Source organism: Saimiri boliviensis, chromosome 9 (assembly GCF_048565385.1).
Source record: "Saimiri boliviensis isolate mSaiBol1 chromosome 9, mSaiBol1.pri, whole genome shotgun sequence".
In the NCBI taxonomy this organism is placed as follows: Eukaryota; Metazoa; Chordata; class Mammalia; order Primates; family Cebidae; genus Saimiri; species Saimiri boliviensis.
Window position 1 is genome coordinate 107,449,587 of NC_133457.1, and position 108,322 is coordinate 107,557,908.

Sequence of the window (108,322 nt, forward strand, 5' to 3'; positions counted from 1 at the left end):
CTCGATCTCCAGACCTCGTGATCCACTCGCCTTGGCCTCCCAAAGTGCTGGGATTACAGGCGTGAGCCACCGCGCCCGGCCAATTCTGTGGAATCTTAATTCTGTCAAAAAGAATAAAGTTCTGATACTTGCTACACCTGATGAACTTTGAAAACATGCTAAGTGAAATAAAGGAGACATGAAAGAACAAATGCTCCACATACATGAAATATCCAAAATAGGCAAATTCAGAGAGACGGAAACTAGATTAGAGGTTATCAGGGACTGGGGCAGAAGAAATGTGGAGTCATTGCTTAATAGTTTCAGAGTTTCTGTTTGGGGTGATAAAAACAGGTTTTTTTATTAATTTATCTAAAAATAGATACCGGTGATGTTTGTACAACATGAATATACTTAATGACACTAAATTGCACACTTAAAAAAATGGTTACAATGGCAAATTTTATATTTACCACAATACATTTTCTTTTAAAAGTGGAAGATGAATTAGCTGGGCATGGTGGTGCGTGCCTGTAATCCCAGCTACTCAGGAGGCTGAGGCAGGAGAATTGCTTGAACCCAGGAGGCGGAGGTTTCGGTGAGCCGAGATCGCACCATTGCACTCCAGCCTGGGTAACGAGTGAAATTCTGTCTCAAAAAAAAAAAAAAAAAAAAAAAGAGGAAGATGTAGGATCTAGGAAGCAGAACACCAAGGAAAGAGACAAAGGGGATTTCCAGGCCAGGCGTGGTGGCTCATGCCTGCAATCCCAGCACTTCAGGAGGCCAAGGTGGGTGGATCACCTGAGGCCAGGGGTTTGAGACCAGCCTAGCCAACATTTCAAAACCGGTCTCTACTAAAAATACAAAAAAAATTAGCCGAGTGTGGTGACGAATGCCTGTAATCCCAGCTACTTGGGAGGCTGAGGCAGAAGAATCATTTGAAACTAGGAGTCGGAAGCTGCAGTGAGCCAAGGTTGTGCCACTGCACTCCAGCCTGGGCGACAGAGAGACTCTTGTTTCAAATGAAAAAAAAAAAGCAAGCGTCGAGAGGGGGCGTTTTCCAGTGTGGTGGGAAAGGAAAGGTCAGGTTTATCTCCGGACAGCTGTCTAGGTGAGAGCAGGAGGATGAAAGGCTCCACGAGAAATGGAAAAAAACAAACTGAAACATATATTAATGTATCAAGAGGATATTTTAGCTTTATCAGAGAGTTATATACATATATATAATTCTCTAATAATTATATATATTGAATATGTTCAGTTTCTAAAACCATCAAATGAAGCAACTATATATTCAAGAAAACCCGAAATATGTGTTTGGATGGGGGTAATCTAAGTTTTCATGTTCCATAGGAGGAAAGAAGCCACTTGAAAGTGTTTTGAGCTGAAAGATGGAAGAATAGAAGTATTAGCATACTATTTAGATGCTCGGAGGTAAATAACAAAGAAAGCAGCTTTAAAAAGTGAGGAATGGGCCGGGCGTGGTGGCTCAAGCCTATAATCCCAGCACTTTGGGAGGCCGAGGCGGGTGGATCACGAGGTAAAGAGATCGAGACCATCCTGGTCAACATGATGAAACCCCATCTCTACTAAAAATACAAAAAATTAGCTGGGCATGGTGGGGCGTGCCTGTAATCCCAGCTACTCAGGAGGCTGAGGCAGGAGAATTGCCTGAACCCAGGAGGCGGAGGTTGCGGTGAGCTGAGATCGCGCCATTGCACTCCAGCCTGGGTAACAAGAGCGAAACTCCATCTCGAAAACAAAACAAAACAAAACAAAACAAAAAAACTGAGGAATGGGGCAAGGAACTGATCTTTTTTATTATTTGATTTTGCATTTTGTGCAATTATCACTTTCTAAAAATGTTTTCAAAAGCAAACTGGGGCCCACATCTGCCCTCTGGATGAGCTCTGTGCCCAAGGGTCTTTCTCCCAGCCCACTTGTCTGTTACTCCCTTTGCCTATGGGTGAACCAGCAGGTGGGGGTCGGGTGGGAGCAGGGCTGGAGCCAGACTAAGGACAGAAACGTGGGCTGAGGAATGTCAGAGTGAAGGGAATAGTTCTGGAGGTAGATATCCATTGGTTCAGTTTCTTGCTTTTCCCTTACGCCTGAGAACATGCCTTTGACCTTCACACCGAAACAACAAAATTCACCCAGGAAGGGTGGGAGGGGAAAGAAAGAAGAGAGGAAGATGGGAATATCTGCAGTGGCCCATCTGCACATATCTGCATGAGTGACCCTGGCTGTTTCCTGTGGTGTCACTGAGGGGGAAGGGCAAGTTCAGCACTGCGCTAGCCACGGTGGTTGGCACAACTTGTTACGGTAACTTGGTAGAATTAGCCGAGCACTCCCACTTAGAGGAGTTTACCTGTCAGAAATACTAGCAGAAGGCCACAGCGTAGTAAAGCCAAGATGTTCTCTGCAGCCTTGTTGGAAATATTGTGAAACTGCTAACAGCCTAAATGTCCCTCAGAAGAAACATGAATAGGGAATAAAGGTAGTGAAACCCCCACGCTATGAAGTGTGGGGCAGCTGCTTAAAAGATGTGTACTAGAAAAAAAAGTGAATTACTGATGGCCCACTTTCCAGGGGGAAAAAAAGGGATGCAGTTACATAGATTGAGACATAGACAAAAGTCTGGAAGGATTGTCACCCTTTTGTTAACAGCAGCTACCTCTGAAAATGAGATTGAAGATGGGATGGAGGGAAAGCTTTCACTTTTTATTTGAAATTCTTCTGAAAAGTGGGAATTTTTTGATACACTTTATGCAATCAATACCATTATGTGGAATGTTTTGGGGTTTTTTTTAACCAGTTCTGGGAGAGCCAGGGAGAAGGAGCTTGGTGGCGCAGCAGCAGCTCTGGAAAGGGGCAGACCCTTGTGTGCTGCCCTGATTTGCTCTATGCACTTGGACCAGCCGCCTCCCCTATCTGGACCAGGGCCAGACACATGCTGCCATGTGTGTTGGTGGAGGTGGGGTGTGTGACCATGCAGGGCTCCTCCAGAGCACAGCAGAGCAGCCATTGTTTGAGGCACTAGCATTACTGGAAAGTTGTTGACATTTTAATGGAAAGGCAGTGAAGGAAGCAGTGTGAGTCAGCCTGCTGAGGAGGGGTCATGGGGCAGTTTTCCTTACCTGTGCAGGGGTCCAGGCCCTGCCTGTGCTTTGAGTTAGAACCCAGGGCCTGGGAAGCTTTGGGACAACCCTGAGAAAACCTTCCCTTTTCTCCAGGGTGAGCTAAGCCCTGGTTCCTGAGCCTCAAATCTCAGAAGGGCAGAGTGGGGCATAGGTTTCAACTCAGCTGTTTCTCCCAGGGTGGTGCCAGGGCGGGTAAGCCCTGGGTGGCAGTCTTTGGCTCAACACAAGAGAGTGCCAGAGGCTGGCCCAGCCCTGGAAGTTTCCATGAAAGGGCTGAGCACAGAGGCTGGTGGCCCCCGTTAGGGAAGGGGTGGAGGAGAGGGTTGTGTGGGATCAGCCTTTCAGTTGCCACTTCAGATTCCAAGCGAAAGAGAAGATGACTCAGTCAAGGGAATGGGGAAGGCTGTGTAGGAGTCAGCATTTAATCTGGACCTCGAGAGTGTGCAGCGGTCCCAGTGTTGAAAGGGACTTCGGAGACCCGCCCTCCAGCAGGACACACCATCCATCACCAAATCACGTGAGGCTAGGGGAGCTGAAGTTAGTTGCCCACGGTCACATAATTTAAGTTGTGCTTTTAAAAATGCAGAAGGTCCCCTGGCCAGGAGCCAGTGGGTGCAGCCAGCTTGGTAATTCAGTCCAGTGGTTAATTAGTAACTGGAAGGCCCCAAAGCCGGCTTCCAGCAGGCAGGGCTGGGAGGTTGAACTTGAGCCGGTTTGGGAGCCAGGAGCGAGTGGGTGACAGGTCGCTCCTGACTGGGAAGGTTGCTGGGCAAGTCAGGATTGTGCCTCCTCTCAGAAGGACCATGTAGAGAGAGAAGAGGGCAGAGCCGCGCATGGGGCTGCTCCGCAGGACCTGAGCTGGAACCTGGAGTTTTCAGGTGAGAGGTTCACCTGTGATAAGGATACCTGCCTGCTGGCCTACTGCTCTCCAAATTGACTATTATCCAGCGAACATCCCTCCTAGTACCTTTTTTACCTTCTTTCCTTCCTTCCCTCCCAGCTAACTCTCTGCTTTTTCAGCTGCCTAATTTTCTTCCTCCTTAACTAACCAACTTACATCTTCAGTTCCTTTCGACTAACTTCATTTTTTCCTTTTCTAGTTTTCTAACGTCTTCCTGAAATTCCAGGCCATGGGCTCTGCAGTCAGATGGCCTGGGTTCAAATCCTGGTTATGTCATTTATTAACTGTCTTGATCACGTCACTTCCCTCTCCTTGCCTCGGTTTTCTCCTCCTTAAGACAGGGATGATGATAGTTCCTAACCCATGGGGTTGCGGGAACAGAATAATATCAAGCTGGCACTTGAACTGGGCAGGTGTGTAAATGAACAAGTTACACTGAAGACAGAGACAGCAGCAGGTGCCTGGGATCCGGGGGAGGTCTGCCTTCTAGGAAGGGCAATGAGAACAGATGAAAAGGTGAGCTGGAAAGACCAGATTTGTTGGGGAATGTTCCAAGGAGAGAGAACTGTGTGGCACTGCCGCCCTCCTCACCCCATTTGTCAGGGCCAGGGAGCTGTAAGCAGGTCCATGTAACAATGGGACAGGGGGAGGCAAGGCTGGGCTGTGACAAGTGAGGAAAGGGATAGGCTTGAGGATGAGTGAAGGGGCTCTAGTGGGAGTTCATGGAGTCTGAAGAGTCAGGAGAATATACTGATGTCCAGCTTCTGGCCAGAAAAGTAGAACCTCATGGTACAAGAGAGAAGAAAGCCTTAGGAACTGAGGGCTGCTTGGGCATGGGGGTCACAGTCAAGGTGATGGGGGGTGATGTGATGGGCTATGGGCATGCCAGAGTTCCCACCAGGTTCCCACCAGGAACTTAGTACTTGAATAAGTACAACAGTAATATCTTGAGAAGGTTTACACAATAGTAGAAAGATAAAAGTTAAAATAACCTGGGGGTGGTCGGACGTAGTGGCCCACACCTGTAATCCAAGCACTTTGGAGGCCAAGGCGGGCGGATCACCTGAGGTTGAGAGTTCAAGACCAGCCTGACCAACATGGTGAAATCCCGTCTTAAAAAAACAAAAAACAAAGCAAAAAAAAAACCTGCGGGCACAGTGGCTCACGCCTATAATCATAACACTTTGGGAGGCCAAGGTGGGCTAATCACCTGAGGTCAGGAGTTTGAGACCAGCCTGGCCAACATGGTAAAACCTCATATCTACTAAAAATACAAAAATTAACCGGTGTCATGTCATGTGCCTGTAATCCCAGTTACTCAGAAGACTGAGACAAGAGAATCGCTTGAACCCTGGAGGCAGAGGTTGCAGTGCGCCGAGATCGGGCCACTGCACTCCAGCCTGGGTGAAAGAGCAAGCCTCTGTCTCAAAAAAAAAAAAAAAAAAAAGTTAAAATAACCTAAGCACCCTCTGTGACCTTGGGTCATGCCCCTCCAGTCTTTTTTTGGCGGCTATATTCACAAATGTGTATTCACATACATATCTTTTGTTTTTCTGTTACAAAATTGATAGTCCTACAATACCTACTATTTTGTGAAACTTGTCTTTTTGCTTGATATTATATCACATATATGTTCCCGTTTTGGTTTATAGTTTTTGGTTGTGTCATTTTATATGTGTACCAAAATTTATCAATTCATTTATTGATTCATTAGTCAAATATGTACTGAGCACTAAGCACCTACTATATTCCAGGCCCTGTGCCCAGTGCTGAGGATTCAATAGTTGAACAAAGTCTTTGCCCTCCTGGAGCTGATGTTCTACTTTGAGTTAGAAAGTAAAAACTAAGGCCGGGCGCGATTGCTCACGCCTATAATCCCAGCACTTTGGGAGGCCGAGATGGGTGGATCACGAGGTCAAGAGACTGAGACCATCCTGGTCAACATGGTGAAACCCCGTCTCTACTAAAATTCCAAAAATTAGCCGGGCATGGTGGTGCGTGCCTGTAATCCCAGCTACTCAGGAGGCTGAAGCAGGAGAATTGCTTGAACCCAGGAGGCGGAGGTTGCAGTGAGCCGAGATCGCGCCATTGCACTCCAGCCTGGGTAACAAGAGCGAAATTCCGTCTCAAAAAAAAAGAAAGTAAAAATTAACAGTTACATAATAAGGTGTTAGTGCTACAAAGTAAAATATAAAGCAGACAGAGTATATAGGGATTGAGGAGGACTGGTATCAGAGTGACTAACCATCCTGGTTGGCCCAGGACTATAGCACTGAAACCCATCAGTCCCAGTCAAATCAGGATGACCCGTCACCTGTAATCAGTACGAGCCCCTCCAAGAGGTGATGTTTAAGCAGAAACCTCTATAATGTTAGTGGAAAACGGCCATGCAGACACCTGGGGGAAGAGTGTGATAGGCAGAGGGAAAAATAAGTGCTAGGGGCTGGAGGCCAGAGAGCACTTCGTGCATTTGAGGGGCAGCAAGAGAAAGCAGAGGCTGAGGGCAGTCAGGAAGGAGGGCAGTGGAGGCCAAGGAGGAGATGGAGACAGCAAGACAGCAGCCAAGTCATATGGATCTTGTAAACCATGGTAGAGGCTTTGGATTTTAATTCCAGGTGTGATGAGAAGCCACTGGAGTTTTTGAGCAACCAAGGCACATGATCTGATTTACATTTCAAGACTCACCGTGGCTTTCCATGGAGAAAGACTGTTGTGGGTAAATGGAGTGGGTGGGTAAATGTCATGGGTAAAGGGAGTCAGTGGAGAAGCTGTTGCAATAATCCATGCAAGTGACGATGGGGGCTCGGGCAGGGCAGCTGCAGCAACACTGGTGAGCAGCAGTGGTTTCTGGATATATTTTGAATGGGATTTCATGACGAAGTGGAGGTGGATTGCGGGTGCAAGGTTTCTAGAGTGAATCAAAGTTGCTGGCTTGAACTTCTGAGTACGTGGTAGGGCCATTATTGAGGCTGAAGACTGAGGGAGGAGCAGGGGCAGAGTGGAAGGAATGTGAATCAAGATCTATGTAAGTCTAGAGTTCAGGAGAGAATCAGAACTAGGCTGGGCACAGTGGCTCATGCCTGTAATCCCAGCACTTTGGGAATCCAAGGCAGGCGGATCACTTGAAGTCAGGAGTTTGAAACCAGCCTGGCCAACATAGTGAAACCTCATCTCTACTTAAAAAAAATACAGAAATGGGCCGGGCGCGGTGGCTCAAGCCTGTAATCCCAGCACTTTGGGAGGCCGAGGCGGGTGGATCACGAGGTCGAAAGATCGAGACCATCCTGGTCAACATGGTGAAACCCCGTCTCTACTAAAAATACAAAAAACTAGCTGGGCGTGGTGGTGCGTGCCTGTAATCCCAGCTACTCAGGAGGCTGAGGCAGGAGAATTGCCTGAGCCCAGGAGGCGGAGGTTGCGGTGAGCCGAGATCGCGCCATTGCACTCCAGCCTGGGTAACAAGAGCGAAACTCCGTCTCAAAAAAAAAAAAAAAAAAAAATACAGAAATTTGCTAGGCATGGTGGTGGGTGCCTGTAGTCCCAGCTACTTAGGAGGCTGAGGCAGGAGAATCACTTGAACCCAGGAGGCGGAGGTGGCAATGAGTTAAGATAGTGCCACTGCACTCCAGCCTGGGCAACAGAGCAAGACTCTGTCTCAAAAAAAAAAAAAAAAAAAAAGAAAGAAAGAAAAGAAAAAGGAAAAAAAAAGAGAGAATCAGAACTAGAGAGAGAGATTTGGGAACTGACAAGTATAATTGGTTAAACCATTAAAATGGTAGCGATCAACTAAGGAACTAGTACATCTGGAAGAGGCCAAAGACTAAGCCCTGGGATAGGCCTGTGTTTAAGGATCAAAAGAGGAGGAAAATCCAGCACAAGAGATGGAGGAAGAGCAGTCAGTGAGCTAGAAGGAAAAAACCAAGAGTTCCTGAGCCAAATGGGGAAGATGAGAGCATCACAGCCTTCGGAGAAGCTGAGTAAGATGAGGAGGAACTCATCACGGTCTTTGGCACACAGAGGTCACTGGTCCACGGTTTCATGGAAGTGTTGGGATGAGAGCCTGTTTGGAATAGGCTCAAAAGAGAGCAGGAAGAGGAGTGGAGACAAGGAGTCCAGACAACTCTTTCAAGGGGTTTAACCGAAAAGGGTTACAAAGAAATGGGATAGTATCTGGACATGGTGTATGGTCAAGAGAGGGAGCTCTTGCAGCCGGCAAGTGTTCTGAAGTGCCCTGTGCTGGGACACTTAAGTGTCACTATCAGCACAATTATTTTGCTGTTAAGAATAATGCTACTGATTGAAGGCCACATCAGGATCTTGTTTTTAAAAAGAAATGTCCTTGCTCTGGGTATGTGTTTTGTCAACATGACATCCTGCTGCTCGTGAATTGGTTCCACATTTCTGTTTTGTTCAAAGATGGAAGGCTTTGCTATTGTGCACTCGGGTTTTCTCTGGTCAACACTTGCAAATCCTCTGCATTTCAGAGCCCACAGAGAACCCCTGAGGCCAATGGCCCCAGTTCCCTCCCTAACCAACTTTCTGGGCCCTAGCACCATGTGTTCCTCCCCTGTAGTATACTGTAGCCACACAGAAAGTTCGAGAAGGGCACGGCCTGTGGGCCCATCGACTCCTGCATTCCCCAGAACACCTGCCCACCCCTTGAGCTCCTAGGGAGAGGATGGGACCCTGTGAGTACCTAATGACCACCCAAGGCAGTGAAGCCTCCGTGAGCCATGGTGCTCTCTGTGACAGTTTCTTACACAGTAGGAGAGCCATGGGCCCACCAGGCCTGCCCTGAAGACTGGGCCGGAGCCCTTGAGGGGCCTGCAGGGAAAGGCCCAAAGGACCAGGTGCTCAGCAAAGACCAAGACAGGCCAGACTGAGCCAGACACCCAGGCTCCAGGTTCCTTCCTCTGAAACATGTGCAGGTTTTTGGGAGGCAGAGGGCTCTCAGCTGCCATGGCTGACGTCTGTGGGAGCGCTTCTTCAGTTCCAGATGGTCTACACAGGGATCATATGCACAGGCCTCCCTATGCATGTGTGTGCACGCACACACACAGAGCAAATTTGCTGATATACAACAATATGAACACAAACCTATACACACATATTAGTAGACACCCATACTGGCCTGAACACACACCTTCAGACATCCACATACAGACTCACACTCCACTGACATGTACTACACAGAGACACACTGAAATACATCCATATACACACCACACACGATGCACACAGTCACAGGTGCACAGGCACAGGCTGACATAAATGTACAGATGTGGTCACACTGACACATACATGCGGTCATCTACACAGACTCATACAGACACAAATGCCTGAAACACAGAGCCACAGACAGACACACATGAAAGCACTGTATGCACAAAACACTTACACAGCACACACCCTGACCCACACAGTCTAACAAGCCCCAGGGGTCTCCAGGGCTCCCCTGGGTCTATTGCCCACCCCTACCCCCTTCCCCTCCAGGGTGAGATGGTGTCCCCCAGGGAACAGAAGTCTCCAGTCCCATCTTAAGCTCCGCTGGATCCCGCGTGACATCAACCAGCCCCCTCGCTGCTGCTGCCGCTGGGAGCTGTGAGCTCTGTGCTGGGGCGCAGCAGGCACCGGGCGCAGACACTTAGGCCCTTGTTGGGAGAACAGAGAGAGGCTCTCTTGTCCACTGCCTGTCTTCGGTTCCAGCTGCTGGTTCTCCTAGAGGCCTCTCCTCAGATTTACAGGTATGTAGGACCTGGGAGGCCAGGGCCTGGCAGAAGGGCCATCAGGGTCAGCCTAGGAGAGGGAGTGGCAGTGTGGTGGGCCGTGTGGCATTGGTGAGGGGCAGCCTGCGCCTCCTCAGCCAGCAGCTTGCTCCTAGGGCTCGTCAGCGCTGGGCCTCTCAGAGCAGCCTGGGCTGGGGGAACCTCTCAATTCAACTCCCCTTCACTTTCTCTGTTCCCAAGAAGGCCATGAGGTTGGTGCCTCCAGGATCCCTCTTGTAAAGATGGGAAGTCTCTAATCAGAGAAGCTGGGCTGCAGCCCAGGCCCCACAGTGGGCCAGGACTAAGGTCTTGGGATGCACAGTGCTGGGAGATCTCTCAGGTGAGATCTCTGCTCTCAGTCTTTGCCAAGCAAGGATGAGGTTGTGGGGCCCCAAGCAATCTGTGCCAGGGCCTGGGCACCCTGGCCTCCTCTCTGCTGCAGGGTGGAAGTAAGGAAGACACTAATCCTGGCTGTGTAGATCAGCTGGTCACACCTTCTGTTGTTCGGTCCCGGATAGATGCTGGCCAGTCTTGAGTCTCTCTGTGGCCCCAGCCCAAGGCTTCCAGGGCAGCTGCCATTCCTGAGGCATTGGGCAGAATTCCTTCTGGCAAGGAGTTAATAGCACAGAGCCCAGCTGGGAGTGCCCACAGTAATTCAGGATTGCCATTGTTCCTCCATGGGAGTCCGGAGAGCCCAGCCTGTGCTTCACACACTGTGTAGCCTTAGGAAGGTCCTGTTTTAGGCCACAGGCCTTTCATCTGTGAAATGGGAGAAGGGTTCAGACTTTATGCCCTGAAAAGGTCCTTCCAGACCTGGTCATCTTGGACTTCTGGAGCTACCCTGGCTCACAGAGGTCTTGGTGCCCCGGCTGACCACAATTCTTGAAAAGACTCAGCCTGGAAGGGGCCACACCCTGACCATTCCTCTCTATCCCCTCTGAGATGTGTGTTAGGAAGTCTGGGTCCAGGGATATCATGTCTTGTTCTGTCCATGCAAGGGTTGCTTACCTCTGGGGTAGGAAACCCTCAGGCTGTGGCAGGTGCACAAGTAGGGGAGGCTGGAGAAGGCACTGGTGCCTGAAGCCCTGGATGGGTGAAGTTGTCCCCCAGCACCAGCTCTCTCATGTCTGTACCTCCCTGTGCCCCCAGAGCGGCCTGATCATTGCTACAGAATGAACTCTAGCCCAGCTGGGACCCCCAGTCCACAGGTAAGTAGTTCTTGGTCCCTTACCCATCATCAGGGGCTCACTTCCTCCCGAGGCTAAGGAAATCTATGGAGACACCCACTAGCCCAGGCATCCCCAAACTACGGCCCGCGGGCCACATGCGGCCCCCTGAGGCCATTTTTCCGGCCCCCCCGCCACACTTCAGGAAGGGGCACCTCTTTCATTGGTGGTCAGTGAGAGGAGCACAGTATGTGGCGGCCCTCCACATGTCTGAGGGACAGTGAACTGGCCCCCTGTGTAAAAAGTTTGGGGACGCCTGCACTAGCCCCATGGGCTGTCCCAGACAATGTCAGGGGCTGACAGGGTCACTGCGAGCACTTAGAAATGAGCCAGAGGAGAGATTTGAGCAAGGGCTCCAAGATGGAGTGGAAAAATCATGGGATTTGTCATGAAGATAACTGGGTTCTATCCCAAACTACTTGCCTGTGAGACCTTGGGCAACACCACTCTGGGCTCAGTTTCCTCACCTATTCAATTAGCACAACAGCCAGCTGCCTCCCAAGGCTGTTTTGAGAAGTGGGTAAGATGGTGAATAAGTGGATTGGTGGGTGGGTAGATAGGTGTAAAGGAGGGAGGGAGGGAGGGAGGGAGGAAGGAAGGAAAGGAAGGAAGGGAGGAAGGGAGGGAAGGAAGAAAGGAGAAAAGAAGAAAAAAAAAAAGAAGAAGGCAGGCAGGCCTAGAAGAGTCGCTGGAGGTGGCATCAGGGCCTGGGCCAGCAGAAAGGAAGGTAGGCAAGGACAGCGGCCTGCTGATTGCAATCACCTCTTTCTGCAGCCCTCCAGGGCCAACGGGAACATCAACCTGGGGCCTTCGGCCAACCCAAAGTGAGTTCTGGTCCCTCAGACACCTTTCCTACTTGATTCCCCTCATACCTGGTTCCCCTTGCCTTGGGAATACAATCCAAATTCTCTGGTCTAGCATTCAAGCTTCTCTGCCATCTGCCCCACCACCCAGCCTTATCTCCCATGAATCCCCAACCTCTGCCCATGCCGAACCCTCTTCCTGCAATGCCCCCCAAACGTCTGCAGTGTTAGCAGCTCCCCACACTTCAGGCCCTTCTTGGGGGCTTTGGCTCCAGATCCCCACCTCCTAAGCAGGCCTTCTGTGCAGAACATCTGGTTGTATCTTCACCCTGCCTGTTGCTTAACTTGCATTTGAGTTCCCCAGGGGCCAGGGTGAATCTTACCAGCCCCCTCTTGGCTGGGAGAACACGGGGTTCTTCAGGGGTGAGGAGGCGCGGCTTCCGGAAGGCTTTCCCCACTCTAAAGTTAAAGGCAAACCCAGGTTAGCACTCGGGCACCAGGTTCCCAGAGCTTGCAAATGCTGGTCCATGCTTTTTCCTCTTCCCCCAGTGCCCGGCCCACGGACTTCGACTTCCTCAAAGTCATTGGCAAAGGGAACTACGGGAAAGTGAGTGACTTGGTGAGGGTGGGAAGCCTGGGTCTTCCCTTCTGCAGCCTCTTTCAGTCCCTGCTGCCATTGGATGTGCAGAGAGAGAGCCCTCCCACCTGCAGACAAAAGCAGGGGCAGGCGGGAGGCCCTGTACTGTTGTTGGGAATCCAAAGTCACCCATGGGGCCTCAGACTCGTGTTTCTGCTCAGGTCCTACTGGCCAAGCGCAAGTCCGATGGGACGTTCTACGCGGTGAAGGTGCTGCAGAAGAAGTCCATCTTAAAGAAGAAAGAGGTACTCGGGCACAGGCATTTCCTCTTCTGCTTCTCAAGCCCCGGGATAGGGTGGCTTTCAAAGATGGATCCCACCTCTGACAGGTCCAAGGGGCTGGGTGCAGAGGTGGTCACCACACAGGGTACACGGGAGGTGGCACGCAGGGTGCTGGCCCTTCTCAAAGAAAGCAGGCCAAGCTACCTCACCATAGGGCTTTCAGGAAAACCAGCCTGGCTTTGGCTTCCCCTGGGAAACGCAGGCTCCACAATGGACAAGTCTCTGCCTGCTCCTACGCCAGCCTCCCCATCTGTATAATGTGGAGGCCCACTTTATTCTCTCTGAAGGCCCTTCATGCCATCAGGCCATCTGGCTGGAGTGCAGTAGTGCAATCACAGCTCACTGCAGCCTCAAACTCCTGGGCTCAAGCAATCCTCCAGCCTCAGCCTCCCAAAGTGCTGGGATTAGAGACATGAGCTACCATGCACAGCACATCATGGATTTCTTTCTTTGTTGAGATGGAGTCTCACTCTGTCACTCAGGCTGGAGTATAGTGGCACAATCTCAGCTCACTGCAAACTCCACCTCCTGGGTTCAAGTGATCTCATGCCTCAGCCTCCTGAGTAGCTGAGATTAAAGGCACCTGCCACCACTCCCAGCTAGTTTTCGTATTTTTAGTAGAAACAGCGTTTTGCCATGTTGGTCAGGCTGGTCTCAAACTCCTGGCCTCAAGAGATCTGCCAGCCTCAGCCTCCCAAAGTGCTGTGATTACAGGCATGAGCTACCACGCCCAGCCTCATCATGGATTTCTTGATGCCTCAGTTGACCTGAGTTCCTGTAACACCTGACTCCATTAGTGGGCCAGAGCAGGCCCAGAGAGAGGATTGCATAGGAGACCAGGGGACTCGGAGGAAAGAGTGATTAATGTTAACAAGGACTCGGTAGGGGGCGGGAATGGAAGATCTTCCTGGGGGAGGCAGTGGTGCAGCTGGCCTTGATGGTGGGATTCTGATGGTCTGAAAAGAGGGTGCAACATCCAGGAAGAGGAAATAGCACGAGCTAATGCATGAATATGGGTAGCATATGGCTTCCTTCCCTTAGGGACTCATTTATGTAAGGCATCATACAGGCTTTGCTTTTCACTCCAGGGGCAGAAACCATTGATCCAGGGGCTGGAGCTGCACTCATATGGATTAGCTTAGGATGAGGCTGACCACCCTGAGCCTTGAATCCTAAGCAAGGAACTTGGACATGGCTCTGAGGGCCATAGGGAGCCACTGTGGGTGTTTGAGCAGGGGCAAGGGAAAGTCCTGGGTAGGGTGACTCCCCCCAGCAAGCTTTTATGGGCTGTGCCGGGATTAAAGGGACTGCTGTGGGCTGTGACATGGACCCCTGTCTTTGTGACTCCGCAGCAGAGCCACATCATGGCAGAGCGCAGTGTGCTTCTGAAGAATGTACAGCACCCCTTCCTCGTGGGCCTGCGCTACTCCTTCCAGACACCTGAGAAGCTCTACTTTGTGCTCGACTATGTCAACGGGGGAGAGGTGGGTGGGCCCACTGGGAGGCTTCCCTGGGCTGGCTCTCAGTTGGGAGCTGTCCATCCCTCATGCCCACTGCATGTCAAGTTCTGGAATGATCTCACCTCATCTTACAATAGACCTACTTTGAAGCCGAAGAAACTGAGGCTCAGGGAGATAGTCATTTGCTCAAGGCCACCCAGCCCATAGCTGGTGGAGTCAGGATTTTAATTCAGGTCTGCTAGACTCCCCGCCATGATACTTTCTTGCCTTCCTCATTCAGAGTTGCCTACAGAATCACACTTTAATAGACCCGGGAAAGGTCAATGCTGAGAGGAGCTCGTGGTCAAGATTTTCTAGTGCTCCCATTTTACATCATAGGCCACAGGGTAGGATTGACTGGTCACTGTGGTAAACAGAGACCTGAGGCCACATGGTGACCCAGAAGCACAGCTGGGACAAGTGGGGCTCCCTCCTGGGCTTCACTCTGTCTTTCTGGTCAAGATGGCAAAATGTAATAGGGCTCCACTCAGTGACCCCAGATTCAACCTGCGTGACCTCGTGCCTTTCAGAATGATGACAAGAGAGGAGTTTTGTTTTTGTTTTTGTTCTGAGATGGAGTCTCACTCTGTCGCCCAGGCTGGAGTGCAGTGGTGCGATCTCAGCTCACTGCAACCTCCACCTCCCAGGTCCAAGCAATTCTCCTGCCTCAGCCTCCTGAGTAGCTGGGATTACAGATGTATGCCACCACGCCTGGGTTCAAGCTGCACCCACATGGATTAGCTTAGGATGAGGTGGGGTTTCACCACATTAGTCAGGCTGATCTTGAACTCCTGACCTCGTGATCCACCCGCCTCGGCCTCCCAAAGCGCTGGGATTACAGGCATGAGCGAGCATGCCCAGCCAGGGTTGTCCTGCATCCCTAAGTGAAGGGCTTTCCATGCCAGCAAAATAGTCCAAAAACATTGGCCCATGGGTGGATCTAACCTGGGGTCAGTCTGGCAGCCGTATCGTCTTATCGCCTGGATTGATGGAAAAGCATATTTTTGAACCACACAGGTTCAAATGCCAGCTCTGCCAATTATAAGCTACATGACCTCGGGCAAGTCACCTAACCATTCCGACCCCTCCCAGCTTCCTCTTACATGAAACGAGCATAACATTTGCACCTTGGAGGTTGTCATGAGGATTAAGAGATGTGAAAGGGCCTGACTTGGAGCCTGGAACACAGGACGTGCTTAAGCAATGCTAACTCATCTCTTTTCCTGCTGACCCTTTGGACACCCGGGACTGCTGTGTGGGGGCAAGGGCCAGCATGCACTCTTTTGGTAGGAAGATGCTGCAGATCAGAAAGGGAGTGAGCTGGGCAGCTGCACAGGGTGGGAGCACATGGGCCCTAGTCCTACAGCACCCAGCCAGTAGCTCCTCTCACACTCCTCCTCCCCTCCAGCTTTTCTTCCACCTGCAGCGGGAGCGCCGGTTCCTGGAGCCCCGGGCCAGGTTCTACGCTGCAGAGGTGGCCAGCGCCATTGGCTACCTGCACTCTCTCAACATCATTTACAGGTGAGGCCTGCCTGTGGCTCAGAGCCAGGACCAGGACCTTCTTGCTCCAACAGCTAGGGGTTGTGTGGACCTGAAATCCTGGTGGGCTTGGTCCTTTGTGTTGGGTGGTGTGGGAGTCTCCTCCTCTGAGGTCCAAGTGCCCAGGCAGGCTCTCCCTCTGCATCTCTGGGAACCTCCATGAATAGTTCTCCTGCCAGGACCTCAGGTCTCCAACTCTCCTCACTGAACGGCCGAGACACCTCAGGGCTCTTTTCTCTTATTTTCTGCAGAGACCTGAAACCAGAGAATATTCTCTTGGACTGCCAGGTTGGTGTGTGTGTGTGTGTAGGGACATGGTTGGACAGGTACACTCTCTGACCGTGAGTCTGTGTGCGTGGGTGTGCGTGCATTGTACACGCATGCATATAGAGGAGGCATTTGCGTATATGTGTGCATGTGTGTGCCCATGCACATGTACATGCATGCATATATGCACCCTGTGCACATGAGACTGTACATGTGTGTGTGTGTGTGTATATGTGTGTGTGTGCATACATGTATACAAGGTCTGTAGGGGGCCGGGTGGAGCCAGGTGGAGGCGGGTGGATTTTGTCTTAGACTGGGTTCCATGGAAACAGACTGTGAGATAGAGAGCAGACAGAAGCTTTCTTGGGGAACACTCTCAAGAGACAGCACTTTTAAAGGGGTGAAAAAAACCAGGACTGGGCAGAGGAAGCAGCTCACCTGCATTGTGGTTGCAGGTGGGGCCTCAGCTGATCTTGCAGGGGTGGGGAGGGCCTCAGCTGGGAAGCTGTCTAGGATTGTCTCAAACTGAGGGAAAGAGGATGGGCCCTTGTGTCTCTGGACATGGATTGCTCCTAGGGAGGGGGCATAACTTTGGGTGCGGGCAATGTCCTAGCAGCAGGGGGATGGGCATAGGCATGGTTATTCTGTACCCTGGTTTCAGAAGACGGGATCCGGGCAGAACCCCACAGTATCTACTCACTGTACCTTCCTGCCCAGCTGCCACAAGGTGTGGTTGCTTTCTGAGTCCCCAGCCTCTGCCTAGGGGGTTTCTGTCCAGAAGGACATCCTGGAACTGCCGCTAGTGTAGGGGTAGGTCTGAGTCTGTGATGAGCTGTGGGCAGACAGTGGAATGCCATGATGTGCCCACCTGGCCCCTTGTGGTGCTCCTGGCATCCAGCCCAGGAGCTCTGGGTCAGAGTGGAGCCTCCAGTCTGTGCCTGGGCATCAGATCCCACAGTTGCTGCTCTGGGGTATGGCACCTGGGCTTTGGGGTTAGGCTTGGCCATACCCTTGGCTCATAGCACCCTCCAGCCCATGCCCTCCCTCATTCTCAGGGACACGTGGTACTGACGGATTTTGGCCTCTGCAAGGAAGGCGTAGAGCCTGAAGAGACTACATCCACGTTCTGTGGTACCCCAGAGGTAAGCACAAGCATCCCAGGAGAGAGCAGGTCATGAGTGGGTGAGGCCACAGCTCCTGATTAGAGCCAACAGGTTCCAGTGGAGGGGACTCACTCCTTTGACCCAAGCACTTCTCCAGTTGGCTGTACACTGAACCTTGGTTTCCTCATCTGTGTAATGAGGCACCAGCTCTAGGACTGCTGAGACCCAGCCAGCTAGCTGCTGGTGAAGCTCTATCACAGTGCCATCCAGTAGAAATACAGATAGAAATGCAGGCCGGGCATGGTGGCTAACACCTGTAATTCCAGCACTTTGAGAAGCCAAGGCAGGTGGATCACCTGAGATCAGGAGTTCCAGACAAACCCAGTCAGTATTGTGAAACCCCATCTCTACTAAAAATTAGCCAGGCGTGGTGGCGTGTGCCTGTAGTCCCAGCTACTCGGGAGGCTGAGGCAGGAGAATTGCTTGAACCCGGGAGGCAGAGGTTGCAGTGAGCCAAGATTGCACCACTGCACTCCAGCCTGGGCAACAAGAGCGAAACTCCGTCTCCAAAGAAAGAAAGAAAGAAAGAAAGAAATAGTAATGCAGACCACATATACAATTTAAAGTTTTCCAGCCACATTTAAAAAGTAAGAAAGTCACAGGTGTAATTAATTTTAATGATCTATTTTATTTAACCCAATATATCCAATATTCTCATTTCAGCATACCATCAGTATAAAAATGGTTGAAATATTTTATTCCTTTTTTTTCTAACTAAGTCTTGGAAATCTGGTGTGAATTTTACACTTATAACCCATCTCATTTTGGAGCAGCCACATTTTCAGTGTTCGATAGCCACGTGTGGCTAGTGGCTGCTGTATTGGATAGCACTGATCTGCAGGGTGAAGTCCACATGCAACAAGAGGGCCTGGCCTGCGAATTAAGACAGGTCCATGTCCCTCTTCCAGCTGCCAAGAGCCGGGAAGGTTACAATTTGCAGATCTCTGAAGTCATTCAGACATGTCTACGTCCTGCCAAGATCTTTCTGCAGTCCTAGAGTTAAAACCTTTCTTTGAACTCCCACCAGTCTTGGACCTTGGACCTTGGACCTGAAGGGGTCCCCAGTGGCTAGACAGATATCAGGGTGAGGGTTGGAGGGCTCAGGCTACAGACTGGGAGGCTCCTCCCCACCTGGCATGAGACAGGACCTCAGCTGCTCTCTTGTTCTCCACATGCTGGAAAAGCTGGGTCTTAGATCTAATGGCCTCCTCACTTTGGGTCTAGCGTGGCTGATGGTCGAATGACCTCTCTGAGCAGGAGCCATTGTCTGTTTGTGTATAGTGGGTGGTGTTTGCTGGATAAAGCCAGCCCCCTGAAGCCTGACAGCCCAGCCATCCCTTCCTTGGACATTGCTAGGGATGGGAGCAGAGGATATGGAACCCCAGCTCATGTAGGAGACATGTGGCCCCAAAATATCACCTTTACCATGACTCAGCCACTGCCATGGTGTTGGGGGGCACAGGCAGGAGTAGACAAGGTTGGTCCCATTGTTGGTGGGCCAGCACATATGTTAGCATCTTAGAACAGCGTCTAGGAGGGATTCTGCATCCTCATTTTTTGGATAAGGAAACCAAGCTTTTGAGAGATTTAATGACCTGCCTGAGACCACACACCAACTAGGGCTCAGGTCTGTATGACTCTGCCCTTCCCTAGACCCACACAATCTCTCAGGGTGGCTTTTCCTGTTGCTGAGACCTTGCCCCCAACTCAGTGGCAAGGACACCAGGCTAAGAAGTCAGTAAGCCTTTTTTTGTCTCTTTGCATGCAAGGCGTAGAGGCATGGTGTGCATTCACTTATCAACATGAGCTTAGGGGTTCCCGCTCCTTCCTGACCCTCTCCTCTGACCCTAGGGTTTCCAGAACAGCCACATTTACTTACACTCACATTAGTCTTCACACCGCAACTTGAGAGGACTCCCAGGGCCTTCCATTCCCAGGACACGGATAGCCTGTTGAATGCCTTTGCATAAATAGAAAAAGGCATCTGCTCCGGGCAGACTAATTAGAAGAAGCACCCCTTGAAACAAAAATAAAGTTGCCAGATAATACCTCTGAACTAGGGCTGCGGCTTGGTGAATGGATCAGCCACAATGGCAGCCCCCTTTACCTCTTTGGCTGGTGCTTTTGCGTGGTACGCAGCATGTGTATTGCACAAGGCAGTCCTGGCTGACCTCTACTATGTCCCCAACACATGGCAAAGGGCCCTGCACAAAGCAGGCCTTTGGTGAATGGCGGATGAATGAACACATGCACAGCCGCAGAGCATCACAGCAGGGGCGGCTCCTGGTGATCTTCCTCCAAGTGCCTTATTTACAGATGGGGCAACCAAGGCTTAATGACTTATTTCAAATAAGTGTATTTCCCTTCTCACAGTACTTGGCTCCTGAAGTGCTTCGGAAGGAGCCTTACGATCGGGCAGTGGACTGGTGGTGCTTGGGAGCGGTCCTCTACGAGATGCTCCATGGCCTGGTGAGTGGGCGGTAGTCATCTACAAGAGCCATCTGACTAGGAATGCGTCTGTGCCTCATGTGGCCCACACCAGCTCTGCCCAGGAACATGAGCAAGTCATCTCTTCATTCGAGATGAAAACAGTTAACGCCAAAGTGAATATGAGGATTTTTTTTTTTTGCCCCAATAATGTTAGTTTAGTCCAGGGGCAGTGACTTACACCCATAATCCCAACACTTTGGGAGGCCAAGGCAGGAGGATCACTTAAGGTCAGGAATGTGAGACCAGCCTGGCTAACATGGTGAAACCCCATCTGTACTAAAAATACAAAAAATTAGCTAGGCATGGTGGCAGGCACCTGTAATCCCATCTACTCAGGAAGCTGAGGCAGGAGAATCACTTGAACTTGGGAGGCAGAGGCTGGAGTGAACCAAGATCGCACCACTGCCCTCCAGCCTGGGTGACAGAGGGATACTCTGTCTCAAAAAAAAAAAAAAAAAAGGTAATTTAGCATTTTGTAGTTTATAACACACTGTCTCACCTCGAGTGACTCAAAATAGCCTTTAGAGGCTGTCACAGCAGGAAGTGGAGTTATCCATATTTTGCTGACAGGGAAATTGAGACCAAGAGAGATCACAGTCCCGTTAGGTTGTGGAACCAACCCTGAGCCCAGTCCTAGGCTGTCTGCCTAGGTGGAGGCATGTGTCGATTTGCCCCAGGCCATGCTTTGCTTTGGAGTGGTTTCACCAACGTAGCTTGGTCTCTAGAAAGGAACAGGATCTGTGGAGTCCAGACAAGGAATAGCTGGAAGAGGAGTGGGAGGAAGAATCGTAAGAAAGAGAAGTGGACCCTGGATGTGGTTTGGGGCCTGGCTTTCTTCCTAACTGTGCAGCATAATTGCTCTGAGCCTTGTTTTCTTCTCTGAAAAATGACAGCCTCTCTTGGAGCATGCTTATGAGGCTGGGCTGGAATAATGAAGGTGAAAGTGCGGCCGGGTGCGGTGGCTCAAGCCTGTAATCCCAGCACTTTGGGAGGCCGAGGCGGGTGGATCACGAGGTCGAGAGATCGAGACCAACCTGGTCAACATGGTGAAACCCCGTCTCTACTAAAAATACAAAAAATTAGCTGGGCATGGTGGTGCATGCCTATAATCCCAGCTACTCAGGAGGCTGAGGCAGGAGAATTGCCGGAACCCAGGAGGCGGAGGTTGCGGTGAGCCGAGATCGCGCCATTGCACTCCAGCCTGGGTAACAAGAGCGAAACTCCGTCTCAAAAAAAAAAAAAAAAAAAAAAAAAAAGAAGGTGAAAGTGCAAATGCTGCCAAGTGCAAAGTTGGTGCACAAGCTAGATGAAAAGAGACAGGCCTCGCACTGGTGGGAAAAGACTTCTGGCCTTCCTAGCAACTCTCTCCATTGTGCTGGAAGCCTGGAGTCCTGTCTCTTTCCAATCTGCCATGTGACCCATTGCACAAGACAGGGGTCATGCTGAATCCTCCCAGCCGCCCGGCTTGCTCAAGTCTCCCTGAGCCCGTGTCCACCTTTGCATGGTGATCCTCCAGCTGCTCTCCCTCTCTCACCAGCCGCCCTTCTACAGCCAAGATGTGTCCCAGATGTATGAGAACATTCTGCACCAGCCGCTACAGATCCCCGGGGGCCGGACCGTGGCCGCCTGTGACCTCCTGCAAGGCCTTCTCCACAAGGACCAGAGGCAGCGGCTGGGCTCTAAAGCAGACATTGTAGGTGACCTGCCATGGAGCAATGGCCCCCATGGGGCTCGCAGCTTCCTGTAGAGTCAGCTCAGAAGCACATTAACACGCATCCTGCTGCCCTCTAAAACCAGCTGTTGCTCACTCGTTCACTTGGAAATTCACTACTGCTACTAGCGGACTACTTTCTCTAGACTAGCTCTCTTAGTCAGTCAATATTTACTAAGCACCAACTATGTGCGAGTATTGAGCTAGGTGCTAGGGATTCAATAGGCTTAGTCTCTGCTCTTATTAAGTTTGGAGTAGGGGCCAGGTGCGGTGGTTCACGTCTATAATCCCAGCACTTTGGGTGGCCAAGGCAGGCAGATCACCTGAGGTCAGGAGTTGGAGACCAGCCTGGCCAACATGGCGAAACCTGGTATTTATTAAAGTACAAAAATTAGCCAGGCATGGTGGTGGGTACCTGTAATCCCAACTACTCAGGAGGCTGAGACGTGAGAATTGCTTGAACCTGGGGGTGGGTGGAGGTTGCAGTGAGCTGTGATGGGCGCCACTGCACTCCAGCCTCGGCAACAGAGTGAGACTCTGTCTCAAAAAAAAAGAAAAACAAAGATGAATGGACTGTGAGGCAGACTCCCCTGGTTCAGATCCCCCCTTCACCACTTACTAGTTATAGGACCTTAGACATATTGCTTAATTTCTCTCTGTGGGCCTCAGTTTCTCCATTGTAATAACAGCACCTAACATCGCTGTTTTGAAGATCAAATTGATTAGTATTAATGTATGCAAAGCACTCTCATCAGTGTCTGGCACACAGTAAGTGCTTCTTAAGTGTTTGTGCCAAAAGCTTTACATTCCAGATACTGTGAATTGTAACAACATTTAGGGCACCCACTGCCCATTCCTGGTCAGCTTAAAGAACAGGGGCTTCCACGAAGATAGGTCTCCTCTTCCAAGCAAAAATTTGCATCTTAAAAAATATATATGACTCTTAAAATAAGCTATACATGCCAGGCGCGGTGGCTCAAGCCTGTAATCCCAGCACTTTGGGAGGCCGAGGCGGGTGGATCACGAGGTCGAGAGATCGAGACCATCCTGGTCAACATGGTGAAACCCCGTCTCTACTAAAAATACCAAAAATTAGCTGGGCATGGTGACACGTGCCTGTAATTCCAGCTACTCAGGAGGCTGAGGCAGAATTGCCTGAACCCAGGAGGCGGAGGTTGCGGTGAGCCGAGATCGCGCCATTGCACTCCAGCCTGGGTAACAAGAGCGAAACCCCGTCTCAAAAAAAAAAAAAAATAATAAGCTATACATTTATATAGATCAAAATTTAAAGGGTACAGAAGAGTATCCAGAAAAAGTCCTTCCAGCCATGCAGTTGCTCAATTCACAGGCAACCAGTGTTGCCAATTCCTTGGGTATTCTTTTGGAGGCTTTTTGTTTTTTTGAGACAGAGTCTTCTGTCACCTGGGCTGGAGTGCAGTGGTGTGATCTCAGCTCACAGCAACATCCACCTCCCGGTTCAAGTGATTCTCCGGCCTTAGCCTCCCACGTAGCTAGGATTACAGGCACACACCACCATACCTAGCTAATTTTTTTTATTTTTGTAGAGACAGGGTTTCACCATGTTGGCCAGGTTGGTCTTGAACTCCTTACCTCAGGTGATCCACCTGCCTTGGCCTCCCAAAGTGCTGGGATTACAGGTGTGAGCCACTGCACCCAGCCTCTTTTGGAGATATTTTAGATCTGGGTTGTTAACCAGCCCACTGGGCTTTCTGATATAGGGAGGGAGAGAATAATTATTTTAGAAACACAGATAGAGGATGCGATGGAAAGACGTTGGTGTCAATGTTGATTTTGATTAGGAAAGGTGTTGAATTATGACCAGGGCTGAGTCCTAAAGTCTGGGTGTCTGGGAATCTGAAGGTTTCTTGGGGTTTTATTTTTTAAACCTTCCCTAGTGAGTTGATTTAGTCTATTTCTCTGGTTTGCATACTGGAAAACTCAAGATGTACAGAAGCAGAAGGGGAAGGGTCCCTAAGCTCCCCCCGCTGGCACCACCACCCCACTCCCACAGCAGGTTCTGCTGTCTTATTCACTGACATGTCCCCAAAGCCTAGCAAGGCGTAGGTGCTCAGAGAAAGTGCTCAGTCCATCGTTTTGGAAGAAACAGATGCTGTAGTGGGGAGAAGGGTTTGGAATCTGAATGAAGGGAGAGGCTTGGCTGCAAAACACTCTCTTGTCACACGAAACCAGCCAGAACTGCAAGTTAATTTCCAGTTGACAGCCAGTTACTGGTGGAGCTCTGGAGGATGTGGGGGTGAGGGGAGAGCACCCATCGGGAGCGCTGCTTCTAACCAGCACCTTCTTTCTGCACTTCCTGCAGCTTGAGATTAAGAACCATGTATTCTTCAGCCCCATAAACTGGGACGACCTGTACCACAAGAGGCTAACTCCACCCTTCAACCCAAATGTGGTAAGAGGTCACAGTATTCTAGACTAGATTTCCGGGCTGGGGCAGTTTGCTGTGTGTGCCAACTCTCCTCATCTAGTTGGGAAAATTGGGGGTCCAGAAAGCTCAATCATTTGTCCAAGTCTACACAGTCAGTTAGAGGCAGAACTTGTCCAGACTACAGGTTCAGCTCTTGGATAAAGGGCCATGTTACTGCTCCTTTATCTTTAGCACCAATAAATTACCCTCGCTGCAGAGGCTTTTACAATATGTGAAGTGCTCTGTGTCACGGAGCACACCCACATAGAGCCAAGCCCTTTAGAGACATTTTATCTTTTCCTATTTGTAGACTTTTTCCTGGTAATAAAAATGACATTGTTCTTATAGAAAGTATGTAAAACACTGGCCAGGCGCGGTGGCTCACAACTGTAATCTCAGCAATTTGGGAGGCCAAGGCCAGCGGATCACTTGAGATCAGGAGTTCAAGACCAGTGTAGCCAACATGGTGAAACCCCATCTTTACTAAAAATACAAAAATTAGCCAGGTGTGGCGGTGCACACCTGTAATCCCAGCTACTTGGGAGGCTGAGGCAGGAGAATCGCTTGAACCCGGAAGGTGAGGGTCACAGTGAGCCAAGATTGTGCCATTGTGCTCCAGCCTGGACAACAGAAGGAAATTTTGTCTCAAAAAAAAGACAAAGTAAAGAAAAAACAATATGTAAAACAGAAAAGTTTAAAGTAGCAGTGGGGAAATGCTTATTATCCCACTACTTAAGGAAAACCAATGGCATATTTCCTTCCAGTCACTTTTCTATATGTGTGTGTGTGTGTGTGTGTGTGTATGTGTGTTTTACCTAATTAGGTCCTACTCTATGATATCTCCGTGTGTGTGTGTGTGTGTGTGTGTGTGTTTACCTAATTAGGTCCTACTTTATAATATCTGTGTGTGTGTGTGTGTGTGTGTGTGTGTGTGTCTACCTACCTATTCATTTATCTATATATCTTCCTCCTGGTTTTGGGGTTTTTTTTTTTTTTTGGCTAAAAACTATGTTATAATTTCCACATGTCCTAAAAAATTTTATAAATATAATTTTTTAATATAAAGATGGGGTTTCACCATGTTGGTCAGGCTGGTCTTGAACTCTTGACTTCAGGTGATCTGCCTACCTTGGCCTCCAAAGTGCTTGGATTACAGGCATGAGCCACCACGCCTGGCCATAAATATAATTTTTAGTGGCTGAGTAATATTTCAATCTTATGTTGGTGGCATAGTTTACTCACCCATAAAGGCAATCATATGGTTGTTACTATGTACTTTCTTTATCATGATGTGCTGATGAACAGCTTTAAGTACATGTCTTTGTCCAGAATTCTGGTCATTTTCTTAAGATTCCAGATGGGGAATTGTCAATGCTAACATTTTTGGATTTTTTTATTTTTTATTTTTTTGAGACAGAGTCTTTCTCTGCCACCCAGGTTGAAGTGCAGTGGCGCAATCTCATATCAAGCAATTCTCATGTCTCAGCCTCCTGAGTAGCTGGGATTATAGGCATGTGCCACCATGCCTGGCTAATTTTTGTATTTTTAGTAGAAACAGGGTTTCACCATTTTGGCCAGGCTGGTCTTGAACTCCTGGCCCCAAGTGAAGTACCCACCTCAGCCTCCCAAGTGCTGGGATTACCAAGCCGAGCTATTTTTAGGTTCTTTTTTTATTTTTTATTTTTTGGAGGCGGGTTTCACCATGGTCTCGATCTCTTGACCTCGTGATCTGCCTGCCTCAGCCTCCCAAAGTGCTGGAATTACAGGCGTGAGCCATGGCGCTCAGCCCATTTTTAGGTTCTTGATTCGTGCTGCCTGTTGACTGTGTGGAAAGGAGAACCATCTACTTCCTACCAGCGGCCCCTGCCGGAGAGTTCTCATCTTACTCACACTCTGAGCATGTGTTGTTACTGTTTTTTTCTTTGCAAATTTGGTAAGTATAAAAAACAGCATCTCTTAATTGTTTTATTTTATATTTGTCTTATAGTAAAGATGATTAGTTTTTAAAATTTATTTATTTTTTGAGACAGAGTCTCATTCTATCACCCAGGCGAGAGTGCAGTGGCATGATCTCAGCTTACCGCAGCCTCCACCTCCTGGGCTCAAGCCATCCTCCTCCTTCAGCCTCCTGAGTAGCTGGGAGGTGGGTGCCAACATACCTACTTAATTTTTATTTTTTGTAGAGATAAGGTTTTTATATGTAGCCTAGGCTGGTTTTGAACTCCTGGGCTCAAGTGATCCACCCCCTTAGATTCCCAAAGTGCTGAGATAACAGGTGTTATCCACAGCACCTGGCCAGTTTTTATTTTTATTTTTGTTTTTATTTTATTTGAGATGGAGTCTCACTCTGTTGCCCAGGCTGGAGTGCAGTGACTCGATCTTGGCTCATGGCAACCTCTGTCTCCCTGGTTCAAACAATTCTCTTGCCTCAGCCTCCCGAGTAGCTGGGACTACAGGCATGCGCCACTACACCCAGCTAATTTTTATATTTTTAGTAGAGATGGGGTTTCACCATGTTGGCCAGGCTGGTCTTGAACTCCTGACCTCAAATCATCCATGCACCTTAGCCTCCCAAAGTGCTGGGATTACAGGCATGAGCCACTGCGCCTGGCTTTTATATTTTTTTGAGATGGAATCTTGCTTTGTTGCCCAGGCTGGAATGCAGTGGTGCGATCTCAGCTCACAGCAACCTCTGCTTCTCCAGGTTCAAGCAATTCTCATGCCCCAACCTCCTGAGTAGCTACAGGTGCTCAGCACCACACTTGGCTAATTTTGTTGTATTTTTAGTAGAGACAGGGTTTCACCATGTTGGCTAGGCTAGTCTGGACTCCTGACCTCAACTGATCTGTCTGCCTGGGTCTCCCAAAGTGCTAGTTTTACAATTTAATTAGCAGTGGCAGTATTAATGAAAGGAGTCCTATTTGAGGTAGACGTGTGAGATTGTGTTGTCAACCTGTAAAGTGAGGTGTCAAGCCTCTTCGATCAAAACAGCCTGCATACCAAACACTGCCAATGTTAATTCACCATCTACGTTTCTCCTTTGGTGAATTACCTATTCATGAACGTGTCTTTGAGCACTGGATCAGATAGGATACACTCAGGTCAGGCCCCAGAAAAGCTTCTTTTTCTTGGGATTTTAAAAAGATGGTGAAGGTAATGTCAAATGTACACCCTGGAGAGAGAACCAGACATGGAATACTAGACAGAGATGCATAGACTTTAGAATGAGACACTCTGGAGCTGTATTCCTGATTCTGTCACCTAACACTTGTGAGGCCTTGAGTAAGTTGCTTTAGTATCATTTTCTTCTAAGGTCAGGATGTACATTCTGGTCTTGGAACTCTGTGCTGGGCTGAGACTGCCTTGTCTCTTAACCTTATTTAGAATCCGGAAACTGTGATCTGTTTGGTTACACAGACCAAGTGTAACCTATCTGATCCAGTGCTCAAATCTGCACACTAAAGCAGATTTACAAGCCCTTCCCCTTCCTTACCTGATTACTTCATAAAACCCAGGCCTCCTCCACAGAGAGACTGTATTGGTTAGCTCTTGCTGTGTAACAAGCCACTTCAAAGCTAGGTGGCTTAGAACAACGATCTTTTGGCCAGGCATGGTGGCTCATACCTGTAACCGCAGCACTTTTGGAAGCCAAGGCATTAGCATCTCTTGAGGCCAGGAGTTCAAGATTATCCTGGGCAATATGGCGAGACTCCATCTTTACAGAAAAATAGAAAATTAGCCTGGTGTGGTACTGCATGCCTGTAGTTCCAGCTACTCAGGGGGCTGAGGTGGGAGGATCACTTGAGTCTGGAATGTCAAAGCTGTAGTGAGCTATGATCATGCCAGTGCACTCCAGCCTGGGTGACAGAGCAAAAAAGACCTTGTCTCTTTAAAAAAAATTTGTTCAGATTCTATGTGGTTTTTAAAGTCTGAGCCAGGCCAGCTGGTCTCTGTGGAGCTCTCTCATGTCTGTGATCAGCTGGCAGGACAGTTGGCAGTTGTTGATCTAGAATTGCCTAACTCACATGCCTGAGTTGGCGGGCAGCCAGGGCAACGGAGTTCTCCGTGAAGCCTCTCACGCTCCAGCAGGCTAGTCTGGGGCTGTTCACACGGTGACTTCAGGGTTAGAAGTACAGCCAGAGAGCAACTCCTGACGTACGTTTTTCAACCCTCTGCTTGTGTCATATTTGGTAATGTCCTGTGCCTAACCAAGTCATATGGCTAACTTATATTAAAGGAATGGAGAAATAGACTCCAGCTCTGGTTGGGAAGTGAAGCATTTGTGATCATTTTTGTGATCCCCCTCACAGGTCTTCCTCTAAAATAGCCAAAGCAGCCTCCGTTAATCTCTACCATATTACCCTGTTTTATCTTCTTCATAGGACCTATAACCATCCTAAGTTATCTATTTGTAAACATGCTTATTACCAATCCTCCTATCCCCCACAAAATGTAAGCTCCATGAATGCAGGGGCTCACTTTGTCTTGGTCTCCTGTGTTCCCAGTGCCATAAACAGTGCCTGGTAGGCATTCACTAAGTGTATGTTGATTAACTGATTTATCTAAGGATTGGTGTGGAGGCAGAATGCTAGGGGGTGAGAGGAATCAAATGATTAATGTAAATGCACAGGAAAGTGACAGTCAAGTATGGATGACTATGAAGCATGAGGCACTCAGAGAGGCCTGACACCCCTCTTGGAGGATTTGGGCTCCTTTGGCAGCTCTGACCCTGGTGTTGTCGTCTCATCATTGGCTTTTATTGACAGGCAGGACCTGCTGACTTGAAGCATTTTGACCCAGAGTTCACCCAGGAGGCTGTGTCCAAGTCCATTGGCTGTACCCCTGACACTGTGGCCAGCAGCTCTGGGGCCTCAAGTGCATTCCTGGGATTTTCTTATGCACCAGAGGAGGATGACGTCTTGGATTGCTAGAAGAGAAGCACCTGTGAAACTACTGAGGCCGGCTGGTATTAGTAAGGAATTACCTTCAGCTGCTAGGAAGAGCCACTCAAAGTAACAATGGCTTAAATGAGAAGCAGGTTTATTTTTTCCACCACATAAAAGAAAAATAGTATTATGGGGTCCAGGGCTGGTAGGACAGGTCGTCAGATTCTCAGAGGCTGTATTTCTGCTCTGCCGTCCTTAACAAATGGTTTCCAATATTAGGTTTGCTACAATATGGTTATTGGAGCTCTAGCTGCCAATTTTGTGCTTGAGGAAGGGAAAACAGAAGAAAGGAGAGAAGAGCAACTGGGCACTTTTTTTTTGAGACCGAGTCTTGCTCTGTCACCAGGCTGGAGTGCAGTAGCGCGACCTTGGCTCACTGCAACGTCCACCTCCCAGGTTCAAGCGATTCTCCTGCCTCAGCCTCCCGAGTAGCTGGGACTGCAGGCATGTGCCACCATGCCCAGCTAATTTTTGTATTTTTAGTAGAAACAGGGTTTTACCATGTTGACTAGGATGGTCTTGATTCCTTGCCCTCGTGATCTGCTCACCTCGGCCTCCCAAAGTGCTGGGATTACAGGCATGAGCCACCACACCCAGCCAAAAGGGCACTTTTAAATAGCTTTCCCCAAAAGCCCTACCCAAAGACTTCTGCTTCCATCTTAGCAACCACCCTCCCCTACCTGGAATGGAGGCTGGGAGATGTGTCTTATTTGCTGGATACGTGTCTACCCCTAATAACAAAGGGGTTCTGACACTAAGGGAGAAGGGGAGAATGTTGGGTAGGCAGCCAGCACTCTTTATCAGAGGTCCTCTTGGTGTTTGGATTTTGATCTCAATGTGTAAAATGACAGAGCTGTCACAAGCTCATTGGCTGTCAATATATCTTATTGTTCTATGTTGATTATGTTTGTCTTTGTTGTGGGTAGTATTGGACATTTGTTTTTGGGTCTGGCTGCCTGGTATCTGAATCCCTTCCTGTCTCCAGGGAATCCTCTATTTATTTTATTTATTTATTTATTTATTTATTTTTTGAGACAGAGTTTCCCTCCTGTTACCCAGGCTGGAATGCAATGGCGCAATCTCGGCTCACCGCAACCTCCGCCTCCTGGGTTCAGGCAATTCTCCTGCCTCAGTCTCCCGAGTAGCTGGGACTACAGGCACACGCCACCATGCCCAGCCAATTCTTTGTATTCTTAGTAGAGACGGGGTTTCACCATGTTGACCAGGATGGTCTCGATCTCTTGACCTTGTGATTCACCCGCCTTGGCCTCCCAAAGTGCTGGGATTACAGGCGTGAGCCGCCGCGCCCGGCCGGGAATCCCCTATTTTATGAGACTTCATGAAGGGCAATAACTACCTCTATTTAGAGTAGCTGAAAATGCCAGACACTGACTTTCCCAGCCTTCCCTTAGTTAGGGCCAGGCATGGGGACCAGGGATGCACCTGTGCCAACCTTTGACTCAGGGAAGGGATCAGGAGTGCTCTTTTGTGTGGTAACTGGCAACAGTACCTGCAAAATTGAGTTCCTGGTATAGAAGCGGTGAGGATGCAAATTGTAGCAGTTGGTGCTCAGTGGCAGCAACACCGTCAGACCAGCCCTGTAATGTCATTCCTGGAAGCCTCAAGTCTTTTTTTTTTTTTTTTTTTTTTTGGAAACGGGGTTTCACTCTTGTTGCCCAGGCTGGAGGGCAATGGTGCGATCTCAGCTCACTGCAACCTTTACCTCCTGGGTTCAAGCAATTCTGCCTCAGCCTCCCGAGTAGGTGGAACTACAGGTGCGTGCCACCACATCCGGCTAATTTTTTATATCGTTAGTAGAGACAGGGTTTCACTACTTTAATCAGGCTGTTCTTGAACTCCTGACCTCAAGTGATCCTCCCACCTCAGCCTCCCAAAGTGCTCAGATTACAGCCACTGTGCCCAGACAAGGCTCAAGTCTTGTTGTAGCTTTCCAAATAATCTGAGAACTTCTGATCCTTTTTAACACACTCCTTTTTTGCTTCATTGGCCAAAGTTAACTTTAGATCACCTGCCTATGCTGGGCTAGTTGCTGTGCTAGACTCTTTCATGTCTGTTACTAATTTTCCATTCAAACAATCCTGGGGTAGGAATTAATACTATCCCCTTTTTACCAATGACGATACAGAGCCAGAGAAGTTGTTCCTTGCCTGAAGGTCACATAGCTAATTAACGGCCAGAGCTGGGACTTGGAGCCCTACAAGCTGGCTCTAGGGCTCTCACACTGAACTTTTGTGCTGGTCTGCTCCTCACTCTGGCTGTTAGGTCCAGGCAGAATAACTGCCAAAATCTCCAGTGAGGAGCTAAGTCAAAAGTTGGCTGGAGCCGGGCGCGGTGGCTCAAGCCTGTAATCCCAGCACTTTGGGAGGCCGAGGCGGGTGGATCACGAGGTCGAGAGTTCGAGACCATCCTGGTCGACATGGTGAAACCCCGTCTCTACTAAAAATACAAAAAATCAGCTGGGCATGGTGACGTGTGCCTGTAATCCCAGCTACTCAGGAGGCTGAGGCAGGAGAATTGCCTGAACCCAGGAGGCGGAGGTTGCGGTGAGCCGAGATCGCGCCATTGCACTCCAGCCTGGGTAACAAGAGCGAAACTCCGTCTCAAAAAAAAAAAAAAGTTGGCTGTAATAAGCCAAGCATGAGAAATGAAGTCTTGAAGAGGAGATATTCAACGGGATGTCACTCCTGGTCTGAGCCTGGCTGTCAGGTTCATGTTGTGCTCTACCTCACATGGGGGAGCTCAGAGCTGGACAGAGCTGGAGGCTGCTGCAGACTTGGTGCCTAGAGCTTCCTGGCCACCATGGAGCGCCATATGTTCAGATTAGTCATTTCTAAAGGTAATTCTGATCAGACAGAACATGAGCTCTGACACCTCATAAATTCAGGACACCCTGCACTTAGGGATGGATTGTGCTTCCTTACTTCAGCAGAAAAGTGGTTTATTTTTTACAAATGTATGGTTCATACTCCTGGATGGCCTCATTGGCTTTTTGGTTAAGAGACAAGGGAAGGAACTTTCTTGGATTAGTATATGCTGGTGATTTTATTGCCTTTTCCTCTTAATTCAATCCCACTCTTTCCCTTCCTCAAGTCCTGTCGCCCACCCAGCCCTCTGCCCCAGGAATCATGGAGGACAAGTCTGGGATGCCATGGAAAAAGCACCAATGACATTGACCTATTAGAGATCAAAACTGAGTCAGGAAGAGCTCCTGTTAAGCTTCCACATGTGCTGAGAACTCTGACAAAAACACACTGATTTCCATCTTAATAGTGCCAGTTAATTGGCAAATGTGGAACAAGATGAGGGAGAGGTCAAAATCCCAACTTCCCAAAGCAAAAAACAAGAGTGTAATGATCAGAAACATGAGAGTAGTGTCAGAAGCACACAATCAGCTATGGATGGTGAAACACATAATGGTTCTATCTTTTCTGAGATTGTAAAAGCACAATTGTTTTCATCAGGATAAAAAATAAAAATGAAGAAAACCTATGCTGTTGAATGGATCATGCTACAATCTATGTTTATTGAGCAAATTCCAAGTTTTATATGCATGATCTACAATCCTCACTACAAGCCAACATTTAGAAATTATTAACTTTGGGCCAGAGGGGTGGCTCACACCTGTAATCCCAGCACTTTGGGAGGCCGAGGTGGATGGATCAAGAGGTCAAGAGTTTGAGACCAGCCTGGCCAACATGGTGAAACCCTGTCTCTACTAATAATACAAAAATTAGCTGGGCCTGGTGGTGGGAACTTGTAATCCCAGCTACTTGGGAGGCTGAGGCAGGAGAATTGCTGGAACCCAGGAGGCGGAGGTTGCAGTTAGCGGAGATCGGGCCACTGTACTCCAGCCTGTTCGACAGAGCAAGACTCTGTCTCAAAAAAAAAAAAAAAAGAAGAAGAAGAAGAAATTATTAACTTCATTTTACAGACAGGATACATTTGCTCAGAGATTATAAAAATTGCCCAAGGTCATCCAGCTGGTACAAGTCACAGCAAGGAATTTAACTCGGTGACAACTGATTCTAAAACTCTTAATTTTTGGGGGGAGGCGGGGAGGACAGAGTAATGTTCTTGTTACCCAGGCTGGAGTGCAATGGTGCCATCTCAGCTCACTGCAACTTCTGCCTCCTGGGTTCAAGCAATTCTCCTGCCTTTGCCTCCCAAGCAGCTGGGATTATAGGCGCCCTATACTACACCCGGCTAATTTTTTTTTTTTTTTTTTTTTTTTTTTAGTAGAGATGAGGTTTCACCGTGTTGGTCAGGCTGATTTCAAACTCCTGACCTCAAGTGATCCACACGCCTCAGCCTCCAAAAGTGCTGGGATTACAGGCATGACCCACCACGCCTGGCCAAAACTCTTATTCTTTCTACAATCTCTAACAGCAGGAGAAATGCTCTGGGCAGGTGCTCTAGCAAACACTGACTGTACATCAGGCAGAAGGATCCCAAGATTTGTTTTAGCCTTCAAATGGGACCACCTACACTCTCTCCCCAGTGAAAAGACTTCGTTTCCATAGCTGGTTTGTTGTTGTTGTTGTTGCTGTTGTTGTTCTGAGACGTAGTTTCGCTCTTGTTACCCAGGCTGGAGTGCAATGGCGCAATCTTGGCTCACCGCAACCTCCGCCTCCTCGGTTCAGGCAATTCTCCTGCCTCAGCCTCCTGAGTAGCTGGGATTACAGGCACACACCACCATGCTCAGCTAATTTTTTGTATTTTTAGTAGAGACAGGGTTTCGCCATGTTGACCAGGATGGTCTTGATCTCTTGACTTCGTGATCCACCCACCTCGGCCTCCCAAAGTGCTGGGATTACAGGCATGAGCCACTTCACCCAGCTTCATTTCCATTGTTACCCTAAATCCAAACTGTATTCACCCAATTTTGCACCAGAATACAGAATCCCCAAGTCTCTCTCTCTCTCTCTCTCTCTCTCTCTCTCTCTCTGTGTGTGTGTGTGTGTGTGTTTCAAGAGACAAGTGTCTCACTCTGTTGCCCAGGCTGGGGTGCAGCGGAGTGATCATGGCTCACTGCAAACTCCTGGGCTCCAGCAATCTTCCTACCTCAGCCTCCCAAGCAGCTAAGACTATAGGTGTGTGCCACCATGCCTGGCTAATTTTTCTTTTCTTTTTTTTTTTTTTTTTGAGACTGAGTTTCGCTCTTGTTACCCAGGCTGGAGTGCAATGGTCTCCATCTCTTGACCTCGTGATTCACCCGCCTCGGCCTCCCAAAGTGCTGGGATTACAGGCTTGAGCCATCGCGCCCGGCCCTAATTTTCTTATTATTACCATTATTATTGTAGAGAAAAGGTCTCACTATATTACCTATGTTGGTTTCAAACTCCTGGTCTCAAGCAGCCCTCCCAACTCGGCCTCCCGAAATGCTGGGAGTATGGGCATGAGCCACTTCATCCGACCAAAGAGAATTCTCAAATCATCTTCTTCTCCACTTTATCTTTTGAGACAAGATCTTACTATGTTGCCTAGGCTAGAAGAGTTCAGTGGCACGCTGACGGCTCACTGCAGCCTCGACCTCCTGGGATCAGTCAATCCTTCCACTTGAGCCTCTCAAGCAGCTGGGACTATAGGTGGGCACCACCATGCCCAGCTATTTTTTTGTATTTTTAGTAGAGACCGCGTTTCGCCATGTTGCCAGGCTGGTCTTTAACACTTGGGCTTAGGAGAGCCACCTGCCTCGGCCTCCCAAAGTGCTGGGATTATAGGAGAGTGCCGCTGCGCCCGGCTTGTCTCCACTTTTAAAATTTGCAGTGACAGAAATTGTGGAAAGCAACACAAATTGTGTGTGTTTTAATATTCTAAACTCAAAGACAAACATATACGTAAATAAAAACTGTCAGAGGCTGGGCGCGGTGGCTCATGCCTATAATCCCAACACTTTGGGAGGCCAAGGCGGGCAGATCACGAGGTCAGGAGTTTGAGACCAGCCTGGTCAACATAGTGAAACCCCATCTCTACTAAAAATACAAAAATTAGCCGGGTGTGGTGGCAGGCGCCTGTAGTCCCAGCTACTCAGGAGGCTGAGGTGGGAGAATCGCTTGAAGCCGGGAGACGGAGGTCGCAGTGAGCCAAGACCACGCCATTGCACTCCAGCCTGGGTGACAGAGTCTCCATCTCAAAAAACAACAAAACAAAAACTGTCAGAGCTCTCTGCACTCATCAGTTTGAGTCTTCCAGGTTGCTGCAGCGTTGTTCACACATCCACACACCTCTCAAGGCAGGCACAGAGAGCTTTCCTCAGGAACCGGGAGGTCTATTGGTTGCAGGCTTCTGGTTCCCACCTTAATGGTGATGACAGGGCAACTCGTATTGGTGATGTTCTTTGCAGAAGCAGTTCTTTCTGCCCGGAACGCCCTTCCCCAGCCCTTGCTTTAATGAATGCCTCTTTCTTCAGATAAATCTGCTCAAGGGGGGCGCCTTTTGGACCAGCTTAGCGTCAGACTCCCTAATACAGTTAATAGTTTTCACATTTTTGTAGAATCTGTTCAAGTTCTAACTCCCCACCCAAAGGGCGGCGGGCTCATCCCCATCCGCGCTGGCGCTCAGGTCTGGTAACATGGCAAGCGAAGATACGGTGTTAATAAAATAGAATTATCCGGTTTTATTAGTCTCAACACTAAACCTGCCCACCCTTTTCCTGTAAGTAGTTCCTAATAGTCCGGCCCCGCCCGCGCCCGGCTCCGCTCTACGCCAGCGCCTCGGGAATCTTGGGGGGGCGTCCTCCAACCGCCCCCGGAAGCCTTCACTATTCCCCTACCTGCAGGGGGAGCGAAGTTTGGGCCCTTTGGTCCTACTGTTGTTATTAGTCTTTAGTCAAAATTGATATTAAAGAACAAAATTCAGTCGGTTGATTTTTTTGGTGAAAAGTTAATTCTCGGGAGGGAGGGGGGTGGAAAAAAAAGTTAATTCTCTTAGTGTTTGGATTTACCCCTCATGCACCAAATGGCACAGTCCCACATCAGCCGGCCTCCCTCCAACACCCAAGACGCCCGCGACGGAGAGGCGCCTCGCGTGCTGTCGTCATCACGTCGACCGGAGGTAGCGCCGCGTCCTGGGCCACGCCTTCCCGGCGCGCCGCGGCGCCTCCCCGGTTACTATGCGGCCTTGGATACCCGGCGGCGGCCCGCTGGGTGGCGTCAGGTGAAGGTGGTCCCTGGGCCTCAGGTAAAGCGCTCCAACCGTGGTGGGCAGGCTGGGGCGCTGGGGCGGCCTGGGAGCTGGCAAGGGTCTCGCCACACTCTTTCGAGGCCGCTGGGCCGGTCATGAAACATCCGGGGTCCACTGGGGTGAAGCAAACTGAGGGCGCGGACGCAGGCCGGGGTTCTGGCGCTCGGGTTGGGCGCCCATCTCCGCCGCCTCTTGTGGCGCGGGTGTTTAGTCGTTCCGTTGACAATGAAAGAGCATCGGATGAAGCATCGTAAAGTCTTTTTTTTTTTAATATATATTTTATTACGTTTTAGCATCGTAAAGTCTTTTTTTTTTTTTTTTTTTTGAGACGGAGTTTCGCTCTTGTTACCCAGGCTGGAGTGCAATGGCGCGATCTCGGCTCACCGCAACCTCCGCCTCCTGGGTTCAGGCAATTCTCCTGCCTCAGCCTCCTGAGTAGCTGGGATTACAGGCACGCACCACCATGCCCAGCTAATTTTTTGTATTTTTAGTAGAGACGGGGTTTCACCGTGTTGACCAGGATGGTCTCGATCTCTTGACCTCGTGATCCACCCGCCTCGGCCTCCCAAAGTGCTGGGATTACAGGCTTGAGCCACCGCGCCCGGCCAGCATCGTAAAGTCTTAATCTGTTTTCTGTCGTGGCTGCGACCCCTTGGTCATTCATGTGGGAAAATATTGATTTGACTGGTAATGTTATTGAAAAGAAAGCGAGAGAATGGTTGGACAGCGCTACCCAAATATTCGTTCGTTCTTTTTATCTTTTTAAAGGCCTTATACTATTATTAAGGAAGTGCATTTCTGTCTAGTTCCGGCAGTACAGGAACGCAGACCTGCCACTCTCACCAGGAGCTGAGGTTGAGGTAGGAGGATCACTTGAGCCCAGGCGTTCAAGACCAGCTTGGGTAACATAGTGAGACCCCATTTCTACAAAAAATTTAAAAATTAGCTGGATGGACATTGTGGTGCGTGCCTGTAGTCCCAGCTACTCAAGAGGCTGAGGTGGAATGATCGCTTAAGCCCAGGAGGTCAAGGCTATAATGAGTTGTGATTATACCACTGCACTCCAACCTGGGTGACATAGTGGGACTTTTATCTCAAACAGTAATAAGAATAAATATTTAAAAAGAAAAATTTTAGAGGCTGCTGATCTTCCCGTGTGTTGTTTTTTTTTTTTTTTTTTTTTGTAGAGATGTGGTTTTACCATGTTGTCCAGGCTGGTCTGGAACTGCTGAGCTCAAGCGATCGTCCCACTTCAGCCTCCCAAAGTGCTGGAATTCCAGGCGTGAGCCACTACATCTGGCCCTGTATAGCTGTTTAAAGGATATGGTAGATCCATGTGTACTGACATAGAAAGATGTCAAATATACAAGATTAGGTGAAAAAAGTATGTTTCAGAATAATGCATATGGTAAGATCCTATTTCATAAAACTGTAAGTTAGTATATGTATAAAGGCCGGGAGCAGTGGCTCATGCCTGTAACCCCAGCACTTTGGGAGGCTGAGGCAGGTGGTTCACCTGAAGTCAGGAGACCAGCCTGGCCAACATGGTGAAATCCTGTCTCTACTAAAAATAAAAAATTAGGGCCGGGCGTGGTGGCTCACGCCTGTAATCCAGGCACTTTGGAGGCCAAGGTGGGCGGATCACCTGAGGTCAGGAGTTCAAGACCAGCCTGACCAACACGGTGAAACCCCATCTTAAAAAAAAATAAGAATAAATAAAAATTAAAAAATTAGCCGGGTGTGGTGGCACGTACCTGTAGTCCCAGCTACTCAGAAGGCCGAAGCAGGAGAATCGTTTGAATCCGGAAGGTGGAGGTTGAATGAGCTGAGATGGCACCACTGCCCTCCAGCCTGAGCGACAGAGTGAGACTCTGTCTCAAAAAGTGTGTGTGTGTGTGTGTGTGTGTGTGTGTGTGTGTGTGTAAAGAATCTATAAGACTATACCCCTTGGCCGGGCGCGGTGGCTCAAGCCTGTAATCCCAGCACTTTGGGAGGCCGAGGCGGGTGGATCACGAGGTCAAGAGATCGAGACCATCCTGGTCAACATGGTGAAACCCCGTCTCTACTAAAAATACAAAAAAAAATCAGCTGGGCATGGTGGCGCGTGCCTGTAATCCCAGCGACTCAGGAGGCTGAGGCAGGAGAATTGCCTGAACCCAGGAGGCGGAGGTTGCGGTGAGCCGAGATCGCGCCATTGCACTCCAGCCTGGGCAACAAGAGCGAAACTCCGTCTCACAAAAAAAAAAAAAAAAAAAAACCATACCCCATACTTAATAATAGTTAGCAGTGATGAATCAGGTTGGAAACATGGTCTTGGGTCAAAAGAGCAGGGAGATGGCACGGCAGGGCCGTAGGTTTAGGTTGTTGGGAGGGCCTGGGTAAGAGGCGGAAAACAAAACCCAGTGGGGGAGGTCTGAGTTTGGTTTGGTCTTAGGTTTCTGTGCTATGCTTTTGCATTTCACTCTCAACCTTTGAGAACTATAGGAGTTTCATAGATAAGTTTCAGCTGTATATGCTTTCTTGATAAATTAGAAGGAGAAGGCAACGATTTATTACTTTTAGGGTCTTTGGAATATTGTTTATTCATTTTCTGATTCCATCTTTCTTCCATAAAGGTAACCATGGAGAAAGACTTGCGGAGCACCATTCTTTTCAATGCCTACAAAAAGGAGATATTTACCACCAACAATGGCTATAAATCCATGCAGAAAAAACTTCGGAGTAATTGGAAGATTCAGAGGTGACTCACCATGTATAATTGTTTTCCCTTCTAAGTGATATTGCCCTGCTGATAAAGCTGAGAAGTCTTTGTTTTCTTATGTAACATAGATTGTTTAGGTGGGAGAAGCTCAATTTAAGATTATTCAGAAATAGATTCTTATTAAAGCATCTCTTGGTCAAGGCACAGTGGCTCATACCTGTAATCCCAGCACTTTGGGAGTCTGAGGCAGGCAGATCACCTGAGGTTAAGAGTTCGAAACCAGCCTGGCCAATATGGCAAAACCTCATCTCTACTGAAAATACAAAAATTAACCAGGTGTGATGGTGCATGCCTACAATTCCCAGCTACTCAGGAGGCTGAGGCATGAGGAACACTTGAACCTAGGAAGTGAAGGCTGCAGTGAGCTGAGATCATGTGCACTCCAGTCTGGGCAACAGAGGGAGACTCTGTCAAAAAAAAAAAAAAATTTCTTTTGAAATAAGCAATTAGCATATTATTAAAGCAGGATATTATTATTTTCTAAATCACAAACCAAAAGATTACTCTAATTATACACATACAGCTTTTTAAGATGTTAGAGGTTTTCTTCATATTTTTGACTCAGGTCAATACTAGGGAAAGGAAACATGATAATTAAATGTTATAACTTTGACTTCATATGTGCTTATGTGTATGTTTCTTCTTGATAGGGGAGGATGTGTAATCATACAAGCTAATGGTAGGACTTATTAAATAAGTAGTTGAGGACTTCTTTTGCTTTAGCGTGGCTTGATTTGAATGCCTTGACTTACTGGAAGTATTTGAACAGAAGCTAAATGACTCTGGGGCAGGCCTCTAGAGGGGATTCTCATTTTAAGAGAGAATGGACCAGTTACCTCTAAGTCCCTTCATGACTGAGCCTCTGTGGCCTCTATTTCAAAATAGTTGAGAGACTAAAATAATACATAAATTGGTTTAGATTATGGACCTAATATTTGCTTTTAAAATTGTATTTCTAGCTTAAAAGATGAAATCACATCAGAGAAGTTAATTGGAGTGAAACTGTGGATTACAGCTGGGCCAAGGGAAAAATTTACTGCAACTGAGGTAAGAAATAGCCATTATAGAAGAAATAATAGTAAAATGATTAGGAGCCTGGGCTCCGAAATCCTGGATTTGAATCCCCCTTCACTTATGTGTGGCCTTAGGTAGTTACTTGATCTCTCTTTACATCATGAAGTTGTGATGATTAACTGAGATATTCCATGTAAAACACATTGTATAGGCCAGATGCATAGTGTAGGTTAATTAAATATTAGCAGCACTTTTTTGCTATATTTTTACTTTGAAAATAGGAAAATTCCATTTAAAATAAAGATGTTTACTATTCTAAGTCATGGAATGGATAAAGAATGATAAATGTAAGGCCCAGAATACAAATGACAGTATTTGTAAGAATAGGAAGTTATTGGAACCCCTCCACACTGATGGTAGGTGTATAAAATGTACAGTCACCATGAAAAATAGTATGGCAGTTCCTCAAAACTTAAACCTAAAATTGTCACATGATGGCTGGGTGCAGTGGCTCATGCCTGTAATCCCGGCACTTCGGGAGACTGAGAAGGGTGGATCACTTGAAGTCAGGAGTTTGAGACCACCAGCCTGGCCAACACGGCAAAACCCCGTCTCTACTAAAAATACAAAAATTAGCCAGGTGTAGTGGTGTGTGCCTGTAATCCCAGCTACTCGGGAGGCTGAGGCAGGAGATTTGCTTGAACTTGGGAAGCAGAGTTTGCAGTGAGCATAAATTGGGCCACTGCACTCCAGTCTGGATGACAGAGCTAAACTCTGTCTCAAAAAAAAAAAAAAAACCCGGCCGGGCGCGGTGGCTCAAGCCTGTAATCCCAGCACTTTGGGAGGCCGAGGCGGGTGGATCACAAGGTCAAGAGATCGAGACCATCTTGGTCAACATGGTGAAACCCCGTCTCTACTAAAAATACCAAAAAAATAGCTGGGCATGGTGGTGCGTGCCTGTAATCCCAGCTACTCAGGAGGCTGAGGCAGGAGAATTGCCTGAACCCAGGAGGCGGAGGTTGCGATGAGCCGAGGTCGCGCCATTGCACTCCAGCCTGGGTAACAAGAGCGAAACTCCGTCTCAAAAAAAAAAAAAAAACCTACCATATGCTCTAGCAGTTCCACTTCTGTATACATGCCCAAAAGAATGGAAAATAGGGGCCGGGCGTGGTGGCTCAAGCCTGTAATCCCAGCACTTTGGGAAGCCAAGGCGGGTGGATCACAAGGTCAAGAGATTGAGACCATCCTGGTCAACATGGTGAAACCCCGTCTCTACTAAAAATACAAAACATTAGCTGGGCATGGTGGCACATGCCTGTAATCCCAGCTACTCAGGAGGCTGAGGCAGGAGAATTGCCTGAACCCAGGAGGCGGAGGTTGCGGTGAGCCGAGATCGCGCCATTGCACTCCAGCCTGGGTAACAAGAGTCAAACTCCGTCTCAAAAAAACAAAACAAAAAGAATGGAAAATAGGATCTCAAACAGATAGTTGTACACCCATCTTCTTTCTTAGCAGCACTCCTCACATTAGCTAAAAGGTGGAAATAGCCCAAGTGTCCATCAACAGATGAATAGAGAAGATACGGTACATACATACAATGGAATATTATTTAGTCTTAAATAGAAAGGTAATTCTGATACATACTACAACATGGATGAACCTTGAGGACATTATGCCAAATGAAAATAAGGCAGACAAAAACGACAAATACTGTGTGGTGTCACTTATGCAAGCATGAGGTATGTAGAGTAGTCGAATTCGTGGAGACAGAAAATAGAATGGTGGTGGTTGCCAGGGCCTGGGGGAATCGGGGAATGGAGAATTGCTGTTTAATATGTACAGAGTGTCAAGTTTTGCAAGAAGAAAAGAGTTCTGGAGATTGGTTGCCCAACAGTGTGAGTATATTTAATATTGCTGAACTAGGCCAGGCGTGGTGGCTCACACCTGTAATCCCAGCACTTTGGGAGGTGGAGGCGGGTGGATCACTTGAGGCCAGGAGTTCAAGACCAGCCTGGCCAACATGGTGAAACCCTCTCTATACTAAAAATACAAAAATTAGCTGGGCACAGTGGCGCATGCCTGTACTCCCAGGTACTTGGGTGGTTGAGGTAGGAGAATTGCTTGAACCCAAGAGGGAGAGGTTGCAGTAAGCTGAGATCGCACCACTGCATTCAAGCGAGCTGAGATCATGCCACTGCACTGCAGCCTGGGCAACAGAGTGAGAACCTGTCTCCAAAAAAAAAAAAATACTGCTGAACTAAATACTTCAGAATGGTTAAGATGGTAAAATTAGGAAAGATTGTGTGTAATTTTTCACAGTCAATAAAACAAAAAACCCAGAACATAGAGCCATTTTACAGAGACATGAGAAGTACCTTTGTGCTCAGAGAGAATATGGGGAGTAGGGAGTTTGAGGCAGGGCAAGGGCAATGTGGTCCTTAGATTGAGGCAGGCCAAGGTCTCCTGCTGTTACTCTGGGTGGTGTCATGGGGAAGAGGTCCACTGCAGAGCATTTCTAGTGTCCTTTGTTTCTCAATTTGATTGCAAGGTGACCTCCTCTGGGAATGGCCTGGAGAGAGAGATGATTGATCAGGTTAATTGACAGAATTAGTAGGAATTGCTCTTGGGAATGTGGAAGTGACCAGCGACTCCTACCCGCTGAGACCCTGAGGGAGATGTACACACAGATGGCAGTGGCCTGCAGAGCAACAATTTATTACTTGTTGGGCTTTGGCTCCATCTCCCCATCTACCTGGTGAAGCCAAAGAGAGAGTTGACCTGATGTTTGCCAGGGACCAACCAGCCTCAGAAATGCAGGGGCATCCGGAGAGAAGGTCAGAACCTGGGGCCTGGGCCTTTTCCCAAGTGGAGATGGGTGCCAGCCCAAGCCTTAGTTTGGGCTTCCAGGGACGGAAGGCTGTTACATCCAAGAGATGCGAGTCCTTCAAGAGGCAAATGTGATGTAATTTAGCCTAATAAATTACAGACCAGACCAGTCCCTGATCCCATGCCTTCTCTTTAGAGTTGCAGTGGGGTGGGAAGAAAAGCCTTTGGCTTTTTTTCTAGGAACCAGCATTCCCTTGTGTTTCTGTTCTTCCATTGGGCTCATCCTTGTGAAATCACTGCTCTTGTCATCGCTGCTGGCCTCCTAGACTGTTACCCCTGGAAAGCTGTGTGATGCCTTTTTCTTTTTTTTGAGATGGAGTTTTGCTCTTGTTGCCCAGGCTGAAGTACAGTGGCGTGATCTCAGCTCACTGCAACCTCTGCCTCCCGGGTGCAAGTGATTCTCCTGCCTCAGCCTCCTGAGTAGCTGGGACTACAGACATGCGCCACCACACACGGCTAGGTGCCTTTTTCATGTTGGCTTCCAGAAGCTTCTGTGACAGGACAGACATATGTCTGATAGTAGGTGCTAGTATCAGGCTAGAAACTAGGCTGAAAAATCTTCCCCTATTTCCACCTCAACTACATTAATTCATCACACTAGCTTTGTGGTGGTGTTCAGTTACCACCATGTAACCACATAGCTGAGATGAGTATTTTCCAACCCTGACAGACCAGTGTCCACCTGTATTACAAATGCCACCTTTATTACCCTGAATTGAAATGCTAAGATCATCTAACCCACCACCATTTTTTAAAAAGGCAATATAACATCCTAACTTTAATATTCAGAAATTAAAGGATGATTTATAAAGGAATATATGTATTTTAAACCGTAATGTTTAGGCATATATACACTAGAAGAATATATGTATTTAAGTTTGTTAATACTTGGGCATACATGCATTAGAACTCTTCTTTATGTTTGGCATTTTGAAATAAATGTTTAATAAATATATAGAACTCCCATGAATGGGTTAGATACAGATGCAGACTGGTGGAAGTCATGAATTGGCAATTCAAATCATGAGCCATGTTGCTGTCAGTGATGTGATTTTTCCAAAATACTAACTCTTGGTAAAGTTCTATCAATAAAAAGAGTATAATTCTTTTTTCAATTTACATGGTAGTTGGGTATCTGCAAATTCAGTATGTTAAATCATGCAAAAAATACTTTATAAAATTTATATATAATTTAGGCTGAGTGTGGTAGCTCACGCCTGTAATCCCAGCAGTTTGGGAGTCCAAGGCAGATAGATCACCTGAGGTCAGGAGTTTGAGACCAGCCTGGCCAACATGGTGAAACTCTGTCTTTACTAAAAATATGAAAATAAGCCAGAGGTGGTGGCAGGCGCCTGTAGTCACAGCTACTCAGGAGTCTGAGGCAAGAGAGTCACTTGAATCGCTTGAAGTGAAGGTTTCAGTGAGCTGAGAATGAGCCACTGCAACCTGGGTGACAGAGCGAGACTTCATCTCAAAAAAATAAATAAATAAATTTAGTTAGATTCTAGGCTAAGTTTCTTTTGTTTGTTTGCTTTTCTTTTTTAAACGTACGTGACTGAGAAGATACTCAAATGTTGTGGAACAGTTCTTTACTATGTTGGACTGGTCTGAACATTGCAGGCCTTAACTTCCCTGCCCTTTACCCACTAAAATGTCCTTAAGCATTAATATTATGGCATTAATATTTTACCATATTAATATTATGGTAGTCCAAAATACATGCTAGATGGTTTAAATGCCGCCACTGAGAGCCACTGGCCTGGACCATCCAGTATCAATTACATGAAATATCTCACATTTGCTGCCACATTGTAAAACTTAACAGTGTGAATGCATTCAAAGCCAATTTCTAAAATTTAAGTCTACAAATTTAATCTTTCTTCTTGTTTTTGCCATCAAGAAGTAAGAAACCTCCAATTTATACCAAATATCTGTTCTTTTGTTAGATGGGTCTCACTTACATGCATAGGTGGAACCTGGGTCATAATTTGTGGAAGCCCCTTCAACCTTTGCCCAACTCTGTTACTGCACACTACATCCTTCATGTGTCTTTTTCTTAAAATGCTTGATGGCCAATAGGACACAGTAGATATCAATACCTGCTGTATATTCATTGCATTTAGACAACAAGGACAAATCCCAGAACCACATAATCATAAATACCAAGTCCCAGTAGAATTTCCCAAGCAAAAACTATGTTCTGAGAATAGATGTTGCAAACTAGACCTGGCTTTCTATTAGCAGTCATAGAACATAGCATATATTTAGGTCTGTCTGGGAAGAGGATTTTGAGAGGAAATCAAAAGGAAGGTGGGATTTAGGGAGAGATTCAGCCTGTTGTTCAGGGTCCAGGATCCGTGCAGTTATATTTCATTTGTTTTTCTGTTGTTCCAAAAAATAATATTTATTAAGGATCTGTTATGTACCTAGTTATGTGCCAAGTCCTAGGACTAATGCTGGGGATCAAAGTCAAATAGCACATGGTCTCTCCTCTCACGGAACTGATATTCTAGGGGAAATCAAACAAATGGACCATTTATCAATAATGATCAATGTTCTGAGTTCCACATTTCTACAGAAGCACAGAAAAGAGGCATTGGATTAAAGTGCCCAGAGGAAATGGGCTTTGAGCTGATTTTTTTTTTTTTTTAATTTTTTTTTTTTTTTGAGACATAGTCTTGCTCTGTCACCCAGGCTGGAGTACATTGGCACAGTCTCGGCTCACTGCAACCTCCACCTCCCAGGTTCAACTGATTCTTCTGCCTCAGCCTCCCGAGTAGCTGGGATTACAGGCATCTTCCACCACACCCAGCTATTTTTTCTATTTTTAGTAGAGATGAGGTTTCACCTTGTTGGCCAGGCTGGTCTTTAGCTCCTGACCTCAAGTGATCCACCCACTTCAGCCTCCCAAAGTGTTGGGATTACAGGAGTGAGCCACTGCACCCCGCCTTAATTTTGATTTTGAAATAATTGATTCATTTTTGTTTTGTTTTGTTTGTTTTGTTTTGCTTTGTTTTTGAGATGGAATCTTGCTCTGTCACCCAGGCTGGTATGCAGTGGTGCTATCTCGGCTCACTGCAACCTCTGCCTCCTGGGTTCAGGCAATTCTCCTGCCTCAGTCTCCCGAGTAGCTCAGACTACAGACATGCACCATCACGCCTGGCTAATTTTTGTATTTTTAGTAGAGACGAGGTTTCACCATGTTGGCCAGGCTGGTCTCAAATTCCTAACCTCAGGTGATCTGCCCACCTTGGCCTCGGAAGATTCATTTGTTTTCTACAATGTGGGGAAGGCAAGAGGAGAGGAATATTTAGGGCACATGCAAGAGCAAGAGGGCTATGCTGTGGCAAAGCTAGTATGGGCAGTAGTTTCCAAAGTAGGATGCATGTGATGAATCAATGGGGTACCAAAAGAAATTACGTTTATTATTCATATATATGTTTTTGTTTTGAGACAGAGTTTTGCTCTTGTGGCCCAGGTTGGAGTGCAGTGGTGTGATCTTCGCTCACTGCAACCTCCACCTCCCGGGTTCAAGCGATTTTCCTGCCTCAGCCTCCCAAGTAGCTGGGACTACAGGTGTGCACCACTAAGCCCAGCTAATTTTTGTATTTTTTTTAAAGCAGACATGGGGTTTCACTGTGTTGGCCAGGATGGTCTTGATCTGTTGACCTTGTGATCCATTCTCCTTGGCCTCCCAAAGTGCTGGGATTACAGGCATGAGCCACTGCACCTGACCCTATTCATTTTTTTGTTACCTTTAAAACATTCCTTTTTGGGAGTTGTTTTAAATTATAAGGTACATATTTTATATAGAGATACATATATATTGGATGTATTTATACACATGTTCATATTTTTTTCTGCTGGAGTACTTGATGAAAAAAGTTGAGAAACTGTCTTGACCACCCACCCCAGATTTTCTCAGGCTAGACCAGCAATATCAACCCTAGATTTTTCTCCCATCCCCAGCTCTGTGAAAACGAGAGAGCTTCCAGGAGATAAGCAGAAAACATGCATTTCTCTTGATGGCTTGATCACTGATCTTGAACAGAATTCCTCCGAGGTGTTGTATGAAATGCCTTCATCCTGATATCTGTGGGCAGTCAAGCGAAGGCATTGTCTAAATCAGTGGTTCTTAACCAGGGGTGATTCTGTTTCTTTTTCTCCTGAGGGAACATATGGCAATCTCAAAAGACATTTTTGGTTGCCAGGGGAAAGTAGGTTCAGCTGGCATCTGGTAGAGTGGAGACCAGGGGTGCTGCCAAATGGAAAACTGAGCTTCCTTTAATAAAGTTTTTCACTTTTGGTTTGCTGTCTAGATAGCTTTAAAACTGTTCATTTAGTTTGAGAATTTTGGAGCTTTATGCTCAGAGACAAGCTTGGAGATCATACATAGAGAGCACATTTTGGCTGGGCACAGTGGCTTATGCCTGTAATCTCAGCACTTTGGGAGGCTGAGGCAGGTGGATCACGAGGTCAAGAGATCGAGACTATCCTGGCCAAGGTGGTAAAACCCTGTCTCTACTTAAAATACAAAAAATGGGCCGGGCGTGGTGGCTCAAGCCTGTAATCCCAGCACTTTGGGAGGCCGAGGCGGTGGATCACGAGGTGAAGAGATTGAGACCATCCTGGTCAACAGTGAAACCCCGTCTCTACTAAAAATACAAAAAAAATTAGCTGGGCATGGTGGCACGTGCCTGTAATCCCAGCTACTCAGGAGGCTGAGGCAGGAGAATTGCCTGAACCCAGGAGGCGGAGGTTGTGGTGAGCCAAGATCGCGCCATTGCACTCCAGCCTGGGTAACGAGAGCGAAACTCTGTCTCAAAAAAAAAAAAAAAAAATACAAAAAGTAACTGGGTGTGATGGCATGCATCTGTAGTCTCAGCTACTTGGGAAGCTGAGGCAGGAGAATCGCTTGAACCTGAGAGGCGGAGGTTACAGTGAGCCAAGATCACCCAAGCTTGGGTGACAGAGCTAGACTCTGTCTCCAAAAAAAAAAAAAAAAAAGGTACATTTTCTCTTTTATGTGTTTATATGTAAATGCCTTATAGATTTGAAGTATTAATTTTTCATCTAGTTAAGGTCTTATTCATAGTATTTTGGGCAAAAGTCTTTTGAGTATATTCATGGATTGCTTTTTTCCTTTGTGTAGTTTGAAATCCTGAAGAAATACCTTGACAGCGGTGGAGATATCCTCGTGATGCTAGGAGAAGGTGGAGAATCCAGATTTGACACCAATATTAACTTTTTACTAGAAGAATATGGAATCATGGTTAATAATGGTAACTATTATTATTATTTTCAGTAGACACAGTAATTTTCTATTTATTATCTGATATCATAGCCCTCTAGGTCCAGTGGCATAATGGAAAAAGCCCTGGGCTGAGTGTGCATGTTTTTTTTTTTTGAGACGGAGTTTCGCTCTTGTTACCCAGGCTGGAGTTCAATGGCATGATCTCGGCTCACCGCAACCTCCGCCTCCTGGCTTCAGGCAATTCTCCTGCCTCAGCCTCCTGAGTAGCCAGGATTACAGACATGTGCCACCATGCCCAGCTAATTTTTTGTATTTTTAGTAGAGACGGGGTTTCACCATGTTGACCAGGATGGTCTCAATCTCTTGACCTCGTGATCCACCCGCCTTGGCTTCCCAAAGTGCTGGGATTACAGGCGTGAGCCACCGCGCCCTGCCTGAGTGTGCATGTTTTAATGTTCCATTCTCATCTGCATTCTGAGCCTCCTGGACTTGGGCTGCTTCCATTTATAAAGTGAGGTGAATTGGAACTGAGTTCCAGGGTGCCTTTCAGGTCACAATTGGTATGAGTCTATAATATCAAACTTATTTCTAACCTAAAATATGCTTCCTTCTCTTTTTCCCTCGTAGATGCTGTGGTTAGAACTGTATATCATAAATATTTCCATCCTAAAGAAGCTCTAGTTTCCAGTGGAGTCTTGAACAGGTAAGCATGTTGAAAGCAGAAATACCTTGGCGAGGCACAGTGGCTCATGCCTGTAATCCCAGCACTTTGGAAGGCCAAGGCATGTGGATCATTTGAGGTCAGGAGTTCGAAACAAGCTTGGCCAGCATGGTGAAACCTTGTCTCTACTAAAAATACAAAAACTCAGCTGGGTGTGGTGGCATACACCTGTACTCCCAGCTACTCAGGAGGCTGAGGCAAGAGAATCGAGTGGAGGCTGCAGTGAGCCAAGATTGCAGCATTGCACTCCAGTCTGGGTGACAGAGCAAGACTTCATCTCAAAAAAAAAAAAAAAGAGGCCGGGCGCGGTGGCTCAAGCCTGTAATCCCAGCACTTTGGGAGGCCGAGGCGGGTGGATCACGAGGTCGAGAGATCGAGGCCATCCTGGTCAACATGGTGAAACCCCGTCTCTACTAAAAATACAAAAAACTAGCTGGGCGTGGTGGCGCGTGCCTGTAATCCCAGCTACTTAGGAGGCTGAGGCAGGAGAATTGCCTGAGCCCGGGAGGCGGAGGTTGCAGTGAGCCGAAATCGCGCCATTGCACTCCAGCCTGGGTAACAAGAGCGAAACTCCGTCTCAAAAAAAAAAAAAAAAAAAAAAAAAGAAAGAAAGAAGAAATATCTTCACACATAATTCATTTCTTTCACATGAATCTTCCCTCATCTCTTTTCACACAGTTCTTTTCACTATTTGTTCTTCTTTCTTGCCTTTTATGTTGTTATAATTTATTTTACTGTATTACTACTTCTCATTTATCAAATTACATTTCTCCATCTTTTGAAACTTACTTCACATACACCTTATTTTTTATTTTGTTTTTGAGACAGAGCCTTGCTGTGTTGCTTAGGCTGGAATACAATGGTGGGAACACAGCTCACTGCAGCCTTGACCTCCTAGGCTTAAGTGATCCTCCCACCTTAGTCTCCCAAGTAGCTGGGGCTACAGGCATGCACTACATGTCTCACGCCACCACACCTGGCTAATTTTTTTAAATGTTTGTAGAAATGGGGCCTCACCATGTTGCCCAGGCTGGTCTTGAACTCCTGGCCTGAAGTGATCCTCCCACCTTGGCCTCCCAAAGTGCTAGGATTACAGGCTTAGCCATAATGCCTCACCCACATTTACCTTTTTGTCATTTAGGGTACTTCTAGTTGCAAGTGATAGAAAACCCTATTCAAATGGGGTTAAACAATAAAGAGACTAAACAATAAATAGTTTTTTGATAAAGAGATTAAACAGTAAATTCATGTAATCAGAAAGCCCAGAAATAGTGCAGGCGTTGGATATAGATTAACTGAAAGATTCCTCTCATCAGGGATTAGTTCTGTTTCTCTGCATTTCTCTTGGCTCTGCTCTCCTGTATGTGTGAGCTGAATAGTTTTAACAGTTCCCATATTTATATCTGCATGCCATACCATCTAAAACAAGAGAGTATGCCTTGGTCCCAGCATTCCCAGGAAGAGTAGTCCTGGTTGGGTGTGGCGGCTCACACCTGTAATCCCAGCACTTTGGGAGGCCTAGGCAGGCAGGTCACATGATGTCAGGAGTTTGAGACCAGCCTGGCCAACATGGCGAACCCCATCTCTACTGAAAATACAAAAATTAACCAGGTGTGGTGGCATGAGACTGTAGTCCCGTCTCCTCTGGAGGCTGAGGTGGGAGAATCACTTGAACCCAAGTGATGTGGAAGTTACGGTGAGCTAAGATCATGCCACTACACTCCAGCCTGAGCAACAGAGTGAGACCCTGTCTCAAATAAATAAATAAATAAATAAATAAATAAAAATAACTAAATAAAAATTTTAAAAGGCCAGGTGCCAGCCGGGCGCGGTGACTCAAGCCTGTAATCCCAGCACTTTGGGAGGCCGAGGCGGGTGGATCACGAGGTCAAGAGATCGAGACCATCCTGGTCAATATGGTGAAACCCCGTCTCTACTAAAAATACAAAAAATTAGCTGGGCATGGTGGCACATGCCTGTAATCCGAGCTACTCAAGAGGCTGAGGCAGGAGAATTGCCTGAACCCAGGAGGCGGAGGTTGTGGTGAGCCGAGATCGCGCCATTGCACTCCAGCCTGGGTAACAAGAGCAAAACTCCGTCTCAAAAGAAAAAAAAAAAAAAAAAGGCCAGGTGCCATGGCTCATGCCTGTAATCCCAGCACTTTGGGAGGCCGAGGCGGATGGATAACCTGAGGTCTGGAGCTTGATACCAGCGTGACCAACATGGGGGAACCCTGTCTCTACTAAAAAATGCAAAATTAGCAGGGCATGGTGGCACCTATCTGAAATCCCAGCTACTTGGGAGACTGAGGCAGGAGAATCACTTGAACCCTGGAGGCGCAGGTTGTGGTGAGCCAAGATCATGCCATTGCACTCCAGCCTGGGCAACAAGAGCAAACTCTGTCTAAAAAAAAAAAAAAAGAGTAGTCCTGAGATTTGCTCTGTTTAAGCTGGCCTAAGCTACAGTGTATATCCCAAAGTGGCCTGATGGCATACCTAGGTCATCTATCCCCACAGCCTGTGATGGAGTCACCTTTCTCTTATCTGGATCCTAAAACATAAATCAGGGGTTCTTAGGAAGTCAGAAATGAATGCATGAAGCGGGTAGCATCAGATGCCTTCTGGAGCTTTCCTATGTTTAAAATTATTCATTCCACACTTGAACTTCCTTTATGCTAGGAATTCTACTGAAATGTGGACCTAGAATATGAACCCCTTCCTCAAAAGTCACAAGAGAGGACAACTGATTCTGACACTTTAATGTTAACTTTTGCAAGATTTCAAAAGATAATGTGGGTCTACTTTTGTTTTTTAAAATTGTGTCTTGAAGTCTCCAAAATCCTTGCATCCAATTCATACTTACTATATTAATGAATGCAGTGTGAAATTCTCAAATTTTTTTTTTTGTTTACTAGATTTTAATTTTTCTTCTTCAAGGGAAATTAGCCGAGCTGCAGGAAAGACTGTGCCTGGAATCATTGATGAGGAAAGCAGTGGAAACAATGCCCAGTGAGTGTGTTTTCTGATGCCACATGAGGAGGACGTATCATTTTGAAGAGTCTGCTTTTTCTAAATGAAAAGAGTTTTTGGTTCTGGTTAAAAAAAATAATCAGAATTTGAACAGTTCAAGAGGAAAAAAGTAGAAGCTCAGCACTGTAAGTCCATGTTCCTCCCCCGAAGGTAGTCTTAATAATATAGTATTCAGGCCGAGTTTGGTGGCTCATGCCTGTAATCCCAGCACTTTGGAAGGCCGAGGTGGGCGGATCACAAGGTCAGGAGTTGGAGACCACCCTGACCACCATGGTGAAACCCCGTCTCTACTAAAAATAACAAAAATGAGCCGGGCATGGTGACGCATGCCTGTAGTCTCAGCTACCCTTGAGGCTGAGGCAGAAGAGTTGCTTGAATTCAGGAGGTGAAGGTTGCAGTGAGCAAGATTGTACCACTGCACTCCAGGCTGGGTGACAGAGTGAGACTCTGTCACAGAAATAATAACATAGTATTTAGGCTGGGTGCAGTGGCTCATGCCTGTAATCCCAGCACTTTGGGAGGCCAAGGCAGGTGGATCGCCTGAGGTCAGGAGTTTGAGACCAGCATAACCAACATGGGGAAACCCCATCTCTACTAAAAATACGAAAATTAGCCAGGTATGATGGCATATGCCTGTAGTCCCAGCTCCTCAGGAGGCTGAGACAAGAGAATTGACTGAACCCAGGAGGTGGAGGTTGCAGTGAGCTGCCATTGTACCAGGAACAGAGCGAGATTTTGTCTCAAAAAAAAAATTATATTTGTTATTATGTATAATAAAGCATAGGCCAGGCATGGTGGCTTACCTGTAATCCAGCATTTTGGAAGGCCAAGGCAGGCAGTTCACCTGAGATTGGGAGTTCAAGACCAGCCTGAGTGACATGGAGAAACCCTGTCTCTTCTAAAAATACAAAATTAGCCAGGCATGGTGGCACATGCCTCTGATCCCAGCTACTTGGGAGGCTGAGGCAGGAGAATCACTTGAACCTGGAAGGCGGAGCTTGCAGTGAGCAGAGATTACATCATTGCACTCCAGCCTGGGGAACAAGAGTGAAACTCCATCTCAAAAAAAAAAAAAAAAAAAAAAAGTTCACTTGTGCTTTTTTTTTTTGAGACAGCGTCTTTCTTGCTCTGTCACCCAGACTGGAGTGCAGTGGCGCAATCTCAGCTCACTGCAGCCTCTGCTTCCTGAGTTCAAGCCATTTTCCTGCCTCAACCTCCTGTGTAGCTGGACTTATAGGCACCTGCCACCATGCCTGGCTAATTTTGGTATTTTTAGTAGAGACAGAGTTTCACCATGTTGGTCAGGCTGGTCTTGAACTCTTTACCTCAGGTGATCCGCCTGCCTCAGCCTCCCAAAGTGCTAGGATAAGTGAACATCTTTGTATGTACAGTTTCATGCACTTGTGGCAGTATTTTTTAGGGTAAACTTCTCAGCATTGAAATTTCTGGGTCAGCAGTCTTCCAACTGATGGGTTACCAAATATAATGCACTGACAGATGGCTGTCAGGTAGGTGGTAGCACTTACAGTCCCTATGAGCACATCCCATTTTCCTCTCTTGCCAGCATGGGGATTCTAGTAAAAATGGTATCTGTTTCTTTTAATTTGCATTTTTTATTATTAGTAGTTTGTGGTATGGCCTTTAGAGTCTGTTGGCTGATTGTATTTCTTTTGTGAATTTCCTGTTTACTCCTCTTTGGCCATTTTTCTATTGATGGTTTATCTTTTCTCATTCATTTATAATACCTCTGTACTTTGAGATATTTTACCCAATAAAAATTGAAATTTTTATTCAATTTTCATGCACATTTCAAAATTTTAGTAATGAAATAACGTGGGCCAGGTACTGTGGCTCACGCCTGTAACCCCAATACTTTGGGAGGCTGAGGCAGGCAGATCACTTGAGCTCGGGAGTTTGAGACCAGCTTGGGCAACATGGTGAAACCCTGTCTCTACAAAAAAATTACAAAAATTTAGCCAGGTGTTGGTGGCTCACACCTGTTTTCCCAGCATAAAGGAGACTGAGGCTGGAGAATTACTTGAGTCTGGGAAGAAGAGGTGGCAGTGAGCTGAGATTGCACTGCTGCACTCCAGCTGGGTGACAGATGAGACCCTGTCTCAAAAAATAAATAAACAAAATGAAATTAAAAAATAAAATAATGTGATTGGCTGTGTGCAGTGGCTCACACCTATAATCCCAGCACTTTGGGGGATTGAGATGGATGGATGGGTTGAGACCAAGCGTTCAAGACCAGTCTGGGCAACATAGTGGGACCCTGTCTCTATAAAAAATACTTTTAAATTAGCCAGATGTGGCACACACCCATAGTCCCAGCTGTTCTGGAGGCTGAGGCAAGAGGATTGCTTGAACCCATGAGGTCGAGGTTGCAGTGAGCCGTGATCATGCCACTATACTCCAGCCTGGGTGACAGAGCAAGACTGTCTCAAAATAAATAAATAAATAAAAAGACAATAAGATCTGGTCCTAGTAAAGAAATAGTAGGCTGGGCGCGGTGGCTCAAGCCTGTAATCCCAGCACTTTGGGAGGCTGAGGCGGGTGGATCACGAGGTCAAGAGATCGAGACCATCCTGGTCAACATGGTGAAACCCCGTCTCTACTAAAAATACAAAAAATTAGCTGGGCATGGTGGTGCGTGCCTGTAATCCCAGCTACTCAGGAGGCTGAGGCAGGAGAATTGCTTGAACCCAGGAGGCGGAGGTTGCGGTGAGCCGAGATCGGGCCATTGCACTCCAGCCTGGGTAACAAGAGCGAAACTCCGTCTCAAAAAAAAAAAAAAAAAAATTTATACAAAAATATCCTGGGCATGGTGGTGCATGCCTGTAATCCCAGCTACTTGGGAGGCCGAGGCAGGAAAATTGCTGGGATGTGGAGGTTGCAGTGAGCCAAGATCCCTCCACTGCACTCCAGCCTATAGAACAGAGCAGGACTCTGTCTTGAAGAAATAAAACGAAATTATGAAATGAAGCCAGGCGTGGTGGCTTATGCCTGTAATCCCAGCGCTTTGGGAAGCCGAGGCAGGCGGATCACGAGGTCAAGGGATGGAGACCATCCTGGCCAACATGGTGAAACCCCAACTCTACTAAAAATACAGAAATGAGCTGGGCGTGGTGGTACATGCCTGTAGTCTCAGCTATTCAGGAGGCTGAAGAAGGAGAATTATTTGAACCTGGGAGGCGGAGGTTGCAGTGAACAAGATCATGCCATTGCACTCCAGCCTGGGAACAGAGTGAGACTCCATCTCAAAAAAAAAAAAAAAAAAAGATGAAATGAAATGGAATATTGAAATGAAATAAATGGAATGGATTGGAGAAGTGCTGGTTACTATGGCTCACGCCTGTAATCCCAGCACTTTGGGAGACTGAGGCGGACAGATCACCTGAGGTTAAGAGTTCAAGACCAACCTGACCAACAAGTGAAACCCCATCTTTACTAAAAAATACAAACCTTAGCTGGACGTGGTGGCACATGCCTGTAATCCTAGCTACCCAGGCAGCTGGGGCAGGAGAATTGCTTGAACCTGGGAAGCAGAGATTGCAATGAGCTAAGATTCCACCACTACACTCACTCCAGCTTTGGCAACAGAGTGAGACTCTGACTCAAAAAAAAATTTTGTGTGTGTGTGTGTGTGTGTGCGCGCGTGTGAATATTTTAAATTCTTGGAGTAGGGAAGACCTTTCTTAGTAGAAACCAAAGTAAAGTCGTAAAGGGGGAAATTGTATAGCAACATCATTCACAGAGTTAATATTTTTGACCATCAAGAATGAATCTAATTATTTCACTTTGTGTCAGCTTATCCAATTGGTATAGGTAAAAGAACTGTAGACTTGGAGTTAGAAGGAATTATTAAAAAATTCTGATTTCCTCTCTTACTTTCCAAGGGTAACCCAAGGCAAAGTAACTGTTTCCCTATCTGTGTAATGGGGACAATGTTAATCTTACAAAATTGTTGGAAAATCTCAGTGAAGTGATATTTGTGAAAGTGCTTTGTAAAGTTTAAAGCATGGTACCCTACCTGTTGTTGCGTTATGACTTTGTAATTAATTGTGGTGAAGGGAATATGTTTAATTGTTCCTTTCCTGGGTAATCCAGGAAACACAGCTTCCTGGTAGACTTTGAAATATCTTGGCCTGTTGGAGTCTCAGATTCTCATTTATCCTCATTTCCTATTAGGTCCCTTCTTCCTTCTCTCACTCTGTTGTAGCCACACTGACTTGGTTTGAATCCTTAAATAAGTGAAGCTTGTACTCATCTTAGGGACTTTACACAAGCTATTCCCTCTTTTAGGAAAACTCTTTTCCCACCTTTTCACTGAGCTAATCTTATTCATTCATATGTGGTTTGGAAAGTTCTGTTTTGGGGATGGGTGTTTAAGTTTATACTTGGCCTCATCAAAATGTCAGTCTCATTGATTTCTGTTTTTTGTTTTTCTTTTCAGACAGTTTCACCCCCGCTGGAGTGCAGTTGCGCCAGCTCAGCTCACAGCAACCTCCCGCTTCTGGGTTCAAGCAGTTCTCCTGCCTTAGCCTCCCGAGTACCTGGGATTACAGGTACCTACCATCACACCCAGCTAATTTTTGTATTTTGAGTAGAGACAGGGTTGACCATGTTGGCCAGGCTGGTCTCGAACTCCTAACCTCAGGTGATCCACCTGACTCAGCCTCCCAAAGTGCTGGAATTACAGGTGTGAGCCACCACATCCTGCCTAGTCTCATTTATTTATTAGTAGTAATAAAAGAAATAGAGGCATTTAAATAATAGCAGATAGTTTTTTTTGTTTGTTTTTTGTTTTTTGTGTTTTTAAGATGGGGTTTCACCATAGTGATCAGGCTGGTCTTGAACTCCTGATCTCAGGTGATCTGCCCACCTCAGCCTTCCAAAGTGCTGGGATTACAGGCATGAGCCACTGCACCTGGCTAATAGCAGATGGTTTTTATGTTATTACTCCAGTGTCCATGCTCCCCTCTGCCTTGAGAATCATCTTCCATTGATTGCAATTGGGGAAAGTGTCGGGAATAGATGTGCGTTGACCTCCATATGACTGTTTCTCCCACTTACCTTTTCTTCCTCCATGGACAACTGCTCATTTTCTTCTGCTTCTGGCATGGAGCTCATGGGCTGTAATACACCTTGTTGGGATACTGCTGGAGTAAGGGTGGGAGTGGGAGTACGGATAATCTGGGCTAGGTACCACTTCTCTTTCATGGTATGACAACAAAAGTCATAGGATAGATGAGACTTTACTGAAGGAATGGGGAAGATTAACACCAGAGGGAGGCTGGGCCCAGTGGTTTACCCTTGTAATTCCAGCACGTTGAGAAGTCAAAGTGGGTAAATGTCCTGAGCTCAGGAATTCGAGACCAGCCTGGCAACATAGTGAAACCCCATTTCTACAAAAAATACAAAAATTAGTTGGGTGTGGTGGCATGCACCTGTTATCCCAGCTACTCAGGGGGCTAAGGCAAGAGAATCACTTGAGCCCAGGAAATTGAGGCTACAGTGAGCCATGTTCATGTCACTGTATTCCAGCCTGGGCAACAAAGTGAGACCCTGTCTTAAAAAACAAACAAAAGGCTGGGCACGGTGGCTCACGACTGTAATCCTAGCATTTTGGGAGGCCGAGGTGGGTGGATCACTGGGGTCAGGAGTTCAAGACCAGCCTGGCCATCATGGTGAAACCCCATCTTAAAAAAAAAAAAAAAAATAGGCCGGGCGCAGTGGCTCAAGCCTGTAATCCCAGCACTTTGGGAGACCGAGGCGGGTGGATCACGAGGTCAAGAGATCGAGACCATCCTGGTCAACATGGTGAAACCCCGTCTCTACTAAAAATACAAAAAAAAAACTAGCTGGGTGTGGTGGCGCGTGCCTGTAATCCCAGCTACTCAGGAGGCTGAGGCAGGAGAATTGCCTGAGCCCAGGAGGCGGAGGTTGCGGTGAGCCGAGATCGCGCCATTGCACTCCAGCCTGGGTAACAAGAGCGAAACTCCATCTCAAAAAAAAAAGAAAGAAAGAAAGAAAGAAATGTCCAATGTGGAGTATATTTATGCCTCTGTTCATGTGACATTCAACTAGTAACATACCCTTCCATTGACAGACGTTAATTCTTAGAGATAGCACCAGCCAAACCTAAGGAAAAAGAATGTATTTGCCACTAAGATATTACGCAGAACAGCTCAAATATAGCTCGAGTTCAGTTCTTGGATGAGGCCCTATCCTCTTCCTCCCCGCTCCATTAGGGGCTACTTTAGTTCTCGCAGATACAGTCATTTGTACTTTCCTATTAATTTTCTTTCGTAATTGTTAAAATGCTTTATTAAATGTGTAGCTAGAGTTGTCCCAATTTTTAAGTTAAACCAAAGCTTACAAAGAATTTTGTGTTTGATAATGAATCAGAGTGATACTTGGCTGAGTGCGGTGGCTCATGACTGTAATCCCAGCACTTTGGGAGGCTGAGGCAGGCGGATCACTTGAGGCCAGGAGTTCAAGACCAACCTGGCTGTACTAAAAATACAAAAATTAGCTGTGTGCAATAGCAGGCACATGTAGTCCCAGCTACTTGGGAGGCTGAGGCAGGAGAATCGCTTAAACCTGGGAGGTGGTTACTAAACCTGGGAGGTGGTTACAGTGATCCAAGATCCCACCACTGCACTGCAGCCTGGGTGACAGAATGAGACTGTTTCAAAAAAGACTTAAGAAATGCTGAAATTATTTTTAGAATTTTTGTATGCATGTTTTTAAGATTTGAATGTGTTTAATTTCTTGCAGGGCTCTCACCTTTGTATATCCTTTTGGTGCCACATTGAGTGTCATGAAACCAGCAGTGGCTGTTCTGTCTACAGGCTCTGTTTGCTTCCCACTTAACAGACCCATTCTGGCTTTCTATCACTCAAAGGTACAGCCTTTCTTAGATATGAGTGTAGATGTTGTTTTTGTTGTTGAAATAATAAAAACTACCTTGCCGTTTCCAGAAGTCTTTTATATGTTTTCTCATTGGTCTTCCTGCCAGTCCTGCAAAGTAGTATTTCAGTTTTATACATTTTGCTTATGGGGAAACCATGGATTGTCCAGCAACTGATGAAGTTAAGGCCTAAACCTAGCTATTATTCTAAACCCAAAGCTTTTTCACTATAGCACGAGGCTACCTGTATTATAACTTTTAAAGTTATTTTTTATTTTTTCAATTTTTTTTGATTCTATGGCAGCATATTGATTAAAATAACTTTTAATCCTATCTGTGACTATGGCCTGTCACCCTCTGTAAAGAGAATACGTTCAGGAACAGATGGAGTCAACATATTACACAAAATAACACAGAATTATATTGCTGTTATTTTAGTTTATCCTAGGAAAACATATCAGGAAACGATTTTTCCAGTTATTTTCCTAGAGATCCCATAGAAATGTGGGCACAGCTAGTCTCAGGCAGTGACCCAACATCCCACTGCCTTTTTATTTTTTTGAGACAGAGTCTTGTTCTGTCACCCAGGCTGGAGTGCAATGGCACAATCTCAGCTCACTGCAACTTCGCCTCCCAGGTTCAAGCAGTTCTCCCTCAGCCTCCTGAGTAGCTGGGATTACAGGCGCCTGCCACCATGCTGCTCATGCCTGTAATCCCAGCACTTTGGGAGGCCAAGGTGGGCAGATCACTTGAGGTCAGGAGTCTGAGACCAGCCTGGCCAACATGATAAAACCCAATCTCTACTAAAAATACAAAAATTGGCCGGGCGTAGTGGCTCACACCTGTAATCCCAGCATTTTGGGAGGCCAAAGCGGGTGGATCACCTGAGGCAGGGAGTTTAAGACCAACCTGACCAACATGGGGAAACCCCCATCTCTACTAAAAATACAAAATTAGCCGGCGATGGTGGCATATACCTGTAATCCCAGCTACTTGGGAGGCTGAAGCAGGAGAATCACTTGAGCCTGGTAGGTGGAGTTTACAGTGAGTTGAGATCATGCTATTGCACTCCAGCCTGGGCAACAAGAGCAAAACTTGGTCTCAAAAACAAAACAAAACAAAAATTGGCTGGGCACGGTGGCTCATGTCTATAATCACAACACTTTTGGAGGCTGAGGCAGGCAGATCATGAGGTCAGGACACAGTGACCATCCTGGCCAACATGATGAAAACTGTCTCTACTAAAACTACAAAAATTAGCTGGGTGTGGTAGCATGTGCCTGTAATCCCAGCGACTTGGGAGGCTGAGACATGAGAATTTCGTGGACCCAGGAGGCAGAGGTTGCAGTGAGCCAAGATGGCACACACTCCAGCCTGGAGACAGAGCAAGACTCCATCTTAAAAAAATAATAATAATTAGCTTGTGGTGGGCTACAAAGCATTTGCTTTTAATGTGGTACAAATCAGAGTTTGTTTTGCCAGTTTTTAAAAAATGTATAGAAAGTACATACTTATCTCTCTTACATCTCTGGCTTAGTATAATTCTTTTCCTAGGGTTATTATAACTGCCTGTTCCCTGTATGTTATGTAGCTAGAAAAACTAATTTCATTTTGTATTCTTACTATTGAACTGTTTTTCTCATTACAAAACTAATATATGCTCATTGTTGGGCTGGGAGTGGGGGCTCACTCCTGTAATCTGAGCACTTTGGAAAGTCAAGACAGGTGAATCACTTGAGGTTAGGGGTTCAAGACTAGCCTGGCCAACATGGTGAAACCCTGTCTCTACTAAAACCACAAAAAATTAACGCGGTGTGATGGTATGTGCCTGTGACCCCAGTTACTCGGGAGACTGAGGCAAGAGATTGGCTTGAACCCTGGAGGCAGAGGATGTACTGAGCCAAGTTCATGCCACTGCACTCCAGCCTGGGCAACGGAGCAAGATACTGTCTCGAAAAAAAAAAAAAAAGTAACATTGCAGGCCGGGTGCAGTGGCTCATGCCTGTAATCCTAGCACTGGGAGGCCGAGGCGGGTGGATCACAAGGTCAAGAGATCGAGACCATCCTGGTCAATGAGGTGAAACCCCGTCTCTACTAAAAATACAAAAAATTAGCTGGGCATGGTGGCGTGTGCCTGTGATCCCAGCTACTCAGGAGGCTGAGGCAGGAGAATTGCCTGAACCCGGGAGGCGGAGGTTGCGGTGAGCTGAGATCGCGCCATTGCACTCCAGCCTGGGTAACAAGAGCGAAACTCCGTCTCAAAAAAATAAATAAATAAATAAATAAATAAAATTATGATCTTCATTTATAAGATAAATAAAAATGGGAAAATGCAACAATTTAATTGTTTTTTGTTTTTTGTTTTTTGTTTTTTGAGACGGAGTTTCGCTCTCGTTACCCAGGCTGGAGTGCAATGGCGCGATCTCGGCTCACCGCAACCTCTGCCTCCCGGGCTCAGGCAATTCTCCTGCCTCAGCCTCCTAAGTAGCTGGGATTACAGGCACGCGCCACCACGCCCAGCTAGTTTTTTGTATTTTTAGTAGAGACGAGGTTTCACTATGTTGACCAAGATGGTCTCGATCTCTCGACCTTGTGATCCACCCGCCTCAGCCTCCCAAAGTGCTGGGATTACAGGCTTGAGCCACCGAGCCCGGCTGTTTTTTTTTTTTTTTTAATTTTTAGAGGCAGGGTCTTGCTTTGTCTCCCAGGCTATAGTGCAGTAGTGTAGTCATAGCTCATTGTAACCTTGAACTCCTGGGCTCACGTGATTCTCCTGCCCCAGCTTCCTAAGTAGCTAGATTATAGTTGTGCCTTACCACACCCAGCTAATGTAGAATTAATTTATGTTAGTTTTTGTTAAAGTCAAATAGAAAAATACAGAAGTACCTAAAATGAGAGGCAGGTTAAAGTGTAGTAGTTATTATAGTTGGTATTTCTAAACTTTAAAATCTAGATGTGAATTGGTACTCTTCAGTATGTAAGACAGTTGCCAGCATGATTCTGGTAAGTGTCTGGGGACTAGGATACATGAGATGCATTTTCAGATTTGAGTATCTGACCCTGCTTTGTTGTTAATAGAACCAAGGTGGGAAGCTGGCAGTGCTTGGTTCATGTCACATGTTCAGTGACCAATATTTGGACAAAGAAGAAAACAGCAAAATCATGGTGAGTTTTTTTTTTTTTTTTTTTTTTTTTTTTTTGGTCACATTAATGTACAATGTATAAGTACTATTTTCATGTCATTTAAAAAAATACTGACAAGTTTATTTGCTCATTTAAAACCAGCTACTCAGAACCCATTATATGCCAGGCACTAAGAATACAAAGGTGCCGGGCACGGTGGCTCAAGCCTGTAATCCCAGCACTTTGGGAGGCCGAGGTGGGTGGATCACAAGGTCAAGAGATCGAGACCATCCTGGTCAACATGGTGAAACCCCGTCTCTACTAAAAATACAAAAAAAATAGCTGGGCATGGTGGTGCGTGCCTGTAATCCCAGCTACTCCGGAGGCTGAGGCAGGAGAATTGCCTGAACCCAGGAGGCGGAGGTTGCGGTGAGCCGAGATCGCGCCATTGCACTCCAGCCTGGGTAACAAGAGCGAAACTCCGTCTCAAAAAAAAAAAAAAAGAATACAAAGGTGAGTCAGGCATAGTCCCTGCTTTGGAAAAGTCTGTAATACACTGAGAGAGAAAGACAAATTAGTAAACCCAGAAGGATGTTTCTAAGCATGCCAGGTGGGTGGGAGCTGAGCCTGGAGAGACAGAGAGGAACAAGTTCAACAGCAGTATCACGTGTAAGGCCAAAGCTTGAACTTGATGCTGAAAGCCACAGGGAGCCCTTGGATTTTCCGCAGCCTTGGGCAACGCTAGATCTGTGTTTTGGAAACCTTCTTTGTTGTTGTTGTTGTTTAATGAAAGAACTTCTGGCCAGGCGTAGTGGCTCACTCCTGTAATCCAAGCATTTTGGGGGCCAAGGCGGGCGAATCACTTGAGGTCAGGAGTTCAAGACCACCCTGACCAACATGGTGAAACCCCATCTTAAAAAAATAAAAAAATTTTTTTTTTTTTCTTTTTTTTGAGACGGAGTTTCGCCCTTGTTACCCAGGCTGGAGTGCAATGGCACGATCTCGGCTCACCGCAACCTCCGCCTCCTGGGCTCAGGCAATTCTCCTGCCTCAGCCTCCTGAGTAGCTGGGATTACAGGCACGTGCCACCATGCCCAGCTAATTTTTTGCACTTTTAGTAGAGACGGGGTTTCATCATGTTGACCAGGATGGTCTCGATCTCTCGACCTCGTGATCCACCCGCCTCGGCCTCCCAAAGTGCTGGGATTACAGGCTTGAGCCACCGTGCCCGGCAAAAAATTAAAAAATTTGTATTAAAAAAAATGAAAGAACTTCTAGAATGTTTTAGAAAGATTGTTTTTTTTTTCTGAGATGGTGTCACACTTTTGTTGCCCAGACTGGAGTGCAATGGCCTGATCTCGGCTCACCGCAACCTCTGCTTCCTGAGTTGAAGCAGTTCTCCTTTCTCAGTCTCCCAAGTAGCTGGGATTACAGGCATGCATTAAAAACACCCAGCTAATTTTGTATTTTTACTAGAGATGGTGTTTCTCTATGTTGGTCAGGCTGGTCTCAAACTCCTGACCTCAGGTAATCCGCCGGGCTCAGCCTCCCAGAGTGCTGGGTGAACCACTGCACCTGGCTCAGAAAGACTCTTCTGTCAGTTGTGTGGAAGGTGGAAAGGAGGAGGCAGCCTAAATCCAGTTAGGAAGCCAGTGGTGTTACTAGGCAAGAAAGAATAGAGACTTGAATTATGGGAGTAAAGGTGTGAATGGAGAGGAGGAGCCGATGGCATGGAATGGTAATTAGGAAGTGTCGTGGACCGTCCGGACGGGTAGGCACATCTGCCCAGGGGTCTCTCGACCTGCAAGAGGGTCCCAATACCTGGAAGAGGGAGTGCACCTGAGAAAATAATAAAGACAGAGAGAGAGAAAGCGAGGCGTCTGGAGGGCTGATAGGCTGTGCCTAAACAGCAAATTTTATTTTTCAAAGGCCAGGAATAAATACACTTTCTTGGCTCTGGTTTACGTCATAGTAAGAGGAATGTAAATGTATGCCTCACATGGCCTATACAATAGAGAAGTCAAATACACAATGGTTGCAAGAGGAAATACAAATGTATACCTTACATGGCCTATACAATTGAAAAGTCAGATACATAATCAGTGGTTGTAAAAGGTAACAATTTCCTGTGATCACAAAGCTTGTTTACATCCAGACATTATTCCTCCTGGCTGCAGGTATCTCTGGTTTTGCTTATCAGAATATCTTTTAACCGGATTCTCCTTTGTCTACTCCTAACTCAACTTAACTCAGTTTCCCTATTCAGGAATCTCTGAGTCAGGAATCAAAGCCATCCCTTATGGTGGCATTTTGCTTTGCAAATATTGACAGTTAAACCATTATCTAGGGTACAAGGCAGTCTGGTAAGTAAGGTTTAAGGATTATTCTTAAAGTCATAAAAAGGTTAAAAGCAGGAACTGGTTGCCGGTAGGGGGTCACTCGGTCTAGCAGCAACGCATAGTTTTAGGCCCAAATGATATTGTGGTTGATATTAGAAACTGATCATTCATCTTTCAGTTCCTATATTTCCGGATAGCTCGACTGCCTCCAGTAGGAAACTGTGTTTGGGATCAAACTCACCGTATAGTGAGACTCACGCCTTTTAGGGGTCTCACACGGGAGTGTTCCCCACAGGAAGGGTTCTGTAGAGGTGTGCTCACTGACTGATGTGGCAAGTAAAGGCATTGCAATTTTGTCAAAATATTGCAAAGGGAACATGTCTTATGGAGGATGGCAGAGGGAGGAAGCAAATACTTGTACACCATGTGTCAGAGCTGTCCATTGGTGTGATTCCAGTGAGAGGAAGAAGCTCCCACTGAACTATTTTTTTTCATGAAATAAATTCCTTCAGCCTTATAATTGTTATATTGGGAGATTGATTAAGATCTTATTTCTATGGAATTTACATGAAGTTTCAAATGTCTCTAGACACATTATGAGAGATCTAGATATTCTGGGTTTTTTGGGGGTTTTTTTGTTGTTGTTTATTTGTGTTGATATGGAGTCTCCTTCTTTGACCCAGGCTGGAGTGTAATGGCACCATCTGGGGTAACTGCAACCTCCACCTCCCAGGTTCAAGTGATTCTCCTGCCTCAGCCTCCTGAATAGTTGGGATTACAGGTGCCTGCCACCACACCAGGCTGATTTTTATATTTTTAGTAGAGACAGGGTTTCATCATGTTGGCCAAGCTGGTCTCGAACTCCTGACTTCACGTGATCCACCCGCCTCAGCCTCCCAAAGTGCTGAGATTACAGGTGTGAGACACCATGCCTTGCCTAGATATTCTGCTTTTTAAAAGTTTTATTTATTTATTTATTTTATTTCATTTTAGGTTCTGGGGTACATATAAAGAACATGCAGGATTGTTGCATAGGTACATACAATGGCAATGTGGTTTGCTGCCTCCATCCCCATCACCTATATCTGGCATTTCTCCCCATGTTATCCCTCCCCATCTCCTACCCTCCACTGTCCCTCCCCTATATCCCGCAACAGACCCCAGTGTGTGATGCTCCCCTCCCTGTGTCCATGTGTTCTCATTGTTCAACACTTGCCTATGAGTGGGAACATGTGGTGTTTGATTTTCTGTTCTTGTGTCAGTTTGCTGAGAATGATGGTTTCCAGGTTCATCCATGTCCCTACAAAGGACATGAACTCATCATTTTTTATGGCTGCATAGTATTTCATGGTGTATATGTGCAACATTTTCCCTGTCCAGTCTATCATCAATGGACATTTGGGTTGAAAACAGAGATTAATTCAGGATTGTGAACAAGTTTTAATAAATTTTGGCTTGTGGTTAGAGGTTAGAGTGCTTAAAGATAAATTATAAATTTCTGATAATAAAAGTTGCATTATGATGGGGTATGGTGGCTCATGCCTGTAATCCCGCCACTTTGAGAGGCCAAGGTGGGCAGGTCACCTAAGATCAGGAGATCAAGACCAGCCTGACCAACATGGTGAAACTCCGTCTGCTCAAAATACAAAAATCAGCTGGGTGTGGTGGCAGGTTCCTGTAATCCCAGCTACTTAAGAGGCTGAGACAGGAGAATCACCTGAACCCGGGAGGCAGAGATTGCATTGAGCCAAGATCACGCCACCGAGCTCCAGCCTGGGCAACAGAGCGAGACTCTGTCTCAAAAAAAAAAAAAAAAAAAGTTGCATTAGGGTGAAGAAAACCTTTGAGTTCTCATATGATTTCATCAAGACAAGGCTAGCTACCCTTTTCTGAATCACTGGTTTAGTCTTTTTTCATTTATCATTTTTCTTGATTTAATTTTCTAGTCCTGACCCTCAGTTCTTTTCAAATAACCAACAGTCTTAATTATGTATATTTTTTTTTAATTTAGGATGTGGTTTTCCAGTGGCTTACAACAGGAGACATCCACCTAAACCAGATTGATGCTGAGGACCCAGAGGTAGGATGCTGCGAATTATTAGAAACTTTTACATGAAAAATGGGTCCAGCTTCTCAATACCACTTGTAACAACTCGAAAGGAATACATGTCTGTCTTACCTCATCTGTAAGACAAATGGAAAGAAGGAATTATTTTGGGGAGATGAAGGTCACATTGTTTAAAATAATGGGGGGAGGCAAAAAAAAAGTCAATAAACAAAATATGTAATTATTTCATTGGAAGGGGGAGCATATCTATGTATGCATGTATACAAATTAGAATTTAAATTATAGGCACTCTAGCCCAAACTTTCAAAATGAGCTTTTGCAAAGAAATACTTTTTTCAGAAATGTGAAATTTTCTCAGAAATAAACAAAGACTATCAGAATTTATCTTGCAAACTATAATTCTGTTGCCTTTAGATTTAAGAATTCTAAAGGCGGTCGGGCATGGTGGCTCACACCTATAATCCCAGCACTCTGGGAGGCCAAGGTGGGTGGATCACGAGGTCAAGAGATCGAGACCATCCTGATCAACATGATGAAACCCCGTCTCTACTAAAAATACAAAAATTAGCTGGGTATGGTGGCGCTTGCCTGTAGTCCCAGCTACTCGGGAGGCTGAGGCAGGAGAATTGCCTGAACCCAGGAGGCGGAGGTTGCGGTGAGCCGGGATCACGCCATTGCACTCCATCCTGGGTAACAAGAGCGAAACTCTGTCTCAAAAAAAAAAAAAAAAAAAAAAAAAGAATTCTAAAGGCATTATGATAATATTCATCAGACAATGGAGACTGGTGAAACCAACACAGTGAAATCACCACTGGCTCTTGGACCTCATACAGGTTCATTCTGACCATTTTTCATCTCTAGTTTTCTTTCTTTTTAATTTTATATTTTATTTTATCTTATTTTATTTATTTTTTTATTATTTGAGATGTAGTCTCACTCTGTCACCCAAGGCTGCAGTGCAGTGGGGCAGTCTCGGCTCACTGCAACCTCTATTGCAGTGCACCACCATGCCTGGCTAATTTTTTAATTTTACTAGAGACAGGGTTTCACCATGTTGGCCAGGCTGGTCTCAAACTCTGGACCTCAAGTGATCCACCTGCCTCAGCCTCCCAAAGTGTTGGGATTACAGGCGTGAGCCACCAGGCCCAGCCTTCATTCTAGTTTTCTTATCTGTGAAGAGGGGACACTAATACCTGTTTTCTCTGCCTCACAGGATGCTTGTGAGGGCTAAGTTAATAGATGGTAATGTCTCAGGCATTGTGTGTCACATTCTTCCACATAAATCATCTTACTTAATCCTCACAACTGCCCTGGGAGGCAGGTGGTCTTATTCCCATTTTATAGATGGGGAAACTAAAATCTTTCAAGATTGCAGTGTATTCAAATGGCAGGCAAGTTCAGAGCCAGGTTTCAAATCCAGGTCTCCTAATTCAAACTCTGCTTACCCTGCGATTGTTTCTCCATTTCTTAAACTCTGAAATGTCAGGAAGATGATTTCTTGGCCATTGGTCATAGAAGGTAGGTGAGAAGGCAGTCAAAGATGGCTGTCCACTGACTGTTTCTTCCCTCACCTAGGGACATGGCTTCTCAGAGACTGATTTGATTTAGGAAACAGGAGAACTGCATGTCTCTCCCTATATGGAAACATTAAGTGTATATGGATATTTTGCTTCATTGTTTAAGTATAATATATATATATATATTTTTTTTTTTAATTTTTTAATTTTTTTAAAAAGATGGGGTTTCACCATGTTAGTAAGGCTGGTCTTGAACTCCCGACCTCAGGTGATCCGCCCACCTTGGCCTCCAAAGTACTTGGATTACAGGCATGAGCCACCACGCCCGGCCTTAAGTATGATATATTTAACCACTCTCCTGTTGGTGGGCATTTAGGCTTTCTTGATCTTTTACTTTTAACCAGTCCGCAGTATGTGTCATAATTGAGGGCTCTCAGCAGTGCTGGAGGGATGTCCTTGGGTAGGGGAGAAGGACAGGATCTGGTGTACCAGTGGAGGAACTGTCTGTACTGGTGTCACAGGTTCTCTGGCATGTACCAGGAGTAACGAAGAGGACAAGGCCTGGATGCTAGTGGGTGGGTACATTGTGGTGGGAGCTTGTGGACTCTCATGATTGCCTCTATTTTCTTACTAAAATTGAAAATAAGGTCATTGCTAAAATGGTGAAAGGGAAAACCAATTTTTTTGAGATAAAGTCTTACTCGGTCACCCAGGCTGGTATGCAGTGGTATGATCACAGCTCACTGCAGCCTCGACTTCCTGGGCTCAGGTGATCCTCCCACCTTAGCCTCCTAAGTAGCTGAGACTACAGGCACATGCCACCATGCTGAGCTATATTTTTTTGTAATTTTGTAGTGATAGGGTTTTGCCATATTGCCCAGTCGGCCAGACTCCTGGGTTCAAGCAGTCCACTCACCTCAGCCTCCCAAAGTGTTGTAGGTGTGAGCCACTGCACCCAGCTGGGAAAATCATTTTGACAGCTGAACTGACAAAAGGGAAGTATTGTCTAGAAGAATGGGAAAGTGAGTAGACTGCAGAGATGTAGTTGATCTGAGCACTCAAGATCAGAGATCATGAAATTAAAAGACCAGTGACAGGTTTGTGTGTTTCTCCAGCTGTGTTCAGCCATGAGTACTGGTGTAATTGGAGAGTTGAATTTAGCTAGTGCTGGGGTTTAGCCAAGTGAGCTTTGTTCCTGTTTCCACATAGATTGGCTTATTTAAGATTTAGTGGTCAGTGATCATGAACAGTAAAATTTCTTGGCAAGAGAGTATAAAGGTTGCAGGTTTAGACCTGAAACAGTGGAGACGTGACAGAATAAATTCTTGCTCTTACTGTGCTGAAAGGAATCTCTTGTGGCTTTCAGATTTCAGACTACGTGATGCTGCCCCACACAGCAACCCTGTCAAAGCGGAATCGGGAGTGTCTCCAGGAGAGCGATGAGATCCCGAGGGACTTTACCACCCTCTTCGACCTGTCCATCTTCCAGCTGGATACAACCGCCTTCCACAGCGTCATTGAGTCAGTACCTGTGGGCCTCTGAACTACACTGTGCTCCATAATGAGTGTTTGGTTTGGAAACATGAGCCTGGGATGGGAGTTAGGATTACCCTAAATGTGGCATGCAAAATATGTTCTCAGATCTATGATGAGGTCAACAAAGAAACTAGGCTAGGCATGAGGGGTTAATGCAGAGGAACTGCTAGAGGTTATCAGCCCCTGCATGTTCCAGACTCTGGACCAGGCATTTAGGGTGACCAGCTTCTTTCATTTTGCCCCATACTTCTTCTGGTTTTAGCACAGAGAGTCGCAAGTCCTAGGAACACCATCAGTAAATGGAGATGGTTGGTCATCCCCATTTCTCCCGGGGTATCTGGTCAACTGGTAATGTTGTTAACTGGCACTGAGAATGCAGAAAGAGATGGCTGGGCGCGGTGGCTTAGGCCTGTAATCCCAGCACTCTGGGAGGCTGAGGCAAGTGGATCCATGGAGTCAGGAGTTCGAGATCAGCCTGGCCAGTATGGTGAAACCCTGTCTCTACTAAAAATACAAAAATTAGCCAAGTATGGTGGCAGGTGCCTGTAAACCCAGCTACTCAGGAGGCTCACGGAGGAGAATCGCTTGAACCTAGGGGCAGAGTTTGCAGTGGGCTGAGAATGGCATCACTGTACTCCAGCTTGGGCAACAGAGCAAGACTCTGCCTAAAAAAAAAAAAAGAGAGAGAGAAAAGCCAAAAGAAGAGATGGAAAAGCATCAGCCAGGGTGAGATGAGGAAAATCAAGTGCATGGTATTCTGAGAGCCAAGTAAAGAAAGTCTTATCAAGATGAAAAAGGAAATCAGCTGTGTCAGATACTTCTGATGGGTCATAAAAAATGAAGGCTGAGAATTTATCATTGGATTTAACAACATGGAGGTCACTGGTGATATAGACAAAGTCTTTTTTATGACATGGTGGGAGCGAAAGCTTATTTGGAATTGGTTTAAGAGAGAATTGGTGATAGCAGATATAGATAGCTGTTTTGAGGTATTTTCTACTGAGAGGAACAGAGCATGGGTAAGGGCCAGGGTCAGTAGTGAGCTGGAGGAAGTAAGGTCAAGAAGGTAATTTTTGGGTCAGGTGCAGTGGCTCATGCCTGTAATCCCAGCACTTTGGAAAGCTGAGGCAGGCAGATCATGAGGTCATGAGATCGAGACCATCCTGGCTAATACAGTGAAACCCCGTCTCTACTAAAAATACAAAAAAAAAAAATAGCCGGTCGTGGCACATGGCTGTAGTCCCAGCTACTTGGGAGGCTGAGGCCAGAGACTTGCTTAAACCCGGGAGGCGGAGGTCACAGTGAGCAGAGATTGTTCCACTGCACTCAGGCCTGGGCAATAGAGCGAGACTCTGTCTCAAAACAACAACAACAGAAAGATGTTTTTTGGATGGAAGAAGTCATAGAATGTTTTTATATTTCTGGGAATTTCCAGCAGAGAGAAAAATGGATACTGTAGGAGAGAATGAGGGGAATGGCTGAAGTGAAACATTAGAGTAAGCAAGAGAGAATGGGACAGGGGGTTTGGTAAGTCTTAGCTTTTTTTTTTTGTTTGTGTGTTTTAAGACAGGATCTCACTCTGTTGCCCAGGCTGGTCTGGAACTCCTGGGCTCAAGTAGTCATCCCACCTTGGCCTGGAACTCCTGGGCTCAAGCAGTCCTCCCACCTTGGCCTGGAACTCCTGGGCTCAAGCAGTCATCCCACCTTGGCCTCCCAAAATACTGGATTATAGAGGTGAGCCACCATGCCCAGCCTGGTCTTAACTTTTAGCTTTTAATTTTTAATACACACACACAGACACACATATATATATTTTTTAGACATAGTCTCACTCTGTCACCCACGCTAGAGTGCAGTAGCACCATCTCAGCTCACTGCAACCTCCGCCTCTCGGGTTCAAGTGATCCTCCCACCTCAGCCTCCTTAGTAGCTGGGACTACAGGCGTACACCACCACACCCACCTAATAGTTGTATTCTTTTTTTTTTTTTTTTTTTTTTAATTTTTGAGACGGAGTTTCGCTCTTGTTACCCAGGCTGGAGTGCAATGGCGCGATCTCAGCTCACCGCAACCTCCGCCTCCTGGGTTCAGGCAATTCTCCTGCCTCAGCCTCCTGAGTCGCTGGGATTATAGGCACGCGCCACCATGCCCGGCTAATTTTTTGTATTTTTAGTAGAGACGGGGTTTCACCATGTTGACCAGGTTGGTCTCGATCTCTCGACCTTGTGATCCACCCGCCTCGGCCTCCCAAAGTGCTGGGATTACAGGCGTGAGCCACCGCGCCCGGCCAATAGTTGTATTCTTTTTTTTTTTTTTTTTTTTTTTTTTTTTTTTTTTTTTTTTTGAGACGGAGTTTCGCTCTTGTTACCCAGGCTGGAGTGCAATGGCGCGATCTCGGCTCACCGCAACCTCCGCCTCCTGGGTTCAGGCAATTCTCCTGCCTCAGCCTCCTGAGTAGCTGGGATTATAGGCATGCACCACCATGCCCAGCTAATTTTTTGTATTTTTTAGTAGAGACGGGGTTTCACCATGTTGACCATGGTTGGTCTCGATCTCTCGACCTCGTGATCCACCCGCCTCGGCCTCCCAAAGTGCTGGGATTACAGGCTTGAGCCACCGCGCCCGGCCTAATAGTTGTATTCTTAATAGAGATGAGGTTTCACCATGTTGGCCAGGCTGGTCTCTAACTTCTGACTTCAAGTGATCCACCCACTTCAGCCTCCCAAAGTGCTGAGATTACAGTTGTGAGCCACCATGCCCAGCCCAGTCTTAGCTTTTAGACAAGAGCATGGATCTGTCAGTAGCAGATGTGAAACATGGATGCAGACTCTGGAGGATGAGAAAAGGTGTTGATTGAAGATTGTGGAAATTCTTAGGGCTTTAGTCTTTTTGATGAAATAGCAAACAAGATCATCAGCTAAAAATTGCCAAAGAGATAGTGGAGATTTAGGAGAGAAGGCATAACTTGAATGTTTGAGAGAATGAAGGCGAAGGAGAAGCCACAATAGGAAAATAGCGCAGGGTAAGATAAGCTGTTAGCTCTGTAAGCTTACTCCTACCTCTGATCCTCTGCTGGAGCCGCTCTGAGTGGCCTGCTGTTCTGTGAAAATTCCTGGCACCCTTCGGCCTGTTCTTGCTCTTGCCTCTGCCAGGGATGCTTTTTTTTTTTTTTTTTTTTTTTTTTTTGAGACGGAGTTTCGTTATTGTTACACAGGCTGGAGTGCAATGGCGCGATCTCGGCTCACCGCGACCTCCGCCTCCTGGGTTCAGGCAATTCTCCTACCTCAGCCTCCTGAGTAGCTGGGATTACAGGCACGTGCCACCATGCCCAGCTAATTTTTTGTAATTTTAGTAGAGACAGGGTTTCACTATGTTGACCAGGATGGTCTTGATCTCTTGACCTCATGATCTACCCGCCTCGGCCTCCCGATAACTGCATGACTTCCTCCCTCCCTCACTCAGGGCTCCTCTGACAAGCCGCATTCCCTGCCCCTTCCGTGTCTCTATCTTTCTTCTCTGATTTATTATCTTCTTAATACCTACCAGTTCCTGACATCTTACTAGTTTTTTTGTTTAGTATGTGCTTCTCTTCCCCATATAATGTTCCATGATGGCCTGCCTTGGCATCTTTCACTGTTGCTATACTCCTAGTGTGCAGAACTACCTGGTAGGTAGTGGACATTCAGTAATTATTTGTTGAGTTAGCACACAGAAGTGCGTATCATACAGATCTGTTTACTTGCCAGAAACAGACTTCAGATTTGACTGCTGTCTCTTGATAGTGAAAACAAATAAGAAAACACAGTAGTTAACAAGATTCACTGTGTCCATCAGGCAGAAACAAAAAACTTATTTAGAAGAAACATGATAGGAAACTTGAAAGAAATGTTTCCTTTCAGTTCTCAATGAGTAATAATGTATGATACAGTAGAGAAGATTCCTGAAAAGATCATTACATTATTTATAACAACACATTTTATCTATTTTTCATTTTTTATTTTGGACTTTATTATATTCATAGCTTTATTTAAACTTTTTTATTTTAAATTTTCTTTCTATGGTCTAACATGTGAGCTTTATCTTTTTTTTTTTTTTTTGAGATGAGGTCTCACTCTGTCACCCAGGCTGGAATGCAGTGGTGCAATCTCAGCTCATTGTAACCTTCGCCTCCCAGGTTCAAGCGATTCTCCTGCCTTAGTCTCCCAGGTAGCTGGGACTACAGGTGCGTACCACCACACCCAGCTAAATTTTTGTATTTTTAGTAGAGACAGGGTTTCACTGTGTTAGTCAGGATGATCTTGATCTCCTGACCTCGTGATCTGCCCATCTCAGCCTCCCAAAGTGCTGGGATTACAGGCATGAGCCACTGCGCCCAGCCAGCTTTATATTTTTAGAAGTCAAAATTATTTATCTTTCAAATCATGTATTAACTATTATTTGTAATCCACTGTGATTAAGAGAGAATTTGGCTGCATTAGGTGAGCAGTTAACACCAATCAAAACAAAATTTGCCAGGTGCAGTGGCTCACGCCAATAATCCCAGAACTTTGGGAGGCCAGGACAGGTGGGTGGATTGCTTGGGGTCAGGAGTTCAAGACCAGCATGACCGACATGGTAAAACCACATCATCACTCAAAATAACAAAAGTTAGCCAGGCGTGATGGTGGGCACCTGTAATGCCAGCTACTTGACAGGCTGAGGTAGGAGAATTGCTTGAACCTGGGAAGCAGAGGTTGCTGTGAGCTGACATCATGCCATTGCACTCCAGCCTGGGTGACAAAGCGAGACTACATCTCTAAAAAAAAAAAAAAAATTAAGATTGAAGTAGCTGTAAAGAGTGTTGAAGACCCTCATTCCTAGGAAATCAGTTTCCATCTCTGGACAAATCTCAATACCAGAAACTGATTTAAGAAGAAAAGTCTGAAAAAAGAAAAAAGAAAAAAAAAAAAAGAAAAGTCTGGGTATGGTGGCTCATGCATGTAATTCCATTACTTTGAGAAGCTGAAACAGGAGAATCTCTTTAGGCCAGCATAGGCAACATAGTGAGACCTTGTCTCTAGAAAAAAAATTTTTTTTTTTGAGACAGAGTCTCCCTCTATCGCCAGGCACCAGGCTGGAGTGCAGTGGCAGGAACTTGGCTCAGTGCAACTTCTGCTTCCTGCATTCAAGCAATGCTCCTGCCTCAGCCTCCCAAGGAGCTGGGACTATAGCTCCTTGACTGTGCGCCACCATGCCCAGCTAATTTTCTTTTTTTTTTTTTTTTTTTTTTTTTTTTTTTTTTTTTTTGAGACGGAGTTTCGCTCTTGTTACCCAGGCTGGAGTGCAATGGCGCGATCTTGGCTCACCGCAACCTCCGCCTCCTGGGCTCAGGCAATTCTCCTGCCTCAGCCTCCTAAGTAGCTGGGATTACAGGCATGCACCACCACGCCCAGCTAGTTTTTTTTTGTATTTTTTTAGTAGAGACGGGGTTTCACCATGTTGACCAGGATGGTCTCGATCTTTCGACCTCGTGATCCACCCGCCTCGGCCTCCCAAAGTGCTGGGATTACAGGCTTGAGCCACCGCGCCCGGCCTTTTTTTTTTTTTTTTTTTTAGTAGAGACAGGGTTTTACCATGTTGGCCAGGATGGTCTCCATCTCTTGACCTCATGATCCACGTACCTCAGCCTCCCAAAGTGCTGGGATTACAAGCATGCCTGACTGAAATTTCTTTTTTTTTTTAATTATGAGTCATGGTGGCACACACTGCCTTGTAGTCCTGGCTACTCAGGAGGTTGAGGTGGGATGACTGCTTGAGCACAGCAGTTCAAGATTAAACTGGGCTATGATGGTACCACTGCACTGGGTAACAGAGTGAAAATTTATCTAAAAAAAAAAAAAAAAAAGTGGGCCGGGCCAGGTGGCTCACGCCTGCAATCCCAGCACTTTGGGAGGCTGAGGCGGGCAGATCACAAGGTCAGGAGATCGAGACCATCCTGGTCAACATGGTGAAACCCGGTCTCTACTAAAAATACAGAAAATTAGTTGGGCATGGTGGCGTGTGCCTGTAGTCCCAGCTACTCAAGAGGCTGAGGCAGGAGAATTGCCTGAACCCAGGAGGCGGAGGTTGCGGTGAGCCGAGATCGCGCCATTGCACTCCAGCCTGGGTAATGAGCGAAACTCCATCTCAAAAAAAAAAAAAAGTGTTTATATTGTGGTTTTTGTGAATAAATGAAAAAAAATTTTTTAAAAGAAAACACATAATACTTCAAACATATTGATGCATATGAGTGAGATGGGAAGAATAAATTCAAATTTCAAAGTTGGAATTAATATAGGTATTATTATTATTATTACTGTTATTTTGGAAGGGGATATCAAACCTTTACACTAAATCCAAGAAAAAAAGTCAAAATTTCGGCCAGATGCTGTGGCTCACGCCTGTAATCCTAGCACTTTGGGAGGCCGAGGTGGGTGGATCACCTGAGGTCAGGAGTTCAAGATCAGCTTGGCCATCATGGTGAAACCCTATCTTTAAAAATAAATAAATTGGCCGGGCGCGATGGCTCAAGCCTGTAATCCCAGCACTTTGGGAGGCCGAGGCGGGTGGATCACGAGGTCAAGAGATCAAGACCATCCTGGTCAACATGGTGAAACCCCGTCTCTACTAAAAATAGAAGAAATTAGCTGGGCATGGTGGCACGTGCCTGTAATCCCAGCTACTCAGGAGGCTGAGGCAGGAGAATTGCCTGAACCCAGGAGGCAGAGGTTGCGGCGAGCCGAGATCGCGCCATTGCACTCCAGCCTGGGTAACAAGAGTGAAACTCCATCTCAAAAAAAAAAAATTAATTAATTAATTAATAATAAAATTAAAATTAAAAAAGAAAAAAAGTCAAAATTTCAAGCAGTCACCAAAGAAAGTGAAACACTACATATTTACATGGGTATCTGAAACAGACAGAAACTAGACGAACCATGAAATTAAATTCCATTAAAATATTTCATTGAGGCCAAACGCAGTGGCTTCCACCTGTAATCCCAGCACTTGGAGAGACCGAGGCAGGCAGATCACAAGGTCAAGAGATCAAGACCATCCTGGCTAACACGAAGAAACCCCGTCTCTACTAAAATTACGAAAAATTAGCTGGGCATGGTGGCATGCGCCTGTAGTCCCAACTACTTGAGAGGCTGAGGCAGGAGAATCGCTTGAACCCAGGAGATGGAGGTTGCAGTGAGCTGAGATCGCACCACTTCAGCCTGGGTGACAGAGAGAGACTCCAACTCAAAAAAAAAAAAAAAAAAAAATACTTCATTGAAATCCCATTGAAATATGTTAACATTTTCTGATCTAAAATGAAAACAAATTTAACTATGTAATCTGTGTAAGTTAAAATGCATATTCTATTTAGAGAGTTGATTAAGTAATATTGATATTTTATGAGGTTGTTTTAACTTCTAAGTTCGGGGTACAAGTACAGGTTTGTTACATAGGTAAACTTGTGTCATGGGGTAGTGACACAGATTATTTCATCACCTGTGTATTAAGCCTGATATCCATTATTTATTTTTCCTGATCCTCTCCCTCCTCCCACCCTCTACCCTTCTATAGGCCCCAATGTGTGTTCTCTATGTGTCTGTGTGTTCTCATCATTTAGCTCCCACTTATAAGGATATGTGGTATTTGGTTTTCTGTTAGTTTGCTAAGGATAATGGCCTCTAGCTCCATCCATGTCCCTGGCAAAGAACATAATCTCTTTTTTTGTTTGTTTGTTTTTGAGACAACGTTTTTGCTTTGTTGGCCAGGCCAGAGTGCAATGGAGTGATCTCGGCTCACTTGTCTCCTGGGTTCAAGAGATTCTCTCGGCCGGGCGCGGTGGCTCAAGCCTGTAATCCCAGCACTTTGGGAGGCCGAGGCAGGTGGATCACAAGGTCAAGAGATCGAGACCATCCTGGTCAACATGGTGAAACCCCGTCTCTACTAAAAATACAAAAAAATTAGCTGGGCATGGTGGCATGTGCCTGTAATCCCAGCTACTCAGGAGGCTGAGGCAGGAGAATTGCCTGAACCCAGGAGGTGGAGGTTGCGGTGAGCTGAGATATTGCCATTGCACTCCAGCCTGGGTAACAAGAGCGAAACTCCGTCTCAAAAAAAAAAAGAGATTCTCTTGCCTCAGCCTCCCCAGTAGCTGGAATTACAGGCAGCTGCCACCATGCCCAGCCAATTTTTGTATTTTTAGTAGGGATAAGGTTTTACCGTCTTGGCCAGGCTGCTCTAGAACTCTTGACCAAGGTGAACACCCATCTCAGCCTCCCAAAGTGCTAGTATTACAGGCAAGAGCCACCATGCCTGGCTAATGTCATTCTTTTTTTTTGAGACGTAATCTCACACTGTCACCCAGGCTGTAGTGCAGGGGTGGGGTCTTGGCTCACCGCAGTCTCTGCCTTTTGGGTTAAAGCAGTTCTCCCTCAGCCTCCCAAGTAGTTGGGACTACAGGTGTGTGCCACCATGCCCACCTAATTTTTTTGTAATTTTAGACGGGGTTTCACCATGTTGGCCAGGATGGTCTCTAACTCCGGACCTCATGATCCACCCATCTCAACCTCCCAAAGTGCTGGGATTGCAGACATGAGCCACTGCGCCTGGCCCCCAATTTCATTCTTTTTTGTGGCTGCATAGTACTCCATGGTGTATATGTACCACATTTTCTTTATTCAGTCTATCATTGATGGGCATTTGGGTTGATTCCATGTCTTTGCTATTGTGAATCGTGCTGCAGTGAACATATGTGTGCATATGTCTTTATAACAGAATGATTTATATTCTTTTGGGTATATACCTAGTAATATATACCCAATACACTGGGTCCAGTGGTATTTCTAAAAGGAGAACAACACAGTGTGGTCAGTTAGACATGCTGTGCTATGGTGTCTTGTTGATCCTTGCTTTTTTGTTTGATTATGAACACAGGGCTCACGAGCAGCTAAACGTGAAACATGAACCGCTCCAGCTCATCCAGCCTCAGTTTGAGACGCCACTGCCAACCCTTCAGCCTGCAGTGAGTAGATGTGCTTAGGGGATCCCACTGCAGAGCCCCATTATTGCCCTTATCTTGTCAGCAGACCCTCACTGTGGTCCCTTCTATGTGCCATTTGTGTCATTCCTTGTGGAGTCATAGTGCTCTGCCTCTAAACATGCATGGACACCAAATTTGTTAGTGTTCTATAGGGACTTCCATGTGTTGTGCTTCCAAATGGAGGAATCAGTGGTGTAGAGCCTTCTGTCTATTTCCTATCCCCATCTTATGGGGTTGGAGGGCATATATGAGATTTCTTGGATAATAAGGAAGAAAACTTTGTACTGCCTTTCCAGGTGTAAGGCCCTGATTCATAGAATAATTCTCACAGCCCAGGGGATAGTTATGGTTGGTTATATATGTAAACAGGTTTTTTTTAAACATTTCAGTCCAACATTCACTCAACTTGCCTTTAAAATTGCCCTGCCTCACCGCATTCTGAAATGTTAGGAGTCAGTTGGCTTGATCTTGCTTGGTAGCTTGAAATTGGCCATAGTGGAAAGATTTACATTACAAAAAAATGGCAAATGCTACAAAGCAGGCCTTCAGTTTTGTTTTGAAAGTCAATAGTTAAACATTTACTTGCATACCATTGGTTCATACCTGCAAAATCTGACTGCAAGTTCAGTACTTTCTACACTAATCTGCATCTGCTTATCCAAATAACTTCCATCCCTAAATACTTAGGATTAAATTAAAAACAAATTGTAGCCGTCACGGTGGCTCAAGCCTGTAATCCCAGCACTTTGGGAGGCCGAGGCGGGTGGATCACGAGGTCGAGAGATCGAGACCATCCTGGTCAACATGGTGAAACCCCGTCTCTACTAAAAATACAAAAAATTAGCTGGGCATGGTGGCACGTGCCTGTAATCCCAGCTACTCAGGAGGCTGAGGCAGGAGAATTGCCTGAACCCAGGAGGCGGAGGTTGCGGTGAGCCGAGATCGCGCCATTGCACTCCAGCCTGGGTAACAAGAGCGAAACTCTGTCTCAAAAAAAAAAAAATAAATAAATAAATAAAAAAAATAAATAAAAAAATAAAAACAAATTGTACAATCAAATGTTGAACACAAACCTAAGCCCCAAGCTTTCTGTCATGGTGCTGAGTTAATTGGCATTGGTATGTCAGCTTGGTCAGTTTAGTGGTGATTAGAACTGGTTCCGCTTGGTTGTTTACAGTGGGCTGGTAATCTTTCTTGATAGGGGTCTAATGGGCGAGGGTAGATGAGATGATGGGAGTTTGGGTGTTTCATCCTCAGGGAAGAGCTAAGTTAGTTTTCTGTAGGGATTTCCACAGGGTGTGGTTCCCAACTGAGGAATTAAGGGTGTGGACTTCCTTATTCTCCTTGTGTCTCATCATTGTTAGTTATAACTTTGGACAAGCTCTTTCTTAAGAGACTTTATGTCCTTTACATTATTCCGCTCATTTCTGAATGATGACTTTATTTCCTTTTAGGTTTTTCCTCCCAGTTTCCGGGAGTTACCACCACCTCCTCTGGAGCTATTTGACTTAGATGAAACGTTCTCCTCTGAGAAGGCACGGCTTGCTCAGATTACCAATAAGTGTAAGTTTGGCCAACTTTTAAACTTTCTTTTCTCTTATGAATTTTATTAAACATGAATTTCTGACAGTTGCTATGAGAGAAAGCTTAGAGTTTGTTTAGGGAAAACAAAATATGAATAGGAGTATAAACTTAAAATTCTTATTTATGTCATGTAAATAATGTTGGTTGTTCTTCTCAAGGCCATTTAGCTCAGCGAATTAGAACATGGTGCCAAGCAGAAAGCCAGAGGTCTCAGCTTTGATCCCTGTAAGTCCTTAGGTCTGATCTATTGAGAGACCATAGAATTAATCTTGACTGGCTGCCACTTAGCAAATCTCAGTCAGTGGTCATAGGAGCACCTAAATAAGGAAATTGAATCAGGGCCCAAAGAATCATAGAGACTTCAAATTGGACAGGATCTGAGAGAGAGCCAAGTGTCCGCACCTTAACACGTGGATGAAGAAATGAGGCCCCAGGACCTGGCACAGTGGCTCATGCCAGTAATCCCAGCATTTTGGGAGGCTGAGGCGGGCAGATCCCCTGAGGTGGGGAGTTCAAGACCAGCCTGACCAACATGGAGAAACCCTGTCTCCAGTAAAAATACAAAGTTAGCTGGGCGTGATGGTGCATTCCCGTAATCCTAGCTACTTGGGAGGCTGAGGCAGGAGAATCACTTGACCCAGGAGGCAGAGGTTGCCGTGAGCCAAGATTGCACCATTGCACTCTAGCCTGGGTGACAGAGGGATACCCTGTTTCTGAAAAATAAGTAAATAGAAATAAAGGAGAATATTACATATCTGTTAAAAAAAAAAATGGAGGCTGCGTGCAATGGCTGTCCCACCTATAATCCCAGCACTTTAGGAGGCCGAGGCAAGAGGATCACTTGAGACCAGCCTGGGCAACACAGTGAGATCTCTTCATTATAGAAAAATAAACAAAATTAGCCAGACATGGTGGCTTACTCCTGTAGTACCAGCTACTTAGGAGGCCCAGGTGAGAGGATTGCTTGAGCCTAGGAAGTCAAGGCTGCAGTGAGCTAAGATTGTGCTACTGCACTCCAGCCTGGCAGACAGAGCGAGACCCTGTCTCGAAAAAGAAAAGAAAAAAAATGTAGGGCATAAACTTTGACATGGAATGTCCATAATATATCATTAAATGATGAAGGCAACTTACCAAACTTTTTTTTTTTTTTTTTTTTTTAATTGAGACGGAGTTTCGCTCTTGTTGCCCAGGCTGGAGTGCAATGGCGCGATCTCAGCTCCCTGCAACCTCTGCCTCCTGGGTTCAGGCAATTCTCCTGCCTCAGCCTCCTGAGTAGCTGGGATTATGGGCACGCGCCACCATGCCCAGCTAATTTTTTGTATTTTTAGTAGAGACGGGGTTTCACCATGTTGACCAGGGTGGTCTCGATCTTCTGACCTCGTGATCCACCCACCTCGGCCTCCCAAAGTGCTGGGATTACAGGCGTGAGCCACCGCACCCGGCCCAATTTACCAAACTACTATAGTTTGATCCCATTTTTGTGAAAACTTGTATTTACACACAGAATTACACATAGCAATAATTTTAGGTAGTTGGTAGCAATAGAACTAGGATGAAAGATTGTTACAGCTGTGGGTTTGAATGTCTTAGTAAAAAACATACATTTCTAGCTCGGCATGATGGCTCACACCTATAATCCCAATACTTTGAGAGGCCGAGGCAGGTGGATCACAAGGTCAGGAGTTCAAGACTAGCCTGACCAACATGGTGAAACCCATCTCTACTAAAAATACAAAAATTAGCTGGGCATGGTGGTGGGCACCTATAATCCCAGCTACTCAGGAGGCTGAGGCAGGAGAGTTGTCTGAACCCAGGAGGCAGAGGTTGCAGTAAGCCAAGATTGCACCACTGCACTCCAGCCTGGGCAACAGAGTGAGACCCTGTCTCAAATAAAAAAAGAAAGAGCCGGGCGCGGTGGCTCAAGCCTGTAATCCCAGCACTTTGGGAGGCCGAGGCGGGTGGATCACGAGGTCGAGAGATCGAGACCATCCTGGTCAACATGGTGAAACCCCGTCTCTACTAAAAATACAAAAAACTAGCTGGGCATGGTGGCGGGTGCCTGTAATCCCAGCTACTCAGGAGGCTGAGACAGGAGAATTGCCTGAGCCCAGGAGGCGGAAGTTGCGGTGAGCCGAGATCGCGCCATTGCACTCCAGCCTGAGTAACAAGAGCGAAACTCCGTCTCAAAAAAAAAAAAAAGAAAAAAGAAAAAAAGCCATGCATTTCTATCATAATTTTTAAAATGCAAATCAGAGGAAGAATGAATAAATTACAGCCTGGCTCAGTACTGGCTCACATCTATAATCCCAGCATTTTGGGAGGCCAAAGCTGGCAGATTGCTGGAGCTAATGAGTTCAAGACCAGCCTGGGCAACATGGTGAAACCCCATCTCAAATACAAAAAATCAGCCAAAGGCCGGGCGCGGTGGCTCAAGCCTGTAATCCCAGCACTTTGGGAGGCCGAGGCGGGTGGATCACGAGGTCAATAGATCGAGACCATCCTGGTCAACATGGTGAAACCCCGTCTCTACTGAAAATACAAAAAATTAGCTGGGCATGGTGGTGTGTGCCTGTAATCCCAGCTACTCAGGAGGCTGAGGCAGGAGAATTGCCTGAACCCAGGAGGCGGAGGTTGCGGTGAGCCAAGATCGTGCCATTGCACTCCAGCCTGGGTAACAAGAGTGAAACTCCGTCTCAAAAAAAAAAAAAAAAAAAAAAAAATCAGCCAAGTGTAGAGGTGCGCACCTGTAGTCCCAGCTACTTGGGAGGCTAAGGTGGGAGGATGATGGTTTGAGCCTGGGTAGCAAAGATTGCAGTGAGCTGAAATCATGCCACTGTACTCCAGTCTGGGTAATAGAGCCAAACCTTGTCTAAAAAAAAAAAAGGAAGAGGCCGGGCGTGGTGGCTCACGCCTGTAATCCCAGCACATTGGGAGGCCGAGGTGGGCAGATCATGAAGTCAAGCGATCAAGACCATCCTGGCCAACATGGTGAAACCCCATCTCTATTAAAAGTACAAAAAAGGCCGGGTGCGGTGGCTCAAGCCTGTAATCCCAGCACTTTGGGAGGCTGAGGTGGGTGGATCATGAGGTCAAGAGATCGAGACCATCCTGGTCAACATGGTGAAACCCCGTCTCTACTAAAAATACAAAAAATCAGCTGGGCATGGTGGCACGTGCCTGTAATCCCAGCTACCCAGGAGGCTGAGGCAGGAGAATTGCCTGAACCCAGGAGGCGGAGGTTGCGGTGAGCCGAGATCGCGCCATTGCACTCCAGCCTGGGTAACAAGAGTGAAACTCCGTCTCAAAAAAACAAAAAAACAAAAGTACAAAAAAATAGCCGGGCGTGGTGGTGCGTGCCTGTAGTCTCAGCTACTCAGGAGGCTGAGGCAGGAGAATTGCTTGAAACCAGAAAACAGAAGTTGCAGTGAGCTGGGATCTCGCCACTGCACTCCAGCCTGGTGATAGAGCGAGACTCTGTCTCCAAAAAAAAAAGGCTGGACAAGCCACTGCACTTCAGCATGAGTAACAAGAGTGAAACTCTGTCTCAGGAAAAAAAAAAAAAAAGCCGGGCGCGGTGGCTCAAGCCTGTAATCCCAGCACTTTGGGAGGCCGAGGCGGGTGGATCACGAGGTCGAGAGTTCGAGACCATCCTGGTCGACATGGTGAAACCCCGTCTCTACTAAAAATACAAAAAATTAGCTGGGCATGGTGGCGCGTGCCTGTAATCCCAGCTACTCAGGAGGCTGAGGCAGGAGAATTGCCTGAACCCAGGAGGCGGAAGTTACAGTGAGCCGAGATCGCGCCATTGCACTCCAGCCTGGGTAACAAGAGCGAAACTCCGTCTCAAAAAAAAAAGGGAAGAAAGAAATTATAGTGTGAGAAGGGCAGTAATGGCTGTCCATCCTATATGCAGGGCTCCAGAGGATGGCCTCACAGAGCTATGTTGTTGGCAAAATTATAGGTGATTTTTTTTCTTTAATTTTCTTTTTCTTTTCTTTTTTTTAAAAGACGGGGTTTGGCCGGGCGCGGTGGCTCAAGCCTGTAATCCCAGCACTTTGGGAGGCCGAGGCGGGTGGATCACGAGGTCGAGAGATCGAGACCATCCTGGTCAACATGGTGAAACCCCGTCTCTACTAAAAGTGCAAAAAATTAGCTGGACATGGTGGCACGTGCCTGTAATCCCAGCTACTCAGGAGGCTGAGGCAGGAGAATTGCCTGAGCCCGGGAGGCGGAGGTTGCGGTGAGCCGAGATCGCGCCATTGCACTCCAGCCTGGGTAACAAGGGCGAAACTCCGTCTCAAAAAAAAAAAAAAAAAAAAAAAAAAAAAAAAAAGACGGGGTTTCACCATGTTGGTCAGGCTGGTCTTGAACTCCCGACCTCAGGTAATCCACCTGCCTTGGCCTCTAAAGTACTTGGATTACAGGCATGAGCCACCACGTCTGGCTTTTTAATTTTCTTTCTATAATATTGTTGGGGTTTTGTTTTGTTTTGTTTTGTTTGAGACGGAGTCTTGCTCTCTCGCCCAAGCTGGATTGTAGTGGCATGATCTCAGCACACTGCAACCTCTACCTCCTGGGGTCAAGTGATTCTCCTACCTCAGCCTCACCAGTAGTTGGGATTACAGGTGTGCACCACCATGCCTGGCTAACTTTTTTGTATTTTTAGTAGAGATGGGGTTTCATCATGCTGGCAGGCTAGTGTCAAACTCCTCACCTCGTGATCCACACTCCTCGGCCTCCCAAAGTGCTGGGATTATAGGCGTGAGCCACGGCGACTGGCCATACAATACTGTTTTAGTAAATGCTATTTTTAATTACCCATATGCTTTTCTCATAGTGATCTTTGTTGCATTCAGGGAATGATAATTTGATTTCCTACTGTTGCACCTGTTCTTTATAATGTAGGAATACTAAGCCAGTACCAGTCCATTGTTACTCTAATTAGGGGTGTCAGACTTCTGTCCTAATTTATAAAAGCAGCATATTAGAGAGCTCTAGACTTTGCCAGTGTTGAAATCCTGTAGTCACATTATTTTAGGAAAAGGTGAGTGATCTTAGGAAATGTGGAAACATGGCCGGGCACAGTGGCTCATGCCTGCAATCCTAGCACTTTGGGAGGCCAAGGTGGGTGGATCACCTGAGATCAGGAGTTCAAGACCAGCCTGGCCAACATGGTGAAACCCCATGTTTTAAAAACGAAAAAAAAAAAGGAAATGTGGAAACATGATAGGACATATCTGAGACACACTAAGTCTGTACTTTGGGAAGGGCAGAAGTTAAGCGTTAATCTAACTACTACCTCAACTGTCTTAGGTACTGAAGAAGACTTGGAATTCTATGTCAGGAAGTGTGGTGACATTCTTGGAGTGACTGGTAAACTACCAAAGGACCAACAAGATGCCAAACATATCCTTGAGCACGTCTTCTTCCAAGTAGTGGAGTTCAAGAAATTGAACCAGGTACAGAGCTTAGAAGGCACAGTGTAGTGGGAGCCCCTCCAATACTGGTATCATCCATGAACTGTGCTTGTCCTGTTTTATGATGTTGATTCAGCCTGCAAGTATTTATTGTCTATTAGGTTAACAAAACAGACAATAATCCCTGTACTTATGGAACCTATATACTAGCTGGAGGATATAGACAATAAGCAATAAACGTAGTGAGTCACATAGGATACTAGAAAATGGTAACTGCAGACCAAGCAGAAAATGGTAACTGCAGACCAAGCGTGGTGGCCCACTCCTATAATCCCAGAACTTTGGGAGGCCAAGGCAGGCGGATCACCTGAGGTTGGGAGTTTGAGACCAGCCTGACCAACATGGAGAAACCCCTTCTAAACTAAAAATACAAATTAGCCCAGCATAGTGACACATGCCTGTAATCTCAGTGACTCCAGAGCCTGAGGCAAGAGAATCACTTCAACCCAGGAGGGAAAGGTTGCAGTGAGCCAAGATTGTACCATTGCATTCCAACCTGGGCAACAGAATGAGACTCCGTCTTGGCCAGGCATGGTGACTCATGCCTGTAATCCCAGCACTTTGGGAGGCCGAGGCGGGCGGATCATGAGGTCAGGAGTTAGAGACCAGTTTGGCCGGCATGATAAAACCCTGTCTCTACTAAAAATACAAAAAATTAGCTGGGCATGTTGGCGTGTGTCTGTTATCCCAGCTACTTGGGAGGCTGGGACAGAGAATTGCTTGAATCTTGAAGGTGGAGGCTGCAGTGAGCCGAGATCGGGCCACTCTAGTGTGGGTGACAGAGTGAGACTCCCTATCAAAAAAAAAAAAAAATGGCAGGCACAGTCGTTCACACCTGTAATCCCAGCACTTTGGGAGGCCGAGGCAGGTGGATCCCCTGAGGTTGGGAGTTCAAGATCAGCCAGACCAATATGGAGAAACCCCGTCTCTACTAAAAATACAAAATTAGCTGTGCGGCCAGGCGCGGTGGCTCAAGCCTGTAATCCCAGCACTTTGGGAGGCCGAGGCGGGTGGATCACGAGGTCAAGAGATCGAGACCATTCTGGTCAACATGGTGAAACCCCGTCTCTACTAAAAATACAAAAAATTAGCTGGGCATGGTGGCACGTGCCTGTAATCCCAGCTACTTAGGAGGCTGAGGCAGGAGAATTGCCTGAACCCAGGAGGCGGAGGTTGCGGTGAGCCGAGATCGCGCCATTGCACTCCAGCCTGGGTAACAAGAGCGAAACTCCGTCTGAAAAAAAAAAAAAAAAAATTAGCTGTGCATGGTGGTCCATGCCTGTAATCCCAGATACTCGGGAGGCTGAGGCAAGGGAATCCCTTGAACCCGGAAGACGGAGGTTGCAGTGAGCTGAGATCGCACCATTGCACTTCACCTGGGCAACAAGAAGAAAACTCCATCTCAAAAAAAAACAAGGCCAGGCATGGTGGCTCACGCCTGTAATCCAAGCACTTTGGAGGCCAAGACAGGCGGATTACCTGAGGTTGGTCAGGCTGAAGTTGGGAGTTCAAGACCAGCCTGACCAACATGGTGAAACCCCGTCTTTATATTAAAAAAAAAAAAAAAAAAAGCCGGGTGCGGTGGCTCAAGCCTGTAATCCCAGCACTTTGGGAGGCTGAGGCGGGTGGATCACGAGGTCGAGAGATCGAGACCATCTTGGTCAACATGGTGAAACCCCGTCTCTACTAAAAATACAAAAAATTAGCTGGGCATGGTGGCACGTGCCTGTAATCCCAGCTACTCAGGAGGCTGAGGCAGGAGAATTGCCTGAGCCCAGGAGGCGGAGGTTGCGGTGAGCCGAGATCGCGCCATTGCACTCCAGCCTGGGTAACAAGAGCGAAACTCCGTCTCAAAAAAAAAAAAAAAAAAAAAAATTAGCCAGGTGTGGTGCTGTGCACCTGTGGTCCCAGCTACTTGGGAGGCTGAGGTGGTAGGCTGCATCTCTACAAGAAATGCAAAATTTAGCCAGGGGTAGAGGCCAGGTGTGGTGGCTGATGCCTGTAATCCCAGCACTTTGGGAGGCCAAGGTGGATAGATTGCTTGAGGTGAGGAGTTCAAAACCAGCCTGGCCAACATGGCAAAACCCCGTCTCTACTAAAAATACAAATACTGGCTGGGTGCAGTGGCTTACATCTGTAATCACAGCACTCTGGGACACTGAGGTGGGCGGATCACCTGAGGTTGGGAGTTTGAGACCCAACCTGACCAACATGGAGAAACCCATCTCTACTAAAAATACAAAATTAGGCCGGGCGCGGTGGCTCAAACCTGTAATCCCAGCACTTTTAGGAGGCCGAGGCGGGTGGATCACGAGGTCAAGAGATCGAGACCATCCTGGTCAGCATGGTGAAACCCCGTCTCTACTAAAAATACAAAAAGTTAGCTGGGCATGGTGGCGCATGCCTGTAATCCCAGCTACTCAGGAGGCTGAGGCAGGAGAATTGCCTGAACCCAGGAGGCGGAGGTTGTGGTGAGCCGAGATCGTGCCATTGCACTCCAGCCTGAGTAACAAGAGCAAAAAACTCCGTCTCAAAAAAAAAAAAAAAAGAAAAAAAAATACAAAATTAGCTGGGTATGATGGCACATGCCTGTAATCCCAGCTACTTGGGAGGCTGAGGTAGGAGAATTGCTTGAACCCAGGAGGTAGAGGTTGCAGTGAGCTAAGATTGTGCCATTGCACTCCAGCCTGGTCAACGAGAGCAAAACTCCGACTCAAAAAAAACAAAAAACAAAAATTACCCAGATGTGGTGGTGCGGGCCTACAATCCCAACTTCTCAGGAGGCTGAGACAGGAGAATAGCTTGAACCCCAGAGGCAGAAGTTGCAGTGAGCTGAGATTGCACCACTGCACTCCAGCCTGGGTGACGGTGAGACTCTGTCTCAAAAAGAAAAGAAAAAAAATTACCCAGGCATGGTCAGATGTAGTGGCACATGCCTGTAGTCCCAGCTACTTGGGAGGCTAAGGTGGGAAAATCATTGAACTTGGGAGGTGGAAGTTGCAGTCAGCCAAGGTCACATCACTGCACTCTAGCCTGGGTAACAGAACAAGACTCTGTCCAAAAAAAAAAAAAAAAAAAAAATTACAAGATTTATTTATTTTGGCATCCAATTTTGAGGGAAAAAAAAAAGATTTATTTATTTATTGCCTATCAGCTATCGTTAGTGTATTTTATGTATGACTCAAGATAATTCTTCCAGTGTTGCCCAGGGAAGCCACAAGATCAGACATTCCTGATTTAGAAGCTGAGCATGGGCAACAAAAGTGAGAGCCCATCTCTACAAAACCAGAAAAATTAGCTGGGCATAGTGGCACACACCTGTAGTCCCAGGTATTTGGTAGACTGAAGTGGGAGGATCATTGAGGAGCTGTAATCATGCCACTGCACTCCATCCTGGGTGACACAGTGAGACCCTATCTTTAAAAAAAAAAAAAAGATAAGTAGTGTTTGATTTTTATTTTCCTTATTAAAAATTCTATAATGACTGTGTCACTTTTGCAGCAAAAAAAAAAAAAAAAGTTTTGTTTTGTTTTGTTTTTTGTTTTTTGTTTTTTTTTGAGATGGAGTTTCACTCTTGTTACACTGGCTGGAGTGCAATGGTGTGATCTTGGCTCACCTCAACCTCTGCCTCCTGGGTTCAGGCAATTCTCCTGCCTCAGCCTCCTGAGTAGCTGGGATTACAGGCACGCACCACCATGCCCTGCTAATTTTTTTTTTTTTTTTTTTTTTTTTTTTTTTTTTTGAGACGGAGTTTCGCTCTTGTTACCCAGGCTGGAGTGCAATGGCGCGATCTCGGCTCGCCACAGCCTCCACCTTCTGGGTTCAGGCAATTCTCCTGCCTCAGCCTCCTGAGTAGCTGGGATTACAGGCACACGCCACCATGCCCAGCTAATTTTTTGTATTTTTAGTAGAGACGGGGTTTCACCATGTTGACCAGGATGGTCTCGATATCTTGACCTCGTGATCCACCTGCCTCGGCCTCCCAAAGTGCTGGGATTACAGGCTTGAGCCACCGCGCCCGGCCTAATTTTTTTTTTTGAGACAGAGTTTCACTCCTGTTACCCAGGCTGGAGTGCAATGGCACGATCTCGGCTCACCGCAACCTCCGCCTCCTGGGTTCGGGCAATTCTCCTGCCTCAGCCTCCTGAGTAGCTGGGATTACAGGCACGCGCCACCACGTCCAGCTAATTTTTGTATTTACTTTAGTAGAGACGGGGTTTCACCATGTTGACCAGGATGGTCTCGATCTCTTGACCTCATGATCCACCCGCCTCAGCCTCCCAAAGTGCTGGGATTACAGGCGTGAGCCACCGCACCCGGCCATTTTTTTTTTTTTTTTTTTTTTTTTCCGAGACGGAGTTTCGCTCTTGATACCCAGGCTGGAGTGCAATGGCGCGATCTCGGCTCACCGCAACCTCCGCCTCCTGGGTTCAGGCAATTCTCCTGCCTCAGCCTCCTGAGTAGCTGGGATTACAGGCACGTGCCACCATGCCCAGCTAATTTTTTGTATTTTTAGTAGAGACAGGGTTTCACCTTGTTGACCAGGATGGTCTCGATCTCTTGACCTCGTGATCCACCCGCCTCTGCCTCCCAAAGTGCTGGGATTACAGGCTTGAGCCACCGCGCCCGGCCCAATTTTTTGTATTTTTAGTAGAGATGGGGTTTTACCATGTTGACCAGGATGGTCTCGATTTCTTGACCTCGTGATCCACCCGCCTCTGCCTCCCAAAGTGCTGGGATTACAAGCATTAGCCACCTCTCCCGGCCTGTTTTTGTTTTTGTTTTGAGACAGAATTTCTCTCTTTTCACTCAGGCTGGAGTGCAATGGCGCAATCTAGGCTCACTGCAACTTCTGCCTCCCAGGTTCAAGCAATTCTTCTGTCTCAGCCTCCCGAGTAACTGGGATTGCAGGTGCCCACCACCACACCTGGCTAATTTTTTTATTTTTTAGTAGAGATGGAGTTTCACCATGTTGGCCAGGCTGGTCCTGAACTCCTGACCTCACTTAATCCACCTGCCTTGGCCTCCCAGAGTGTTGGGATTACAGGCGTGAACCACAACACCCAGCTGAGTGTTTCATTTTTTAATGTAAGCAGGCAAAATATAAGCTCAGGATTTTAAACGCTGAGTGGAAAGACCAGTTAGGTTCTCAGCCTCTCCTGGAAGGAAGCTGGCTCTGCCAGATGCTCATTTGGCAGTGTTTTACTCTCCACCTCTAGTATGGTGGTGGAGGCTGGGGCCATAGCACTGAACAAAATGAGTGCAGTCCTTGCTAACCCTCTCAGAGCTCTGTGTAATGGGAGACAGGAGTGTATGGGCAATTATCATACTCTTAGTGCCATCCACGAAGGGATCCCAGAGATGAGGGTATTGATGTGGCTGCTTAGTGCAGTGAACGATGGGATGAAAGGTTGGGTAAGTTCCCAGTAATACTTACCCTGGTGGCGTGCTTGGACAGGCACCCAAGGCCACTGTAAGCAGTCTGATGTGGTCTTTGCACTAGTGCTTTCAGCTCTGTTACTCATCAGGGTGGGTGGTGTGCAGGGGTCACAAGCCCTGCCCTGGTAGTGAAAATTTGATCTTTGGGTTGGATTCAGCCCTAAAGCCAGCTATTACCTATGTGTCCTAATTAAGATTCAGAAGCTCTAAAGTCCAAAGCACTGAAGAGTTTATATTTCAGGCTTTGTACTGAAATACTAAAATTCTGTGTCTTATTCTCTTATCCAGGAACATGACATTGATACAAGTGAAACAGCATTCCAGAGCAATTTCTGAAGACTCCATGCCTCTTGAAGCTTTTTCTGCCTCCTGATTCTCTCTTTGTAAACTATTTTCAAATTGTTCCTCAACTCCTTATCAAAATTGTTTATACACTCTTTCCTCCATGAGCTGTGAAAGGCCTGCGCATCTCTGTAATACACAGATAGGTATAAGATTTTTCACAAAATCCTTATGTAAGATAGATTCCATTTTTTTAAATTAAAAATATGGTTGCATCTGTCTTTTTATACCCTATGAAACAGTCTTTCATTGAATTTTTTTTTTCAACTCCAGTTCTGGATTTGAGTCTTTTATCAAAGACATAAATAACTCGCAAGCTTGCTGTAAATATGGTACAGCTTTCTGGACTGGTTCAAAAGGATACAAAAGTGGCCAGGAGCGGCAGCTCATGCCTCTAATCCCAGCACTTTGGGAAGCCAAGGCAGGCAGATCACTTGAGGTCCGGAGTTCGAGACCAGCCTGGCCAACATGGTGAAACCCCATCTCTACTAAAAATACAAAAAAAAATTAGCCAGGCATAGTGGCACACACCTGTAGCCCCAGCTACTTGGGAGGCTGAGGCAGGAGAATCACTTGAACCTGGGAGGCAGAGGCTGCAATGAGCCAAGTGCACCACTATACTTCAGCCTGGGTGACAGTGAGACTCATTTTTAAAAAAAAAACAGGATACAAAACTAACTTAACCCATAGTCTGTTTACCCCACTGTACCTAAAGAAAAAGACAAAAGGCCAGGCACAGTGGCTTATACCTGTAATCCAAGCACTTTGGAGGCCAAGGTGGGCGGATCACCTGAGGTCGGGAGTTCAAGACCAGCCTGAGTGGCCCGGCACAGTGGCTCAAGCCTGTAATCCCAGCACTGGGAGGCCGAGGCAGGTGGATCACGAGGTCAAGAGATCGAGACCATCCTGGTCAACATGGTGAAACCCCGTCTCTACTAAAAATACAAAAAATTAGCTGGGCATGGTGACGTGTGCCTGTAATCCCAGCTACTCAGGAGGCTGAGGCAGGAGAATTGCCTGAACCCAGGAGGCGGAGGTTGTGGTGAGCCAAGATCGCACCATTGCACTCCAGCCTGGGTAACGAGCGAAACTCCGTCTCAAAAAAAGAAAAAAAGACCAGCCTGACCAACGTGGTGAAACCCCATCTTAATTTTTTAAAAATAAAAAATAAAAATAAGAAAAGAAAAAGACAAAAGAGTAGCTAGATATCTTCCTTATTTAGATCGCTCATCCCTTCATCTCTCACTTGCCCATAGGACACAACCATTTAGAGCAAGCTTATCCAACCCGCAGTCCATGGGCTGCATGCGGCTCAGGACAGCTTTGAATGTGGCCTAAAACAAATTTGTAAACTTTCTTAAAACATTACAAGGCCGGGTGCAGTGGCTCATGCCTGTAATTCCAACACTTTAGGAGGCTGAGGCGGGTGGATCACTTGAGGCCAGGAGTTAAGAGACCAGCCTGGCGAACATGAAACCCTCTCCCTACAAAAAATTCAAGAATTAGACAAGTATAGAGGACAGGTATGGTGGTCATGCCTGTAATCCCAGCACTTTGGGAAGCCGAGGTGGATGGATCACTTGAGGTCAGGAGTTCAAAACCAGCCTGGCCAACATGGCGAAACGCTGTCTCTACTAAAAATACAAAAATTACTCAGGTGTGGTGGTGTGGGCCTATAATCCCAGCTTCTTCGGAGGCTGAGGCTGGAGAATTGCTTGAACACCAGAGGCAGAGGTTGTGGTGAGCTGAGATTGCACACTGCACTCCAGCCTGGGCAACAGAGCAAGATGCTGTCTCAAAAAAAAAAAAAAAATAGCTAGGCATAGTCAAGGGTAGTGGCACAGGCCTGTAGTCCCAGCTACTCTGGAGGCTGATGTGGGAAATCACTGAACCTGGGAGGTGGGAAGTTTCACTGAGCCAAGATCACATCACAGCAGTCCAGTGTGGGTGACAGAGCAAGACTCTGTCTCAAAACAAAAAAAGAAAGCTTTATTTATTTATTTATAGCCCATCAGCTATCATTAGTGCATTTTATGTGTGACCCAAGACAATTCTTCCAGTGTTGTCCAGGGAAGCCAAAAGATTGGACACTCCTGATAGAAGCTGAGCATGGGCAACAAAAGTGAGAGCCCATCTCTACAAAACCAGAAAAATAAGCTGGGCATAGTGGCACACACCTGTAGTACCAGGTATTTGGGATACTGAGGTGGGAGGATCGCTTCAGGCCAGGAGTTCAAAGCTGCAGTGAGCTATGATCATACCACTGCACTCCACAATGGGCCAGGACACCCACACTTCTTCCCTCTCCTCTGGCTTCCTGAAGCACTCAGTTCTATCATCATCTTGGGTTATGATGTAGGGCCAAATATAATCATCTGTTCCGAGAAGGCTAGAGGGTATTTGTCATGAGACAGTGGGAGAGACTGCACCTGCCAGAATGGTCCAGTTGATGCATGGAAGTGCACAGCAGTGTACTGACAACACTGAGAACCAGCTGTGGGGAATCCTGAAAGCCAGATGGAAGGTTGCAGTCACTGAGGATGTGTAAGGGATGTGGCACAATGGGAATAGTTTAGTTGGTAAGTTCTATAAAGATGGGAATGGTAGGATGGTCATTTAGGGGAAAGTTTGATACAACCCCAAGAGTAAATAGTAAGGATGTGAACTAAGGTGTTGTAGGAAACATGGCATTTTGAAACACATTTGGTCAGGGTGTTGAAGGTTAGATTGGTAAGATTATGCTTGATTTCTTGGGACAGTGGAGGCAGCTATTAAAAGATGGGGAGTCTGGGCCTCGCGTGGTGGTTCATGCCTGCAATCCCAGCACTTTGGGAGGCTGAGGCCGGCAGATAACCTGAGATCAGGAGTTTAGGACCAGCTTAGCCAACATGATGAAACCCTGTCTCTACTAAAAATATAAAAATTAGTTGGGCATGGTGGTGGGCATCTGTAATCCCAGCTACTCGGGAGGCTGAAGCAGGAGAACCACTTGAACGCATGAAGCGGAGGTTGCAGTGAGCCAAGATCACACCATTGCACTCCAGCATGGGTGACTAGTGAAACTGTCTTAAAAAAAAAAAAAAAACAACATGGGGAGTCTGAAGGGTGAGTGGTTTTGGAGCATGAGAGTCCAGATGAGACTGTGGCAGTTATTACAGGTGGAAATAACTAGTAAGTGGCTGGAAATCCCTAATTTAGGCTTAGCAAAGATGTTCAGTCTCAAGAGTTGAGTTGTTCCATATGGAGTTGTTAAAGCCATGAGAATCATTTGTCAAAGGGTAGTTTTAGAGTTTTAAAACTGGGAAGAAAGGCTCTAGTCAAATCCTGAATTTCAAATGATTTATTCATGGTAAAGCTCTGTTCATCGGCTTCCACCCTCTCCCATACTTGAGGCCTAGTACACGGCTTATTCAGAGAAGCCAGCTAGGGCAGAGCACTGGGCAAGGGGAGGCCACTTCACAGGCAGAACTTGGGGGCTCTGAGAGCTGGGAGATAAGCAGCTAGAGAACAGCCCTGGGGAATGCTGTGGCAGTCTGTTCAGAATACATCCCCAAAATGTACTCAACAGTTTTCCCCCAACCCATATGCTCTTCTTTTATTCTGTGGGCTTGATGCTCCTCCCATTGAGAGGTGGAGTCTCTGCTCCCTCCTCTGAATCTTTGAATCTGGCACCGTGGCAGAAATGATGCTAGGTGAATTCTGAAGCTAGTTCATAAAAAAAAGGCTATACAGCTTCTGCTTGGTATTCTTGGGACACTCACCTTTAGAGTACAAGCCTCCATGTAAGAAATCCAAGGCCACACGGATAGGCCATGTACAGGTGTTCTGGCCAACAGCCAAAGATCTCTGTCTTGGTATAGATCAACTTGCCAGACATGAATGATGTTACCTCCAAATGATTACTGGCCCCAGCCATCAAGCACCTCAGCCTTTTATCATCCCAACGATGTCAGAGAGCAGAGACAAGCCATCCCTTCTGCATCCTTTCTGAATTCCTCACTCCCAGAATCCATGAATAAAATGGCGGTGAAGGTGTGCCCTCACTACCATTTTGTTTTTATTTTTTATTTGTTTTGTTTTTTGTTGTTGTTGTTTGAGACAGGGTGTCATTCTGTCTCCCAGGCTGGAGGGCAGTGGCGCGATCTGTCTGTCTGCAACCTCCGCCTCCCGGGTTCAAGAAATTCTGCTGCCTCGGTCTCCTGAGTATATAAGATTACAGGAGTGCAATACCACGCCCGGATAATTTTTTGTATTTTTAGTAGAGACAAGGTTTCACTACCTTGGCCAGGCTACTCCTGACCTCAGGTGACCTGCCTGCCTCAGCCTCCTACAGTGCTGGAATTACAGGCATGAGTCACTACTTCCACCCTAATTTTTGTATTTTTAGTAGAGATGGTGTTTCATCGTGTTCATCATGTGAGCCATGGTGCCGGGCCAGGTTTTTGGCATTTCTGGTTTTTTTTTTTTGAGATGGCGTCTCGCTCTGTCGCCAGGCTGGAGTGCAGCGGCGTTATCTTGGCTCACTGCAACCCCTGCCTCCCAGGTTCAAATGATTCTCCTGCCTCAGCCTCCCGAGAAGCTGGGACTACAGGCGTGCACCACCACACCCAGCTAATTTTTTTTTTTTTTTTTTTGAGACGGAGTTTCGCTCTTGTTACCCAGGCTGGAGTGCAATGGCGCGATCTCGGCTCACCGCAACCTCCGCCTCCTGGGTTCAGGCAATTCTCCTGCCTCAGCCTCCCGAGTAGCTGGGATTACAGGCACGTGCCACCATGCCCAGCTAATTTTTTGTATTTTTAGTAGAGACGGGGTTTCACTATGTTGACCGGGATGGTCTCGATCTCTCGACCTCGTGATCCACCCGCCTCGGCCTCCCAAAGTGCTGGGATTACAGGCTTGAGCCACCGCGCCCGGCGGTCTTGATCTCTTGAACTCGTGATCCACCCACCTCGGCCTCCCAAAGTGCTGGGATTACAGGCGTGAGCCACCGCGCCCGACCAGCCGAATGGCCCCCACCTGGACCTGCCAACCAGTTCTGTGGCCCACGCCCAAGAACTGACTCAGCCGGAAAGAACAGCTTCTACTCCCTGTGATTTCATCCCGGAGCCAACCAATCAGCACTCTCGATTCACTGCCCGCCCCTCCCCCCCCCACACCATATTATCCTTTAAATCTCTGATCCACCCTCAAAAACAGAAACAAAAACTCTGATCCCTCAGTTTTCGGGGAGGATGATATGAGTAACATCATAAACTCTAGTCTCCCGCACAGCCAGCTCCGCGTGAATTACTCTTTCTCTTGGAATTCCCCTGTCTTGATATACGGTCTGTGTCTCGGAAGCAGGCAAGGTGAACCCACTGGGCGGTTACAGGGCTGCCCTTCCGCAGCACACGATCTAATTGCTGAGAGAAATTAACCTAGTTAAGAGTTGCAAACGGGACACCGAGCATGAAGGAAACTTGCAGTGTAAGGAGCTGGTCCAGAGCCTCTGACCCACACTGGGGAGTCAGGGACGGTTCAGGACAGGGGGCGACACAACGTCCGAGGCCGGCGACGTCCCGCCCTTGCTCCCTCTCATCCCCGCGACTTTCCTTCACCAGTCCTCCACACAAACGAGACGACGCCTCCCAGAGGAAGGCTCTGGGGCGCGAGGCTGGCTGGAGCTCCAAAGGCTCCACTGCACGACTCCAGGCGCCCCTGCGCGTGGACGCCTCATGGTGACGTCAGGGATGCGACTCCCGTGATGCCCCGCGCGGCGCCGGATCCCAGGCGCAGGCTCAGATTGGGATCTCTGAGTTCCCTGCGCCTTCCAGACGGTGCTACCTGGCGGCCCAGGGCGTGGATGCTGCGATCGGACAGCCTGAAGCCTTTGTCCTCCGTTTACATGGGAGGCCCCTCGAAACAGGGCACGTTACTTGCCCCGGGTCACCTGCGGGCGCGAGACTACCGGGTTGACTGCAAGGTCTGACATCCCCCTCCGGTTTCCACGGAGGAGTGTGAGGATGTTGTTAGTAGCTGCCGCAAGGCTGGCAGAGCCTATGGTTGAGTCCACCTGCCTCTGGACAGGCCTTAGCGTTCACTCGCGATTTCTCCCTGACTTTGAACCCAGATTTTCTACCCTGCAAGTCCTAATCTGTTTGCCGAACTGCAAGTGACAAAAGAACTAAGTGTTGGCGAAAACTGATGTTTCAGAGGGTTGCAGAGTAGAGAGGTCAGGGGTGGACGCCTCGCCATGTGGTGTATATAATGTAGTCCAAGGTTCTGGCACTGAGTCTCTTCAGGAATGCAGGGGATTTGGATTCGATGGTTTCTTAGAGACCTAAATTCCCCTTTGCAATTGCATACCTAAGAAAACCGCTGGGGCTGTCGTGAGCCAAGACAAACCCAGGAAGGGTTGATGGTCCTGTTCTTTAGCCAGTGGCTCCACACTTCTTCCAAGGACTCAGGAGGGGCTCCTGGAGTCACATACATAGAACTTATCCATCATGCACCAAAACGCCCTTGTGTCTCATCCCTTCCCCTTCACAACCATAGCCACTTTAAATTGGTTTCTGTCACTTTAGATTTGTGTGTAATTTCTAGAGTGTGTTTTTCTTTTTCTTTTTCTTTTTTTTCGCCGCCGCCCTGAGTGTTTTTTTTCTTTTCTGAGACAGTCCCGCTCTGTCAGCCAGGCTAGAGTGCAATGGCATGATCTCGGCTCACCGCAACCTCTGTCTCCTAGATTGAAGTGATTCTCCTGCCTCAGCCTCCCAGGTAGCTGGGATTAGAGGTGCAAGCCACTGCACCTGGCCTAGAGTTTTTGTTTTGTTGTGTTGTGTTGTGTCTTTTTTGAGATGGTCTCATTCTGTTGCCAAGGCTGGAGTGCAGTGGTATAATGTCAGCTCACTGACCTCTGCCTCCCAGGTTCTAGCAATTCTCCTGCCTCAGCCTCTTGAGTAGCTGGGATTATAGGCACACCATACACCACCATGCCCAGCTAGTTTTTGTTTTGTTTTTGTTTTTGTTTTTGTTTTTTTAAGAGACAGGGTCTCGCTATGTTGCCCAGGCTGGAGTACAGTGGCTATTCACAGGCGCCATCCCACCACTGATCAGCACCTGGAGTTTTGACCTGCTCCGTTTCCAACCTGGGCCGGTTCACCGCTTCTTAGGCAACGTGGTGGCCTCTCACTCCTGGGAGGTCACCATATTGATGCCAAACTTAGTGCGGACACCCAATCGGCATAGCACACTACAGCCCAGAACTCCTGGACTCCAGAGATCCTCCAGTCTCAGCGTCCCGAATAGCTGGGACCACAGGCATGTAGTTTTTATTTTGTATTTTTATTTATTTATTTATTTTTTGAGACGGAGTTTTCGCTCTCGTTACCCAGGCTGGAGTGCAATGGCGCGATCTCGGCTCACTGCAACCTCTGCCTCCTGGGTTCAGGCAAATCTCCTGCCTCAGCCTCCTGAGTAGCTGGGATTACAGGTACGCACTACCATGCCCAGATAATTTTTTGTATTTTTAGTAGTAGAGACGGGATTTCACCGTGTTGACCAGGATGGTCTCGATCTCTTGACCTCGTGATCCACCTGCCTCGGCCTCCCAAAGTGCTGGGATTACAGGCGTGAGCCACCGCGCCCGGCCTTTTTTGTATTTTTTAGTAGAGACAGGGTTTCACCATACTGGCCAGGCTGGTCTCAAACTCCTGACCTCGTGATTCGCCCACCTCGGCCTCCCACAGTGGAGTTTTATATAAATACTCATAGGCTAGGCGTGGTGGCTCACACCTGTAATCCCAGCACCTTGGGAGGCCTAGGTGGGTGGACCACTTGAGGTCATGAGTTCAAGACCAGCCTGCCCAACATGGGGAAACCCCATCTATACTAAAAATACAAAAATTACACCAGGTCCTGTGGCTCACGCCTGTAATCCCAGCACTTTGGGAGACCAAGGTGGGTGGATCACAAGGTCAAAAGATCGAGACCATCCTGGCTATCATGGTGAAACCCCATCTCTACTAAAAATACAAAAAATTAGCCAGGCATGGTGGCACATGCCTGTAGTCCCAGCTACTCAGAAGGCTGAGGCAGGAGAATCACTTGAACCCGAGAGGCAGAGGTTACAGGGAGGTGGAGGTTGCAGGGAGCTGAGATTGGGCCACTGCACTCTATCCTGGGACTCCAACTCAAAAAAAAAGTACAGCCTCTACAGCCAAACTTCCTGGGGTTTGAGTCCCAGTTCTACCATTCGGTTGCATTATCTTAGGCAAATTACCTACTGTTTTGTTTTTTTTTTTTTAGAGGAAGTCTCATTTTATTGCTCAGGCAAATTACCTAACTATTTTTTTTTTTTTTTTTTTTGAGACGAAGTTTCGTTTTATTGCCCAGGCTGGAATGCAGTGGCATGATCTCGGCTCACTGCAACCCCTACTTCAAGTGATTCTCCCACCTCAGCCTCTGGAGTAGCTAGGACTACAGGAGTGTACCACCATGCCTGTCTAATTTTTTGTATTTTTGTAGAGATGGTTTTCATCATGTTGGTCAGGCTGGCCTCGAACTCCTGACCTCAGGTGATCTACCTGTCTCAGCCTCCCAAAGTGTTGGGATTACAGGCATGAGCCATCATGCCCAGCCAATTACCTAATTCTTCTGTGCCTGGATTTTCTCACCTGTAAAAATGGGATTTATCAACATTTTACATCATTTTTTACTGTGTTCCAGCCACAATTTTGTTTATAAATTGTAACTCATTGCTGGGCGCGGTGGCTCATGCCTATAATCCAACACTTTGGGAGGCTGAGGCAGGTGGATCACCTGAGGTCAGGAGTTCGAGACCAGCCTGACCAATATGGTGAAACCCTGTCTTAAAAAAAAAAATTGTAACTTATTTAATCCTTGTAACAACTCTATGAGGTAGATACTGGGATTATCCTCTTTTAGCAGATGGAGAAACTGAGGTACAGACTTCCCCAACTCCCTGCTAGTAAATGGCAGAGCGGGGGTTCAAACCTTTGGCGGCTGGTTCTAGAGTCTATGCTCTTAATTACTGCGCTGATACCTACTTCGTAGGTAGTTATAGGATTAAGTAAATTAATATCCTATTCATAAAGCACAGAAAACAGTTCCTGACACAATGAGAACTATATTGGCTAGGTTCGGTGGCTCCTACCTGTAATCCCAGCACTTTGGGAGGCTGACACAGGTGGGTCACCTAAGGTCAGGAGTGTTTTTGTTTGTTTGTTTATTTGTTTTTTTGACAGAGTTTCGCTCTTGTTACCCAGGCTGGAGTGCAATGGTGCAATCTCCGCCTCCTGGGTGCAAGCAATTCTCCTGTCTCAGCCTCCCGAGTAGCTGGGACTACAGGCTTGTGCCACCATGCCCAGCTAATTTTTGTATTTTTAGTGGAGATGGGGTTTCACCAGTTGACAGGGATGGTCTCGATCTCTCGACCTCGTGATCCACCCGCCTCAGCCTCCCAAAGTGCTGGGATTATAGGGATGAGCCACCATGCCTGGCCAGGTCAGGAGTTTGATACCAGCTTGGCCAACATGGTAAAAACCCCGTCTCTACTAAAAATACACAATATTGGCCGGGCACGGTGGCTCAAGCCTGTAATCCCAGCACTTTGGGAGGCCGAGGCGGGTGGATCACGAGGTCGAGAGATCGAGACCATCCTGGTCAACATGGTGAAACCCCGTCTCTACTAAAAATACAAAACATTAGCTGGGCATGGTGGCACGTGCCTGTAATCCCAGCTACTCAGGAGGCTGAGGCAGGAGAATTGCTTGAACCCAGGAGGCGGAGGTTGCGGTGAGCCAAGATCGTGCCATTGCACTCCAGCCTGGGTAATAAGAGCGAAACTCCGTGTCAAAAAAAAAAAAAAAAAAAAAAAAAAAAATACACAATATTAACTGGGTGTGGTGACATGTTTCTGTAACTCTAGCTACTCAGGAAGCTGAGGCAGGAGAATTTCTTGAACCTGGGAGGTGGAGGTTGCAGTGAGCTAGGATCCTGCACTGCACTCCAGCCTTTGCGACAGTGTAAGTCTCAATCTCAAAAAAGAACTCTAGAGGCCGGGCGCGGTGGCTCAAGCCTGTAATCCCAGCACTTTGGGAGGCCGAGGCGGGTGGATCACGAGGTCAAGAGATCGAGACCATCCTGGTCAACATGGTGAAACCCCGTCTCTACTAAAAAAATACGAAAAATTAGCTGGGCATGGTGGCGCGTGCCTATAATCCCAGCTACTCGGGAGGCTGAGGCAGGAGAATTGCCTGAACCCAGGAGGCGGAGGTTGCGGTGAGCCGAGATCGGGCCATTGCACTCCAGCCTGGGTAACAAGAGCGGAACTCCGTCTCAAAAAAAAAAAAAAAAAAAAAAAAAAAGAACTCTATTACTATTAGCTATTATTACTACTGTAACTCTTCAGCTGCCCTCACTCTTACCCTCTGAGGTCCACACATTATTCGTCCCATTTCAGGGAGAGCTCGACCTGACAGTTTGAGCAAAGTATTTGCCCAAAACAAGAGGTAGGAACAGCTGCAGAGTCCACTTGCAACCTGGAACTGGGACCAGTTAGCCAATGCCTGAGAGCCAAAGGAGCCTGGAGTCAGTGCTGTGAATTAGCAGCAGGGAGATCACCCTGGTGCCAGATGGAATCTGATGCTCTCCACACATGTCCTCTCCAGTTATATCATATCGACAGATATCCCCTGGAGAGAGGATTCCCAGTGTCCCCAGTGTCCCCAATGCAGCCACACCTGGAGTGATCCCTGGGTCCTGGACTGATAACATACAGACTTTACCTCTGCTGGGAAACTTATCCTGAGCATGCCCTCTGTGGACAGAGAGGCTCCAAGCATTCGGTCATTCCACAGCCCAATCCTGGCTCCAGACCCAGGCCTGATCCTGTGTTGGGATAATAAGGATCAAATCGACTTCTTTTTTTTTTTTTTTTTTTTTGAGACGGAGTTTCGCTCTTGTTACCCAGGCTGGAGTGCAATGGCGCGATCTTGGCTCACCGCAACCTCCGCCTCCTGGGTTCAGGCAATTCTCCTGCCTCAGCCTCCTGAGTAGCTGGGATTACAGGCATGCGCCACCATACCTAGCTAATTTTTTGTATTTTTAGTAGAGACGGGGTTTCACCGTGTTGACCAGGATGGTCTCGATCTCCTGACCTCGTGATCCACCTGCCTCAGCCTCCCAAAGTGCTGGGATTACAGGCTTGAGCCACCACGCCCGGCCAAATTGACTTCTTTTTTTTTTTTTTTTTTTTTTTTTTTTTTTTTTTTGAGACGGAGTTTCACTCTTGTTACCCAGGCTGGAGTGCAATGGCGCGATCTCGGCTCACCGCAACCTCCGCCTCCTGGGTTCAGGTAATTCTCCTGCCTCAGCCTCCTGAGTAGCTGGGATTACAGGCACGCACCACCATGCCCAGCTAATGTTTTGTATTTTTAGTAGAGACGGGGTTTCACCATGTTGACCAGAATGGTCTCGATCTCTTGACCTCGTGATCCACCTGCCTCGGCCTCCCAAAGTGCTGGGATTACAGGCTTGAGCCACCGCGCCCGGCCCAAATTGACTTCTTAATGCTCAGGGCCCAGCACCAGCTTGGACACTAAACAAACACTGACTGATGATAAGTAGAATCACATGGGCCTTCTGGTTGGCATCTTCCCTTCCACCTCCGGAATCATCCTCCTTATCATTTTTGTCCTCATCACACTTCTTCCACCCACTATTTTATTTCTCTCTCAAGAGAAAGGACAGCACCATATGCACATTTTAAGCATCAGATCTTTACCATAGCTTGGCTTCTGGTAGGTACTCAAGCAAGGGGTTTTACACATTCCATGTAAATTGAGTGGGTGCAATGTTATAAGGCTAACATCTGGGGTAGAGAGTTAGAAAGGCTTGGACCTCAAATGAGAAAGCTAGGAATGCTAGAGTTTGAATTGTATCTCATAAAATATAAGGACATCACCTGGCGCAGTGGCTCACACCTGCAATCCCAGGACTTTGGGAAGCCAAAGCGGGAGGATTACAAGGTCAGGAGTTCAAGACCAGCCTGGCCAATATGGTAAAACCCTGTCTCTACTAAAAATACAAAAAAAAGGCTGGACGTGGTGACTCATGCCTGTAATTCCAGCCCTTTGGGAGGCCGAGGCAGGTAGATCACCTGAGATCAGGAGTTTGAGACCAGCCTGGCCGACATGGTGAAACCCTGTTTCTATTAATAGAAAAATTAGCTGGACGTGGTGGCGCATGCCTGTAATCCCACCTACTTGGGAGGCTGAGGCAGGAGAATTGCTTGAACCCCAGGAGGCGGAGGTTGCAGTGAGCTGAGATCGCACCATTGCATTCCAGCCTGGTCAACAAGAGCAAACAACATCTCAAAAACAAAAAACGAAAAAATTAGCCAGGCATGGTGGGATGGGCCTGTAGTCCCAGCTACTCGGGAAACTGAGGCAGGACAACCGTTTGAACCTAGGAGGTGGAGGTTGCAGTGGGCTGAGATCTTGCCGGTGCACTCCAGCCTGGTTGACAGAGCAAGACTCTGTCTCAGAAAATACATACATACATATATATATATGTTGGGAACCAGCCCAACCCTGTTCGTGGGCGCCCCGTGTCCTGGCGGTGACGAGGGATTGAGAAAAGGAAATAAAGACACAAGAGTAGAAGTTCACAGCATGGGTTCAGGGGTCCAATGCATGCTCTCAAGAGGTCAACTATGGTCGGGCATGGTGGCTCACACCTGTAACCCAAGCACTTTGGAGGCCAAGGTGGGTAGATCACCAGAAGTCGCGAGTTCAAGACCAGCCTGACCAACATGGTGAAACCCCATCTTTATTTAAAAAAAAAAAAAAAAAGAGGTCAACTGTGGTGGCTCTGAGCTCTGGGCTCTGCATGCTTTTATTAGGCATATACACTTGTTAATTGAGGGATGGGGAAGCAGGGAGGGATGATCAGGGGAGAACTTGAAACTATTGGGAGAGGCCTTGAAACTAAGGTGGGCAAGTAGCCAAGGGGGAGAGGCATGGTCTGCAGTATTCAGTAACAGATGTGATTCTTATGCAAACTTAGAAAACTGAGTTCTACCAAGGTGTATTTGCATCAGAAGCACAGTGGATAAGGCGCCCCCAGGTTTGACCACACCCAATGCATCGAGGTGCTTTATATCCCAAGCACTGAGGACACAGAGCAATCAAGATTGTTCCATATTCTGAGAGCCTAGGCAGAGCCTGTGGCATTCCTGTAATCTCTGCCCTGCAAGGCTTTTCCTCCTTGCAAGCTCCCATCTTCGAAGACCCTCTCAGATCTTTTTATTTATTTATTTATTTATTTATTTATTTATTTATTTATTTATTTATTTATTTTTTGAGGCGTAGTTTCGCTCTTGTTACCCAGGCTGGAGTGCAATGGCGCGATCTCGGCTCACCGCAACCTCCGCCTCCTGGGTTCAGGCAATTCTCCTGCCTCAGCCTCCTGAGTAGCTCGGATTACAGGCACGTGCCACCATGCCCAGCTACTTTTTTTGTATTTTTAGTAGAGACAGGGTTTCACCATGTTGACCAGGATGGTTTCGATCTCTTGACCTCGTGATCCACCTGCCTCGGCCTCCCAAAGTGCTGGGATTACAGGCTTGAGCCACCGCGCCCGGCCGTATTTATTTATTTTTTTAATTTAAGATGGGGTTTCGCCAGGCGCGGTGGCTCAAGCCTGTAATCCCAGCACTTTGGGAGGCCGAGGCGGGTGGATCACGAGGTCGAGAGATCGAGACCATCCTGGTCAACATGGTGAAACCCCGTCTCTACTAAAAGTGCAAAAAAGTAGCTGGGCATGGTGGCACGTGCCTGTAATCCCAGCTACTCAAGAGGCTGAGGCAGGAGAATTGCCTGAGCCCAGGAGGCGGAGGTTGCGGTGAGCCGAGATCGCGCCATTGCACTCCAGCCTGGGTAACAAGGGCGAAACTCCGTCTCACAAAAAAAAAAAAAAAAAAAAAAAAAAAAGATGGGGTTTCCCCGGGCGCAGTGGCTCATGCCTGTAATCCCAGCACTTTGGGAGGCCAAGGCAGGTGGATCACGAGGTCAAGAGATCGAGACCATCCTGGTCAACATGGTGAAACCCCGTCTCTACTAAAAATACAAAAAATTAGCTGGGCATGGTGGCGCGTGCCTGTAGTCCCAGCTACTCAGGAGGCTGAGGCAGGAGAATTGCCTGAACCCAGGAGGCGGAGGTTGCGGTGAGCCGAGATCGCGCCATTGCACTCCAGCCTGGGTAACAAGAGTGAAACTCCGTCTCAAAAAAAAAAAAAAAACACGGGGTTTCAATTTGTTGGTCAGGCTGGTCTTGAACTCCCGACCTCAGGTGATCCACCCACCTTGGCCTCCAAAGTGCTTGGATTACAGGCGTGAGCCACTGCGCCCAGCCGATCCTCCCAGATCTTGTGAGCAAAGGTCACGTCCCTTCTCAGAGATCTAACACAGGTCCTTTTTATGAGATCCTCATGCAACCTCCAGGTTGAAAAGGCGTTAGTGGAACCAGAGCCGTATTTCCTGCTCTGCAACCACCCCTCGGTATTCCAGGGTTCTGCAGCACTCTCAGATGGTCTTTGGTCCTTAGGCCGCTTGATTTCTATTTTACTGCACCAATATTTCGTATAGCTTAGTTTGGGGTGTAAACTTCAGTGTACAATAAGCAAAGCAAGCTTATACTTATTTAACTAGAAATAACATAGGTCTACCCCAGCCATCTTGATTTACATATATATATATATATATATATATATATATATATATATATGAGATATCAAAGGAGATTCAGGCCAGGTGCAGGGGCTCATTCCTGTAATCCTAGAACTTTAGGAGGTCAAGGCAGGCAAATCACTTGAGGTCAGGACTTTAAGACCAGCTTGGCCACGCCGGGCGCGGTGGCTCAAGCCTATAATCCCAGCACTTTGGGAGGCCGAGGCGGGTGGATCACAAGGTCAAGAGATCGAGACCATCCTGGTCAACATGGTGAAACCCCGTCTCTACTAAAAATACAAAAAATTAGCTGGGCATGGTGGCGCGTGCCTGTAATCCCAGCTACTCAGGAGACTGAGGCAGGAGAATTGCCTGAACCCAGGAGGCGGAGGTTGCGGTAAGCCGAGATTGCGCCATTGCACTCCAGCGCCATTGCACTCCAGCCTGGGTAACAAGAGCGAAACTCCGTCTCAAAAAAAAAGACCAGCTTGGCCAACATGGTGAAAACGCATCTCTACTGAAAATACAAAAATTAGCTGGGTGTGGTGGCATGTACCTGTAGTACCAGCTACTTGGTAGGCTGAGGCACCAGAATCACTTTAACGCAGAAGGTCGCAGTGAGCCCAGATTATGCCACCGCACTCTAGCCTGGACGACAGAGCAAGATTCTGTCTCAAAGAGAGATTTGGGCCAGGTGTGGTGGCTCATGCCTCTAATCCCAGTACTTTCGGAGGCTGAGGTGGGCAGATCACCTGAGGTCAGGAGTTGGAGACCAGCCTGACCAATATGGGGAAACCCTGTCTCTACTAAAAATAAAAGATTAGCTGAGCATGGTGGCAGGTGCCGGTAGTCCCAGCTACTCGGGAGGCTGAGACAGGAGAATTGCTTGAACTCAGGAGGCAGAGGTTGCAGTGAGTCGAGATCATGCCACTGCACTTCAGCATGGATGACAGAGTGAGACTCTGTCTCAAAAAAAAAAAAAAAAAAAAATTGGGGGTCAGGTGCAGTGGCTCACACCCGTAATCATCCCAGCACTTTGGGAGGGCAAAGTGGGAGGATTGTGTAAATTCAGGAGTTCAAGACCAGCCTGGGCAACAGAGTGAGACCCTCCACCCCCCACCTGTACACAAAAAAATTTTTTAAATTAAAACCTAAATACCAAGTCTTCTTAAACTAGCACATACACCTATTGGCTGGGTGCAGTGGCTCGCCTGTAATTCCATAACCCCAACACTTTCGGAGGCCAAGGGTGGAGGATTATTTGAGGCTAGGAGTTCAGGATAAGCCTGGATAACATAGCCAGACCTTGTCGCTACTAAAAATTTGAGAGAGGGTGGGCATGGTGGCTCACACTTATAATTCCAGCACTTTGGGAAGCCAAGGAAGGTGGATCACCTGAGGTTGGGAGTTTGAGACCAGCCTAACCAACATGGAGAAAGCCTGCCTCTAGTAAAATACAAAAAATTAGCCCGGCATGGTGGCACATGCCTATAATCCCGGCTACTCAGGAGGCTGAAGCAGGAGAATCACTTGAACCTGGGAGATGGATGTTGCGGTGAGCCAAGATCACACCATTGTACTCTAGCCTGGGCAACAAGAGTGAAACTCCGTCTCCAAAAAAAAAAAAAAAAAAGGCATTACAGAGAGAGAAACTTTGAAACAAAGAGTTGTTTTTTAGACACTTCTGTCCAGCCCTCAGGAGGAACAGAAAAAACAATACAAAAATTCGTTGGAAGCCGGGCACAGTGGCTCATGCCTATAATCCCAGCACTTTGGGAGGCCGAGGCGGGTGGATCACAAGGTCAAGAGATCGAGACCATCTTGGTCAACATGGTGAAACCCCATTTCTACTAAAAATACAAAAAAAAAAAAAAAAAAAAATTAGCTGGGCATGATGGCACGTGCCTGTAGTCCCAGCTACTCAGGAGGCTGAGGCAGGAGAATTGCCTGAACCCAGGAGGCGGAGGTTGCGGTGAGCTGAGATGGCGCCATTGCACTCCAGCCTGGGTAACAAGAGTGAAACTCCGTCTCAAAAAAATAAAAATAAATAAATAAATAAATAAGCCGTAGCTCACGCCTGTAATCCCAGCACTTTGGGAGGCTGAGGCGGGCGGATCAGGAAGTCAGGGGTTCAAGACCAATGGTGAAACCCTGTCTCTACTTAAAAACACAAAATTAGGGCCGGGCGCGGTGGCTCAAGCCTGTAATCCCAGCACTTTGGGAGGCCGAGGCGGGTGGATCACAAGCTCAAGAGATCGAGACCATCCTGGTCAACATGGTGAAACCCCCGTCTCTACTAAAAATACAAAAAATTAGCTGGGCATCGTGGTGCGTGCCTGTAATCCCAGCTACTTAGGAGGCTGAGGCAGGAGAGTTGCCTGAACCCAGGAGGCAGAAGTTGCGATGAGCCGAGATCGCGCCATTGCACTCCAGCCTGGGTAACAAGAGTGAAACTCCGTCTCAAAAAAAAAAAAAAAAAAAAAAAACTACAAAATTAGTCGGGCGCGGTGGTGCACACCTGTAATCCCATCTACTTGGGAGGC

General features: G+C 46.9%; 2 protein-coding genes across 8 annotated transcripts; both read left to right on the forward strand.

Moving 5' to 3' along the window:
* Nucleotides 1–3,780: 3,780 nt before the first annotated feature.
* SGK2 (serum/glucocorticoid regulated kinase 2) lies at nt 3,781–38,693 on the forward strand. Of its 4 annotated transcripts, none has more exons than XM_074406560.1 (14): nt 3,781–3,997; nt 9,514–9,764; nt 10,935–10,993; nt 11,786–11,835; nt 12,364–12,421; nt 12,613–12,696; nt 14,088–14,216; nt 15,640–15,752; nt 16,022–16,058; nt 17,093–17,179; nt 19,574–19,669; nt 21,228–21,383; nt 23,743–23,832; nt 28,614–29,697. In XM_074406560.1, exons 3-14 carry the CDS (start codon nt 10,958–10,960, stop codon nt 28,776–28,778), a joined length of 1,101 nt encoding a protein of 366 aa, XP_074262661.1. In that variant the 5' UTR covers nt 3,781–3,997; nt 9,514–9,764; nt 10,935–10,957; the 3' UTR covers nt 28,779–29,697. The 4 variants fall into 4 exon arrangements, with proteins under 4 accessions (XP_074262661.1, XP_010345181.1, XP_074262660.1 ...); XM_010346879.3 differs by having other exon boundaries at nt 3,782–3,997; nt 14,085–14,216; XM_074406559.1 differs by lacking the exons at nt 3,781–3,997; nt 9,514–9,764 and adding an exon at nt 38,612–38,693 and having other exon boundaries at nt 10,916–10,993; nt 14,085–14,216; nt 28,614–28,819.
* On the forward strand, nt 35,917–92,248 carry IFT52 (intraflagellar transport 52). Of its 4 annotated transcripts, XM_074406556.1 has the most exons (15): nt 35,917–35,993; nt 37,184–37,404; nt 38,612–38,736; nt 39,717–39,804; nt 47,810–47,939; nt 48,539–48,614; nt 51,569–51,640; nt 58,445–58,571; nt 61,656–61,742; nt 66,051–66,119; nt 68,991–69,145; nt 78,106–78,193; nt 79,666–79,774; nt 85,109–85,254; nt 91,000–92,248. In XM_074406556.1, the coding sequence occupies exons 2-15, from the start codon at nt 37,396–37,398 to the stop codon at nt 91,045–91,047; spliced, it is 1,329 nt and encodes a 442-aa protein (XP_074262657.1). In that variant the 5' UTR covers nt 35,917–35,993; nt 37,184–37,395; the 3' UTR covers nt 91,048–92,248. The 4 variants fall into 4 exon arrangements, with proteins under 4 accessions (XP_074262657.1, XP_039335642.1, XP_074262658.1 ...); XM_039479708.2 differs by lacking the exons at nt 35,917–35,993; nt 37,184–37,404 and having other exon boundaries at nt 38,647–38,736; nt 51,569–51,786; XM_039479709.2 differs by lacking the exons at nt 35,917–35,993; nt 37,184–37,404; nt 38,612–38,736; ... (2 more) ...; nt 48,539–48,614; nt 51,569–51,640 and adding an exon at nt 56,118–56,229.
* The last annotated feature ends 16,074 nt before the right edge of the window (nt 92,249–108,322 follow it).

Excerpts from the sequence above, each read along its gene's own strand:
- SGK2 (XM_010346879.3), top strand. The coding sequence starts at position 10,958 with ATGAACTCTAGCCCAGCTGGGACCCCCAGTCCACAG. Across the intron at positions 12,697-14,084 it reads CCATCTTAAAGAAGAAAGAG|CAGAGCCACATCATGGCAGA; the intron begins GTACTCGGGCAC and ends GTGACTCCGCAG. Across the intron at positions 23,833-28,613 it reads CACCCTTCAACCCAAATGTG|GCAGGACCTGCTGACTTGAA; the intron begins GTAAGAGGTCAC and ends TTTTATTGACAG.
- IFT52 (XM_074406556.1), top strand. Across the intron at positions 38,737-39,716 it reads AGTAATTGGAAGATTCAGAG|CTTAAAAGATGAAATCACAT; the intron begins GTGACTCACCAT and ends TTGTATTTCTAG. Across the intron at positions 78,194-79,665 it reads TGCCAACCCTTCAGCCTGCA|GTTTTTCCTCCCAGTTTCCG; the intron begins GTGAGTAGATGT and ends ATTTCCTTTTAG.